Here is a 131,273-nt window from a genome sequence, read left to right on the forward strand (position 1 = left end):
GTTTGCCCTCTCATTAGTATGAGGTGCATAACAGCAGGTGGCTGAATGAGCTCCCCACGGAAGGTCGGCCGGGAGCTCTATAGTAGTAACCTTAAGTTTAAAATAATGCTTTACCACTCGCCATTCATCAACGATGCTGGTAGACAAGTGATAAACTTGTAGAAGCATAGGTACATAAATCTGTCCTGATACCCCAGCCTCCTGCCATCACTTGAACAGCAGCAGATGGGGCAGTAAGGCTCGATTCACATCTATGCATGTTGCTTTTGAGCGTTTTTGCAGTGCTTTTTTTTTTTTACACTGTGGTTGCTTAGCAACCAGGTATATACAGTGAAAAAAACAACAAAAAAAATCAAATCGCGGCAAAAAAGCGGTACTTGCGTTTTTGATGCAGGTCCATTGACTTCTATTACATGCAAAACGCTGCATTTTGCATGAAAAAAAGTCCCCGACCCTTTCCAAAAACGCAGAGGCACAAAAATGCATTGATGTGAGCATGTTCCATAGGAACCCATGTTAAAAAATTTCCCTGCATTTCTGCAAAATACATCAAAAAAGGCGTTAGTGTGAATCAAGCCTAACAGTGTGTGTAAAATGCATCAAACTATTTTACTTTAGAACCACTATAAATTACTTTTTGAAATTACAATTTCTGGCTCATCAACCTTGTACTTGCTAGTTAAAGGTTTTCATTCCAAGGGTTTACCAAAGAAATGGTAGTGGACAGATTTACATAGTAAGGTTGAATAAAGACACCAGTCCATCCAGTTCAACCTGAGTGAGTGTGGGTGCATGCCTACAATTGTTCCTATCCCTATACATTGTGTCTCATTAAGATGCTCATCTATTATTATTATTTATGTAAGGTGCTCATTTAGCGCCGTCAATTTTACACAGCGCTCCACACATACATTGCACACACACATTGGCCCCTACCCTCAAGGAGCTCACAATCCAAGGTCCCCAACTCACATTCATATACTAGGGCCAATTTTTTGGACAGAAGCCAGTAAACCTACCAGCATTTAGGATTGCCGATATCAATACAGGTGGATCCCTGGTGTGGAACTTCCAGACGTTTTCCTTATTATAACACATTACAATGTGGCAGTTTTGCACTTGTTGCTTGTAATAAGGGAGCTCCTCTCTAAATAAAGAGACCAACTTAATTTTTCAATTTTTAATAATCAATAAGACTTGAAAAAAGTCACAAAATTAATGCGCGTAACTGTTCTCATTTTGCAAAAAATGTTCTGTACAGCACCAACCCAATGGATTGACCTTGCTTCATAAATAAAATGTATATACATAAAAGAAGAACATGTTATTTCCTTAAATCATTCACAAGCCAGTAGGTCAGGGCCTGCAAACTCAGAAGAGGCCCTGTCAAGCCTTGTAATTCTTCCGTAGCTGGAAAAACGCGTTGCCAGCCCTGCTGCATTGGTACAAAGCTTGTAACATATTAAGAAAAAAAATACAAGTAACAAAAAAAATGAAAACAAACCGTTCACAAATATACAAAACATTCAACATTTTACAAGGAACTGTGCTGTAAATTTTACAGTCGGCAGTAAGTGTCCTAGTGCAATTTACACAATTCATGCAGATCAATTCAGCTTGATTGCAGATAAGGCAATAACCCAATCACGTACTCTGTGCAAAGCTAAACTGGAAGGTGCCTAGATATATCTGACCAATAGAGGCAAAGGTTCCCCTAAGTGCTGCTAGCATTAATCATGGAGGCAAAATAAAATAAAAAATAAATTACCACTCACTTAAAGGGTAACTCTGCTAAATGGTTCCTAGTTTAAGAACAGTACGCCATTAAAAAATGTTCTGCTGGTTTAAAGAAGTCGTCTTGTGAGAAATTAAAAATTAAATCCTGGTCCATAGATTTAGGATGAAATATGTGAATGTTGAAATGATGAACAATTAAAGTGTTACTAAACCCACAACAGTAATATCAGTCTGTATATGTAGAATAGCATGCTGGTTAGCCTCACTGTGGAACTTAAGGGGTTAATCCTCTGGTGTAAAAAAGCTCTTTGATCCTGTAAGAACAGATCATCCCCCTCCTGCAGATTCACTCTGGGCAAGGGCAGATAAGACACCGTGAGTAGTAACACTGCACGTGCTCAATTTGGTCTTTATTGCTGGAGAGATTATTTCCTGGTTGATTAGAGCTTTTCAGATCACATGATATTGACATCACACATGTGGGCGTGCATACAGATCCTAAATGACAGCCCAGTCCCTCCCATAACAGCATGAGCACAAAGGCTATAGTGGAAATCTCCTCCTTCCTACCTGAACACTCAGGCGGACCCTGCAGTTTATCACGTGATTGTGGTATACAGATCAGCCAAAAAGGTATATAGTGGTAATATTTTAATATAAAAAGACGACTTAGAAGCTGTGGCCACTGGGGGGGCTGGATGAACCATTTTCATATTACTGGGTTTAGTAACACCAAGTATCGAAATCCTTTGTTTCTTTCTTCCTTTACAGAGCCTGGCAGCTCTTCCCCTGCCAGAAGCCCAATTTCTGGGCTTTCCCATGGCTGCCAACAATCACCTGTGTGTGTGCACTGACATGCCTTTTCCCCTACATGTGTTGTGGTGATCTCAGACAAGAGATTGCTGCCAAGACCAGTGCTGACAATCAGTTCTTCTCAATTATTTATCTTCATCAGAGTAGCATACCTGGACATATGTGGTGGGAGGGGGCTTACACCGTCGACTACGCTAGTTCTGGATCAACAGCACATGTGAAAAAGGGGGAGAGAGAAGAAAAATATTTTAAAAAAAGGTGTCGTCCCCAGAGACCAGTCACCATTTAGCAACCTCAACCTCCTGAAATTCAGAAACTAAGGTACAACCCAGGTTGTCATCCTGATCCTCATTTTTGAGTAAGCTGCAGACCTGGAACAAGTATGACTCAGTTAGTGAAATCTGATTCAAAATGTGAGACCGCTAAAGACTTGTCCTTTGAGCGGGGGTCTCTAGATAGAACATAACAAAAGCCCTGTCCAGTTTAGAGAAGAATGTTATTAAACAGGAATCTGATTACAGATCAAAAGGTCTGCTACACAAACATAAGCATCTGGAGTTTAGTGAGAAGTTTGTGTAGTGTTCTAAAATTATAAGCTATTAAAAATGAAATTAGAGCAGCATGTATACAATCCAAAATGTATTTAAATTATAAAAATGAAATGTACATTTGCCTGATATTTTCAGGCAACACAGGAGCCATTTTGCTTAATCAGTATTCCGCCTACTGAGTCACCTTCAACCAGTGACATCAACAAGGACACAAATGCCATGCTCAAAGAGACCGTCCACGGGGTTCCCAGACACCAGCACAATCCATCATGTACAAACTGGAAAAAAAAATCCAGCTATTCTGTACTAGAGTCCAACATGGCCTTAGAAAGGACTTGTGTACTTAAATGTGTATAAGTTCTTATTGTACCTTTTGTCCATGAACCATTTTGGCTGGGGCAGTTGCAATTTAGCAATGGTTTTCTTCTAATGCAGCTCGGACTCCCACTCAGTGAACTCACCATGTATAAAATGTGGTCAAACCACCGAATAAAGCATCTCAGCAGTTCAGTATCTGAACGTATCACTTTCCTATGCATAAGGTGATCATACATTTAAAGGAGTATTATCACCACAAAAAATCTGACTCAAATTCCTCCAGTGACTAAGCGTATGTAGCGCAGGGTCCCATTACAATTTGTGATGCCGTTTCTACGCTAGCGGGGTTAACAGCAAGCCACCCTCCTCAAACCGCTGTCTGACCATGCTGCTCACTAGGAGGTGAATACATAATTAGCTCTAATTTGACAGTTCTAGTCTCTGGCAGCAGGCGCATGATAAAAACGGACGCTGGGATTCAGCAAAGACAAAGGCTTTGCGAATGGCCAGCTGCTTGTAAACATACACGGTCCTGACTGTGGCAAAATAGTTTGTATAATTTCCTCCTTGGCATCCTCAGTTGCCTGGAAACACCTTGGGAAAAGATTGCTAAACCCTCTACACATCTTTACAGGCAGCAGGTTGAACTCACAGCCTTGCCAGCACGAACTGCGTAAGAAGAATAATTGGTAGAACTCCCCCAAGGCACAGCTAGGCAACGGAGAACGCTGAGGAGGAAGTTATATAGACTATTTGGACAGTGGTGGTAGGGCAAGCTGAACCACTTTACTGACCACTGTAATTCACAGATAGTAATGCATGATCACCCACCTCGCAATGATCATTCTCTATGTTAACTTGCTCTGTCAAAAGCATAGCATTAGTAGTTCTGTCCTTGCACAAATAGCAATGTTCCACTCTAAAGCCAGATCGAAATTAAGCCGGTTAAGCAGGAACTAGCCGAGATTCATGTGTGGGCAGGCTGGTTGAAACCAAGTCGATCCATTGATCAACTTGGGTACAACAAGCCTGTCGGATATTTTACATTCAATTACGGTCGGCAACTGCTAGCAGTAATTGTTGTGTTCTGCTGGCCAGGGAGGCCGCTGGCAGAACTAAATAGCGCTGTAGAGCCAGTCAGGGTTGATGGGGAAATCTAGCCATTTTCTTTCATTGAGTTATCTATGGGCTGCTTAAATTCTTCCCCACACACACACACCACCATCTTCTCTTGCCCAAATAGTAACCCTTCCAAAACACTAGCCTTACCATAAGTAAACCGATGTTACATCAACAGAAACTCCTAATTACCATTTGTTTCCAGAACTTTCAGATCTCATCATATTTAACTCAATAACACAATTTCTGCCCCTGCAGTAAAGCTATTGTATTTACGGCAGTGATGACATAAACACACACACACACACACACACACACACACACAACACAAATATTTTTACCGTGGGTGGCTAAAGTGCTGGTGTAACATCCTCCTAGGACCACCCATAAATTGGGCTTCAGCCTGGTATGCAGCTACAGCCAGTACAAACAGAAATAAAAATGTTCTTTTAATGCACATTGGGCCACGGCCAAAATGGGACCAAGTGCTACACATGCTTTGTACCCTGGGTGAATCAACAAAGATTCTTTGTTTTAAATCTAACATGGCCAACTCAGCCTTGATGATGACTACTGGGTACAGGAACATAAAAGGCACATTAGGGCAGAAGTGCGAACTGAAGTTTCTACTGACTGGAGATAAGAATTCCAGCTCTTACTCTTGGCCGATAGGTATGTTACCTACCACAACATCTTTATTAAAAAGGGACAGCTTCTAAGGGGTACCTGACATTTCAGCAGAAGCCTTCTAACTGGAACTGGATGCCATAGCAGAACACAAGGACTAAAGCCTCGTAACACACTAAGAAAATCGGGCGAATATTTTCATCTGAGGAATGACTGTGCGATTTTCTGATAGTGTATACACAACTTTTAACAGCCAATTCTGTCCTTGCGAACAGAAATTTCCGTTTTTATACAAGAAAAATCAGAAATGAAAGACCGCGCATGATCAGAAACAAACACAAAAAAACAAAAAGCCTTTGTTGTACAAGAATTTTCGTACATTTTCTTCCTTGGTTCCGACTTCCGGCGATCGTTCACCCGATTTTCCTATAGTGAACCATAATAAAACTATAGACTTTTTTTTTATGCTTTCAAACATCTGCCTTCTCATACATAATATCTAAAACGGTCTGCGTTACCACTGGAACTAATTAGCTTTCTAGTGTTTGCTAGCAGCAAAAAGGGAGCATTTGATTGGCTGCTATGAGCAATACCCTTCCAATTGCTTTCTGCGTATATGAAATCCACAGTGATCAACGGCTCAGTATGTCACTAGCTCAGCGACCTGACAAGCTTCATTTAAGAAAAGCAACAATAACCAGCAAATACCAAGAAATGGCTGGCAGTACTCAGGAACATGGCCCACTAGTTTATCATAAAAAAATGAACCAATATCCTGGTAAAGATCACAACAAAAAACTTTCTGGATCTGGGCTTCTTGTCATCAGCTCCAAATTTAGAAAAATATTTGTACAGTTATACCGTTAATTACTTCCATCATCATCATCATCCACCAACGTCATAAAAGCTGTGCTTTACATTTTGTAAAAATAGACTTAAAAAGACCAACTAACAAATCTAGGGAATATCTTCTAGAAAACACAAAGCCTTATTTATCAAAGTGTCCAAAGCAGAAACTGAAACAGAACTAAAAAAAAAAAAAAAAACATTCATAAAAAGAGAAATGCCTTCTGGATAAATGTCATTGTTATCAGGCAAGTGTGCAAATTCATGCCATGTGAAGCTTTCCAACTCCTCTCAAGTCCTTGGCGGACTTCAAAAACCCGCTTGCCAACAGGACTGTCTACTGTCAGTGTCACATCAGTGGTTGTTCTGGTCAACACAAAAGTGTCATGGAAGTGACTGCAGTTAATAGTGGCAGTTAGAACTCCAAAATGAGGGGACAATGTCCTTTGATGTCCTGAAAGGCAGAGGTATTTATTTACTGGCAACACAAAGGGTTGGGACTTCTGCCTGGCAGCACCACGGTCATCAGTTTGAATCCCAACCTTGGCACTACCTGCATGGAGTTTGCATGTTCTCCCTGTACCTGTGTGGGTTTCCTTTGGGAGGTCCGCTTTCCTCCCACACTTCAAAGATTGTAAAGCTCCTTGAGGGCAGGGACTGATGTGAATGTACAATATATAGTAAATAAAATAAAATGTACTGGCTTGCCATGTAAAATGGCATTTACCCAGAAGTCATTTCTCATTCTAGACAGGCTTTTTTCTGCCAATAGGAAGTCCTGCCTGAAAATCTCCCAACACATACTCCTCATTCCTGTGAGATCACACAGATTCTATAGTAGCTTTTAACATGACTTTTTTTAAAGTGATCAGCGTGATGGAATTATTAAGAACGGGTTAATGTTTTAAACAGTTTGTTTCTATTTATGGTTTAGAATTGCAGCTTAGTAGTGGTGCACAGTGGTTATACCAACCCGTTCCACTTTCTTGGTGCAAGTCTATCATTAAATCAGTCAGACGATAAGACTGGAGTTCAGATTTAAAGCAGTTTCTCCCTTATTGCATTAGAAAAAAAAAAAAAAAAAAAAGACAATGGTTTACGGTGAAAGCTGGCCATAGACGGTGCAAATCTTGGCTGGTTCTAGTTTTGAACCATGTGTGGGCAAGGTGGAATGTACCCAAGTTGATCGATCAACTTGGGTACAACCAGCTTGCCAGATTTTACATGCGATTATCACTAGCGGATGTCATAGCCCCTAGCAATAATCACTGTGTCCTCATGGCAGGGACAGCTTCCCAGCCAGGAGAGAACAATGGCTCGGGATGGGAGGGATTCCCGTTAACACTGTCTGTGTAGATGGGGGAATCAAGGCAAATTTCTTTCCTGCAACCAGTGGTTGCAGGAAATAAATTTGCTTTGTGTATGCCCGGCCTAAGGGACACTTCTTCTGACACTTTGACAAATAAGGCCCAGTATACACAGAACAGAGTAAACATTAATCAGAATTGTGCGAAGTCTTCTCAATACAAAGCTTCAAAGTTCACTTTTAAATCCACAACGTCATAGTGTCAGCAGGTCTAATGCGATCCACAAGTCTTCAAGCCACGTCCACCAACTGAACATCTGTTTAAACTTTTAAAATTGAGATATTTTTGGTAATGAAATGCAGAAGCTGTTGTAAAAAAAGTTTTTTTTCTTGTGGTATTTGGTCACGACCTCATAACTGATACAGTCCGGTCGGCAGTCATTCTGGTAGGACACAATCAGTTGTGATACAGAATGTATAGGAGGGAGTGATCACTTGATGGAATTCTTCAGACTCTTCAGGCCTGAGGTGCTGAGCGTTCGGGATCTCTGTCTAAGAGTCAGTTTGCCAGGAAGTTCTATGCTCTCAAACAAAGGGTTTTCTATTATTTCTTCAGCCTCGGGTCTCTCGCTGGGGTTGTGGGAGAGCATATGCAGCACCATGTTTTGCTGTAAGGAGCAGAAACACATTTAGGCCATACAGAATGATACGAGGTCATTACAGCAAACTACATGTGAATACACAGAAAACAAAACCATGACTGTTATTTAGGGAGATTTCTCCAGAGTCGGTCAAGTATGACTGGATGATGAATAGATTATACATGTGGAATGGGAGGGGGGGACAGTACAAATGTGTTGGAATAAAATCCTATGTGCATTTTACTATCGTCTCTGCTACTTCCTTATTGTAAGCTGGTGCACAAGTACTGTACACACATGCTTGGCTAATAGAATTGGTCTAAGCACGAAAAATATGTCCAAAAATATCCATGACGGGTTAACCAAACTAGATGCAGCTCCATGGAGATTGAAGAGATCTCTGGGAAATTTAATAAGAGGGAGGGCCAATCTGTGTGTAGTAATGCAAAGACACTTTAACCACTTACGGACCGCCACACGCCAAGGTACATCCTTACTTTGAGGACGGATATCATTGTTATGGCAGCAGCTAGTTGCCATAACCCCGGTATCCCCCTGTTCGGCCGGCGGTCCGGTACAAGATAAAAGTGCTCTCTGTGGCGAATTCGATCCGGTGCCCTTCACTGCTTACTGGAACCGTCGGCAGAAGCGGAGGCGAACGCGTCTGTCCCCTGCCTGGGTATGGAGACGAGTGAGGGGAAGATGGCCCCCACCCATCTCCATGACACTGCAGGGTGGAAGCAAAGTCAAAACGTCACTTCCCACCCCCCCCCCCATAGTTGTTGAAGGGACATTTTTTTTTTTAAAATAACACTTTTTTTTTTTTTTTTTTTATTGCATTTTAGTGTTAATATGAGCTCCGAGGTCCTTTTGAGCCCAGATCTCATATTTAAGAGGTCCTGTCATGCTTTTTTTCTATTAAAAGGGATGTTTATATTCCTTGTAATAGGAATAAAAGTGCCACCATTTTTTATTTTAAAACAGTGTAAAAATAAAAAGGTAAAATAAGAAAAAAAAAGTAAAAAATACATTTTTAAACACGCACCGTCCCGCCGAGCTCACGTGCAGAAGCGAACACATACGTGAGTAGCGCCAGCATATGAAAACCACACACGTGAGGTATCGTCACGATCGGTAGAGCAAGAGCAATAATTCTATCCCCAGACCTCCTCTGTAATGCAAAACTTGCAACCTGTAGAATTTTTTAAATGTCGCCTATGGAGATTTTTAAGGGTAAAAGTTTGTCGCCAATGCATTACTACACTCAGATTGGTGCCCTCTGTTGTTCATTTACGTCTTTATTCCTCAACTGTATAAAGTAGATGATGCATAGGGAATATTTTAGAGAGATGAAATGCATACTGTACATGTCCTACTTTTATACTTCCCTTTTCAAGTATGAGTTCTGTACTAAAAGGATGGCTATAAAAATAAAATGAATAAAATAAGTTATAATTTTAAAATTAAATCTACAATAGGTTAGGATTATTTTTCCTAGGCCAAGCCGAAATGGACTTCCTTTAGGCTCACTGAAACCTCGGATGGCTTTGTTTAGTAAGGGATAAGTCACTAACTCCCTTGCTTGCATTGAGCTCTCTAAACTGGCTCACTTAGCAGGGGGTAAGGTGATGCAGGAAATATGTGAATAGGTTCTGAACTTGCTGAATAGAGCACTTCATAATAATCACATGTAACATTTTAATTGCTATTAGTCTTAATTATACTAAAAATAAATAATTCCAAAACCAATTAAACAGCTCCTTTAAGAAACATATGTCCACCACTTGCCTACAAACTTTATGTGCTCTGCTTACCTCTTGTGGGTAGCTCTGTGTAAACAAGGCAGGAAACTTCAGATCACGGATGTCTGTTAATATCTGTCAATAGAAACAAATGGGGAAAAATTATTTTAGACCAGGGGTAGGGAACCTTGGAGTGGTGGAGATCTACCTGAACAACATGGGAGAAATCCACCGGGCACAAAAAAACTATTTAAGACCATTAAAAAGTAAGGCAGTTTTGAGGAAAACTTGGGGCCAGTTCACTCCGGGATCACATGGTAATGCGGCACACACCCCTGTGCATTTCCCATGTTTTTCTCGTAAGGTGCATTTTGACAGCTCATTCGGTACACAGGCGAAATGGCAGTCTGCCTATGTAAACAAGGCAGATTGTCATTCTATATGGAGGGAAGACATGGATCCTGTGTCTGCAAAGCAGGGACATGCATCCATGTCTTTCCTTAGTAAAAGCACCTCCCTCAATACTGGCTAGGTACAACGTAAACCCCTTGATCGCCCTAGAGGTTTAACCCCCTTACAGCCAGTATCATTACTACAATGACAGTGTATATTTTTTAGCACCGATCACTGTATTAGTGCCACTGGTTCCCAAAAAAGTGTCAGGTGTCCGATTGTCTGCCGCAATGTCGCAGTCCTGCCATAAGTCGGTGAACGCCACCATTGCTAGTAAAAAAATGAAGTAAAAATTATTTTTTATATAATATATATATCCCATGGTTTGTAGATGCAAACCAATCAATATAAGCTTATTGGGATCTTCTTTTGTAAAAAGAAAAATATATGTAGCAGAATACATATTGGCCTAAAAAGAAAAAACGCAGAGGTGATCAAATACTACCGAACGGCAGCTCTATTTGTGGGGAAAAAAAGGGCATACATTTAATGGATACAGCATGGGGAATGTCACGCTATTTCCACAAGAATGCGGTTCTATTTTTTTATTTTATTTTTTATCAGTCCAGCAGCTGAAACCTAGAAAGGGGGGGGGGGGGAGGGGAAGAAGCCAGCTTTCAGCTGCTGGAAGGAGAGAAACGGTACAGCATCCTGTAATTGTCTTCCTGTCCTGCTGCATCAAAACACCCCGTCGGTGGCCCTGAGCAGAGCATCTGATAAGTGTGAAGGGCAACTGCTAAGTCCCTGGACAGACAGTGGCAGGCTGCAGGTAAGACCAGGACATCAGAATCTCACCCGACTCCACTGTGACGTCATACACGCGCGGCGAGACCGAGATATACCCTGTATAGGATTGCCGGCCATTGTGCGTTCTATTTCCCTGTGTGACCACAGAGAGGGCTCTGTGCGCCAGTTGTGGCACGTGTGCCATAGGTTCGCCATCACTTAGACTATATCCAAAATAACTTATTGTTTCAAGTCTACAGCTTCGGTTACAATAAACCATATTATGTGGTACATGCTGTATGTACTCTGTGCTTTGTTGATGGAGATGCAAGAAAGAGCTCTGATCATTTTAAATGGCTTTGCATATTAATAAAGCTATGAAATACATTTTATATATATCACCAGTAAGCATCTCTCCCCAGCAATGTACAAACAAGAACCTACAGAGGATATTACAAATTTACATAAAACTCAAAATATAAAAGTTAAACTAAAAGGCCAATTTATCAGGATAGCATTCAATCTGTCATCAGAATTATTGCTTTTGTCATCTCAAAACAAAGCTGCATCCCCAGCTGCCCACTTCGAATCCCACTGAGCAGAGAGCAGATAACGTGGATTAAGGTGGTGTAAATATTCATCAGAAACCATAAAAATGATCAGGAAGTAATCTGGCAAAATGTATCTCGCATGGAGCGGTTTCACCAATTTTGAAACAAGGTGGAAATGAGCAGAAAACTGCTCAGAGGAAATAAATGAACAAAACTTTAGATTTCCAAAAACAAAAGTATTACATTTTGAAGGTAGCCACTTACAATCCAGAATATTATAGGTATCACTACCTTTCTATAAAGCCTTGTATGCACAGGCTGAAAATCATCTGAAATTGGTCTGTTTGACAAGAACCAGTTGACTTTTGGCCCACATGTACAGCGCTCTGGTCTACAGAAGCCAGTCTCACGACCGCTTTCTGTTGAACAGGCAAGCCGGAAAACCCAAATCCATTCAGCGCTGGTAGCCAATGCCTGTGAGCACTGATCAGTGTGTTCTGGTGGGGGGGGGGTGGGCTGTCAGAACACAGGCACAGAGGAAGTTTGCTGCACTAAAATGGATTGTGATGCAATGGTGATCTCTCACCTTTTTTTTCCCTCAGCTTGCTGGGTTGAAAAAAAAATAAAAAAAACTTCTAGTGTGTACCCAGCTTTAAGAACACATTTAGGGCCCATTAACATCGCATGCAGTGGGTCACATTTTTTTGGACTGCTCGGACAGTCCAAAATCCAGGTTATCCTACAAGCATAGTTCACACTATTGCAGTGCAGCAAAAAAAGTACAGCAAGCTGTATTTTTCTGCACAGAAATGTGTTAAATGTGTTAAAATGCATGCAAGCCTAAAAAAAGACGTGACCACAATGGAAATGCAAGCTTAGGAAAAATGCACTGCAAATGTGCATCAAAAGCACGTGCAAAAACATGCAGTTTCTGTTGTGAATGAGCCCTTTTACTTTAAGCAGATCACAAAAGGAGACTGTTACAGTTTTTGTGGCAAGACAAAAATAGTAACAAGCCCGTGTATGCGCAGGACTGGTGATTGCGGCTTATTATTATTACAGATCTGAGCGCCATAAAAGGAATCATCGCCATCTAGAGGAAAAGACTCAACACTGCTTTATATTTCAAGAAACCATGAAAAGGTGAAACAACAAAACTACTTTTTGCTAAGAAGCAAAATTACAGAGGAAAGACAGGACACAGATTTCCAATCTTATGCAATAGTGAAAGAAATATCAGCAGGGATATTACTGTATATGGATGAATGCAGGTCAGGAATCAATTCTAGCCATTGCTTTTTGTGATGCCCATACTTGTTTAACAGCCATGCGATAAAGAAATCAACAACCTCTGTGGGGCAATGACATGTCTACCCCATGCAGGGCCTCCTTACCCAGCCCAGGTGTTACGTACATCACTGTTCTGTTGTCCCATTATTGTCTATTGGGACACACAGCTGCACAAACATAACCACTGTGTCCCAATATGACACGCGGGAACCCAAACTCACCCTGTTTGCATTCATGGAATCACACCCACATGTCATATTGGACTGGTGTGTCCCAATAGGCAACACAGGGACACTGGCGCAGGGATGCACACAACACTTGTGTATCCCCATGCCAGGAAAAGACGCCCACGCATCACCCATGTGAACGCAGCCTTCCGAGACATTCAATTCTGTTCTTTCTGAACACATTTTTAGCTTGACCAGAGAGCGCCGTTACATATTAGGGGACTACTTTCTCTCTACAAAATGCACAACACCTTCCAAGGAAATCCAGAACAAAAAAAAACACATGATGCAAACATGCAGTTTATCATTTTTATCATAGATGTATTTTAAATGATAAAGATGCATAATACAAATATTATAAATGAAGTTGCAGTTCAGTGAGTAAAATAAATATTTGATTCCCTACTAACCAACGATAATTCTGGCTCCCAGTCTGGATGCAGTACGTGGTACACAGATCAGAACTGTCAATTTAAAGAGGAAGTAAACCCTGATGTGTTTACTTCCTCTTTCATTCCCTGCAAAGGCAAAGCATAATGGACTACTATGCATCGCATAGTAGCCCATTATGTGTCACTTACCTGACACAGGAGCCAGCGAAGTCGCCGCTGTCCACTGTAGTCCACCGCATCCATCTTGTTGGTGGGGTCTCGCAGCTCCACCGCTGTCATTCGGCGAAGCCACGATGACGTCACTCCCGCGCATGCGCACGGGAGCCGACACGCGCGGCAGCTCCGTCGCAGAGAATGCCGCGCTCAGTGCGCCTGCGCCGTAGACAGCGGTGCCCGTTTTCGGGCAAATATCTCCTAAACCATATAGGTTTAGGAGATATTGCTTGGACCTACAGGTAAGCCTTAATCTAGGCTTACCTGTAGGTCAAAGTGGTTTGTAAGGGTTTACAACCACTTTAAGAAGGTGCTCCTAACGACAACTTGTTATGTGTATAAAATACACCTGTCCATAGAATCTCTTTCTTCCATTCAAACCTCACCATCATGGGCAAGACCAAAGAGCTGTCAAAGGACATCAGAGACAAGATTGTTGACCTGCACAAGGCTGGAATGGGCTACAAGACCATCAAGCAAGAAGCTTGGCGAGAAGGAGACAACTGGTGAAGCGATTATTCACAAATGGAAGAAATACAAAATAACCAATTGGGTCTGGAGCTCCATGCAAGATTTCACCTCAGGGTGAGGAGGGGGGGATGATCATGAAAAAAGTGAGGGATCAGCCCAGAACTACACAATGCGCTGCCATGGATTGAAATCCTGCAGCGCCCGCTAGGTCCACCTCCTCAAGAAACTACGTGTACTGGTGCATCTGAAGTTTTCCAATGAATATCTAAACGATTCAGAGAAGGATTTGAAGTACTGTGGTCAGATCAGACCAGTTGAGCTCTTTACTCGACACATATTTGGAGGAATAAAAAAAGCTGACTATGACCCTAAGAACACCATCCCTACAGTCGAGCACAGAGGTAGAACATTATGCTTTAGGGCTGTTTCTCTGCTAAAGGTACAGGCAGACATTGAAGCATTGAGGTGCCAATGGACAGAGCCATATATTGTAAAATCATGGATGAGAACCTTCTTCCCTCAGCCAGAACACTGAGAATGGGTTATGGATGGGTCTTCCAGCATGACAAAGACCCAAAACATACCACCAAGGCAACAAAGAAGTGGCTTAAGAAGCAGCACATCAAGGTCATGGAGTGTCCTAGTCAGTCTCCAGATCTTAATCTTATAGAAAATGTATAAAGGGAGCTGAAAGCTAAGCAACAGCCAAGAAACCTTAAGGGTTTAGAGAAGATCTGTAAAAAAGAGTGGACCCAAATCCCTGTTGTGTGCATACCTGGTAACAAATGACAAGAAACGTCTGACCTCTGTGCTTGCCAACAAAAGGTTTCTTCACCGAGTACCAAGTCATGTTTTGCTTGGGGATCAAATACTCACTCACTGAACTGCAACTCATTTTATAATATTTGTATCATGTGTTTTTTCTAGATTTTTGGTTGATATTCTGTCTCTATCATTTAACATACGTAAAGAAAAAAAACTGTGCCGTTTCCAAACCTACAACTATAGCTGCAGCTCAAAGTGAAATACACACAAACATAAATAGACATAAGGAGCTGCGCTCTCAAATAACACATGACCCAATGAAAAAAACCATAGGAAAGAGGAGACATTGCTGGAAGTGGCATCAGAGGAGAGTGTGGATTTGAATGTTGGGCTGCTGACCACTTTTACGATTAACAGTCCCTAGCAGTATATGGTTCGATCAGTCACCTGAGGTTCCTGGAGGATAAAGGCCTTCAAAGCTTGTGCAGCTGGTAAGTGTGCACTCTCTATGGTGGTGGATTCACACTGTCTGTCCTAAAGTCACAGGAGAAAGTCACTATATTTTGTCCTTTGATTTATCCACCTATTCTTTCATTGGAGGATTTTCTCAAGATATCCCCATTCCATTGGAGGACTTTAAGTTTTTTGCATTGGGTCATGTTATTTGAGAGCACAGCTCCTTATCTGCAGGGGGATCAAATAATAATTTTCCCCACTGTACAAAAGTAAATAATTCTCCTTTGCAGCGGGACTGTTCCGATGGATAAATATTCATGTATGTCTAGGGGAAAAGGTTGAGCAGTTTTACTTATTGGATCCTCTGCAGGCCCCTACACGCTGAAAAACTCAGCACAACCTTTTCTCCCCTGCACTCTGGCAGCTGGATGCCCTGTGACGTCATCTAGGCTGTCAGGGCCCATAGTCTTGCAATTCAGCCTTCCAATGCCACTTACTGCTATAGCCAGCTATAGATGAGGGCGGTGGCGAGTTTTTTCATATCGTATTTGTATTGGTCCAGCAATGCACCAACACCTTTGCAGCCATTGTGCTACATGCTGGGTGTTTGGTGTGCTGCATGTACCTTTAAGGAGGGGTGGGGTCCCCTTCAGTCCACCTGCCCTCATCTATCCATTAGAATGCATGTGCCTCCACCGTGGGGACACTCATATTTTAGTGTTAGGACCACAGATACCAGGGTGCCTTGACGAGGCTCTGTGGCTTACGCATGCGTTTGCAAATGCGTGCGGACTAAACCCCTGTTTTTAATGTACTGTTAGACAGGTTAATTTGGTTGTCTGCAAGCTGCTGGTAACAATCACAATCACCAGTCCCGCCATAAACAAAAATGAGCATTTAACCCTTGTAGTAGCCCAACTGCAAAGGAGGATTCCCCCCGTGTTGGGTTTTAAGTTCAATTTCTTTCATTCTCATGTGATTTTGGCCCTGGCCAATAGAAAAAGCAGGACATCTCCCCAATTGGGTGTTTAGGAAATCCAAAAACATGATGGCTACTAGTCAACTCACCAGTTCCTGCTGCTAAATAAATAAATACTTAATACTAATAAAAAAAAAATGATCAGTTTAGAGCAGACTGGACATTTATTAACAACTCAAAGTTGGCAACCCTGGATCTATCCAGCATGCATTGAATACATCATTGGATACTTACTCGTACTCTCTCCATACTGGTACTGAACGGATATAGCAGCTCAAATAAAATCAGGCCCAGAGAGAAGATGTCCACTTTGTGGGAGTAACTTTGGCTATACATCTACAAAAGACACAGAGGAGGACATGTCAGTATCAGTTGTCATACAGTAAGGCAGGAGAAGACACATATATGTTATAATACTGCAGCTCCCTCTGCTGTCCTACTGTAGCAATGCAAAAGAATAAAAGATTGACTACATTTTAATACTGTTGCGTGTCTGTTTTGAGTGAAATTGTCCCTCATCTTGATAAAGATCTCATCTCTGATGGTGTGCAAAACTGTCGCAAGGCACAGGGGTTAAAAAACAAACCCAAAAACAAAATGATGGCAAAGGAGAATAAATCTGATTTGTGATTAATTTTATTGCTAATGTGCTTAATAAATGGCACTTCAAAAATGCTAACACTGTGTGCACACAGATTTTAAGCTCCTGGGGGCAGGGCTGTTTTCAATGTATAATATGTAAAAGCTTTGTGTCAATTGCTCACACTATATAATCGGTCTCTAATAAATACTAAAGAAGTGGGATGTTCAGGGGATTATAGGCCTCAGCTCATTAAAAAGTGGTTGTAAACCTTTGAAATGAAAAATGAACAAAAGCATATCCCTCTATGTCTCTCTGTATGGGTTACTTCTGACAAGTTATGACAACACCACTACATTTTGGGGAGTGGCCCCACCCCTCTTCTCACAAACAAAGGGCGATTGACAGCCTCAGCTGTACATGTTTCCTGATAAGACCATGTAGACGGGCATGTTTCCTTTTCCTCCACTTAGGTCTCAGATTACACTCGGCTTCCTGCTCTGCAGTGTGAGAGATCAGATCCTTGCCCCCTGCCAGCTAGAGAATACAGATGCTGTGTAAAAGGTGTGCTTTAGACCCCTTTCACACTGAGGCAGTTTTCAGGCTTTTAGTGCTAGAAATAGCACCTATGAAGTGCCTGAAAACTGCCTCCCACTCAGTACAATGGGTGCTTTCACACTGGGCGGTGCGCTTGTGAGACGTTAGAAAAAGTCCTGCAAGCAGCATCTTTGGGGCGGTTTGGGCGTCCTGTATAGCTCCTTAAACGCCCCTGCCCATTGAAATGAATATGCAGCACTTCTAAAGCATGAAAAGTGCTTTGGAAGCGCCGCATTCTTTAACCCCTTCTTTGGGGTTAAAAGCGCCCCGCTAGCTGCCAAAAAGCACCGCTTAAACATCGGTAAAGTACCGCTAAAAAAGAGATGTGAAAGCAGCCATAGGAAGCTGGAAAAGCCAGAAGGCTGCAAATAAACGGTTATAACTTATGTAGGATGATTTATTTCATTTCATCTCAGGGGGGAGATTTACTAAAACTGGAGCACACAAAATCTGGTACACTTGTGCACAGTAACACTTCTGACTTCAGCTTGTTCAATGAAGCTTTGACAATAAAACCTGGAAGCCGATTGGTTACTATACAGAACTGCACCAGATTCTGTGTGAACCAGTTTTCGTAAATCACCCCTTGTGTATCACCTAAGACCAGTCAGTTCACTTTGTATATGTGAGCATATAAAAGCACCTTAAAAGTGGTGTTGCCACCAAAAAATAAAAAATAGTTTAAAATTCTTAAAAAAAAATAACAAAAAAAAAAAATTGGAAAAAAATTTTTTTTACTCACCTCTAAATGCCTATTGCTAGGGGATCCCTCGTAGTCTGCCTACATCATTGCTCGGGCTGGTGACATCACTTCCCCTCGCGCCGCACAGTCATCTGCGACCTGTTACATGTCCCAGATGACTGTGCAGCGTATCACGGCCCATGTGCAGTGGGTGCCCAGGCGTGAAGCCACAGCCGGGTGCCCACAGTAAGAATGACGGGAGCGGAGCGGGGAACGAGGGGGGCATCGCTGGACCCTGGGACAGGTAAGTGTCCGATTAATAAAAGTCAGCAGCTGCAGTTTTTGTAGCTGCTGACTTTTATTTTTTATTTTCTTTAGGAGGCACCCCACTTTAAAGAATGGGAGAAGTGAAGGCTGTGATCTTACTGGAAAGCTGTGTGGAGATGAACTAGTTGCAGGCTTTACCATAAATACCCATTGAATTTGACAAATATGTATAGCAGCAGCACCCCCAAGAACCAGCACATTTCAACACAGCGAACAATTTCTTGGTGACCCCCCCCACCTTCATTCATGAGGTAAATAGCAAAACAATTCCCCGTACTTGTTCTGGGCTCATGTAGAGTTTTGTTCCGACTTGTCCAGTATGTCGAGCATATGCCGGCATTGGCGTCAAAGTCGCTTCTTCATCATCTTCCTGGTCCATCTCGGTTACTAGCCCAAAGTCCCCAACTTTAACTACATCATCTATTGTAAAGAATATATTGGAAGGCTGGAAACCACAAAGAGAGAAATACAAACGTTACTCAAAGAGCATCTGTTTCTGCAATAACATTTACATTTTCAGCATAAGCTTTCTTTGTGTTTTATTCTTTCCAGTACAAGCAGTATGTGTGTGAGCGGATACAACAAAAGTATCACGGAGAATGCATTTCAGACACTGAGGTCGATCTACTAAAACTGGAGTGTGCAAATTCCAGCTGTGCATGGTAGCCAATCAGCTTCTAACTTCAGCTTGTTCAATTAATCACGGCGCCAGAGCCCGCAATACCCGGAAGTAATTCCGGGAGCGATGTCGCCGGCCGGAGTGGTGAACGAGGACCGCTGCGAGGGCTTCAATCTCAGGTAATACATAATAAGCTAGTATGCTATGCATACTCGCTCATTATGCCTTTGTCTTGCAGGTTTCTTTTGATTTTTTCCATGGGTTTAAAACCACTTGCCGAGCGCCGCATGAACATTTACGTTGACAGATTGGCACGGACATGCAAATGGGCATACAGGTACGTCCCTTTAAATTTGCCATTATGTGGTCGCGAGCTCCGTGAGTGTGATAGAAGGGTCCTGCGGACTCTATGTCTGCGGGGATACCTGCGATCGTCTCATGGAGTGAAAGAACGGGGAAATGCTGATGTAAACAAGCATTTCCCCATTCTTCCTAGTGACAGGACACTGATCACAGCTCCCTGTGATCGGGAGCAGAGATCAGTGTCGAGACACAAGTAGCCCCTCCCCCCTACAGTTAGAACACATCCCTAGGACACACTTAACCCCTGCAGAACCCCCTCCCGGGTAACCCCTTCACTGCCAGTCATATTTACACAGTAATCAGTGCATTTTTAATCGCACTGATCACTGTATAAATGTGAACCGTCCCAAAATAGCACCAAAAGTGTCCGATGTGTCCGCCATAATGTCGTAGTCACAATAAAATCGCTGATCGCCGCCATTACTAGTAAAAAATAAAAATAAATTATTAATAAAATTGCCATAAAAGTATCCCCTATTTTGTAGACACTATAACTTTTGGGCAAACCAAACGCTTATTGTTTTTTTTTACCAAAAATATGTAGAAGAATCGGCCTAAACTGAGGGGAAAAAAAGCTTTTTTTATATATTTTTTGAGGATATTTATTATAGCAAAAAACACTGCAAATTTTTTTTTTTTCAAAATGGTCTCTTTGTTTATAGTGCAAAAAATAAAAATTACAGGAAGTGATCAAATACCACCAAAAGAAAGCTCTATTTGTGGGGGAAAAAAAAAAGGACATACATTTTGTTTGGGAGCCACGTCGCACTTGTCAATTGTCAGTTAAAGCAACACAGTGCTGAACCGCAAAAGGTTCTCTGGTCTTTGGCCAGCCAAATGGTCCAGGGCGTAAACCCAGCCTTATGGTTAAGGCTGGGTTTACACCATTGTGAATTGGATGTGGGTTCTCAACATCCAATTCGGAATAGCAGGAGATTTTGACCGGGTTAACGTATCTCCACTGCGAATTTGCACAGGAACCCTGTGTGTCTTTTGGTCCCTTTCAGGTCCAAGGTCAGTCAAAAATTTGGGCTGAAATCAGACCTGAAACAGTGAACGGGGATGCACCAGACCCCTGCTGGGAGCCGTATTGGTATTAGGTGCAAACCCAGCCTAAGCCTGCTTTCACATGGTGTACTCCATTTGGTCTTAGCGTTTTTTTCCTCATACATGTCTAAGTAAAGCCCAAAGGACTCTGCAACTTCTTACATTAGTGCAAAATAGAATTTATTCAATACATTTACTGTTCTGGTATTCTTGTACATTAGGCCTGGTTCACATATCTGAGTGGGCAAGGCAGCCCATTAATTTTAATGGGCTGCTGTTGCAGGAAAAAGGGTACTGCACCATTTTAAAACGCAGCGGCAGGGAAATCGCATGGTATTTTCCCGGCAGTTCCCTCACGGGCAAATGAGCTATCTTTTTAAATGTACAAGGTGCAATTAAGAATGAAAGAGCAGGGCGTTTTGGCTGCAGGTGGTTGTGCGTGCTGGAACAGGTACGATTCCCGCACTGCAACCTCCCACAATAGTGTGGACAGCAGAACGTTCATAAGAAAACCACACAGGAGCGTTTTCATGTGAAAAGATGATCAGCAACTGAAGACAAACACCAGGGATACAGAAAAATTTGCCTCTCCTATTCTCATACCTGTATACCCCCCATGGTCTGAAACCATTTTTATATTTCAGTCACGGGCCTAACAAGTCAGTAATTGAGATAGACAGATACAGGGGGGGGGGGGGGGGGGGGGGGCGACGACAATGATTTGAGCCCCTAAAGATTTTGTAAGTTTGCCCGCTTACAAAGAAATGAAGGGTCTACAAGTTTTGTTCATAGGTGTATTTTAAATGATAGAGGCAGAATATCAACCGAAAATCCAGAAAAAAAAAAAACACATTAAAAAAACAAAATGTTAAAAATGGAGTGCGTAAAATAAGTATTTGATATTCAAGCAAAAACATGGACTTAGTAGTTGGTGGAGAAGCCCTTGTCAGCAGGCACAGACGTAAGAAGATTCTTGTAGTTGGTGACCAGGTTTGCACACATCTCAGGAGGGATTCTGATCCACTCTTCTTTACAGATCTTCTCAAAACCCTTAAGGTTTCTTGGCTGTGGCTTGGCAACTAGAAGTTTCAGCTCCCTCCATACATTTTCTATAGGATTAAGGTCTGGAGACTGGCTAGGTCAATCCATGACCTTAACATGCTTCTTCTTGAGCCACTCCTCTGTTGCCCATTGGCGGTATGTGTTTTGGGTCATTGTCATGGTTGAAGACCCATCCATGACCCATCTTCAGTGTTCTGACTGAGGGAAGAATGTTTTCATTCAAGATGTCACAATGTATGGCCCCGTCCATTGGCCCCTCAATGAGGCAAGTCGGAGTGTACCTTTAGCAACGAAACCTCCCCAAAGCAAAATGTTTCCACCTCTGTGCATGCTTGACTTACAAAATCTGCAGGGGATCAAATTATTTTCCCCACTATGTGTGTATATATATATATTCTACAGTCTCAATAGTTGTACCAATCCAGTCAAAATAGAAAAAAATAAAAAAAATATTTAATAAATATATATATATATATATATATATATATATATATATATATATATATATTTTTTTTTTTTTTTTTTTATTTATTTTTTTTTTTCTAGTTTGACTGGATTGTTACAACTATTGAGACTGTAGATAAAAAGTACAGATCCATATTTAATTTGTACCATTTCTGAGAATACACAAGAAAAAAAATTCCAATACAAAAAGCATTGAAAAGTAATTTCATCAAATGAAGCATTTTGTAAAAATGTTCTGTATATTTACAGGTAAAAAACGGCTTGTGCCTCACATAGATCCAGTCCCTGACTCAGACTTAAGTATGAGGAAAGCATCACTAGGTGGTATTTTGATGGTGACAATATATGCATGATAACTGTGCTCAACATGGGTGTATTTAATAAGAGGTTAACACTGCCATTTTATTTACAAGTATTCATTCAGAGATAATGGTAGAGGAAGAAACACTGAATATCCCACTGGGAAATATGTTCTCAGCACCTGCAGGAAGGAACAGAACTCCTCCATGAACAGGGCCGATTTCACACTTGGCATCCTTAGGCGATCATTTAAAGGCATAGTCCATTTTTGCAAAAATGTTATAAATGTACCCACATTAACCACTTCTCCTCAGGTGGACATCGTGGAGTTTAAGTGGTTAAATCGGAATGATGGGTGCAGCTGCAGGCATCAGATATCTTCTTTTTCTACCTACAATTCCCTGTCATGTAAAAACAATCATAGTGGCTGTTCAGCCGCTTGATTGTTTTAACAGGGAGCGGGAGGGGATGCCCCTTCCCTCCCGCTGCCCTCCGGTGCTTCTACCAGGTCGCCCATGCGATCAGTGAGCCAGAGAATGAATAGGCCGGTAGCAGCCATTTACTATAGAGAATACCACGGACCGGGTGGTCTCTATGACCGGCGGAGGCAGAGTGCAACATTAGGACGACACATCCGGCCTTGGCAGATGTAAACACTGCCGTTTCCTTAGCTGGGAAGCCGTGATTTTTATTTTACTTTTGATTTCCAGCCTAGAGGAGAGATGTGGGAATGTATAAACCCCAGATCTCGCTGTAAAGAGGACTTGTCATGTCCTATTACAGGAGATGTTTATGTAAATGGCATTTAAATTGGCGCAAATGTTAGCGTGGAAGTAACCATTCTAGTCCAAGACCTCCTCTAAATGCAAACAGGTAACCTGTGAAAAAATTTAAAGCGTCACCTATGGAGATTTTTAAGTACCAAAGTTTTGCACCATTCCACGATTGTGCGCAGTTTTAAAGTGTGTGTTCAGTATCTATTTATTTGGCGTAACATCTTTTTAACTATACAAAAAAAAAAAAAAAAAAATCAGGCTAACTTTAGTGTTTTGTTGTTTTTAATCCATGAAACATTAAAAAAAATAAAAAAATAAAAAAAAAAAATGTTGCAACACCACCATTTTATTCCCTATGATCTCTGCTAAAAAAAACATGTTTGAGGGTTCTGAGTAATTTTCTAGCAAAAGAAATATGATTTTTACATGTAGAGGAGTGAAAGAACTTTTTTTGTATTGTATTTGAGCTTGCAGAGCATTGCAACTGCAATCAATGCGTTGTGTTAGCAATGCACAGGCTCTGCAGACTTTCTTTCCAGTCTATACAGATGGGGCTGGAGGAAGTAAACACTATACTACAAGTGTAGTATTGTAGTGTAGTCACCACACTTGTGCTATGTTGAGATCTACGAGTTCCTTCATCGTGGTGGCAGATGGGACTTCTAGTCTGTTCATTCACAGATCTGTATGAATGGATGACGCTGCTGTGCAGGCCTAGCCACACACAACCACATTAAAGTTTAAAACAAGGGACATGGCTGTATGGCAACCAGCTGTGATGATTGACATGAAACCAGAAGTGAGGTTCCGAGTCTGATGATTTAGTGTGGGTGATATACAGGGCCACCATCAGGGGGGTACAGGCAGTACTTATGTAAGGGACCCGAGTGTCCCTAGAGGCCTGGCCAGCCAGGGCCAACGCCCCACTACAGCAGAACATGAAATTCATCCTGTACCAGCTCCATTAAGACAAGCCTCCACCACCTACTTTCATCTGCCCCTCCCAAGTCCTCCCCCACTGGCTGTGGCTATGCGGAGCATTATTTAAGTATTCTGCACACAGTAATGAAATTTAACAAACCGCGACTCGAGCACTAGCCAACGTTTGACAACATCCCCAGCAGCAGGTGATCGTGGCCAGCACTCGCTCCTCCTCCATTTCCTGCTGAGGTGGGTTTGCTTGCAATGTGATTGGCCGGCACAGGTGCAGTGGCCAGCTTGTCGACGGTGCGGGTGGACACAACAATAAGTCACAAAAATGTAATGTGTGCTGCTGACTGTGCCCCCTGTAGATTTTATTTGGACTTTATCTCCTCTTTGGATGGGACGCCCTAAGGCTGACAAGCTGGTATAATTTAGTTGCATTGTGAAAATGGATGACTCTGGGTGCAGATGAGAGTCACATTTTGGACTTCACTATGTAACTCTCACCCCCACCCAGAGTCATCTTCAACCATTTTCACAATGCAACTCCATCATCTTCATTCCCACCCAGCACAAGCCATCCCTCCAGTCTCCACAATGCATCGCCACCCACGCCCAGCACCATCCATCCCTCGAGTCTCCAAAGGTGTAAGAGTGTTAAAATAAAAGTGGGCACACCGAAGGACTCCCACGGCATGTGGGCGGGCCCTGGAGAATGTTGGGGGTCGGGCCCCTGGGGTGCCCAGGCCTAAAGCTGTGTAAAGGGCCCCAAAATTTCTGATGGCTGCCCTGGCGATATACAAGACACACAACAATGGGTCTGCTGTGACCACAATATGCCATTTCTTGCTGTGGCAAGCTGTTAACACAAGCTTTTATTTGTTTTATTACATGTGAGTGCAATATTTGAAGATTTACACATATACACATATATATATATATATATATATATATATATTTATTATATTTTGATAAATTTCTCTTAAACATTATTACACTATCCTAGCACTTAATTTTATTTCCTGTGAAGAGGACAGGACACCTCACTCATGATTGGATATCGCTGCATGATTTAACCCTATGTGGGTGGATGTTTGTTTGCCAAGCATGAGAGTGCAAGGCATCTTCATCTGGTGAGCGAGTTTCTAAAGGGGAGTGGAAGCACTATGCACGCGGTGTGGCAGAAAATTTGGAGAACCACAATTCCCATTTAACTGCATTTGGAGCCATTATCACCTATTATTGGACTGTATAAATCACAGACTATTATTGCAGTCACTATTGTTATAGTGACTAACACTTGCCACTGGGTGTTTATTTTACAGATTTGAACAAATGACCCTAGTGCTGCTAGGCAGAAGTGCCAACCGCTTAGCCATTGTGCTGCCCTTAATAGAAGTGTAGCACAAGACACGGTCAGAAAGGTGGACTATGCTTTTAATCCACTGACAATTATGAGATTTTTCCAAAACCAACCTCCTAACACATACAGGGGTTGATTTACTAAAACTGGAGAGGGCAAAATCTGGTTGAGTTGTGCATGGTAGCCAATCAGCTTCTAATTTCAGCTTGTTCCATTAAGCTTAAGAGCCCTTTCACATTGACAGCACTCGGGCATCAGTGGTAAAGCGCCGATATTTTGAGCAGCGATTTACCGTCATTTCGGGGCGCCTTTCCCCTCGGCAGCGACGCTCTGCGGGCCCTATTAACCTAAAAGGGTTAATAGGGCCCGCAGAGCGGCACTGCCGAGGCACTTTTGGCGGCGCTGCCCATTGATTTCAATGGGCAGGGGCGCTTTAGAAGCTGTTTGCAGGACTTTTTTTTTAGCGTCCTGCCAACGCAGTGCCCCGGAGTGAATGCACTCTGGCTTTCACACTGGGATTGCAGATGAGGCATCTTTCAGGTGCTTTACAGTCGCTATTTTTAGTGCTAAAGCGCCTGAAAAACGCCTCCAGTGTGAAAGGGGTCTTAACAAAAAAAAAAATCTCAAAGCCGTTGTGAAAATGTCAAAGAAGCAAGTGAGTTATATAAACAATATTAAAAAAAAAAAAAAAAAAAAAAAAAAAAAAAAAACATTCATCTATACTGAATATTGTAATCATTAGTTTACAATAATCTGATAGAAGAAACGTTTGTGAATTTTTAATGTATGAGGTCAGGACAATAACAAGTACTCACCTTCAGGTCCCTGTGCATTAGTCCCTTGTTGTGTAAAAACTGAACGGCTTCTGCAATCTGCAGAAAAATATGGAGGCATTCAGCTGGTGGGCGCTCCTCCAATGTGCTGCGTGCCTCCATCCAGTCTTTGAGGTTCTCCTTTCGGCACAGCTGCATCTGAATGTAGAGGTACACTTTGGGAGAGCCGGGGTTCAGCTTTTCTGCAGTGTTTTTTGTGAGGTCCAAGTTCAAGGTTTTTGGTCTGGGAGGAGATGTAGACAAAGTGCTTGGGGAAGTGGGTTTACTTTCACTGGAGTCCTTTGTGTCAGAGTCTCTGCGTGAGAAATCGCTGGTTGTAACAACAACAGACACGTCTGTTCTATTGTCCACATTTGAAGAGTTATCACAGCCAGAGTCTTCAAACACGATGGAGGATGAGGTCCTCTCATGGATGCCCATCTCCTGTCTTCTCCGAGGGCCATGTCCACAGACAACATCAGCTTCCTCATCATCGTCCATTGCACTGTGATCAAGGTCACAGTCTGTAAGGAAACTGTCCTGCAGATTCAACATGGCATCAAATGACTCGTTGAGGTCACTACTTGTAGAAAAATGGAGAGGAAACGAGAGTCTCCGATGTGCACCTGCATGAACGGCAACAAACTCCGTGGACAGAGAGGTTAGGCTCTCCGATGAAGGGGTGATCACCTCTACGTGCTCCTTCATAGACTGGAGACCACTACTCCGAATCTTGACAGAAAGCCCATCTACTGGCGGAGTGGGGGAGCTGAAGGGCCAATCCGTGCTAGATAAAAAGATATACATTAGTCACTGAATGCACAGGACAGAAGTAATACCTACTTCCCACTCTTACCATGCTACAACTTTACACTGGAATACAATCCCCCTTTCAGCACTATATTGTAGCTAAAATGAATGATAAAACCCAGCTTAAATCGGGCCTCAGCCCCCAAAATGTGAAACCGTTTATAAGAGCAAAAGAGCCCACACCTTCCATCCTTCAGCCACAGTTCATCCATTTTTTCTTGCCACAACTCTGGAGGTTCTTCCTTCCATGCATTGAAGTAACGTACAATCCCAGGATGCTCCAGCTTGGCAAGAGCCTTTACTTCCCTCATCACCTTCTCTCTGGCCAGTTTCCTATGAACATTTCAGCAGAGGGAAAACACAATAAAAGAATATGAATTTAAGTTTTTACCAGCCCTTTAATTATAGTGCAAAGACTATGGGGGGGGGGATTGACTGAGGCTTCATACCATTACGAATAATATGCGGCATCCCTGCATCCAATTTACAATGACAGGATATTTTAACAGGTTCTCTATGGAGCCGGTTTACATATATCCACAGCGAGTCCGGTACGTTTTGCAGAAAAACACTATGCGTCTTTTGATCCATTTCAGGTGAGAATTCAGCCCAAAATTCAGACTGAAATCGGACCTGAAACAGTGAACCACCACACACCGGACCCCGGCTGTGAGCCGCATGTGGCTCTACGTGAACCAAGTCTTAGGCTGGGTTCACATTGCAGCGATGCGGGAACGCCGCGAATCCGCTGCGGGTTCCCGCATCGCATGCCTCCCGGCGGCAGTTCACACTGCCCTATGCCAACTGCTGGGAGTGTCAGTGAAACGTTAATGACACCCCCAGATCAGTTCGCATATCGCAGTGCGATCTGCAAACTCGGACAGGAATCGGATCGCATGGTGTGAACACCCATGCGATCTGATTCTGCTGCGGACCGAAAAAAGGGTCCTGTGCGAGTTTGGGCCGGGTGCGATGCTAATTTAGCCATACTATCTGTATGGCTGAACTCGCATCGCAGAGATCGGATGTGATTTTCACTGCAGTGCGGTGCGAATCACATCCGATTCTCGTCACCGCTGCAGTGTGAACCCAGCCTAAAACCAGAGAGTGCAAAATCTGGTGCACCTGTGCAGAGAAACCAATCAGCTTTGCCATTTTTTTATTTTTTTTGTTTTTGTCAAAACTTAATTGAACAAGTTGAAGTTAGAAGCTGATTGGCTAACTTGCACAGGTACACCAGATTTTTCTCTCTCCAGTTTTAGTAATCAACTGCAGCAGAACACATTTTTAGTAATCAACCACTGTGTTAGTGCTCCATTCAGAATAAATCGCCTTGCTTACAATATTAGGCTCCATTCACACTAATGCGTTTTTTATGCTTTTTGCAGAAAAGCAGGGAATTTTTTTTAACAAAGCATTTTTGTGCCTCCGTTTTTTTTTGTTTTGTTTTTTGGAGAGGGTTGGGGACTTTTTTCCCCCAAAATGCATCATTTTGCATGTAATAGACTTCAATGGACCCACATCCAAAAGTACTGCGTTTTTAATATGATTTTGCATCTTTTTTTTCCCCGCTGTATATAGCTGGTTGATAAGGAGCGGGTCAGCTGACAGCTGAAAGCCGAAATCCATTATCTGAGCATGCAGCCCAGCATGTCAGGAAAGGAATGGGACGAGCGAGCGTGGCCCCCCCCCCCCCCCCCCCCCCCAACCAACCATACCAGACCGCATGCTCTCAACATTGGGGGAGGGGGTGCTTTAGGGCAGTGGGGGGCTCTGTGCCCCCCCCCCACCTCAGAGCACCTTGCCTCCATGTTGATGGGTGGCTATTCCTTCAGAGAGCATGCACCAATGATTTCACTACCTGCATATACAGTAAAAATCTCCTCAACGCTACAGGTTGAAGTTTACTTCCCCTTTAAAAGGTTACTTGCAAATACATTGTTTACATGAGAACCTGTTGAACAAAAATAAGGACAGAAAAAAATAATAATGTCATTACCTGTTTGGGAGCCGAATTCTTTTGATGGCATAATTGCAGTCATCTACTTTATTCCGGGCCTCAAACACGACCCCAAAACCACCTCGGCCCAAGCACCGAATAGGCTCAAAGTCTGTGAGATATCTGTAATGCAGAGATGGTCAAGTTTAAAAAATATTCCTTTACAAATTCGATCGCAATTTAAGGCTAATCCAACGCCACCTTTCTGACAAATATGATCCATCCCTTTATGTCTGTACAGAATTTTGAGGTATAATTTGTTACTACCAGAAGTGTCTATTTTATCCTGGTTGCAATGGAAGAACTATAAGTACCCATACTGCCTCTACAAAAATTGAATTCTAAAGGGTAGGTGCACATTGGTTTTCCAAGAGCCTTTCCATTGCAGATGGTAACCATATAATAAATAGATATCATTCCAGTAGTGGGGTGAGTTACTTCCCTCTCCTTTTTCCGTGTTTTCTTGGAGCAGTGTCAGGGTGGGCTCCAATAATCCACCAATATTCAGTAGAAAAAACAATGGGACATAATCTCCAAAGCAATGATTTACCGATTTCTGTCCAAAACACGTAAATTGTAACAATGCCAGCATTGTTACAATTTACAAGTTTTTAAATCAGTAAATCATTGCATTGGAGATCATGTCCCATTGTTTTTTCTAATAATAATAATAATAACAATAATAATAATAATAATAAATATATATATACATATATACATACATACATACATACACACACACACACACGGAAAGTATTCAGACCCCCTTACATTTTCACTCTGTTATATTGCAGCCATTTGCTAAAATCATTTAAGTTCATTTTTTTTTCCTCAGTGTACACACAGCACCTCATATTGACGGAAAAACAAAGAATTGTTGACATTTTTTGCAGATTAAAAAAAGAAAAACTGAAATATCACATGGTTCTAAGTATTCAGACCCTTTGCTGTGACACTCATATATTTAACTCAGATGCTGTCCATTTCTTCTGATCATCCATGAGATGGTTCTACACCTTCATTTGAGTCCAGCTATGTTTGATTATACTGATTGGACTTGATTAGGAAAGCCACACATCTGTATACAAGACCTTACAGCTCACGGTGCATGTCAGAGCAAATGAGAATCATGAGGTCAAAAGGAACTGTCTGAAGAGCTCAGAGACAGAATTGTGGCAAGGCACAGATCTGGCCAAGGTTACAAAAAAAAAATTCTGCTGCACTTAAGGTTCCTAAGAGCACAGTGGCCTCCATAATCCTTTAATGGAAGATGTTTGGGATGACCAGAACCCTTCCTAGAGCTGACCGTCCGGCCAAACTGAGCTATCGGGGGAAAAGAGCCTTGGTGAGAATGGTAAAGAAGAACCCAAAGATCGCTGTGGCTGAGCCCCAGAGATGCAGTCGGGAGATGGGAGAAAGTTGTAGAAAGTCAACCATCACTGCAGCCCTCCACCAGTCGGGGCTTTATGGCAGAGTGGCCCGACGGAAGCCTCTCCTCAGTGCAAGACACATGAAAGCCTGCATGAAGTTTGCTAACAAAAACACCTGAAGGACTCCAAGATGGTGAGAAATAAGATGATACCAAGATAGAACTTTTTGGCCTTAATTCTAAGTGGTATGTGTGGAGAAAACCAGGCACTGCTCATCACCTGTCCAACACAGTCCCAACAGTGAAGCATGGTGGTGGCAGCATTATGCTGTGGGGGTGTTTTTCAGATGCAGGGACAGGACAACTGGTTGCAATCCAGGGAAAGATGAATGTGGCCATGTACAAGGATATCCTGGACAAAAATCTTCTCCAGAGTGCTCAGGACCTCAGACTGGGCTGAAGGTTTACCTTCCAACAAGACAATGACCCTAAGCATACAGGTAAAATAACGAAGGAGTGGCTTCACAACAACTCTGACTGTTCTTGAATGGCCCAGCCAGAGCCCTGACTTAAACCCAATTGAGCATCTCTGGAGAGACCTAAAAATGGCTGTCCACCAACGTTTACCAACCTGACAGAACTGGAGAGGATCTACAAGGAGGAATGGCAGAGGATCCCCAAATCCAGATGTGAAAAACTTGTTGCATCTTTCCCAAAAAGACTCATGGCTGTATTAGATCAAAAGGGTGTTTCTACTAAATACTGAGCAAAAGGGTCTGAATACTTGAACTTAAATGATTTAAGCAAATGGCTGCAATATAACAAAGAGTGAAAAAAAAAAATCTGAATTATGGTTGCCACCTCATCCCTTTAAACTCGAACACATATTAATTACACAGGTTCTGTGACTGATTAAGGTGATAATTAAACTCCCTTGGTGCCTTATCTGCATTTACTTAGCCTCAGAACCTGTGTAATTCAAAGGTGTTCGTGTTTAAAGGGATGAGGTGGCAACTCTAGTCTGAATACTTTCCATCCCCACTGTGTTATATGAGGAAACCAGGGCATCTAGAGGAAACCGACATGAAATCCATACAGAATGTACAAACTTGCTTGTGCTACAAATCAAACTCAAGGCCTCAGCAATACAAATCAATATCATCAACCATTCAGCCACCATTAAAAGGTTTCTCTAGGCAAAAACGTTTTTGAGTGGGGAAGGGTTAGACTTTCCGTCAAGTTTTCACTGCTGCGTCTGTCCCCTCTGAGGAGATTTATCACTGCTTATACTGGTGACCACGGTCATTGAGAAAGTTGTCCATAGAACCAGAAGTAAGAGGAAATCTTCCAATGGGGACAACTGTTTAAGAGGGGTTATCCCCTCACTGAGGGAGATTTCCTCTCACTTCAATTGTGTATTCTAATATAAAGTTTATTTTATGCAATTTGTTAGAAACATATGACATGAATAACGAAGCAATAAGGAATGTTCATGCATACCAGGAAAGTTTGAGCTTATTCACATTTGTTTCATTGTGAACTGACCGTGACACGTATCCACAGCTGTATTCACCCCTACTGTCAGCAAGGTCCCCATTCATGGAATCGTATTTGTTGTCTGTCTGACACTGAGTCTCAGATTCCTGTCTCTTCTGAAAAAAATAAAATTAAAACAAAAAAAAATCTAATTTTTATATACATACACATTACAAATGTACTTTAATATTTGGTATAAAAAAAGTTCTAATATTGACACTCGATCTCTCGAGTTCAGCCTAGTTCATTACAGCGAGTATTTGGAACATTAGTAAAGTTTATTTTTTAAAACACTTTAATAATATTCCAAATACAAGCTGAAAAAAACCCCAAAAAAACAAAAACATTGACCACCAAGATAGACGTAACACAAGGAACTGCACATACCCTGGCACTGTGTGGATGAGGCTGGAACAGCTTGCGTACCACATAGGTGGTGGCGGTGATACACAGCAGAATAGTGCCCACTATCTCCTTCCACCAGTGTAGCAGTAGAACGGGATCTTTCTTCCTGAGGTTTTTGTAGTTTGGGTTCTCCAGGATGCCAATGGTGATCTGAGTCCCCCGCTTGCTGCGCTCTCTTTTGTAGTACGGCAGGTAATAACCGTTGTCTGCAAAAATATAGGTTACAAGATTACATTTGAAGGAGCATCATTTTCTCAGTTTACGTTGTACAGAAAGCAAGCATCTGAGGACAAACATACACTCAGCTGTAGAGGGCGCTAAAGTACGAGTTCAGCCCATCTGTGCGACAGGCTGAACAAATGAGGGGTGGATAGGTTTGGAATTTTAATGGTTTAGAATTGGATTGACAACTGTTGCATCTACTTGTGCATCGGTTATCCAATCAAAGAACATCAAGAAAATAGGAACTGGTAATGAAAGTATTTAAAAACACTCAGAGAACAATGGTCCTTGCACACAATGCCGGTATGAATGAATATATAAACTGGAGTTCAAAATTAGAGAACCTACAATTTCCTAAATTTCACGGTCACTGCTTAGAGCAATTTCAAAATGATCTAAACAGGAGTAAAAGCTGTTTTTTTTAAGGACATTTCATGAGTTACATATATTTTGAAACACAAAATAAAAAAAAACTTCAATGAGATTTGAAAAAGAACATTGATCAAAATTAGAGAACACTTTCAAATGCCTCTCAGTTATTGGTGTTAATCTGGCACCTTGTGCCAATTTCTTTAATTATCTGACCCTATTTAACTGGCAGCCTAACTTTCCAGTTTTCACTGACTTTGCAAGATGGTGATCCTTTCTAAAGTAACTGATACCCTCCGGCAACAGGTTGTCCAGGTGAAGGCCAAAGGGATGACCATGGATTTCAGCCAAAGCAAGAGAAGTCTGTCATTCCAAGTCTGTGATTTCTAGAATATCGCATCTTTACAACGTCACAAACTCATTCAAGTCCCCCAAGTAGGCTGGTCGTCCACGAAATGCAAGAGAGGACAGGATAATGCAGAGAATCTCAATGGGCAATCAGTTCAACATTGCAGCTGCGATTGCTCGCCAGTTCAAAAGCAAAGCAAAATTGAAGTTACGCACACCTAGTGCATTACCAATGGCATTTATTGAATGATAAAACCAGTAAAAAGTGGGTAATCACAAAGTAGCAACTCTCAATGAGATAAAAAGCACACAATGTAGAATAGTGCGAACACATGAGCTGCCTCACATAGAGGGGGTTAAAAAAACTGGCGCGTTTCGAGGGCGCACCCCCTTCCTCAGAGCTGAGTTTAGCTCTGAGGAAGGGGGTGCGCCCCCCAAAACGTGCTAGATTTTACTCCTCTTTGTGATACAGATCATGTGTTTGCACTATTCTACATTGTATGTTTTTTGGCTCTGAGAGTTGCTACTTTGTGACTTTTTACTGGTTTTCCTATTCAATAAATGCCATTGGTAATGCACTAGGTGTTGCGCACCTTCCATTTTGCTTTGTTTTTGTAATTTCCATCAGATTACCCCATCTGAGGATGACAGCATCTGCTTAGTCTTGGAATACTGATGCCCTTATTGCTCTTCACCTTAGAAGACAATTAGATGAAAGTGACTGCTTTTTCTTGTATATGCTCGCCAGTGCAGCGCTGAACAGATTAAGGATCTGTCTCCTCATACAGCATGTCGCCGTTTAAAAGAATTTGGACTGAAAGCCCACTCTGCAGTGAGCAAACCTTTCATTAGCAGAAGGAATCAAAAGGCTAGACTAACCTTTGCTGAGGAGCATGTTGTGTGGACAGAGAAGAACTGGTCCAAAGTAGGCGGTCAACAGAAATTTACATTTTTCAAATAATTGGCATTGGTCAGAAACTTTCCGATATTGGTCAAATCTCCTCCCCTTGCCCCCCCCCCCCCCCCCACCCGCAGCACTCGCTGCAGTCTCTGACAATCTCTGTCAACGGTGCAGTGGGCAGCAAAGAGATGACATCTCTCACTGCCCTCCTCGCATCACCGCTGTTCCACCCCTACAGCAGGGCTGCCAAGGCTGTTGGACAGAGATGCAGCTGCGGGTGAGTAGAGCGATAGCAAGTTTAATTTATTTGGGTCCGATGGGAAACCTTATATTTGTCGTCAAACTAGGAAAAGACTAAATCCAAAGTGTGTAAAGAAATCAGTGAAAAGGGGGGAGGGGGACGCGTCATGGTGTGGGGTATATTTTCTGCAGCACGAGCTGGGCCCCTTATACAGCTACATAGCAGAGCAAATGCAAATGTTTATCAGAACTTTCTTTGAAAACACGCGGTTCCTTCCCTGCGTTCATCACCCGATCAGCCAGCAATTTTCATGCACGACAATGCCCCCCCGTCACACAGCAAAACGGGTAAGGCAGTTCCCGAAGCTGAAAACATTGAAATAATGAAATGGCCAACCAGAGAGTCCTGATCTAAACCCAATAGAAAACCTCAGGAAAAATCCTCGGTGACAAAGTTATGCCCAAGAAACCCACTACAGTCAGTGAAGCGTGGAAGAGACTGGAAGAAGAGTGGAACAAAATCCCCCCAGGCCAGAGTGAGAGGCTAGTGATGTCCTGTGGCCACAGATGTGCTGAAGTCATTCAAAGCAAGGGTCTGTACACTTACTACTAATTGTTGAAACCTTCAGAAATTTTAGTTGTAATCTTTCTCCGTGCTACAGTCATTGCTGTTCTCTAATTTTCATCATTTTTTAGTTTTCTACAAAATAAAGGTTATTTTTTTGTTGAAGTGCCTTGGTTATTTAGAAAAAAAAAGTTTTAACAGCATGGTAGAGCCACAAGAAAAATTCCATCAAAAGTTAAGCAATGAAGATTATATTATTTCTAAAAAAAAAAAAAATCAAGTACTCAAATTGTTCTCCAATTCTGATCTCCAGTGTATATGTATAGTGTGATGCTTCTTGAGAACAGACGATCCAGTATCTACAATTGTTTTTTTTAATCTCAGATGTAAACAGAAACTTAAAGGAATTCTAAAACGATATTTTGGATCCAGAGCCAAAAGAATATTTTTCTCTTCTGTAGACTCTGACCCCGTTTTCTTTAGTACAACTAATGGTCACATCATCATTAAACAGATCTTAAAAAAGTGAATCTGAATAGAAGATTAAACAATTAATACAATTGTATTTCATGCAGATTAAATCAATTAACACAGCAAACTAATAATATTTAAATAATTAATGGGGTTATTTATCAAGTAAAAAAATATAAAAAAAAATTAGGTTGGACACAGTGGGCAATGTGCACACACAATGAAGAGGCCACACAGTGTTGGAATGGATTCACACAGTACAATGATGTACCAGTAGGAAGCAGAGGTAGAGGTGCAGCCATACCGACATCTGCTACACTGTGCCGTGGGGCTCTTTCAATTCTCCGGGGTCCTCCAGTCTTTGCTAGAAACAAGGTGAATAAGTCAGGAGAACCTCTGCATAAGGTTTCATCAGAAATAGCGGCCGATTTCAGTAAGTTCCAACACTTTGCTGGCTAGCGATAATTCATGTTATAAAGTTACACAATTGTGTGCTGATCATAATCCCGGAATAAGGACCTCATGATCATGCCTAGGGTTGTAGGAAAGGGGTTAGTTATGCTGCTATTTTCAAGCATTCCATCTTGTCACATTAAAATATTTTACAGCTAAATGTTGCATATCTGACCAGATCAAAGCCTTTTCTAACTGTATATGTGATAAAATAATACAGAGAGAATAAAATAATTTTCAGTCCGATTTTTCTATAAAAAATTACTTCCATGTCACATCATCATGGCACAGTACTCTTTGCAATCACTGCACAAGCAGTGTGCCTTGAATTGTTTACTATCTGATGGTAGTTGAACACACAATTGCAGCTATGTTAACCCTTTCGTTTTGGTCCATCTGGGCCTTTTCTGGCCATTCTGTGTGCCCTCTGGGGCTGGCCGTTCCTTTGTCGGCGTTCATTTAGAGTTGGAATTGGGTAAGTGGTGGTGTAGTTCAGTATGACAGGCAATGTTTTGATTTACTTAAATTATGTCTTGTATTTTATCATTTGCAAATATTATGTTCTAAATGTTTTTTGCTCTACATTTAGTGACGTATACTGTGCTACTAAATATTACCCCCCGAGGAAGCCCATGGCGGCGAAACATGCCAGGATATCTTCAATATCACCTTTTATACAATAAGATACTCCTACATATACGGCATCTCTCAAAACAATTGATGTTTATATGTTTATTTAACAATATACTTTTTATACGTTGTGGGTATTAATAAAAACTATTGTATTTCAATTTGTTTCCAATATTTCAGCACCTGAAAAGTCCCCCCCCCCCCCCCCCAAAAAAAAAACAAAAAACTCTGTATCCACCTTCCTAACAGGGATATCTGGGATAAACTAATGCAGAAAGTAAAATAATTTTCAGTCTAATTATCAATTAAAAATGACTTCCATGTCACATCATGGACTAGAGGTCGACCGATATTTGGCCTTTATAAAATCGGCATTGGCCGATTATTGTGCAAATTCGGAGGAATAACACTGACAGCACCATACCCTGTTGACTCACAAGTGTTCCTCCTCCCTTCCCCACACTCCATTGCCAGAGCTAGGGCGCTATGTGTATGTGGCCCTGCCCCTTTCTTAAGCAGCCCAATCATTGGCTGGTGTTTGATAGCTGCTGGGTCTCACCCCCGACATCACCGCTGAATTTTGACAGCGGTGATGTCGCTGCGTTCAGTTACATATGTCAGTTTCACACAGTTACACTATATCGGTTCAGTGTGAAACATGCCAGTGCCAATCAGTGCTACCTGCTAGTGCTACCTTCCAGTGCCAAAAAAAATTAATAAAAAATAAATAAAACGGCCTACAATTCAGGGCCGCAAAAATGGCCCATCAGCCACCCCAATTTCTGAATATCAACATCGGCCAGAGAAAAACCCATATCAGTCGACCTCTAATCATGACGCGGCACTCTTTGCAATCACGGCACAAGCAGTGTTCCTTGACTAAACAGTGAATGCGCAAGTGACATCATTAGTCGGAGCAGACATGTATATATCGCCTCAACAGCACAGCTTTAAAAAGATACTTACAAGTAATATAAGTAATACATATATACTTTACGATTGGGGGGGGGGGGGGTAAAATGTTTAAAACCACTTCACTATATTACCAAAAACACAGTACGAAAAAAAAAAAAAAAAAAAGGGAAGGAGGAGGAGGAAGAAGGAAGAAGAAGGAAGCAGGAAGAAGAAGGTGATGGCACTCTATAGCGCCACAAAAGATTGAAAGGAATAAAAAAAAAAAAAAACCTGGTTTACAATTGTATTACAAACACCGAGGTGTGATCTAAACTTACCATATGGATACTGCAGCACAGACAGTGCCCCATTGCTGTACTCCTCATGAGAAAACTTGTCATTGCTTAGACATTTATCAAACTCATCAGAACCAACCAACACTGGAGTCCTGGAGGGAGAGTCTGAGAAAGGCACAAGAAAATATATCAAGCTAATGAATATAAACTCTACATAACCAAATTTAGGATGCAGACCTTTTACGTTTTTTTTTTCTGTGGATATAAACTGACCTGAATATAAGACTAATGACAGTTTACAGCCACCCGTCCATAGATATTGTGGTTCAATCCAGATCCATCTGAAAAAAAAACAACTAACGGATGGATCCAGACTGAACGACCATATGAAAGGGCCCTAAAAAAAAAAAAAAAAAAAAAAAAAGGAAGGAATCCGATTGGTAGCCACTAAAAAACACAAGGGGTAAGGTAAAGAAGCTAGGTCTGGTTTTTATTGTCGAGATATATATACACAGCTATAAAACAAGGGTTGTGAAACTGGAAGGGCTGCAAATAAAAATGAATGATAATTTTGACATGCTTTGGAGCTGGGGTAGCTAATCTGCATTACAATTATACCGAGTATTATACCCAAAGAGCAGTCTTTAATACCATTCTATTCTAAAATGGTTAGGCGCAAACAAACACGAAGACCAGAAATAAAGCAACACTTACGAATCAATGGCTTCCACTTGATTCTTGGCAGTGAAATAATGGCGTGCTTATCCTTCATTGTATCCAGGGCTGTGGGATTAACTGGGAATTTCTCAGACGGTCGCACAGATGACTGAAGATACAGCTGCCCACGAAACATTCCTACAAAACAACCAACAACGTACACGACCTTTAAACATCCTTCATACGATAGACACAAATTTGACAAGCAGAAGAATGGTAGAAGTCAAATAGATCTGCATATTGCTCACATCAAAAGGTTTACCCCCCATATACAGTGCCTTGAAAAAGTAATCGTACCTCTTGAAATTTACAACCAAAAAAACGTAAATGTATTTTATTGGGATTTTATGGGATAAACCAACACAAAAGTGGCATATAATTGTGAAGTGGAAGGAAAATTATAAAATTAGGCCCCTTTCACACTGGGGCGGTGCGGGCGTAGGCGGTAAAGCGCCGCTATTTTTAGCGGCGCTTTACCGTCGTTTTAGCGGCGGTCTGCGGGCGCTAGCGGGGTGGTTTTAACCCCCGCTAGCGGGCGAAAAAGGGTTAAAACCGCCCGCAAAGCGCCGCTGCAGCGGCGCTTTGCCGGCGGTATTGCCGCGCTGTCCCATTGATTTCAATGGGTAGGAGCGGTTTAGGAGCGGTGAATACACCGCTCCTTCACCGCTCCAAAGATGCGGCTAGCAGGACTTTTTCTCTGTCCTGCCAGTGCACCGCTCCAGTGTGAAAGCCCTCCGGCTTTCACACTGGAGTGAAAGGGGCCGGTTTTTTTCAGGCGCTACACAGGCGCTATTTTTAGCGCTGTAACGCCTGAAAACCGCCCCAGTGTGAAAGGGGCTTTATTTTTAAAACTTTTTACAAATAAATTTGTATTCAGCCCCCTGGAGTCAATACTTTGTAAAGCCCCCTTTCTCTGCAATTAGACCCCTTTCACACTGGGGCGTTTTTCAGGCGTTTTTCAAGCGCTTTAGCGTTAAAAAAAAGCGCTTGTAAAGCGCTTGAAAGAAGCCTCATCTGCAGTCCCAATGTGAAAGCCCAAGTGCTTTAAGAGCCCTTTCACAATGTCAGCGCCTGAAAAACGCTCGTAAAGCACCGCTTAAACTAGCAGCGCTTTACCAGCGTTTTTCGAGCATTATTGGGGCGCTTTTAACCCCTGCTAGTGGCCAAATAAAGGGTTAAAAGCGCCCACAAAACGCTGCTGCCAATAGCATTTTTCAGGCGTTTTACAGGCGCTTCCCATTGATTTCAATGGGAAGGGGCGCTTTAGGAGCGTTGTATTCACCGCTCCAAAAGCGCTGCAAAGAAGCTGCTTGCAGGACTTCTTTTTGACGCCCTGCCAGCGCAATGCCTCAGTGTGAAAGCACTCGGGCTTTTACATTGGGATTGCAGTTGCAGCTTCTTTCAGGCGCTTTTTTTAACGCTAAAACGCATAAAAAACGCCCCAGTGTGAAAGGGGTCTTACAGCTGCAAATCTTTTTTTTGGAGATGTCTCTACCAGCTTTGCACATCTAGAGGGACATTTTTGCCCATTCTTCTTAGCAAAATAGCTCAAGCTCTGTCATAGTCATCTGTGAACAGCAATTTTCAAGTCTTGCCACAGATTCTCAATTGGATTTAGATCTGGACTTTGGGTCTTTCTAACACATAAATACATTGTAGCTCTGGCTGTATGTTTAGGGTCGTTGTCCTGCTGGAAGATGAACCTCCGCCCCAGTCTCAAGTCTTTTGCAAACTAACAGGTTTTCTCCTAGGATTGCCATGTATTTGGCTCCATCCATCTTCCCATCAACTCTGACCAGCTTTCCTGTCCTTGCTGAAGAAAAGCATCCCCACAACATAATGCTGCCACCACCATGTTTCAAGGCTTTCACGTGGCACGTTCATGGATGGTGTGTTCAGGGAGATGTACAGTATTAGTTTACTGCCACACATAGCGTTTTGCTTTCAGTGCAAAAACTTAACCGGTTCCCTACCGGCTCACATCTATTTATGGGGGTAGAATGGCTCCCGCACGGGGTTTCCTTTAAGAGCTGCCAGAGGGGCGTGCACATCCGCTGCACTGCGGGGGACCCGATGCGCATGGCCGGTGGTCGCGATCGCATTCACGAGGGGCCAGCACCGTGATTTGTGTGTGTAAACACATAAATCTCTGTGCTGTCAGAGGAGAGGAGACCTGTCGTTTGTTCCTAGCAAGTAAGAACAGCCATATGTCTCCTCTTCTACTCGGCCCAGCCCCCCATACAGTTAGAACAAACTGAGGGAACACATATTTAACCCGTTGATCGCCCCTAGTGTTAACCCCTTCTCCACCAGTGACATTTACACAGTAATCAGTGCGTTTTTATAGCACTGATCGCTGTATATATGTCAATGGTCCCAAAAATGCATCAAAAGTTCCTGCTCTGTCCATCACAATACCGCTAAAAATCACAGATCACTGCCATTACTAGTTTAAAAAAAAAAAATATATATATATATATACACATACACACACACACACACACGCCATGCATCTTTCACATAGTTTGTAGCAATAACATTTGCGCAAACCAATCAATGAACGCTTATTGAGATTTTTTTATACTAAAAATATGTAGAAGAATATATATTGGCCTAAACTGGTGAGGAAATTTGTTTAAAAACATATTTTGGGATATTTACTATTGCAAAAAATAAAAAATAAATTGTGTTTTTTTCAAAATTGTCGCTCTTCTTTTGTTTATAGCACCAACAATAAAATAAAAAACACAGAGGCGATCAAATACCACCAAAAGAAAGCTCTATTTGTGGTGGGGGGGGGGGGGGGGGGGGAGGACACAAATTTAATTTGGGTATGGCATTGCATCGCGCAATTACCAGTTAAAACAACGCAGTGCCAAATTGTAAAAAGTGCTCTGGTCAGGAAGGGGGTAAAACCTTCTGGGGCTGAAGTGGGTACATTTTGGTCTCATCTAACCAGAGCACCTTCTTCCACATTTACTGTGTCCCTACTCATGAACTGCAAACTGGATGTCTTTATGGCTTTTTCTCAACAATGGCTTTCTTCTTGCCATTCTTCCATAAAGGGCAGATTAGTGGAGAGCACGACTAATAGTTGTCCTGTGGACAGATTCTCCCACCTGAGCTGTGGATCTCTGCAGCTCCTCCAGAGTTACCATGGACCTCTTGGCTGCTTCTCTGATGAATGTTCTCCTTGCCCGTCTTGTCAATTTAGGTGGACAGCCATGTCTTGGTAGGTTTGTAGTTGTGCCATACGCTTTCCATTTTTGGATGATGGATTGAACAGTGCTCTGTGAGATGTTCAAAGCTTGGGATATTTTTTTATAACCTAACCCTGCTTTAAACGTCTCGTGTTCCTTGGCCTTCATGATGGCGTTTGTTCACTGAGGTCCTCCGACAAATCTCTGAGGGCTTCACAGAACAACTGTATTTATACCGATAATAAATTACACACAGGTGGACTCAATTTACTAATTAGGTGACTTCTGAAGGCAATTGGTTCCACTAGATTTTAGTTATTGGTATCAGAGTAAAGGGGGCTGAATACAAATGCACGCCACACTTTTCACATTTTTTTTTTTTTTACAAATAAAACACGTGAAAACCATTTATAAAATTTTCCTTCTACTTCACAAATATGCCCCAGTAGAAGACTTATTAGTCTAAACGCATCAGGCTAGCATTTCCTGCTCCCCATATTGCTTTTTAATTGTTCTTTTTATACAATATATTGGATCACGTGATTTTTTGGATATTATTATATATTTTTTATGTAATTCGCATTTTTATAAATAAAACCTTCAATGGTGGAATTTCACTATGCGAGGCATTGTGTCTATACTTTTCGTTTATGGTGAACCCGCTCCAAGCTCCTAGTTGACTGGAAACCTTTGAGATACAGTGGAGAACTCATTGAGACCTGTCGTGCACCAATCTTGAAGATGGCGAACGGAGAAGGTATCGACTACTCCGATGGTGATCCATGATCCAACGTACACGAATCGTTTGTGACGTATACAAGCCCGTATGACACATTTGCTATATATAGTAGTTTGTGTCCATCACCTCCCGTAAGGGTACCCACCTTTTTTTGCAAGATTTCTGGCTATTGACTGAAGGCTTTGTATAGTTTGTGTCAACGGAATATCTGGACTCATGTTCTACATTATTTTGTTATAGTTGGACTTTTTTTTTTTTTGGATTATGTTGTTGGTTCACTCAAGCACATCCACATTTTTCTCTATTAGGCAGCACAACATGTGATATGTGTGCTGGCTTCTAAGTTCGATTTCACCACTAAACATATTGGGTATAGGTGTGACTTATATCCAGTTCTGTTGCTTGTGGTCACTTTTTTGACATTTTAGGGCTACATTGTCACTTTTTGTTTCTTAGACTTAGTTTGTTTGTATGTTAGCTGCTGTTTTGTGTCACATCACAATTTTTGTCATTTTCATAGGTAGCGCAGCGTTTTCCCCCCTTTTTTAATTTTTATTAAAGAGTTTTGTCAAATTTACAATCACACTCAAAAAAGAAACAAATACATCCAAAAGGGCGAAAACCCTAAAGATACATGAACACAGTATCTTAACACCTTAAGAAAGAAAAAAACTTTACATCATGCAATTCAGTTTAGTATTGTAAACCCAGCAGTTCTCTAGTGAGTTCTAATGACGTGAGCACTCCTCATGCTCCAGAGATAAAGAGGGGTATACTTCAGAACAGCCACAGGTCCAATATTTTGCAAATTTTCTTTAGGGTAACCCCCTATGCTTCTATGTTAATTCTTTCCTCCTCAGATTGGAGTTAACAGCATCCCTTCATTGCGATAACTTGGAAGGGGAGGGTGAAAGCCATTTTTAGAATATTAAAATTGTTGAGCAATATAAAGGGCCCATAGCCCATAACCAGCTAAATTCAGCAGGTAAAACGACATCTGGGAAAATTTTCGTTTGGGATCAGTAGGGACCTGAGTAGAGCAAATACTGTCTGAAATATGTTAGTCCAATAGCGATGACGTTTGGAGCAACGCTATAACATGTGGATCAGGGTACACATATTCACGACACAGCAATGGACACTAGGCGAGATTCATCTTCCTCAGTAGTTGCGGTGTGTAGTGAACTGTAGGCGGTCTAAACAACTGGGTTAGGTGTTGTGATATACGTTCTAAAGCCTGGAGCCACTAGTCATCCATTTCTCAAACCCAAATCCTCCTCTCGTTAGCAAAACAGCTCAACTGAACCTGAGCAATTGGCAGCAGTTTGTAAGGCAGAATACAGGTCTCCTATCAAACCCTTTATTGAACATGAAATAGGCACTGCCATTGTGAGAATAGAAGAGGGGTTGTATTTTAGGGAAAAGGAAGCTTCTTTTCTTTCTACCTTTGATCGATGGATGATAAATCATGAATGTAGGATCAGAAGTCATTTTAAAACATTGAGGGGAATTCAGTAAAGCTTCTGCTACACTTTTCTGGTGTTAATCCCTCTTATTAAATGTATTGCATCAAAATTTATGAAGCACCTGCAACACTTCTGATTCTGACAGCGACTTGTGCACCAAATTCAGGTGGTTCCACAAGAACGCCACTTTTATGTACATTGTGGCACAATGAATGCACCAGCTTCAAAATAAAATACTGACAGTTTGCATCTTATGAAAGTGGAGCTAATCAAGACAAACTCTTTTGGCATACAGAGAGACAAACCAGTGCAGACATATTTTGTGAAAGTGTCTCGTGTGCATCCTAAAATTGGTGCAGTATTGGCCAAATTCAAGGTCCAGGCAGGTACCAGAATCTGGTGCATGCTGCACCAACTTTTAGAACACAAGACACACTTTTGGAAAATCTGTCTGCACCCGTCTTTATGAATTCTAGGGACTGTTCCCTACACACCACGGTTCTAATTCAGCCTTCCTCTAACAAAGCCATCTGCTCCCTGCTAGAATGTTTGAGGGACTACTCCAACTAGAACTTGTGTCTCCACTACAATTGAATGCTCCCCAGGTTGCAGTACGTTAAATTCTGAGAATTCAGCACAGGAGGATAAGTCAGTACTCACAGATATGTCCCATAGAACATGGAATTCTTACCACTTACCCAGGTAGAAACTGGACTCTGTAGCTCCTCTAGCTGCTTCTACAATATCCTCCTCATCCTCAATAACATGGTCTTCTGATGTATAACTTGTGTCATCAAAGAGACTGATAGGAAGGACCTTCCCATCCCTAACCAACCAGGCTGAAGCAATCGGAGTGCAGAACTACAAAAGAACAAAACATTTCTTCATTTCAAATGCTGCATGAAAGGTAGCATGTATAAAATTATAAATATCTGAAAGACTAGAGACAAATGTAAGCCCATACATAGTTCTGATCTCAGCCAGTCCCTGCTGAACTGGCCAAAATAAACAGTTTATGGACACTCCTAGGCTGGCCATACAGGATTCATCGTCTTTCTTTCAACCAGTGGGTTAAAGGAAAGAATGAATCGATTTCCCCACCCATACACTTGGTGTGGATAGGGGAATCCCTCCCATGGACCTACTGTATTCTCATCAGCACTGTCGGCTATAGCAGAAATTTCCAACAGGTTAGTTGTACAGTTGACCAAGAGAGATAGATGTGTGTACAATGTGCTTACCCATAGGTAGATCGAAATTTGACCAATCCCTGCTGAACTGGTCAAATTTCAATCCAACTATGGCCAGCTTATGTATGAAAGGCTGGCTTCACATCTGTGCATTGTGCAGATACCATCAGAATCAGTGTCAATCACTCAGAATGGTAACCTAATGCACAAGGTTATTCAAAATGAATGGGCTACCTTAATGCAACATACTTTCACATGCATGCGGTAACAGTACATGAGAGAACGGGGCTGTCATGATTTTTAGCAATCATGCTGACCGTACTGTCCAAAACTGAAAAGCAGAGCCTAACTCCAATATGAAATAATTTATACATATGTTAAGATAATGAAAATGAATGTAATGCAATCCTGAGGCTTGAAAGATGGACAAACACTAACATGACCCATAACAGAGCCTGGTCATTCTGAAAATTTGTTGCTGTGTTTTACAAAAATACCACACTAGGTATGTCAACCTTTACAGATAGTAATTCACCACCTACTGTGGTGTGGGGAATCCAGTAACCCAAATGCACTGTGCATGCATGATCCTATTAAATATCTAAAAGGATTTATTCAATGCAAAGTTTTTATTATGATCTGATTTTCATGTGCAGCAACCATTCAGAATATATTGACCTGGATAAAATTGATTCCGATGGTTATTGGGTACCCAGAATGTATGCAATCCCTACCAATTTACTTAATTGCTCTTCTTCTGATATGTTGCATATACCATTGATCATTGTTTAAATGGCTCAAATAATGTATGTTAATCCTACAAAAAATCCAGTGCTTTCCTAAGCACTCTGCAATTTTATCTCAAGCAGTATGATTATGCACTGCGCAGTTCTACTCTGAACTACAGGACACCTTCATGTCAGGTCATGGAATGAGAAGAGGAGGTGTTCTGTGGTTCTAATACTTCATGTTCTAGAGAGACAATGTTGCTCCCCCACAGATAAAGTACAGAAAGTTAGCACTGTCACTTTACGTTAGGACAAAGAAGTGTGTTACTGGCAGGATCACCAGGTGAAGATACATGAAAAAAATAACCTGAAAAAAAGAAACGAATGAATGCAGCCACATCTAAAGACACCTAGTAGTAGTGAGTGTTCCCCCATAATGTATTGTTGTTACTGCAACTAAGCAGATGCTGGAATAAAGATTTGCTAATTAGTGAATTTATTAGACTGTTCTACATGACAGGGGAAGTGAAGCAAAGCACATCATTGTGTGATTTTTAATGAGCTGATGAGCTAATAGCCCAAACTACCTGGGAAAAAGTGTGGTATTTTGTGTGAAACAGCTTGGAAGGACACATACATACATACATACATACATATATATATATATATATATATATATATATATATATATATATATATATATATATATATATATATATATATATATATATATATATATATATATATATATATATATATATATATATATATATATATATATATAGCTAGAGACGGGCTCCGTTTTTCCAAGTTAAACTTCACCCAAACTACAGTTTGTTTCCATTTGCTTAAATTAGACTTCTTTATCAGTCTGACTGGACTGTGAAATGTTCAGCCTGGCCGCAGGGGGCACTGTCTCTGGTGGCAGGCATGGTCAGGCGCTTAAGTTACTCTCTTTCGGAGCCAGGTCAGTGGCCCACTCGCTGTGCCCTGTGGGAGAGGGTATTTAAGATGCGGACATGGTTCGGGGTTCCGGTCCAGTATGATGTGCTGATTGCATGGTCCTGGTCCTCCTGACCAGCTCCCGGGAATGCGGATCCACCTGACTGTAATGCCTCAGGGCTGGCTAACCCAAGGCAAGGAAACTAAAAGGAGGATTCTGAGGTGGTTGGGTGCCGTCTCCGGTTCGGGTGAGACCCATTGTACTTCAAGCATTCCAGGGGAGGACTCTTTAGAAGAGCACCACGTACGGATTGGTTTTCTTAACAAGAGCCTGGAAGGGCTGAAGTTACCAAAAGAATCCGGTCTTGTGGATATCGCCAAGTGGACTGAAAGATCCAGGTATCCTACAAGTGTTCTACAGCTTAGTTTCCTACGTGTTCTGCAACAACATCTGTGACAAACACTTTGTTCCTGAGTAAGCACCCTGTTGGCTGCTAGGCCTTGTGAGAGAGGGACTGTCCAACCTAAGTGTTCATCCAGCTGTGAAAGGCTATTCTCTGGATGCAGTCAAAGTAAGCAAGTTATTTAACGCTTTTGGACTTTGACATTGAGAGAACCTGAACTTCCTTTCCAACCCTCTGATCCCAAGTTAAAAGACTGTTCAATGGTTTAAGTTTGCAAATAAAATCCGTTCAAGTGGATCTATTGTCAGTCTCAAGTTACTGGGCTATCTACCCACGGGACACCCCCTAGACGTGCCACAAGGAGAACGGAGGGTAACGGTAAGCCCAAAAATAACCAGCAGCTCCTTCGGGGGTTAGTGCTACACATATACATTATATATCTATATCGATATAGACTGAGAGAAAGAGAGATATCACATAATAATAAAAAAATATATATATTATTTTATGTATATTTCCCTATATAATATTATGCAGCCACTACAGCTACGAAGGACTGGTAAGCTGCAAAATTTTTAGTTTACGATTTATTTATTTTTTTTAACTTGGGTCCCAAACACTAATGTTAGGGCAGCACAGTGGCTCGGTGGTCACCACTTCTGTCTAGCAGCAATAGGGTCATCGGTTTGATTTCCGACCTTTACACTACCTGCCTGGAGTTTGCATGTTCTCTCTGTGCCTGTGCGAGTTTCCTCCGGATACTACAGCTTCCTCCCACACACCAAAGACATGTTGGTAGGGTAATTGTCTCCTTTCTAAAATGGTATTAGTATGTGTATGAATGTGAGTTAGGGACCTTAGATTGTAAACTCCATAAGGGCAGGGATTGATGTAAATGTATAATATATATGTAAAGCGCTGTGTACATTGGCACCGCTATATTAAGTACCTGTAATAAATAAAATAAAAATGAATCACAAATACTCTGTATGCATTCAGTATATACACAGCTGGTGTACAGTATATGCTATACACAAGAATTGGTTGTACCTGGTGCTCCCACTCTAGGTTTCCCAACTTCCTGTTAAAGGCCATGACCTTCCAATCAGCCACAGAAACTTTAATGACGACTTCCTTTGTCCCAGTTTCCTGCTCATCAACGTCAGAAATGATTTTGGACTCGTCTGTGCCCCCGCTGGCTTCTAGCTGGCCTCCAATGAACCCCACTCCTGGGTCGATGTCAGGGATGTAGCGCAGCTCAAAATGCCCAACGCTAAAATTCCACCTAGGGTGGTACAAAAATGTAAAACAGTAAAATATGAAATCACAAAACAAGAGCATGCTTACATGAACTGAATCGTATGACTCTGCATCTACCTTCCATAAACTCTCACACTTCTCGTTTTATTTTCCAGAAAGCAACATACAATTATCGATATAAAAATCTAAAAAGAACAAGACTTTCATAGAAATTGCTACAGGTGGATGAAGGGAACAGATAAACAGAATTAGCTAGCTTGTCATATGAAATGCTGCCAAACGCCTACTGAAATATTAGACATCAGCTTGAAGTGGACTGAGCCTTTAAGACAAATAAAATATATTATTTACATTACTGGTCCTTTATAGGGGGCACACAAAATGTTGTAAGATATTTAAGTTTTTCTGTAATCCTGGGATTGCTGGACACAGGGATAAGCTGCATCACATCTGCTGAACAAAAGTCAAAGTGACAATGATGACTCATTCTTTTATGCCGCGAATGACCTCAAATCCTCAACACACTGATCCTGGATAAACCCGGCCCCTGTAGACAGCAGATGTGCTTCCAAAACTGCAAACATAAACCAGTGCCTTTCATAAGCAGTTTTTTTATTTCCCAACTGCCCATCCTACACTCGTTCCTGGCCTCTCAGAGCAGGCAGGTTATCCTGATGTGGGATGGGCAAGTCAGGTGACCTATGGGGGCATACTGGCCATCCCAACAGATCGAGTCCAAGCCCATGTCGTTTTAACTTTATACATCCCAAGAGTCTTCAGGATGGGCTTTCTCAGCCAAGTACATCCTACTGCCTGCATGCCTCGGCTAAAGGCAAATAGATTCCAGGAAGTAAATGTATGAATTATCTGCCCTTACTGAAGCTGGCCACAGCCAGAAATGCTAAGGGGGTGTTTTTTTTTAAAGAGATTTCACCACAAATTAAAAGCATGAAGCCATGGATGGATGGGGAGGGGGTTTGCTTTGAAAATTAAAAATGAATTAAATAGCATTTTTGGTATATGGTGCTCAGATGAAGTCTAGTTCCACTTTAACCACTTGCTTAGTGGGCGCTTATACCCCCTCCCTGGCCAGGCCAATTTTCATTGCCATCACACTTTGAATGACAATTGCGCCGTCATGTTATGCTGTACCCAAATAAAATTTTTATCATTTGTGTGAAACAAATAGAGCTTTTATTTGGCGTTATTTAATCACCACTGGGGTTTTTATTTTTCACTAAACAAAAAAAAAAAAAAGAAAATTTTTTTTATAGTTATAAAATTTTGCAAACAAGTAATTTTCTCTCCTTCTCGGATGAGAGAAAAAAAAAAAAAAAAAAACACAACAATAACCGGCTTGTTTACTTCTGTGATCAGCTGTCATGTGGTAAAGGGCTGCTGTGACTGGCCCTTTACCCTGTTCTGTGATCAGCAGAATCCGATCATGGAAGGACATATACTGACACCCTCCTGACACTGGAAGCCTGCACTGTAGCTGTCTTTAGGCAATGGCGCGAGGCGAAAGTGGTTAATGCAATTAGGCAGAAAGTTGTCTTCCTATTGGTTGGGTGTTCTTTACACTAAAAATATATTATCCTCAACCATACACCAAGCTCATTCCATGAATGCTGAATCAGCATACCGGTATATACACAGTATAGCTAAAGCTAGCTGAAATAAGGACTGAAGCCCAGCTTATGCCTGTTACACTTACTTTTCACTCCCACTGCGAGGGCCCACGGCGCGCACGGTTTTCTGCTTCCGATGCAGCAAAAGAACATCATCCTGCTCTACCTCTTCTTCATTCCACCGACGACAGCCCATCGCGGAGCAGACATATTTCACCTGGAGTAACATTGTAAAGCAGGTTTGTAAATAATACATGCCAACATACATGCAAACTTCATTGTCCCAGGACAAACGTAGGAGAAAGAAGAGGCTGAGATTCACCTTGCCACTGCTAGCACTGAGCCCATAGGTCGTAAGGGACTTTCCACCAACCAATACAACATCATCACCAAACTTATAGGACGACTCCAGAAGAGACTCCACTGTGAACGGAACGGCTTCCATACTCTCTCGATCGCGATCCCACTGAAAGAGATCTCCATCCAGAGAGGGGATAATCATTTTGTTACCGAATACCTAGGACAAAGAGAAAGGAAAAAATAAAAAATAAAAATAGAACTTAGGAAAAAAAAAAAAAAAAAAAAAAGTTCTAAACACTAGACCATTAAATATTCTGAGACAATGAATTTTAAATGAATTTTAAACAATTCCTTTTATTCACTTTTAGTAGAACAGTTTAGTAAATGTCCATATAGAGAACTAAAGAACGGAAATGAACATTCATGCATAAAAAGGATCATTATTGTGGAAAAAACAGTATTTTCTGATGACTAAGACCCCTTTCACACCACACCGCCCATTGCGTCGGTGGTAAAACGCTGCTATTTTTTTAGCGGCATTTTACCGCCAGATTTGCGGCGCATTTCGTCCGCTACCGGGGCGCTTTTACCCCCCACTAGCGGCCGCGAAAGGGTTAAAACCGCCGGCAATACGCCACAATAGCGGTGTTTTGCCGGCGGCATTACAGAGCTGCCCCATTGATTTCAATGGGGAGCAGCGGTGGAGGAGCGGTAAACACACCGCTCCTTCACCGCTCCAAAGAAGCTGCTGGCAGGACTTTTTTCTGACGTCCTGCCAGCGCACCGCTGTAGTGTGAAAGCCCTCGGGGCTTTCACACTACACACAATGGTGCAGCTTCTTTAGGGCGGATTGCAGGCGCTATTTCTAACGCTATAGCGCCTGCAAAACGCCCTGGAGTGAAAGGGGTGTAAATGGCGTATTTAAAAAAAAAAAAAAAAAAAAAAAAAAAAAAAGGACTTGACCTGCAAAAGAGGAGCAAAAAAAGGGAAAGGCAGAGAGCAAAGAACTGGTCAGGAGGATGAACAATAGACTTCCAGCAGCTGATCTTTCCTCCTGTGTGTGGGCTTTTGTTCTGACGGCTGCCTGACAGATGGGTTATAATGCAGCTATATACTTGTGTACAGAGTCCGCACGCTGCAGCTGTCAGGCCAAGAGAGACGAGAGGTGGCGGGTTTACGTGCACGGCACTCTGTAAACGGTTATACAGCAGCATTTTTTTTTTTTTTAAACACAGACACTGGAGCACTTTACATTTGATAAACAGAGCAAGGTGTGAATTGTGCATAGTGGGTTAACAACCACTTTGATCTGTATGCAGTAGTGCACAGAATTCGATTGGCATAATGTAAAGGGGCCTTAATATACTGATCTATATTGCTGGCCATTGGATGTGTGGCTTATGGGCACTATCACTAAATGGCAGGTTTACTCTGGAGGTAAGGTAGATTGTAGAGTCTTTTGGAGAACACAAAATGGGGCTGATACCTGGTGCATGCACGGTAGCAGCAGAAAAGCATTAGGAATGTGATGGTAATACACACGCACGGCAGCACTGACGTTTAAATGACCAGCACCATTGATTACATTCATACCACCGTGCCTGAAACCACCCCACTACTGCATCTTCACAATAACCCCGTGGTGCTTTTACTACCGAAGATGACCCCCACCCCCTCCTCCCTTTCTGATCTCACTTCAATCACCACTGTACCATCACTCATCACTGTCATGTGCTTCAGCACTTTCCACCACACCCTGTGTATTCAACCTGTTCAATAAACAATCACACTTTTGCTAGTAATGATTTGGTCTATGGTCACAGCACAGTGGCTTAGTGGTTAGCACTTCTGCCTTACAGTACTGAGGTGTCACTACCAAAGCGGACCCCCACCCGCCCCCTACTCTCACTTCCCCCACTTAACTCACCACTGCACTTCACGCTTCAGCACTCGGAGCATCTGTACCAATGCGCCCTTCGGGGCTCACCCCCACTGCAGGGATGTGCCCATCCGTAAAAGGCGACACTTGCAAATAACACGGTATTGTAGAAGGTAATTTAATATGATCTATGGTCACAGCACAGTGGCTTAGTGGTTAGCACTTCTGCTCAAATCACAGCCAGGACACTCATTGCATGCAGTTTGCAATAGACATGTACAGACTGAAATTTTTTTTCGGAATTTCGTTTGTCCTAAAAATTAATTTATTTACTTACTCATTTTTATTTATTTAGTTTTTCATTAAAAAATTGCATTCATCCTAAAATCCAAATGAATTACGGTCGAATCTGTCATTGAAGGCTTATGGTGTCTGTCGAATGTTTAAAGAAGATTCGACGGAGCAGGAAATGGTTCCATGCATCAGAGGGGGCGGAGTCACCGGGTGGCCCCACCCTCCGTTATATAAGAACTGTCAGAAGAAAAGAAGCGCCACACAGTGGGAGCCTCCCATTGCAGGAGCGGCCCGAGAATGAAGAAGAGACGCCGTGGAGGAAGATGATGGGCAAGAACACCGAAGCAAGAAGAGGATCGGAGGAAGCAGAAGACAGAGGAAGAAACAGAAGGATGAAGAAAAGAAGAAGGAAGAAGACCAGAAGAGAGAAGATGAAAGAAGACTTTAATAAAGGACTTGTTAAAAAACGTCTCCTGTAATTTTTAACATTTGTCACTTTTTTGGTGAAATGGTAGGGTTACTTTTGTACCCCCTTACCATTTAACACAGGGGGGAGGCCGGGATCTGGGGGTCCCTTTGTTAAAGGGGGCTTCCAGATTCCGATAAGCCCCCCGCCTGCAGACCCCCACAACCACCGGCCAGGGGTGTGGGGATGAGGCCCTTGTCCTCATCAACATGGGGACAAGGTGCTTTGGGGGGGACCCCAAAGCATCCTCCCAATGTTGGGGGCATGTGGCCTGGTACAGTTCAGGAGGGGGGGTGCTCTCTGACCCCCCCCCCCCCTCTTTTTCTGAGGCCTGCCAGGTTGCGTGCTCGGATAAGGGTCTGGTATGGATTTTGAGGGGGCCCACACTTTTTTTTTTTTTTTTGGCGCGGGGTTCCCATTAATAACCATGCCAGACCTGAAGGGCCTGGTATGGGATTTTGAGGGGGACCCATGCCGTTTTTTTTTTTTTTTTTATTAAAGTCGTGTTGTAAGTCATGCTGTGATTCACACTCAAGTCGTGTCCAAGTTGCCTCCCAAAGTCTCGCTGGAAGTCGCGTTTCCCCTGTGTGAATGGACGGTTACGATACAAGTTCAATAGACACAGATTGTTATTGTCAGAGTCAAGTCGAATCTCCCATCTATATCGAACTGTGTCAAGACGAAAATGAAAATAAAGCATTTATTTATGTCAGATCTTTCATTTTTCAGATTCTGTACCTGAAATTCAGACGAAACCGAATGCACATGTCTAGTTTGCATGTTCTCCCTGTGCTTGCATGGATTTCCTTTGGGTACTCTGGTTTCGTTCTACACTCCAAAGACAAGCTGGTAGGATAACTGGCTCCTGTTAAATTGGACCGTCTGCTTCTCTAGATCCTTGGTCTCCTTTCCCTATGCTCATCTCCAGGACTTTTTAAAGGGCCTCTCCCTTCCTCTGGAACCCTCTACCTCAATCTGCCCAGCTATCTCCTACTCTGGCTGCCTTTAGGTGATGAAAATGCATCTCTCCAGGGAAGTCTAGCCCACCTCCAACTAACTGAACTTTTATCATCTTGTCCATTAGCTCATATCCCAGAGTTACAGTGGAGAAGATTATTATTTGATTTCCTGCAGATTTTGTAGGTTTGCCCAATTACAAAGAAATGAAGGATCCATCATTTTTATTATAAGTGTATTTTAAATGAAAAATCCAGAAAAAAAAAAAACACAGGATACAATTATAAATTGAGTTGCAGTTCGGTGAGTAAAATAAGTATTTGATCCCCAAGCAAAACATGACTTAATACTTGGTGGAAAAAATCCTTTGTTGGCAGGCACAGATGTCAGAAGATTCTTGTAGTTCCTGAGCAGGCTTGCACACATCTCAGGAGGGATTTGGGTCCACTCTTCTTTGCAGATCTACTCTAAATCTCTAAGGTTTCTTGGCTGTTGCTTGGAAACTCGCAGTTTCAGCTCCCTCCATAATGTTTCTATAGGATTAAGGTGTAGAGACTGACTAGGTCACTCCATGACCTTAATGTAATACGTTTTGAGTCATTGTCATGCTGAAAGACCCATCCATTACCCACCTTGAGGGACCATGTATTGTAAAATCTTGGAAGAGAACCTTCTTCCCTCAGCCAGAACACTGAAGATGAGTCTTCACATCCAGTGAATTATATCTTCAATGTGTCACCATAATCAACATTACGGAGAACTCACCAGAGCCCCGGGACCCTTCAATTAGAGTGGGTCACACTTCGCTTTTTCCCTTCTGGGGGTTACTTCTCAAGGAATTAGAACAGATATCCACTTTCCAATTCCTCAAACAACCAGGGAAAAAAAAAAAAAAAAAAAAAAAAGAAGAAGGAGAGAAGGGGTGCTCCAATAGCATAAAACCTTACTATTTAAATAAAAATACACCACAATAAAGCTACAAGCTTATTCACTTACATGGTATAGGTGCAGGGGTAGGCAACCTGGGCCCTCCAGCTGTTGTGGAACTACATTTCCCATGAGATTTGGCAAGGGTGGCAGTTACAATTACTCCGAGAGGCATGATGGGATTTTTAGTTCTACAACAGCTGGAGGGCACAGGTTGCCTACCCCCTAGTAGTGTAAATATTCTTGCATTCTAACATTATAGTTTATTTTTTATTTGTGTGTTGTACTCCCTGATTCACTATCAAATGCAAACAAGATGTGCACCCAATCAATGCAGTATTCCCACCACTTCTGAGTATTTTGTGTGGCTTGACATCACTTCCTGATGCTCCACCTTGACGTACGTTTTGTCGTGAAGACGTCTTCAGGAGGGGCCCGCCTGACCCACTCTAATTGAGGGGTCCTGGGGCTCTGTAATGTTGGTTAGGGTGACACATTTAAGATATAATGCACGGATGGCACTTTAATGCAGTAGTAAACCACAGTTGGTGAAAAAAAAAAAAAAGAGGCACCGTATCGCATACTAGCACATTAAGAGAAACATAGTCTAAAACAAAGCCCCGCTGTCACCTCTGACAGGGCTTCCATCTTCCCCCGGTCTTCCTTCTGGGTTCGCCACCTCCAGCAAAGTGTGCGTGTGGGAGAAGCTGTTAAATGCATGCCGGACCTTCAGAACGCATGCGCCAGTGACGCTACCGGCTCCATGCACTCTGAATATCTCCTAAACTGTGCAAGGATATATTCACAGTACCTACAGGTAAGCCTTACCTGTAGGTATAAAAGTGGTGTAATAGTTTACTACCCGATTGATGGAGGATTCAGTTTATTACCACTTTAAGAGCATGGTACTTTATTGATGAAATAGGAAGATATTGCAAGCACTTTGAAAAAAAAAAGCATGGACATTATTTCACTTGGATTTATTTTTGTTTATTTCTGTTTAGAATATATAAGTTATTGTAAAATAATGACGCAATATTATGTATTGGTGCATGATAAAAGATCATTTGCAATTTAAATAAGTGCAGTGTAGTATAAATAATATGAAATAACTATGGTCACAAGGTTTGGAGGCTGTGTTTTCATTCCTGGGCAACAAAGTGCACACATTCCTCGATATGCCATATAAAAAATGCATAAGATAAATCCTAGGATGTGTTTAATGTACTGAGAGATTGGAACAGAGAGATGTACTCAGCTGCCGGTTCACACAGTCAGGGAATGTTTGAATATTTATGAATCACATGGCTGTGGCACCACACTGCTGTGTATGGGCCCTAGAGACAGAGGAAGGTGGCGGGGCCCTTGCAGAGAGTGTGGAGACCCTGCAGGTGAATGATGATATCATCCCTCTGTATGAGGCATTACCTCATCTCCTAATCCAGTGAGTCACCACATCTGACAGCAGAACGCTGCGTATTAACGGATCCGAGACCGCAGCGCGCACACGCACACACACACACACACACACGGTCACACTCCGGCACAGACATAATTAAGCTGCCTGACAGATAAGGATTAAGTGATGATGTGAATTCCCTTCAATAGAAGGACAATTTATCTTGAGCAGATAAAGATAAATCCTTAACTGACCATCAATCAGGTGACTATCTCAACACCGATCAGACCAAGGAAATGATTGGTCTACGGAATGTCACTCTATTGGATGTTCTATGAAATGTCAGTCAACAGAATTGTTTTATTTATCACAAACAGCTACAATATGCACCTTCTATACAGCGACAGCAGACAGGAGACACATTTTAGGAAACCAATGTTTTGTTTTTGTTTTTTTAGCAGAATGTTTTATTTTAGGTCACCAAAAAAAGATCTGAATTACTATTGACACACAAGCACATCCCTGCAGATGTTGCCAATAGCAGCCAATCAGTTTTTGTTCTTCATTTCATAGAACAATGAATCCAGTCTATCTGGTCTCCATGAGCTAGAATTACAAATATGAACGAATTTTCTTTCATTAAACCAGCCAGTTGTCTTAAGACCCCTTTCACACTGAGGCAGTTTTCTGTTTTAGTGCTAGAAATAGGGCCTGAAAGCTGCCTCCCATTCATTGCAATCAGGGCTTTCACACTGGGGCGGTGCACTGGCAGGACGTTAGAAAAAGTCCTGCAAGCCCCATCTTCGGGGCATTTCAGGAGTGGAGTATACATATATTGCAACGAATGAGCAGCGCTTCCAAAGCACTGCAACACAGGAGGTTTTTAACCCCTTTTTTGGGCGCCCCACTAGCGGCGCAAAAGCGCCGCTAAAATGAGCGGTGCTTTAGTGCTAACGTGGCCCTGGCCCCAGTGTTAAAGGGGCCTAAAGGAAACCTATCGCTTAACCACTTGCCGACCAGCCGCCGTCATTTTACTGCAGCAGGCCGACACGATCCCACGAGCCGTCATATACGTCGGCTCGCCGGATAAGGATAGCAGTCACGCGCGCCCGCTGCACAGCTGGGGTGCTGATACTCGTGGACAACGGTTGTGATGACCGCCAGCCATTAACGATCGCTGGCACAAGAAGCAGAAAAGGGACACGTTTGTGTGTGTGTATATATATATATATATATATATATATATATATATATATATATATATATATATATATATATATATATATATATATATATATATAAATATAAATATAAACACACAAATCCCTGTTATGTTCTGTGAGGAGATGCAGATATTGAGTTCCTATTAGCTAGGAACCACCAGCTGTCATTTTCTCTAGGTCAGTCCCCTCCCCCTACAGTTAGAAACACACACGGGGCAACACAGTTAACCCCTTGATTGCCCCCTAGTGTTAACCCCCTTCCCTGCCAGTGACATTTATACAGTAATGAATGCATTTTTAAAGCAATGATCGCTGTATAAATGCCAACGCTCCCAAAAATGTGTCAAAAAATGTCCGCCATAACGTCGCAGTCCCAATATATTAAAAAAATAAATAAAAAAAATAACACAGGTTGCCGCCATTACTAGTAAAAAATAAATAAAAATAATAATAATAAATAATAATGCTATGAAACTATCCCCTATTTTGTAGATGCTGTAATTTTTGTGCTAACCAATTAGATTTTTTTTTTTACTAAAAATATGTAGAAGAATACATATCAGCCTAAACCGAGAAAAATTTTGATTAAAAAAAAAACAACCCAGCAACATTAAAGGAGCTGCAGGAATATCTGGAAAGTACTGGCTGTGTGGTACATGTGACCACAATCTCCCGTATTCTTCATATGTCTGGGCTATGGGGTAGAGTGGCAAGACGGAAGCCTTTTCTGAAGAAAAACCATCCTAGCCCGGCTACATTTTTGCAAAAACACAACTGAAGTCTCACAAAAGCATGTGGGAAAATGTGTTATGGTCTGATGAAACCAAGGTTGAACTTTTTGGCCAAAATTTCAAAAGATATATGTATGGCACAAAAACAACACTGCACGTCACCAAAAGAACATCATACCCATCGTGAAGCATGGTGGTGGCAGTATTCTTTGGGGCTGTTTTTCTTCAGCTAGAACAGGGGCCTTAGTCAAAAGGTAGAGGGAGTTATGAACAGTTCTAAATACCAGTCAATATTGGCACAAAAACGTTCAGGCTTCTGCTAGAAAGCGGAACATGAAGAGAAACTTCATCTTTCAGCAGGACAATGACCCAAAGCATACATCCAAATCCACAAAGGAATGGCTTCCCCACAAGAAGATTAAAGTTTTGGAATGGACCAGCCAGAGCCCAGACCTGAATCAGATTGGAAATCTGTGGAGTGATCTGAAGAGGGCTGTACACAGGAGATGCCCTCGCAATCTGACAGATTTGGAGTGTTTTTGCAAAGAAGAGTGGGCAAATATTGCCAAGTCAAGATGTGCCATGCTGACAGACTCATACCCAAAAAGACTGAGTGCTGTAATAAAATCAAAAGGTTCTTCAACAAAGTATTAGTTTAAGGGTGTACACATTTATGCAACCATATTGTTAGTTTTTTTTTTTTTTTTTTTTTAATTCCCTCGCACTAAAAGATTTCAGTTTGTTGTTCAATTGAGGTGTACAGTTTATAGAGTTTAAAGTTCTGAAATTATTTATCTTTGTCTCATTTTTTTTTAAATCACAGAAACCTGACATTTTAACAGGGGTGTGTAGACTTTTTATATCCACTGTACCTGCTCTGTGTAATAATTTTGCACAGAGCAGCCCTGATCCTCCTCTTCTCGGGTCATTGCCATTGCAATGTTCAACCTTAAAAGAGGAACTTTCCACAGAAATATCCTACCTGATCACTTCATGCTGGCTCCTTTTGCTGGTATAGCTATGTAAAATTACAAATACATTGCCTATACTGTTTAAAATCCAATAATACATTGTCTCAGTCCACTCTGCACATGCTCAGATGCTCTCAAGCTTTCAGCACTGTGCCAAAAAACAGAGGCTGATGTGCTGACAGCCTAGGCCAGTGATGGTGAACCTTGGCACCCCAGATGTTTTGGAACTACATTTCCCATGATGCTCAACCACACTGCAGAGTGCAAGAGCATTATGGGAAATGTAGTTCCAAAACATCTGGGGTGCCAAGGTTCACCATCACTGGCCTAGGATTTACTGCTAATATGTACAGCCACATGTTGCCTATGTATAAACTGACATATGTTGCTCGAAATTGTCCCTGAAAATATGAGAAAATCTGGCAACCATGGCTGGAATGTTGAATTCTTGCTTCTTTGTGGAATGAGAGTATACTTTGAATTTACTGCTGCATTATGCATTAGTACAAGCGCCGTATCTTTTGTTGTTTATTGCCTTAAAGTGGTTGTAAACCCTTACAAACCACTTTGACCTACAGGTAAGCCTAGATTAAGGCTTACCTGTAGGTCCAAGAAATATCTCCCAAACCCATACGGTTTAGGAGATATTTGCCCAAAGACAGGCAGCGCTATCTACGGCGCATGTGCAGTAGACAGCGGCACGCAGGCGCACTGAGCGGGGCATCGTCGATGACGGCAATGCCGCGAGTCTCGGCTCCCGTGCGCATGCGTGGGAGTGACGTCATCGCTGCTCCGGCGAATCACAGCGCCGGAGCAGCGAGACCCACCAAGAAGATGGACGCTCGGAACTACAGGGGACAGCGGCGACTTCGCTGGCTCCTGTGTCAGGTAAGTGACACATAATGGACTACTATGCGATGCATAGTAGTCCATTATGCTTTGCCTTTACAGGGAATGAAAGAGGAAGTAAACTCATCAGGGTTTACTTCCTCTTTAAAGAGAAAGACATTTACTTATAGGTAACTCTATAATAAGGCTTACCTATAGGTAGTGAAAAGATCTCCTAAACGTGTGCCATTTAGGAGTTATTTACATTACATGCAGCCAGTGACGTTCCTTTTGAGCACCGAGCCATGAATGGCGGCTCCTGCACGCATGTGCGGGAGTGACGTCATCGCGGCTCCAGCCACTCACAGCGCCGGAGCCATGAACCCGGAAGTAACTCCGGGAAAGATGTCAGCCGTCTCTGGGGCGTTGCAGGCACCTCTGGAAGGTTTTGTTCCAAGGTAAGTATTTCATAATGAACTAGTATGCATTGCTTCTGGCTTAGTTTTTTTTGGGGGTTTTTTGCATTTACAACCTCTAATCTATGGAATGTCTTTCTTTTTTGCCATGTATCGCTCTCTGGATACCGGTTTTCTTTTTACCACTTTTTTCAATAAAAAGCAATCTAACACAGGCTGCAGGCACGCAGCTCCGAGCTTCTCCGGATGCATAAACAAATGGCTTTTCACCCTGTACACACCCCCCCCCCCCCCCAAGCCCTAGGGGTGCACCATCCCTTGTAGCATGTTCTGGCTCTCATGTTGCAGATATTAATTTTGTTTGTCCCGCTACCCCAAAGAGAAAAAGTGTTGGACAGCTGGTCAGACTCTTGCCTGGAAGTCATATGCATTTCCTTGTTCAATCTTTTTATTGAGTTTTATACAGGAAAAGACAAATAATGTCTAGAAAATGAAATGAGAATAAACTACAAGCATGGGATATGATACAGAACAATATAATCAGAACTTCTTAGATATAATCACATTTGAGCAAATATAGATATATTATTTGACAAGTAATATACAAAGAAGAATGTTAAATGTAACTTTAAATAAACATCTCTGAATTCCCAACAACATGTTCACCCCAATTGGGTTCAAGCTGTGAACGCACGTGGGTATTTTAGGACATTAAGATAAAATGTATCGAGACTAAAAGTATATTAATTAAAGTAAATAGGAAAAAAGAAAAGTTATGTAGCAGACTATATGATTCTCATTTATCCTATATTTGATAACATAAGGACATATACACTTCCTTATCTCTAACACCTGCTAAAAACACTTACAAGGAAAGGCCTTATAAAAGAAGAGCAACTTTAACACAACAGGAACAAACTGAAGCACATCTCAGTAGTCACAGCCACTGTAGTAATGCCCCCTGTATTCTCCCGGAGTGAATCCCAGCCACTATCCACATGATGTTTGCATGCTCTCTCTATGTGAGCTCAGGGGCTTTGGTATTATTTTTGGGCACCGGTTTCAAACGGGCTACGTTATAAAAAGAGATTAATAATGCAGCCCACTCTGTGGCAACATAGTGCAAATTCCTTGACATGCCAATAGAGAATGCAGACAAAAACCCCAGATGTGTTCGAACCAGAAATTGCTCTTTAAGCATTTTATATTAAATATTTTTATTGGAGAGAAATTGAATAGAATACAATGAACACGTCACGCAGTAAAATTTATGGTATAAGAGGAACTTTTAAGAGCAATTTCTTACAAAACGTGAAAATCTTGATCACAGCACAATATTTAGGTCACATATAAATTATGCATTTGGAACAATAGTACACAAAAAGCTTCCCGTTGATTACATCTTTCTCCATTTCTCTGCCTAAATATATTCAAAGTAATGAAGGAGATCAAACATACCTCTGGTTTGCTAAGGCTGGATGACACAAGAGATCCTGAGCCCACATCCAAGTCCCATTGCTTTCTCCCATGGTTCTCAGGATCCAGGGCTGAAATCCTTCCATCCAATGTACTAATTATGACCAAAGACCTGGGGGGAGGGGGAGAAAACTCATGTCACTTTCATAATACATGTGAACAACTCAGAATTTCTTAAGTGTGCCAAACATAGAAAAAATAAAATATAAAATGTATATTAGAAAAATTGCTTATTCGATTTCATTGATTGCTATTCAACCAATTGCACACTACTGCAATTATGTGCTGAATACATTTTAACACTGGGAGTCTGGGTCAGATGCATTTAACATGGTAATGTGTGCAGCAAATGCAGTTATACCCTCCCATGACAGACAGTGTCAACCTGCTAGGAACACCCCCCCCCCCCGCCAATCCGCTGTGATACAAGTACTGCAAAGCAGCTCTGAAAGTGCCATTTCATGGAGCTATTCAGTCGTATTTGGCAAACTTCAGACACTTCCAGGGTGGATAAAAAACAATGATCTTTAAAAAAAAAAAAAAAAAAAAAAAAAAGTTTTTTTGTTTTTTTATTTAAATCTGATTTTTATTACATTTATTTTAATAAAATGCTTTTTGAGTAAAAATCTATGTAAAGATAGCTTTCTATTTAAGATACATTATTAACTTAGTTTAGTTATGTAGCATGAGGCTATGTATTCTGCAATATTTATATTTTTGTTAAACTCATTCAATTAATCCAAGCTCTGCAAGCTGAGATAACATGCACTGCATTGATGCATTCACAGAATTTCACAGTAACCATGAGGTAAAACAAAGTTCAAGAATATTCCTTTATCCCATTGTACACTACAAACTGTATGATTGAATCAGTTCTGATATCGATGTTTTACTAACCTGACAGCTTATTATTCTAAATAGGAAACCTTCATTTTTGTTTGCAAATATTAAAGATTCTAACTACCAGCAAGAATATGTCCTTAGATTTAAAGAGCACCTGTCATTTCAGATTCATAATGGCATAATGGCCGTTAGCGGGCATCCACTCACCTGCTGCCGCCACGTGCCTCACCTTATGGTGTCACTGCCACATCACCAGCCATTCCATTAAAGTGAATGGGACCATCGGTGAGTTAACAGCGGGTCAGAGGAGGAGCCACTGAGGGACAGAGATGACAGTTGCTCTTTAAAAATTATAATTTTATCCAAGCTTTATACTAGTGATGTAAATCAAATCCACCCTGGATGCTTTTTTTTTTTATTTTATTTTTTTTATTACTAGATCTTGGAATTAGACATTTAAGCAATTTTTGATAGGACAGTCATTTCACAAATGTTCCCTTCCTTTTATTTTATTTTTTATTGCATTAAACATGGAGATTTGCAGATAAGCCACTAAAGGAGCTTTCCATCTCAGTGCAATCACAGCCTCCCTGCTTTTAATAGTTAAAATAACAAATCCATTCTGTACGCGGTGCACCATTTCCACGGAGTCGGCAGATCCACAAATGTGCAATGTGGGAAAGAGTAATAAAAGCACAACCGTTGTGTAGTACAATGATGATGAAGAAGGAGGCAGGGCCATCATATGAAAATCTGCAAAAAGATGCCTGATCCCCAAGTACAAGTTTTTAAGAAAAAAAAAATAAAAAGTTTAAAATAAAAAATAAAAAACAACCATACACAGAAGATCAATAACATCAAGGAGATCTCTTCAATACACAACACAAGCACCTAGATACTAAAATAATTGTTTTATTCATAAATGTACCTGTTAAGGCAGTTTTAATAGATTTTATCTACAAAACTAAAAACTAATAAATTAGGATTACACATTTCCTTAAAAGCAGACTTGCCTCAATATGAATGCTTTGCAAAGTGTAACTGGAAGTGATGTACATATCCTCCTTAAAACCCTAATGATCCGCCATCAATAGATATTTCCCCCGGAGACATAAAGTAAGAATCTAGCGCTTACCGAGACACGTGCAGACAGCCAATGTTGAGTTTCTGGATCATCCCCGACAATTATGTTCCACTAACTGGCACACAGCAGGACGGATCTCACGGCTGACGACACAAATGTTTGCCTACATGAGAACGAATGCCGAGTGTTTGGTTGTATGAGTTTGCTAAGCTGCAATGTAAACAGATTACATTTATCCCAGGACAAGAGAACAGTCCAAGCATGGGATCACGGGATGTTTAACCCTCGGATGATGGAACTAAGCTTTATTCTGTCTAGAGTTTACAGAAATAAAAGATACAGACATTTCCTACCAAACACTGAGAAGCAGATCAAAAAACGTACTGCATAGAAGCCATGTACAATCTCTAGAAATGGTGCATGCGCACTGAAGGGGTCCTGAATGGTACCTATGAGGGGTGTCACATAATGTCAAATGGAAATGTTCTATTAAAGAAGAGATAAAGATAATCTGACAAGACTCTCCAACCAACAAGAGCCTTACCAATATTAACATCCCCTGAACATCAAATGGGATTTGTAGGCCTTAAAAATGTACAGTGAGCTTGTCACACAATTGCTGCAAAATAAGCTGCATCATGTGACCACCCAAATTCATACCTAGGTACCTTCATCATGTGACCACCCAAATTCATACCTAGGTACCTTCATCATGTGACCATCCAAATTCATACCTAGGTACCTTCGTCATGTGACCATCCAAATTCATACCTAGGTACCTTCGTCATGTGACCATCCAAATTCATACCTAGGTACCTTCATCATGTGACCATCCAAATTCATACCTAGGTACCTTCGTCATGTGACCACCCAAATTCATACCTAGGTACCTTCATCATGTGACCACCCAAATTCATTACCTAGGTACCTTCATCATGTGACCACCCAAATTCATTACCTAGGTACCTTCATCATGTGACCACCCAAATTCATACCTAGGTACCTTCATCATGTGACCATCCAAATTCATACCTAGGTACCTTCGTCATGTGACCATCCAAATTCATACCTAGGTACCTTCATCATGTGACCACCCAAATTCATTACCTAGGTACCTTCATCATGTGACCATCCAAATTCATACCTAGGTACCTTCATCATGTGACCATCCAAATTCATACCTAGGTACCTTCATCATGTGACCACCCAAATTCATACCTAGGTACCTTCATCATGTGACCACCCAAATTCATTACCTAGGTACCTTCATCATGTGACAAACCCCACATCAGGGGGAAGGCAACCTGGGGCCCTCCAGCTGTTGCAGAACTACAAGTCCCATCATGCCTCTGGGAGTAACTGTAACTACCAGCCTTGCAACGACTCATGGGAAATGTAGTTCCACAAAAGCTGGAGGGCCCCATGTTACCTACCCCTGCCCCATAGTTATCTTCATCATGTGACTAACTCAATCGCACCTTCATCCCGTCACAAGCCCCGATCCCTACACAGGTGCCTTCATGGAACTATCCAGATCCATACATCGGTACCTTGCATTGGTGTTACTTACAAATACATAGCTCCCAACTGTCCCTGATTTGGAGCAACGTCCCTCTGTCCCGCTTTCCTACTCATTTGTCCCTCATTTTGGTCTGATCTATATAGTTGTATATAAAATGCACTTTTTATCTTTCAAAAAGTGTTTCCCAGGGCAACCTTCCATCCATATTCTAAATTGCTGCATTTGTAAATTTTAAAAGGCAAATTTAACCGTTTGTCGACCAGAGTACGCCGATTTACGTTGTCAGAATGGCAATGGTGGGAAAAAGGGCATACAGGTACGTCCCCCATGTGAGGTTTAGCCCCTCCCCAGTTAGAATCATTCCCTAGGACACACTTAACCCCTTTACCTCCTCCTAGTGGTTAACCACTTCCCTGCCAGTGTCATTCGCACAGTAATCAGTGTGTTTTATAGCACTGATCTAACTGGGGGGAGGGGCTACACCTCACATGGGGGGCGTACCTGTACGCCCTTTTGCCCACCATTGCCATTGGCTTGCTTGTGCCCCCCCCCCTTCCTGACCTTCTGGGCTGCGTGTTCGAATAAGGGTCTAGTATAGATTCTGGGGGGCACGGCAACCACTTATAAATTACATTGGTCCCAAAATGTTGTCAAAAATGTCCGATGTGTCAGCCATAATGTCACAGTCACGATAAAAAAAAAAAAAAAAATAAAAATCACAGACCACCATTACTAATAAAAAATATATATTACCGTATATGTAGAACAATACATATCGCCCTAAACTAATGAATTTTTATATATATTTGGGGGGATATGAATTATAGCAAAAATTAAAAATTATGCTTTTTTTTCAAAATTGTCGCTCTATTTTGTTTATAGCACAAAAAATAAAAACCGTAGAGGTGATCAAATAGCACCAAAAAGAAAGCTCTATTTGTGTGGGGGAAATGGTTGTCAATTTTGTTTGGATGCAACATCGCAATTGTCAGTTAAAGCGGCGCAGTGCCGAATCGCAAGAAGTGCTCTGGTCAGGAAGGGGGTAAAATCTTCTGGGGCTTAAGCGGTTAAAGGAATTGTAGTGATAAAAAAAGCCTGTATGGATTTAATTAACTTTTTTGTGGTCAATTCTCCTTTAAGGGGGTGTGGCGGGGGCGTTTCCTATGCCTACATTTGCTAGTAGGCGTCCCTCATTCCCATCTCAAAATGATGGGAGGTATGCAAATATGGCGCACATTTTAGAAATTTACTTTTTTTTGATTTTTGATTGAATTTTTTGGCTAGTTACTACTTTTGTAAGGTATGTTACACTTGACTAAAAATCAAGCCCGGTTCACACTGGTGCGACATACGCTCGGACTTATGATCTCAGACCATTGATTTCAACGTAAGTCACATCCAAGTCTTAACTGAACCGACTTGTGGCATGCGACTTGTGCTGAAGACCCCCACGAGAGAAAAAAAAAAAAAAAAAAGTGGTTGCGGTGCCCCCCAGAATCGCTGGTGGTTGTGAGGGTGCTTATCGGAATCTGGAAGGCCCCCTTTAATAAGATGGCCCCCTAGATCACGGCCCCCCCACCCTATGAATGAGTATGGGGTACATTGTACTTCTCCCTCAGCTGAAGTATTCTTCCTCTGGTTCTTCTCCCTCTCCTGATGTCTTCTCCTGACCCTAACTCCCACTGGTATGTTAGCTCCAGTGTGTGCCATTTTTTATATAGCCAAGGGGCATGGCCATCCAGTGACGTCACCCAGAAACACTGCACTCTTGTGACGTCACCTCCCCATCATGCCCCAGGAGAAGACAGACATCAGCAAAGGGAGAAGAACCTGAGAAAGAAGAACCAGAGGAAGAATATATCAGCGGAGGGAGAAGATACTGTCTGAATAGAGACCCGGAGCTGCAGCTTGGCTCGGGTGTCCCCATGGCAAGCGGTTTTCTGTGGAGGCACTTAACAGAATGGAGGGGCCAGGAGCACCGAAGAGGCACCCGAGAAGAGGTGGATCGGGGCTGCTCTGTGCAAAACCACTGCACAGAGATAATTATAATTTTTTTTTTTTTTTTTTTTTTAATAACAAAAACACAAGACTTTACAGTCACTTTAACAACTTGCTGACCAGCTGCCGTCATATGATGGCAGGTTGGCTCTCCTGCGCAAATCACTGTACAGAGCAGGAGTGTGGCCTCGGGTTGGGCAGACTATGTCCGACGGCAACCTGCGATCACTTGTAACAGAGGCAGAACGGGAACTGTCTTTGTAAACAAGGCGAATGCCCATTCTAAAAAGAGACATGACCGAGATCTACTGTTCCCAGTGATAGGGAACAGTGATCTCTGTCATGTCCCTGGCAGCCCATCCCCCCCACAGTTAGAACACACCAAGGGAACTCAGTTAACCCCTTGATCGCCCTCTAGAGTGTTAACCCCTTCCCTGCCAGTGTAATTTATACAGTAAATCAGTGGCTATTTATAGCACAGATCGCTGTATAATGGCAATGGTCTCAAAAAAAAAAAAAAAAAACACCAAAAGCGTCCGATCTGTCTGCCACAATGGCGCAGTTGGAAAAAAAAAATAAAAAAAAAAATCGCAGATCGCCATTAGTAGTTAAAAAAAAAGAAAAAAAAGAAAAAAGGAGAAATGCCATAAATGTATTCCTTACTTTGTAGACGCTATAACTTTTGTGCAAACTAATCAACATACACCTATTGCGATTTTCTGCTACCAAAAATACGTAATAGATAGATATATCTATCAACCTAAACATTTTTTTCTTTGGATATGTATTGTATCAAACAGTAAAATAAAATGGTCATCCTTTGTTTATAGCGCAAAAAATAAAACCCACAGGCGATCAAATACCACCAAAAGAAAGCTCTATTTGTGGGGGGGGAAAAAAGGACACAGCGTTGCACGACCACACAATTGTCAGTTAAAGCAATGTAGTGCCGTATCGCAAAAAATGGCCTGGTCATTAAGGGGGCAAATCCTACCAGTCCTTAAGTGGTTAAAGTACTTAGATGGGTGAATTTCTAATAAATTCTTACTAAAATCTCTGAGTAATCAGGGGAACTAGACATCCCAGGATGCGAACACAACAGATCCATTCATAGATTCTCACATTATTACCTCCAAGGCTTCAGTTCTTGTCCCTTCACCACACAGCATCAGTCATCACCAAGGAGACCTCAGCAATCCTGGAAATCCCCATACACACAGGCCAGCTGTGCTTGCATATATTTAAAAAAGCACCATAGACTTTATATTACAGAGAACACGATTCTCTGCATTCCACCCTCTATGAATCATATATTGCCTCCAGATAGCTCTACCTTCCTGCTGAAGTGACATTTGTCTTGTCATAGCTGCAGGCAACATAGTTCTCACTTCTGCCGTCATTCGTGTGATTTCTTACGTAACCACACACGTGCGAGAAACCCCATCCACAATACAGCATGTGCAATATTCATTTAGTAAGCTAACAAAAATTCATTCTTACAGAGAAGGTGGGGCGGGGGGGGGGGTATGGTGGCAGTTGTTACGGTTTATTTGCCGTCTTCTGCTCTCTACATTCGTTCAAAAAAGCCCAGAAATATACAGATTGTCTGTGCTGTCAGAAAATAGGGGGTGGAGAGCAGAGGTTGCACTCTGCAGAGCTCCGAGAGCCGATTGGAGAGGAGAGACACCGCCCTCCCTCTTCACACAGGAACAGAGGTGAGGTGGTCAATCAGCTGGAGGTCACCTTTTTTCTCTTGGTGTCAGGAAAACTTATCAGAAGTGACTCATGCTGATAGCAGAGGAACAAAGCAACAGATAGAAATGACACTTAGTGCTCTGAATTGAGACACTATACACACTATAAGTGGGATATGCTTTGTTCATATTTCATGTCTGAGGTCTACAACCACTTTAATGCCCCATACACACGGTCGGACATTCCGACCACAAAATCCATTGGATTGTTTCCAATGGATTTTGGCCGAAATTTGCCTTGCATACACACGGTCGCACAAAGTTGTCGTTCGGAACGAGGTGACATACATGTACGATGGGGCTACGTAGAGGCCAGTAGCTTTCGCCTTTGTGCGTCGGAATTCACTACACACGATCAGAAAAAGTCCGATCGGATTTTGTTGTCGGAAAGTTTTAGATCCAGCTCTCAAACTTTTTTTGTCGAAATTCCGACAGAGAAAGTCCGATAGAGCCCACACACGATCGGATTTTCCGACAACATAATCCGATCGGACTTTTTCTGTCGGAATGTCTGACCGTATGTATGGGGCATTAGGCTTCTTTCAGAATTAGTGATTATATGTCCTAGGTCAAGTCCCTGAATGAACCATACCAATACACCCAAACTGCCACATAACAGAACACACTTCAGTACCCAGGATCACGGAATATGGGAGGAAATGAATGTGCCATTAGGGAATGTGCACAGATGTGAATGTGCGCCAACCCCGGGTAATACGGAGATGATCCTCACTATATAAACAGTTTGTACAGTGGGTTAAATTATTGGATCTCCTACAGATTTTTAAAGTTTGTCCACTTACAAAGAAATGAAAGGTCTATAATTTTTATCATAGATGTATTTTAAATCACAGGACAGAATATCAACCAAACACCCAGAGAAAAAAAAAATACATAATACAAATGTAATAAATTTAGAGACGTTCAGTGACTAAAATGAGCATTTGATCCCCTACCAACCAACAGTTCTGGCTGCACCAGACTGGCTACAGTATGTGCTCATGTGGTACACAGATTAGTCAATTTAAGATGTTCCTAATGACAACTCGTTATGTGTATAAGCCCTGGTTCACATAGTAGCGATTTGACATGTCAAATCGAATGCCAAATGGGCAGCTATTGCCGGCAATGGTACCATCAGAATCAATGCAAAACTGCATTTGTGGCACCGCACAGATTCCCAAAAGTAGTTTCTGTACTACTTTTGGTGGTTTCAGGATTCGATTTCCATTGAGATCTGTGCAGAAACCCACACAGACGTCTCTGAAATCACCCCCAAAGTCGGGATGGACATGCAGGAGCTGAACTCTCATGATTTCATTCCCACAGTCAATGTGAACCTAGGCTAAAAGACACCTGTCCACAGAATCTCTTTCTTCCATTCAAACCTCAACACCATGGGCAAGACCAAAGAGCTGGATATCAGAGACAAGATTGTTGACCTGCACAAGGCTGGAATGGGCTTGAAGACCATCAGCAAGAAGCATAGCAAGAAAGAGACAACTGGTGGAGTGATTATTCGCAAATGGAAGAAATACAAAATTAACCATGAATCGCCCTTGGTCTGGAGCTCCATGCAAGATTTCGCCTCATGGGGTAAGGACGATCATCATCTCTGCTAAAAGGTACAGGCTGACTTTGCCACATTGAGGCGCCAATGGACAGGGCCATGTACTGTAAAATCTTGGATGAGAACCATCTTTCCTCACTCAGAACAGAACACCTAAGATGGGTGTTCCAGCATGACAACGACCCAAAACATACTGCCAAGACAGCAAAGGGAGTGGCTCAAGAAGAAGCACATTAAAAAGGTCATGGAGTGGCCTAGTCAGTCTCCAGACCTTAATCCTATAGAAAATTTAAAGAAGGGAGAGGAAACCGAGTTGCCAAGCGACAGCCAAGAAACAATAAGGATTTAGAGAAGATCTGTAAAGAAGGCCGGACCAAAATCCCTCTGATGTGTGCAAACCTGGTCACCAACTACAAGAAACATCTTACCTCTGTGCTTGCCAACAAGGGTTTCTCCACCAAGTACTAAGTCATGATTTTCTTGGGGCTCAAGTACCGTATATACTTGTGTATAAGCCAACTTTTTCAGCACTTTTTTTATGCTGAAAAAGCCTTACACTCAAGTGAGGGTCTCCCGCTGTGTCATGCAGTCTTAACTGTTCGGCAGCCGTCCACTGTAATAAAGCCCCGCCTCCTCCTCGTCCGTGATAGAGGGAACACCGATACAATGCTGGGAAACTGAATCAGTGTTCCGTCTATCACGGATGAGGAGGGGCGGAGCTTTGTTACAGTGGACAGCTGACGAACAGTTAAGACTGCTGTTGCATGACACAGCGGGTGACACCCGCTGTTTGTAGTCAAAGGTACAGGTGGGCACAGTGAGGCTGCAGATGGGCACTGATGATACAGGTGGGCACAGTGAGGCTGCAGATGGGCACAGTGAGGCTGCAGATGGGCACAGTGAGGCATTGTTTAGCTGTAGCTGCTGCATGTCCCACCCTTGGCTTATACTCAAGTCAATACATTTTCCCAGTTTTTTATGGTAAAATTAGGTGCCTCGGCTTATATTCGTGTTGGCTTATACTCGAGTATAAAGTATATAGACCCTTAATTTCTTTGTAAGTGGGCAAACTTACAAAATCTGCAGGGGATTAAATAATTAAATCTTCCCTACTATATGCCCTCTCCAAGCTTGTGGGGGGTTACTGGGGGAGTGATCTGGATTCCTTTCACAAATATACTGGTAGGTTAACTAGTGACCAATCTAGATTTGTATAAGCTGATCCATTAATGTGCCCAATGAGGAAAAGAAACACTCCAAAAATCATCCTCTAAAACGCCAGTTCACAACACAAATGTGTGAGTTTTTAATTTGTTTTTATTGTATTACAGTATTTTTTTCCTTCTCTATTCCCCCCCCCAAGGTTTCTTTAGGTTTTTCCTTTATTGATACCTTCCGATGCGTTTGATGCGTTTAGCCGTATTCCAGTACAGTTCTGTGCAGAAAAAAAAAATGCAGTATGTTCTACTTTTTTCTGGAACACCCCGAATTGAAGACACTGGGGTGAAACAATAAAATCCTACTTTCCATGCGCACCATTTAAAAAAAAGTTGTGCCTTCTGGCTCTAAATCTGGCCATACACTAGTAGATTTTCAACACATTCATGCAAAAAATTCCTACAAAACATTCCTAAAAAAAATGACATTTGTCAGCTCAATGTATGTCATTCGAAAGGACTTCAAATTTTGTTTACTTTTAATATTCAAATTCTGGAATAAATGCATTTTCCCCAAACACAAACCACATACGTTACAAACTCCTTCATGCAAGACAGTTTCTTTCTTGACACTTTAGTTGATAAAAAAAAAAAAAAAAATCGATTTCACTTCTCTATTAGACTTGATGTGATTGTAGCCGAATTGTATGTTGGTGCAAATAAAAAAAAGTATCACGGACAGTCCTCAATTTTCTCTCTCACTCCACTATTAGAAAATTCTTCTTAAAACCGAACATTTCTAATGAAATTCTACTAGTGTGTGATCAGAACGGAAGATCCTAATATAATATCCTAAGATACAGGAGCAAAGATAGATATTCACGTACTGGTTTATGTGTCAGCGATTTAGGAAAAGGAAGCGTTATTAAAAAAGGTGGACACCTGCCAAAAAGACATAAATCACAGAACCGACAGCAGGAGAGAGAGAAATACATGTATGTTTATGTATTTAATCACTATTTGATCTGAAGAGGTTATAAAAAAATAAAATAAAAAATAAAAGATACATACACTGTTGATGCAAAGTGTACAAGTATAGAAGGAAGGAAGGAAGGTAGGTAGGTAGGTAGGTAGGAAGGAAGGAAGGTAGGTAGGTAGGTAGGTAGGAAGGAAGGAAGGAAGGAAGGAAGGAAGGAAGGAAGGAAGAAAGAAAGAAAGAAAGAAAGAAAGAAAGAAAGAAAGAAAGAAAGAAAGAAAGAAAGAAAGAAAGAAAGAAAGAAAGAAAGAAAGAAAGAAAGAACGAGAGAGAGAGAACGAGAGAACGAGAGAGAGAACGAGAGAACGAGAGAGAGAACGAGAGAACGAGAGAGAGAACGAGAGAACGAGAGAGAGAACGAGAGAACGAGAGAGAGAACGAGAGAACGAGAGAGAGAACGAGAGAACGAGAGAGAGAACGAGAGAACGAGAGAGAGAACGAGAGAGAGAACGAGAGAACGAGAGAGAGAACGAACGAGAGAGAGAGAGAACGAGAGAGAGAGAGAACGAGAGAGAGAGAGAACGAGAGAGAGAGAGAACGAGAGAGAGAGAGAACGAGAGAGAGAGAGAACGAGAGAGAGAGAGAACGAGAGAGAGAGAGAACGAGAGAGAGAGAGAACGAGAGAGAGAGAGAACGAGAGAGAGAGAGAACGAGAGAGAGAGAGAACGAGAGAGAGAGAGAACGAGAGAGAGAGAGAACGAGAGAGAGAGAGAACGAGAGAGAGAGAACGAGAGAGAGAGAGAACGAGAGAGAGAGAGAACGAGAGAGAGAGAGAACGAGAGAGAGAGAGAACGAGAGAGAGAGAGAACGAGAGAGAGAGAGAACGAGAGAGAGAGAGAACGAGAGAGAGAGAGAACGAGAGAGAGAGAGAACGAGAGAGAGAGAGAACGAGAGAGAGAGAGAACGAGAGAGAGAGAGAACGAGAGAGAGAGAGAACGAGAGAGAGAGAACGAGAGAGAGAGAACGAGAGAGAGAACGAGAGAGAGAACGAGAGAGAGAACGAGAGAGAGAGCGAGAGAGAGCGAGAGAGAGCGAGAGAGAACGAGAGAGAACGAGAGCGAGAGAACAAGAGAGAGCGAGAGAACAAGAGAGAGCGAGAGAACAAGAGAGAGCGAGAGAACAAGAGAGAGCGAGAGAACAAGAGAGAGCGAGAGAACAAGAGAGAGCGAGAGAACAAGAGAGAGCGAGAGAACAAGAGAGAGCGAGAGAACAAGAGAGAGCGAGAGAACAAGAGAGAGCGAGAGAACAAGAGAGAGCGAGAGAACAAGAGAGAGCGAGAGAACAAGAGAGAGCGAGAGAACAAGAGAGAGCGAGAGAACAAGAGAGAGCGAGAGAACAAGAGAGAGCGAGAGAACAAGAGAGAGCGAGAGAACAAGAGAGAGCGAGAGAACAAGAGAGAGAGAGAGAGAGAGAACGAGAGAGAGAGAACGAGAGAGAGAACGAGAGAGAGAGAGAGAGAACGAGAGAGAGAACGAGAGAGAGAGAGAGAGAGAGAGAACGAGAGAGAGAGAGAGAACGAGAGAGAGAGAGAGAACGAGAGAGAGAGAGAGAACGAGAGAGAGAGAGAGAACGAGAGAGAGCGAGAGAACGAGAGAGAGCGAGAGAACGAGAGAGAGCGAGAGAACGAGAGAGAGCGAGAGAACGAGAGAGAGCGAGAGAACGAGAGAGAGAGAGAGAGAACGAGAGAGAGAGAGAGAACGAGAGAGAGAGAGAGAACGAGAGAGAGAGAGAGAACGAGAGAGAGAGAGAGAACGAGAGAGAGAGAGAGAGAACGAGAGAGAGAGAGAGAACGAGAGAGAGAGAGAGAACGAGAGAGAGAGAACGAGAGAGAGAGAGAACGAGAGAGAGAGAGAGAACGAGAGAGAGAGAGAGAACGAGAGAGAGAGAGAACGAGAGAGAGAGAGAACGAGAGAGAGAGAACGAGAGAGAGAGAACGAGAGAGAGAGAACGAGAACGAGAGAGAGAGAGAACGAGAGAGAGAGAGAACGAGAGAGAGAGAACGAGAGAGAGAGAGAGAGAGAGAGAGAGAGAGAGAGAGAGAGAGAGAGAGAGAGAGAGAGAACGAGAGAGAGAGAGAACGAGAGAGAGAGAGAGAGAACGAGAGAGAGAGAGAGAGAGAGAGAGAACGAGAGAAAGAACGAGAACGAGAGAAAGAACGAGAGAAAGAAAGAGAGAAAGAAAGAAAGAAAGAAAGAGAGAGAGAAAGAAAGAAAGAAGCTGCAGTACAAACCAACATGATAACATAAAAAAGAACATTTAAAAGAATAATAAAATGATAAAGATACAAGAAAAAACAAAAATGATGTACATACTGGTGAACTATATAAGAATCCTGAAACAGAGGAAGATTCAAAACCAAACCTGAAAAAAGAAAAGTGCCCAGCAGAAGTTAAGCCCCATACACACTATTAGATTTTCTGCAGATTTTTGTCTTCAGATTGACCAAAACCATGTAACGGGGCCAGCCCGATTGCATACACATTTAAACTCTTAAGGTTTGATCTCATATTATATATGTTTTTGGTAAATGTGAAAATAAAACTCTGCAGGAAATCTAATAGTGTGTATGGGGGTCTTATACAACACGATACCCAGCTGCAGATGCTCGGTATTTAAGTCCTACCTGCATGCTGCCATATCCCTGTATGGAGGTTCATCTACACAAGTCACGGACTTCCATAACAGACAAACTGTTCCATCAAAGTGGTGTGAGGTCAGGACAGCCCACTCTGAGAACTGCAACCGATCACCACCCTCCATCATCTCCCACTTCATTTACTTCCTCCGAGACATCAATAACACTTCTCACATTATTTTTCATCACTGGTTTATGGTCATTCCCACAGCTTGCCAAACCACACTTCACACACCAAATATACTATCCACACATGCCTGCAGTATACACAAAGTATAGAGTTTTCAAACACAGCAGCGGCTCCAAAAACAGATGCAATGTTACCAACTGTTAAATTACAGAATAAGCCTCATTTACACAAGCGCACCCATGTACATCCCATTTAAACAGCCATGTGGGTGCCGGTCCCTGAACACACAATGGGCTTGATTTACTAAAACTGGAGCATGCTTAGGGTGGGTTTGATTTAAATCAAGTCAATTTAAATCAGGATTTAAATTACTAGTAAAAAGCTTGGCTTTACCATATTTATCGGCGTATAACACGCACTTCCCCCCCCCCCTAAATTCAGGGGGAAATCGGGGGTGCGTGTTATACACCGATCCCCCGCTGTTTCTATCCCCTTCTGCCGCTCTCTGAGGCTTCCGGGTATTTTCGGATATCTTCGGCCGTTCCGAAAGCCGCCGAGAACGGCCGAGTGTGGCCGAAAATAGCCGAGAACGGCCAATTGCGGCTGAAAATACCCGAAGGCCGCTGAGAACTACCGAGCACCACCGAGATACACAGGACATCCGCTCTGTATCTCGGCTGCGCCATTTATAAACGGCAAACACACTAACGAGGCTGCAAATGAATAATCAGGCTGCAATTGACACTGATAAGGCTGCATTGATGGGCATTTAAATGTAAGTTTTTTTCCTAAAAACTTCCCTCCTAAAAGTTTTTTTCTTTTAAATTCCCTCCTAAACTTGGGGTGCGTGTTATACTCCGATAAATACGGTACATCATAATTTTTGAAGAGCAACTCATCTCTTTCCCACGTCGGCTCCTCCTCTGACCCGCTGTTGACTCACCGACAGTCCCATTCACTTTAATGGGACGGCTGGTGATGTGGCAGTGACAACAATGTGAGGAACGTGGTGGCAGCAGATGAGTGGATGCCAGCTAACAGGCGATGCCACGATGGATCTGAAAAAAAGACAGGTGCTCTTTAAATGTAAGGACCTATTCTTGCTGGTAGTTATAAACTTTAATATTTGTAAACAAGATGAAGGTTTCCTATTTAGAATAATAAGCTGTCAGGTTAGTAAAACAGCGATATCACAACCTATTCAATCATACAGTTTGTAGTGTACACAGATTTGAAAGGCGATGGGATAAAGGAATATTCGTGAACTTTGTTTTATCCCATGGTTACTGTGAAATTGCATGAATGCATCAATGCAGTGCAAGTCATCTCAGCTTGCAGAGCTTGAATGAGTTTACCAAAAGTTTAAATACTGCAGAATATACAGCCCCATGCTACATAACGAAGCTCCATTTCATGCTGAATAAACTAAAATTATTACTGTATCTTAAATAGAGAACTATCTCTAGATACTTACTCCAAAAGCATTTTATTAAAATAAATAGGTTTTTATTTTTTATTTTTTTTAAACCAAGGATCATTGATTTCTATCCACCCTGAGAGTGCATAATCTGGTGCAGCTGTGCATGGTAGCCAATCAGCTTCAAACTTCAGCTTTTTCAATGAAGCTTTGACAAAGAGCTGACAAAGCTCTCCATGCACAGCTACACCAGATTTTGCACTCTCCAGTTTTAGTAAATCAACCCCAATGTGTCTGTGCGACAGACATGGCTGGGACTACCGAGCCGCAGATGCACGGAAACACCTGTGCACCCCATACGGGCAAAGACAGCCCTCCGTATTCTTTCCGTACGTGAACGTATGGCGATTGTTGCAATATTTTATGTCACACTGTATTTGCCCAGCGGTCTTTCAAATGCAATTTTTTGGGGAAAAAAATACACTTCAATTAATAAAAAAAAAGAAACAGTAAAGTTAACCCAATTTTTTGGTTTAGTATGAAAGATGATGTTACGCCGCGAGACTCGTGATCTATCTTCTAAGCAAAAAAAAATAAAAAATCCTGATTCTACTTTTAGCCAGAGAAGTTATCCATACCTGGAATTCATCCTTAAAGCAGAGCTCCACCCAAAAGGGGAAGCTCCACTCTTCTGCTGCCACATTTGCCACCTTTTTTTTTTGGGGGGGGGGGTGTTAACCCCTACACTGCCACCCCCTGGTTCAATGCCAGTGTCATTTACCCAGGAATCAGTGCATTTGTATAGCACTAATTGCTGTATAAATGACAATGGTCCCAAAAATGTCCGATGTGTCCGCCATAATGTCGCAATCACAATAATAATAAAAAAAAAAAAATGATATTATAATGTATGTATGTATATATATATATTTATTTATTTATATATTCGCTGATCGCCACCATTACAAGTAAAAAAAAAAATTAAAAATTTATAAAAAAATGCCATAAAACTATCCCCTATTTTGTAAACGCTATAAATTTTGCGCAAACCAAACGATTGCTTTTCGCAAGTTTTTTTTCCAAAAACATGTAGAAGAATACGTAGCGGCCTAAACTGAGGGAAAAAAAATTTTTCATATATTTCTGGGGGAATATTTATTATAGCAAAAAGTAAAAGAAATTTGTTTTTTTGCAAAATTGTTGCTCTATTTTTGTTTATAGCGCAAAAAATAAAAACCGCAGGGGTGATCAAATACCACCAAAAGAAAGCTATTTATGGGGGGGAAAAAATGGATGTTAATTTTGTTTGGCAGCCACGTCGCACGACCGCGCAATTGTCAGTTAAAGCGATGCAGTGCCGAATCGCAAAAAGTGATCTGGTCTTAAGCCAGCAAAATGGTCCGGTCTGAAAGTGGTTAGAAAAAAAAAAAAACAACGGTTATTGGAAACACAAAAACATAATAGAGTGCTTGACAAATTTGCTTAGAATCTTGGAGCCAGCTACAAAAGTTAGGAGCCAGTTTTTTAAATCAGCTGCCCAGAACTACATGTCTGGGGCATTGGGCAGTAAGAATTGTCTCACACCTGGTGCCAAGCAAGAAAAAGACAGAAACAAAAAACAAAACAAAAAACACATAAATTATAAATAACATATATTTAAGATATTTGTTCTTGGGTTTAGCCATCTTATAATTTTTGCTTAAAACATTGATAGTTATTGTCAGTACTGATAAGACCAAGTGTGATACCACATAAGGGAAAATGGCAAATAAAAATGAAAGGAAGCGCTCAACATACTTCTGATGCTTGGATCGCACGCTAAACTTGGGGTGAAAGGATCAAACTAAACACATACATATAAGCGGCAGTCTGTGTTTTACCCGAGCTACTACAACAAAAACTAGCAGAAAAAGAAGAAGCAGCACACACTGGAGAACTCCCATCTGGGGCTCCTTCACTGACACTCGCTGTAATTGCTCCCAGAGGTAGGAGGAGAAGTGACAGAAATAGCTGGGAAGATCGCATACAAAATCCAGAATCAAGAGGGAAACCAACCTGTACAATCCAGATGTTCACCTCACACAGTTATCCATGAAGGCTGGATTCTCATATATGCATTTTTAGAGCATTTTGCAGATTTGCACTACAGAACGTGTTCCATAGGAAACCATGTTAAATGGACTGTAGTGCAAATCTGCAAAATGCAAAAAGCACAAAAAAATGCCTAGATGTGAATCCAGCCTTAGACAACACACAAGAAAACCTTAAGTAATAATGGCCTCAACAGGAGGAAAACAACAAATACCCTTCATTTTCATAAACCAGGGTGGAAGCTCATCAAACAGCACATGTTAATGTAATAAACTGCACTTCTGTTTACTTAAGGAGTGTTCTCTATAAACACAAACTGTTCCAAAGATATTCCACCAAGAATCTGCATTGTCTTCAGACCAGAGAATTGTTACATGAACAGCACATTCTCTACTGTATTAGTGTAATGGTATCATACAGTATATGGAACTCCAATCACATAGATAGTAGGTGAGGTTGAAAAAAGGACACAAGTCCATCAAGTCCAACCTAAGTAGGTGATTATATATCAGTAATAATATGTCACAAGTAACTTCACGCTCTGGGGTGACAAGGCTCTGTCCTCATCTCCCAATTGCTCTTCTGCATTGTCACCCTGAAACTACAAGAAGTCATTTCAAAATATTTTACACACAGGAACCATGAACCAAAAAATAAATAAACACCATGCTGCCATCAATGAAGTGCAGGTTGACACAAAAGGAGGTTAATTATTAAAACTGGGGAGTGCAAAATCCGGTGCAGCTCTAAAAGAGAAACCAATCAGTTTTTTTAGAAGCCGATTGGCTACCATACACAGCTGCACCAGATTTTGCATCCCCAAGTTTTAGAAAATCAACTCGAAAGTGGCTGCAGGAGATCAACAGACCTGAAATTGGACAGTAGCGTTGTCACCCCGTGGAGAGCATAGTGAAAGATGGACTAGTACATTTTAGGTGGACTTTACATTAGTGACTAACAAATCTGAAACCAATCTCCAGCTAACACTTCTTAAAGCTGAATTTCAGATATTTCTTCTTTTTTTTTTGTAAATAGTTACTATAGAATATATATATATATATATATATATATATATATATATATTATATATAAAAAATGCCTGTAAAACGAAATGCGGCTAAACGCGAGTTACCAAAAATAACAGAGGAGAGTTCAGGAGCAGTTGGAAAAACCACCCAACTGCTCCTAAACACCCGTTTACACGAGGCCTAAGCCCTTGTACACACGATCAGAGATTCCGACGGAATGTGTCCGATCGGAGAGGTTTGTCGGATATTCCGACTGTGTGTGGTATGCATCGGACTGTTTCCGTCAGAATATCCGTCGGACCAAATTTTCCAACTTGCTGGAAATATTTTCCGACAAACTGCTCCGATCGGACATACTCCGATCATGTGTAGAGAATTCCGATCAGACAAGTGCCACGCATGCTCAGATCAAATTCCTAGACCAAAGCTATTGGCTACTAGCCTGAACATAGTCCCATCGCAACGAAATTACGTCATCACGTTCTGAAAGTTCGGATTTTCTGACATCTTTGTCCGACCGTGTGTATGCAACAGTTTCGGACAAAATCCGACGGATTTGGTTGTCAGAATCTCAGACCTTGTGTACAAGGGCTGACAGCGATGTCCGCCATCTTCCAAGCCCTTTGCTGATCGGCTGACCTGCTGGATAGTAACCACAAGGGATCGCACTGCACAGGTCTCATTCAGAGAACATCTTGTATTTTTCTCAAGGAATACAAGGGGATCTTTGATTGGATGAGGTGGTGATCACAACATCACAGCCCCCTCTCCATCTTGTTCAGTGAGGAAAAAAAAAAAAAAAAAAAACAACCCACACAATACCTGGAATTCCATGAGCCACAGCAATGAGAAGAAACCCAATTGTGCATGCTCAAGCCAACCTCAAAACATTTCTTGCTCTGAAAGCCGGAGCTCGCATGTTTTTCATCTGTTGCACATGCAAGGGGAAGCAGGGACATTATCCAGACATCCTGAGAGCTGCTTATTTCAGAAAGTAATACCCTGATTGCTAAGAAAAACCATGATGGCCAGTCAACCCCCCCACCAAGATCAGCCGACCATGGAAAGTCAGCATACGTTGCCATCTTTCCTGATCCCGCTTGCAGCAGCAATCCTGGTGATCATCATCTTTTGTTAATGGACACCATAATTGGTATATTTATTTTGTTTGAATGCTCATCTGTTTATTTAAAAGATTTTCTGCTTAAACACTAAGCAAACTTCCTACAACATAAACAATTTCCACAGCAGAATTCAAAACCGGTTTTAAAACTTCTACGCATGTTGGAGGTGAGCAAACAGTGAATGATGCCCACCTTTCCTGGACATTTGGGACATAAAACACTTTGTTTCCATCTTTACACTATGAAGTGGTCTCAAAACTGCAGCCCCGAGGTCAGATGTGGTCCTTTGCTTGCCTTTATCTGGCCTTTGTGGCACTATTTTATCCAGAGATACCAACAACGGGATAGAATTCCTCCTATGGACACCAACAGGGTACAATAACAATTCTTCCTAATGACACCAATTATGGGGAAATATTTATTCCCACTGTCATTGAGACCTTTTCTACTCCCATTGGTCACAGTTTGGCTCCCCTAAAGTCTCAAGGACAGTAAACGGCCCCTTTGCTTAGAACATTTGGAGATGCGTAAGATATATAAGGGAAGTGTATGGGGTTGCCGATTATGTATATACAAAGTCTCATCTAAAAATGCTTTTAAAAAAAATAATAATAATAAAATAAAAAAAAGGGGGGGGGAGAAGTATGGGTTTGGGTTTTTTTTTCCCTAATTATATTTACCTAAGTAGTAGAGCTGGGCTATTTCCTCCAAAAAAAAAAAAAAAAAAAAAACTTTTCACTATTCAAATTTTTTTATTTTTTTGATGGCCACCTCGCCGGTCCTGAGGAGCTGCGTGCAGGAGTTTTTAGGCGAGGCTGCAGCTTCAGCCTGGTCTGCGGCATCTGGCCTCGCGGACTAGGCCGAAGCCACGGCCTCACCTAAAAACTCCTGCCCGTAAAAACTCCTGCCTGCAGCTCCTCAGGACCGGCGAGGTGTCAAAAAAAATAAATAAATCGATTTGCTGAAAATTTGAATCGATTTGACCTCTCAACTCGATTCAAATCGATTTTTCCTCAGCCCTACTAGGTGGATGCAGCATCTTTCCCCCGGCATCTCTGTACTGAGAACCGAGCAATCCAACATCGCCGATGGCTCAACTCTCTCGGCTCCCCAACAGAGAGCTGCTGACTGTCAATCAGCATCTCTCCTCTCTGCTCCTCCACACTCATTGGAGCGCTGAACTGTGGAGGGGGCGGGGAGCGGCTCGCTGAGAGCCAGAGACTGCCATCAGTCCGGGTACCTGGCAGATCCAGACTTCCAAAGTCGGGATGATGTGATGCCTGAACTGAACTTGGCGACGTCAGCAGAGAGCGGACTTCACTCCACTCTCTGCTGAAAACAGGTCATAGGAGTACAAAACAAATTGCACTTCTGTGACCCAGAGGAGAAGCTCAGCCAAACAAGCTCAGGCTGGACTTCTCCTTTAATGTTTGGGGGGGGGGCACGTGTAAACTAATTTTTTAATAATATCATTGCAATAAACTTAGTGATTATACATATGGCTTTGTGCATTTCTTCCTGACAGTAGATGCAATAACACCTTCAAAGTCCCCTCCATTTATTTATTTTTTTGTTTGTTCTTGCCTGTACACTCTATCAATTCACCTTAAGGTGGGAGTAAACTCCCATGCGTGATTCTTACCTGTAGGTACTGTAAATATCTCCTAAACCTGCACCGTTTAGGAGATATTTATCTTTAGATGCAGCCGGTGACATCACAGACACATGCGCTCTGAAGGCACGGCATTCCCAGGGGAACTATCATGTAGGAGAAGTATATGGGACTCTCAAGGTAAGAAGAGAACAGGCAGTAGCCCCCCCAATACACATCAGAGTGGAAATGTTCAATGTGCTGGGCGCCTCACACCAAAGCATTGTACACTTGGCATTGCAAGGACATGAATGTCACAAGAGGAGTCACTTGCAGTAAGTATACAGGACGGGGGCCATACATGGTACAAAGTATATCATATAAACTTCTCTCAACTTTCCTACCAACATACAAAGTGATGATAGGAACGTTTGAGGAGCAGAGACTAAAGTTTAGCTGCTCAGAGGCGGTGACTGCAGTCCTGGGACCACATGGCACCAAGACTGGCACTAGAGGAAAGGACGGCAGTGTGGGGACATCAATGCGGGAGAGCAGCTTTATGATAATGGTGCAGCCCGGCCTGGAAAAGGAAAAGCAAGAGATAAAGTGGCTTGTATGATATGACCCCTCACTGTGCGGGTGACGGGACTGTGGATGTCATGGCATCAGCGTCAAAGTGAATATTTTCATCAGCACACCAAGGATCTACAATCACCACCCACAAGTTTTTATTGCAGAAACATCACAAAGACAAGTGCAATGAGTCGTGCAGGACCCCGACCCCTTCCCCGGCATGTGATGAAGTGGGTCCTGCGTGACTCTGACAGGCTGCACTTGTATTTGTGATGTGAATACATACACACACACACACACACACTTTCCTGATGTCTCCAGGATCCAGCTGGTAATCGCTGCAGCGCCCACCAATGATGAGCCTGGGTTTTTCAGGAACGTGTGCGATAGGAAGACAGACAAGATCATGTAAGAAGAGTATCACCCCCCCCCCCCCAAAAAATATACTGAGGGACTTCAAGGGCAACAACACAGCAGCAAAATATCAGAAAAATATTTATTAGTATAAAATGTATGGTGCAAACATCACCATGACTAAAGTACATAAAAACACAAGGCAGAACAGAAATGTGAATACAGTTCCTTATATATTTATCCCGACGCGTTTCAGGACCTTGAGTCCTTTCTTCAGGGACATTCCATGTAAGGTATTTCTGCTATACAATGTTCAATCCAGAATGGAGTCCGCATTTGTAGGTCCCCTCAGTCTCCCCGTCCCTTCAGTCTCCTCCCCGTCAGTCCCCTCTCCCCTGGTCCCCTCAGTCTTTTCCCCCTGGTCCCCTCCCCCCTCAGTCTTCTCCCCCTCAGTCTCCTACAAGTAGTCCTCTCAGTCTCCTGCCCCTCTGTCCCCTCTCCCCTCAGTCTCCTCCCCCGCGGTCCCCTCTCCCCTGGTCCCCTCAGTCTCCTCCCCCTCTCCCCTGGTCCCCTCCCCCGCGGTCCCCTCTCCCCTGGTGCCCTTAGTCTCCTACCCCTCTGCCCCCTCTCGCCTGGTCCCCTCACCCTCGGTCCCCCTCAGGCCCCTCACCCCTCGGTCCCCCTCAGGCTCCTCACCCCTCGGTCCCCCTCAGGCCCCTCACCCCTCGGTCCCCCTCAGGCCCCTCACCCCTCGGTCCCCCTCAGGCCCCTCACCCCCCCTCAGGCCCCTCACCCCCCCTCAGGCCCCTCACCCCTCGGTCCCCCTCAGGCCCCTCACCCCTCGGTCCCCCTCAGGCCCCTCACCCCTCGGTCCCCCTCAGGCTCCTCACCCCTCGGTCCCCCTCAGGCTCCTCACCCCTCGGTCCCCCTCAGGCTCCTCACCCCTCGGTCCCCCCCAGGCTCCTCACCCCTCGGTCCCCCCCAGGCTCCTCACCCCTCGGTCCCCCCCAGGCTCCTCACCCTTCGGTCCCCCCAGTCTCCTCACCCCTCGGTCCCCTCAGTCTCCTCCCCCTTTGTCCCCTTCCCCCTGGTCCCCTCAGGCTCCTCCCCCTCTGTCCCCTTAGGATCCTCCCCCTCGGCCCCCTCAGTCTCATCCCCCTCGGTCCCCTCACCTGGCTCTGCCGCTCTCTCGGTTCTCCTCCGGCTCGGACGAGGCCTCGTCATCCTCCACAGTCACATCTCCGGCTGGGAATGCCGCGGCCGCCCCGAACCCTCCCGGGCTCAGAGTGCTGACAGCTCCGCTCTCCTCCTCTCCTCTCCCCGGAGCTCCGTAAAGTTCCACAAGTCCGGCCGCCGCCACTCTCATCAGTAACAGCGCCAGCACAGACAGGCCGAGCCGCCCCCAGCCCCGGCCCTCCATGTCCCCGCCAACATGTGCACACAGCGCGGCTCCTCACCGACTCATTCCACGGCCAGCGCCGCCATGACACTTCTGTACTGACAGACAACTCCCCCCGGAGCAGGCTGAGAATTCCCCTCAGCTCACAGCCCTGCCGGCCAATCACACCGCACAGGGCTGACAAGTACTTCAGCCATAGGTCAATCCTCCTGTCAGTGAGCTATTATTTCCCCGCCCACCAACAAAACCTGACTTAGTCTATTGGTGAATCAGCCCAGAGCAATGGGGCAGGCCCACAATGCCTCCTGGGCTACGCCGTGCGTGTCACTCTTCAGCCAGCCACTGGAGGCAACCTCACAGCCAATCAGATCGTCGCGTCTCGGCGCTCTGTTTACTAACATCTCCTTTGGAAAGATGGGGTGACCCAATCAGAGTTTGTTCTACAAGTAAGTGGAGGTGATTGGTTAGCGGGTGGGTTGAGCAGTTTACTTTCAATTGGCTGGAGATAACGTCAGCATGAAAGGGGCGGGTGAGGGAAGGGGATTGGTGGAAGGTGGCAACACATACGTGGCCGGTTTTGAGTGTCTGCTAAGCCGCCATTGACATGAACGAGACAAGGGCTTCTACAAAAATAAACACGCGTTATCTTTAACCCCTGCAGGCCTGGAGAGTTTTTATTTCATGCAAAAAAAAACACCAGTGCGAGGAAAGCAAACAGGGCTGCATAGCTCCCAACTGTCCCTGATTTCAAGGGACAGTCCCTGCAATGTCCCTCATTCCTCCTCATTAGTCCCTCATTTTGGGCTGATCTATATAGATATATATAAAATGCACTTTTTATATATCAAAAAGTGTTTCCCAGCGCTAAACCTTTCATTTGATTTCTAAATTGCTGCATTTGTAAATTCCAAAACCCAATATAAAGTAATAGTAGTGGTAAATAAAGCACTTGTGGGTTTAACCCATCTTTTTTTTTTTTTTTCCACAATTTTCCTTTAACAGGGTGTGACCTATGGCTGCATACTTTTGCTGATAGGTGTCCCTCATTCCCATCTCAAAAAGTTGGGAGGTATGAGGGCTGTGCTTCCTATAAAAATGCCAATGGCCTGGCTGCCTATAGTTTGAATATCGTCAAAGTCACTGACAAGCATGCAGCCAGCAAAGTCTGAAGGATGTTAGAACTTCTGATATGCAGATCCAAGACAGCGACTTAGTTATTTACCCAGATACATTACAACAGGGCACAGGTGCACACTGCTACATGGAGTGCTTGTCAACTGCTAATAAAGTTAAAAAAATTAAAAACATAAAAATTGATATTAAGCCTAGGTTTACATTGATGCGATTTGACCTATCAAATCGCATGTCAAATCGGAGGCTATTGCCGGCAATGGCACCGCTCAAATCAGGGCAATGCCGACTTTGCAGCGAGCACCGATTTCTAAAAGTAGTTCTTGTACTACTTTTGGTGACTTACAATAGACATCCATACCTCCCAACATTTTGAGATGGGAATGAGGGACACTTACTAACAAATGTAGGCATAGGACACACCCCCTGCCACACCCCCTTAAAGGAGAATTAACCAAAAAAAAAAGTTAATTAAATCTACAAGGGCTTTTTTTTACCACTACTATTCCTTTATTTTGGCTTTTGAAATTTACAAATGCAGCAATTTAGAATTTGGATGAAAGGTTTAGCACTGGGAAACACTTTTTGAAAGATAAAAAGTGCATTTTATATACAACCAGGGCTCAAGTCCTGCGGGGACGCATTGGGAACGGAGTTCCTGTACTTTTTCCGCAACAGGAACTCAGTTCCCTTTAGCAGCCGTGTCCTGCAAGACTTTGAAGTATGCGAGCTGTGTGGTAGGTGCTACACCAGCAGCTGCCGACACACCTCGCAATAGTAAGTGCTGCACACCAGGGATGGACTGACCATTCAGGCATTGCCAGTAGGGGGCCCCATGAAAGCTTCCTCTTCAATCCACATGTCAATCACAGCTAGCTGACGGGTAGATCAGGTCCCTACTGCTAAGAGATTGTATTTAGTCAGACCTCTCGTGATGCGCTCCTCCCCGCCGGCCCCTCCTGATTTTCTGTCTCCTCACCCCCCCCCCCCCCCAGTCTCCTGCATACTTGCTCTGTGTGTCCCGCTGAATCCCTCCCTCCTCTATCTTCAGTGCCATATGATGAGAGAACCCAGAGGAGGAGCACAGCTATTCTGCTCACAGGACATGCAGGGAGAGAGGTGAGCTGAGGGAGGAACATCAGTTTGGGGTGGTAAGCTGAGCACAATACCTGGCAAAGTTTAATGCCAGGAGGGAAGGTTATGTGGAAATATGTGAAGGGTTGGAATAGCAGCGAGTGTGTGTTGGAGCCCTGCAGAGTTTGCAGCCCCCCAAGCTAACATACATCTCCTAAGCAGGAACACATCACTATCTCCCCAGCATTCTGTCCAGATAATGTGCAGTTAATTTATGACCTTTCCGTTTAACCCTGTGTTATCCAAACTCTGTTCAATGAAAAGTGTAAACTCACCACATAAACACTCTATATACAAAATAAAATTCCCCAATAAAGATCAGACCATGATGTTCACATTTGCATGGAATGCTGATTATTCAGAGAATTACCGTATTTATGTTTATTGAGGATTTTTTTTTTTTATGTACTAACAGTTAAGCTTCATACACACAATACGAAAATTGGATGAAAAATACCACTTTTGAAGTGTTTGTGCATATGACCATATAATTTTTTATTTTTTTTTGTGGGGGAGTGAATCTTGGGTGGGAGTTCCCACACTTTTTCCCCCAGGACTTGACCCCTGTATACAACTATAGAGATCAGACCAAAATGAGGGACAAATGTGGAGGAAAGAGGGACAGAGGGACATTGCTCCAAATCAGGGACAATCCCTCGAAATCAGAGACAGTTGGGAGCTATGGACATGAACCCGCACAGATGTCTCTGATATCGCCCCCTGAAGTCGGACTGACATTTGGGTATGAAATCATGTGAGTTCAGCTAATCTCACATAATTTCATTCCCACTGTCAGTGTGAACCAGGGATAAAGGTAATTATTATTTTTTTTTTTTTTTTTTACATCATTGTTTTTTTTAAAATAACAAACATGTCCTTCTAGATTGTAAGCTCTAATGAGCAGTGCCCTCTGATCCCTCCTGTATTGATTTGTATTGTAAGTGTACTGTCTGCCCTCATATTGTAAAGCGCTGCGCAAACTGTTGGCACTATATGAATCAAGAATAATAATGTCATACTTACCTCCACTGTACAGTTGGTTTTGCACAGAGCGGCCCCAAATCCTCCTCTTCTGGGGTCCCTCAACGGCGCTTGTGGCTCCTCCACTTCTAGATTGCCCCGTCTGAGCAACGCTCTCCTTCGGGACACTCATGAGGGCACACTCCTATGTTCTGCCGCTGCGTCTATTGATATAGACAGCAGGACTCGGTCCTGCCCATAGCTTCCAACTGTCCCTGATTTTGAGGGATTGTCCCTCTGTCCCTCTTTCCTCCTCATTTTGGTCTGATCCATATAGTTGTATGTAAAATACACTTTTATCTTTCAAAAAGTGTTTGCCAGTGCCAAACCTTTCATCTGATTTCTAAATTGCTGCATTTGACAATTTTAAAACCCAATATAAAGGAATAGGAGTGGTAAAAAGATCCCTTGTGGATTTAATTTACCTTTTTTTGTTAATTCTCCTTTAACCACTTGCCTACAGTGCACTTTCACCCCCCTTCCTGCCCAGACCAATTTTCAGCTTTCAGCACTCCCACACTGTGAATGACAATTACTTTCTTTTTGTTTCTGTCATAAACTTTTGCAAATTAGTAATCTTTCTTCATAAATTTTGGCCAAAATTTATATGGCTACATATCTTTGGTAAAAATAATCCTAATCAGTGGATATTATTAGGCCTTTGTGAAAGTTATACAAGCTATGGTACCAATCATTGAAAATTGATCACACCTGATGTACTGAAGGCTTATCTCATTTCTTGAGACACTAACAAGGCAGGAAAGTACAAATACCTCCCAAATGACCCCTTTTTGGAAAGTAGACATCCTGCAGTATTTAGTAAGTCACATGGTGAGTTTTTTTAAAGTTGTAATTTTTTTGCCACAATTCTTTGCAAACTGAAAATTTGTGTTTTTTTTTCTTTTACAAAATTGTCAGGCTATTTCTCTCACACAGCATATGCACGTTTGCAACTACACCCCAAAATACATTATGCTACTCCTCCTGAGTATGGCGATACCACATGTGTGAGACTTTTTCACAGCCTGGTCACATACAGAGGCCCAACATGCAAGGAGCACCATCAGGTGTTCTAGGGACATAAATTACACATATAATTTCATGACAACCTATCACAATTTTGAAGGCCCTGGAGCACCAAGACAATGGAAATGCCCACAAAATTACCCAATTTTGTAAAGGGGATACCGCAACGTATAATCTGTGAGGCATAATGAGTCTTTTGAATGGTTAATTTTTTTCCAGAAGTTTTTGGAAAATTTGGAAAAAAAATTTAAATGCATTTTTTTTCCCACAAAGTTGTCAATTTTTAAGATATTTGCAACACATAGCATGTACATAGCAAAAATGACACCCCAAAATACATTCTGCTACTCCTTTTGAGTATGGCATTACCACGTGTGAGACTTTTACACAGCCTGGCCACATAAAGAGGCCCAACAATGAAGTAGAACCTTCAGGCATTCTATAAGCATAAATTACACATCTCATTTCCTGACAACCTATCATTTTTGAAGGCCCTTCATATTTCTAACACATAGCATTTATATACCAAAAATGACACTCCAAAATAAATTCTATTGAGGAAAGGGTAAAAAAAATGTATTACCTGTGGTATTAGTAGTGTCTGCAGAGGAGAGAATTGGTGCAGGCAGCAGGCAGGGATGTGCTTAGTGATAACAACAGTAAATATCCAGGCAGCAGGCAGGAATATTGTCTATAGTCAGCACAAGGATATCGTCAGCACGTCCAAAGCATTTGTCCATAAAAATTGTCCAGGCAGAAACAGCCAGCACAGCCATAATATTGGTCCTGGTACACCGTTACCTGCAGACACTCATTATTATACCGCTCTCCAGCCCTTCATAAACATACTGCCTCTTGCTACAGCTAATTATTTCCATAGCTCAGGTAGCAGGCAGAGGTTTGGTCCATTCATGCGGCAGGCAGAGGCACGATGGCAGTAAGTCAGCAGCAGGCTGAGGGCCACAATCAGGTAAGACCTGTGCACAGGGGCACGGGTAGAGGCTTCAACCCACCCAAATCTCTATGAAGCCTCTGGACTCCAGACCCTAATCCTGAAATTACGAAACCCAGAGACAACAAAAAAAAAAAAGTTTTCTCCATCCAGAAAAACATTTCTGGAGCCCCTCACATGTAAGACCCCTGTGTACTACAGTAACAGGGCAACAGATCAGTCCAAACTGTAGGCAAAAGCATAGTCCATAAAACAGGCCAGGGTCAGTTCACGTGGAAGCAGTCCAAGCGATAGGCAGAAGCATAGTTGATAAAACAGGCCAGGGTCAGTTCACGTGGAAGCAGTCCAAACGGTAGGCAGAGGCATAGTCAAAAAACAGGCCAGGGTCATTTCACGTGGAAGGCAGTGGCATGATTATTTGAGGAAACATGGGGAATGGTCAGCACAGATGATGAAAATGGGGAAATGGTTAAGAATATGGGCTAATATTTTAGGGATGTGTGATACAGTCTAAAGCATTCACCAATGCAAAGGCCGGGTTCGGAGGGACATTGGGGACAATGGTAGCTGGTATCACTTGGAAATCCTCATTTGCTACATACTCAACATCTTTTTTGGCGTCTTCAGCCTGCTTCTGATGGTGGAATGTTGTCCGGGAAGTGGTGCTCATGAAGTCGGCTAACAGCATCAGAGTGAAGGTTTTCTGGCCGTGGAGGGGGTCTTTGTTGGTAGATTACAGCTCGTTCGATGAATTTTAGAAAGTGGGCAGGGCTTTCCGTGGATTTGGTGTGAATTATGTAGGCATTATAAATGGCCAAATTCATTAAATAGATTGCTACTTTCTTGTACCAGGAACGGGACCTCCTTATTGACAAACAGGGCTGAAGCATTTGGTCGTTGAAATCCCCCCCCCCCCCCCCCCGAATAGAGCTTTCTTTTGGTGGTGTTTGATTACCTCTGCATTTTTTATTTTTTGCACTATAAACAAAAAAAGACCGACAATTTTGAAAAAAAAGCAATATTTTTGTTACGTTCTGCTCTAAAACACATCTAATAAAAATTGTAAAAAATCTAATTCATGAATTTAGGCCAATATAAATTCTGCTAAAAATCCCAATAAGCGTATATTGATTGGTTTGCGTTATAGCGTCTACAAACTATGGAATATTTTTATTTATTTTTTATTAGCAATAGTGGCGATTAGTGACTTAAAGCGGGACTGCAATATTGCAGCTGACAAATCGGACACTAACTGACACTTTTCTTGGGTACCCTTTTTATATGGAGACCCTGCCCCTTATGACAGCACAGTGCCGTCATCCCCCCATTGCTGACCTGGTGGGCTGCATGCATGGAGAAGGGTCTGGAATGGATTTTGGGGGGCCCCACGCTGTTTTTTTTACATTTTGGGGTGGGGTCCCCCTCAGATCGATATCAGACCCAAAGGGCCTGTTTCGAATCTGGGGGAGAGCCCACACCATTTATTTATTTTTGATACATTTGGCGTGAGGTTTTCTCCTTTCCAGAAGCAAAGGAATTGTTTTGATTGGTCAAAGGATAAGTCGCAATCATCTTAATTTGGATCCTGTTCATTGAAGTCGCAAAGAAATTGGACCTGAAGTCGTAGGGCAAAGTCTGATCAGAAGTCGTGTGACTTCCGTGTCGGAGCAGTATGAACTCGGCCTTGCAGAGACACAGGATCCATAAATCTGTACTGACAGAATGACAACCTGCCTTGTTTACATAGTATAATGTTCGGGGGACCAGGTAGATCGCAGGACACAGGCTTTTCACACAACAAAGGGTTTATTAAACTTAAATAGCTTTACAGCAGCCAAAAACAAAAGGAAAAAGGTTGGTAGTCTCACCGACTTGCAAAGTCCAGAATAGCTGTCTTTATCAAAACAGAGCTTGATCTTGATGGCAGGCAGCTTCCCCTGCCAGGAGCCTTCCAAACAGGACACTGCTGTCCACTTCAGTTGCTGCAACCCCAAAATAAACACCATCCACCATGTCTTCTCCACTCCTCCACACCCATCTACCACTTCCTGTCTTGTTTTTTAAAGACACTTCCTTAAAGCGGAGGTCCACCCTAAAATGGACCTCCGCTCATCGGAATCCCCCCCCCTCCGGCGCCACAATTGGCACCTTTCAGGGGGGAGGGGGGTGCAATTACCTGGATAATCCAGGTAACTGCACCCACTTCCGGGATAGCTGTCTGCGGAAAGGGGCGTAGATTACGCCCCTTTCCGCAACTGCCCGCCCCTTTGCGCAAGTGCCCCGCTGCCTGCTGGGAAACACACAGTTCCCAGAGGCAGCGGGGACCGTCCGGATTGCGCCGCGCGGCTCGCGCATGCGCAGTAGGGAACCGGGAAATGAAGCCGAAAGGCTCCATTTCCTGATTCCCATACCCAAGATGGCGGCGGCAGGACCCGACAGACGACCTAGCGATCGGCTTCGGGTGCCGACATCGCGGGCGCGCTGGACAGGTAAGTGTCACTATTTTAAAAGTCAGCAGCTGCAGTATTTGTAGCTGCTGGCTTTTAAAAAAAAAAAAAACGCGGAGTCCCGGTGGACTCCCGCTTTAACAGGTGGGTTAATCAATTTTATTCCCTTAAAGAGACCACAAACCAAACAGAGGGGAAATATAGCGTCCTTCCAGGACCCAGCCACGGCGCCCTGTACAATAGGCAGATTGGCATTCTATCAGTGTACTGAACGATCATTGGGTGTCGGTGGAGATCAGGTCCGCGAGACCTGCTGATTAGATCCTGTTCTGTAAAATCACAGCATAAGCAAGCCGCCAGTGGCGCGCACTGGCGCCCAAAACCCGGAAGTGCAGAATCATGTATTTAAATGTGTTTCTGCACAGCACAGACGCCTGTAGCAGTAAATCTGCTGTGGGGAGGTCGGCAAGTGGTTAATGAGAAAAAAAATGAATTTAACCACTTCTCGCCCAGCCTATAGCAAAATGATGACTTGGTGGTGGTTCCATTACCGTGCCTGGATGTCATATTATGTCATTCAGAATAACAAACTGGTGTGCGCCATGGGGGCACGCAACCCGGTGATCGGTGGTGCTGTGTGTCAGTCTAACACACCGAAACGCCAATCTCAGTAAAGAGCCTCTGACGGAGGCTCTTTACGACTTGATCAGCCGTGTCCAATGATCACGGTGAAAACAGGAAGAGCTGCGTATCGGCCTTTCCTCTACTGCGTCTGACAGGCACGACTAGAGGAGAGCTGATCAGCTGCTCTCCTGACAGGGGGGGTCTGTGCTCAATGATTATCAGTGCAGCCCCCCTGAGGATGCCCACATAGGACCACCAGGGATGCCACCAGGACCACCAGGGATGTCCACCACTGATGACAACCAGGTTTGCCACTCATGGCAAACAGGCATGCCAATCTGTGCCCACAAATGATGCCAATCTGTGCCCACAAATGATGCCAATCAGTGCCCATCACTAATGCCTGCCAGTGCTTCCTATCAGTGATGCCCATCAGTGTCATCTATCAGTGTCCATCAGTGCAGCTTTTCAGTGCCATCAGTGTCGCCTATCAGTGCCCATCAGTTCCACCTATGAGTGTCCATCAGTACCGCCTATCAATACCCATCAGTGCTGCATATCAGTGCCACCTATCAGTGCCCATCGGTGCTGCATATTAGTACCCATCATCAGTGCCACCTCATCATTGCTACCTCATCAGTGCCACCTCATCAGTGCTACTTCATCAGTGCCTGTCAGTGCAGCCTCATCAGTGCCCATCAATAAAAGAGAAAATGTACTTATTTACAAAATTTTATAACAGAAATGAAGAAAAACTTCTGTCTTTTTTTATTTGTTTAGCAAAAAATAAAAACCCCAGAGGCAATCAAATACCAGCAAAAGAAAGCTCTATTTGTGGGAACAAAATGATAAAAATGTAGTTTGGGTACAGTGTAGCATGACCACACAATTGTCATTTAATAAGCAACAGCCCTGAGAGCTGAAGATTGGCTTGGGCAGGAAGGGATGAAAGTGCCCGGTATTGAACAACTGTAATATCAGGCTGCAACAGATCAAAATTGAAAAAAGTGAAGGGGAACCGAATAATACTTTATGAATGCACTATATATCTATTAGGACACTTTAACTGGGTCACATTCACATGTATATCTAATAGAACACTAACCTAACTCCAGATAGAATTTGCTTTCTAGATTTGGATAGGCACAGATCACCTTTAAATGACTTTCGTTTCTCTTGCTTTAAAACAAATATAGATAATCTCAATCAAACCACACAGATACAAAATGTTGAAACGATGAACTGGAATATTAAAACCAATAAATAAATAAAAAAGAAATAAATAAAATAAAATAATTAAAATGTTGAAGTTTAATAATTCTACATAATATGTTACAATAGCATATAAGTACAAAATTATGCAAAAAATAGCAATGCTTCATCATATCCAAGAAGTATCTCAGCACTAGGAAACATTTGTAGGGCTTAGGTTACCATGTATTGATCTGTGTGCGGTCATTTACATAGTAAAGCAGGTCTTTGATGGTGTTCGGGGAAGGAGGAACTATTGAATGGCGGTGAATGAGATGAGGTCATTCTGTAGCCGACACGAGATAAAGAGGGAAACGGAATCTCTCGTCTCTGCGGTGTCTGACCTCCCTCATTACAAATGCATTGAAACCATCCTGTCACGTGGCCAGATATCCGATGAGCTCATCCTAAACTATCTCTGGGGATGGTTTATATTTATATTTTCAGTTATCGGTGATGTCATCTCTCTACCGGGGGGTTTTCATTCATAAAAAAATCAACATTGGCGCCAAAGTGAAATTTTTAGCTGCCTTCGGCTTGTCCTAATCTTATTGGATTTGTCTAGAAATTATTCAGTTGCCATCAGATGTAATTTATTAGTCTGCTCCTGACAAATAAAAAAAAATGCTTGCATCCTCGAAAACCTTATGCCGCGTACACACGACCGCACTTTCCAGCAGAAAAGGTCCGACGGTCTTCCCGACGGACTTTCAATGGAGTTACGACGGACTTCCGAACAAACAGACTTGCCCACACACAGACGGACTAAAGTCTGTTCGAAAGTCTGTTAGTTTTGAACGGGGTGACGTACAATGGGACTAGAAAAGGAAGTTCAATAGCCAGTAGCCAAAAAGCTGCCCTTGCGTTGTATTTGATCCGTCAGACCAGCATACAGACAAATGGTTTTCCCGATAGGAATTTAGTCCGTCGGACAGATTTGAAACATGTTCTATTTCTAGGTCCGTCTGATTTTTTTAAAGAAAAAGGATCGGACTATCCCACACACGATCGGACTATCCGACGGAATTATTCTGTCGGACCTGGCCTGCCGGAAAGTCTGGTCGTGTGTACGCGACATTAGTTTATCCAGAATTTCAGTGTGCTTAACCACTTTCAGACCGGACCATTTTGCTGGCTTAAGACCAGACCACTTCTTGCAATTCGGCACTGCGTCGCTTTAACTGACAATTGCACGGTCGTGCGACGTGGCTCCCGAACAAAATTGACATCCTTTTTTTCCCACAAATAGAGCTTTCTTTTGGTGGTATTTGATAACCCCTGCGTTTTTATTTTTTGTGCTATAAACAAAAATCGAGTGACAATTTTGAAAAAAACGCATTATTTTTTACTTTTTGTTATAATATATCTCCCAAAAATATATAAAAAAACATTTTTTCCCCTCAGTTTAGGCCGATACGTATTCTTCTATATATTTTTATATAGCGATTATTGATTGGTTTGCGCAAAAGTTATAGCGTTTACAAAATAGGGGATAGTTTTATGGCATTTTTATTAATAATTTTTTTTCTACTAGTAATGCCGGCGATCAGCGATTTTTATTGTGACTGCGACTTTATGGCGGACACATCGGACATTTTTTACACATTTTTGGGACCATTGTCATTTATACAGCAATCAGTGCTATACAAATGCACTGATTCCTGTGTAAATGAAACTGGCATTGAAGGGGTTAACCAGGGGATGACAGTGTAGGGGTTAAGTGTATCCTAGGGGAGTGTTACTAACTGTGGGGGGCTGGGCTTTGTGTTAGTGAACATTGACAACAAGTGACACTGATCTCTGCTCCATGTGATTGGAGCAGAGATCAGTGTCACTTGTTGCTAGGCAGAATGGGGAGATGCTGTTTACAACGGCATCTCCCCGTTCAGCCTCCCCAGGAGACGATCGCGGGTATCCCCACGGCAATCGAGTCCGTGGGACCCGCGACCGGACTCACGGGGGCCCCGACCGGCACGCTCGCGTTGGCAGTGCGGCATATAGAAATGGACGTACCTGTACGCCAATATGCCTGCCCGTACCATTCTGCCGACGTACATTGGCGTGCGCTGGTCGCAAACTGGTTAAAGCAGAGCTCCAGCTAAAAATAATACAATAAAATGAAAACGCTCATTAACCGGTTCCTGACCGGTGCATGCCGATGTACGTCGGCAGAATGGCACGGGCAGGCATATTGGCGTAGAGGTACGTCCAATCTTTATTGCCGCCCTGCCATCGCGAGCGCACCGCCAGTGGCACGCTCGCATGCCGGTCGGGACCCCCGTGAGTCTGGTCGCGGGTCCTGCGGGCTCGATCGCCGCGGGCATACCCGCGATCGTCTCACGGGGCGGCTGAACTGAGAAATGCTGTTGTAAACAGCATTTCCCCATTCTGCCTAGCAATTAGTGACGCTGATCTCTGCTCCATGTGATTGGAGCAGAGATCAATGTTCACTAAATGAAAGCCCAGCCCCCCACAGTTAGTAACACACCCCTAGGAACACTTAACCCCTACACTGCCACCCACTGGTTAACCCCTTCACTGCCAGTGTCATTTACACAGGAATCACTGCATTTATATAGCAGCTGGAGCTCTGCTTTAACCAGTTCGCGACCAGCGCACGCCAATGTACGTCGGCAGAATGGCACGGGCGGGCATATTGGCGTACAGGTACGTCCATTTCTATATGCCGCACTGCCAACGCGAGCGTGCCAGTCAGGGCCCCCGTGAGTCCGGTCGCGGGTCCCGCGGACTCGATTGCTGTGGGGATACCCGCGATCGTCTCCTGGGGAGGCTGAACGGGGAGATGCCGTTGTAAAAAGCATCTCCCCATTCTGCCTAGCAACAAGTGACACTGATCTCTGCTCCAATCACATGGAGCAGAAATCAGTGTCACTTGTTGTCAATGTTCACTAACACAAAGCCCAGCCCCCCACAGTTAGTAACACTCCCCTAGGATACACTTAACCCCTACACTGTCACCCCCTGGTTAACCCCTTCAATGCCAGTTTCATTTACACAGGAATCAGTGCATTTGTATAGCACTGATTGCTGTATAAATGACAATGGTCCCAAAAATGTGTCAAAAATGTCCTATGTGTCCGCCATAATGTGGCAGTCACAATAAAAATCGCTGATCGCCGCCATTACTAGTAAAAAAAAAAAATATTAATAAAAATGCCATAAAACTATCCCCTATTTTGTAAACGCTATAACTTTTGCACAAACCAATCAATAATCGCTTATTGCGATTTTTTTACAAAAAATATGTAGAAGAATACGTATCGGCCTAAACTGAGGGAAATTTTTTTTTTATATATATATTTGGGGGATATTTATTATAACAAAAAGTAAAAAATAATGCGTTTTTTTTAAAATTGTCGCTCTATTTTTGTTTATAGCGCAAAAAATAAAAACCGCAGGGGTGATCAAATACCACCAAAAGAAAGCTCTATTTGTGGGAAAAAAAGACGTCAATTTTGTTTGGGAGCCACGTCACATGACCGCCCGATTGTCAGTTAAAGCGACGCAGTGCCGAATCGCAAAAAGTGGTCTGGTCTTTGACCAGCAAAATGGTCCGGGGCTGAAGTGGTTAAGAGATAACATAACTAAACTCGGTACAAAGGGTAAACCGCGCTACTCAAACAACAAAAGAAAGCAACCTATAAGCAGCAACCCTAATCGTAATACTCCGATATCAAACTAAATAGGTGAACAAAATGAGCTGCGCTAAAAACAAATTAAAAATTAAAAATTAATCAAACACCTAAAACCTAATCAAAACCTATACAAAATAAGCATGAAAAACAATATTAAATAAAAAATGTGATTAGTAAATAGTATACATGAATACTATCATATCATCATAGAGTGAATAAAGTGTATACTAGATCTGAAATGAAATTAGTATAAATAATATAGAAAACACCCACAATAATTAATGTAAATTGAAACAAAAAATAATGTGTGCTAAATCTAAACGAATAATATTAACAAAAATAATATTCAAAAACCATAAAGAGTTCATATGTGATGAAGAAAAAAATTAATTTGTTTTAGTCCAAAAATATTATCGATTCTTCAAACGTGATATTAAGGTGCAAAAATATCCACAAATGCGTGTATGTAGAAAATATTCAAAACAATCCTCCACAAGTGAGAAGAGGGGCCGCTTACCAGAGCTTTAGATCCCAGTGTTAGTGAGATCAATAAGGCAACAGCACAGGGGTTTCTGGGTGAACCGTCACAGGCATCCCACCATCTACATCTCCAATACGAAGGCTCCAATATGAAGGCTCCAATCGAGGAACGAAGGTGTCATAGATTGCTGACACCACGCTGTCTCTATCTCCAGTACGAAGCCTCCAGTCAGGGAACGAGGGTATCGTGGATCATATATAAAAGATCAATGACACTCGCATAGCGTAAAACCACTTGGTTTAATAAAGTAGAATTTAAAAATGTACACTCACATACGTAAAGAAAAACGATCACATAAAAAACGAGCCGGCCGGACTCGTGTGCCGCCCGCACTTCCTGGTTGGGCGTAGAACGCGGAGACGTCAGAACGCCTATCTCCCTACGCGCGTTTCGTCACAAACGGACGTGTTCACGGGATGCGGGACGGCGTTCTGACGCACCGCCTATATACAAAATCCTAAACAAACAGCCTCGGTCTGAGCTCCATGTTGTCCTCTCAATCCACCATGTTAGGTGAGGGAAAGAGGACTGGAATGCCCATACTATCACCCAGTCCACCATTTTGCATAAGGAGAAAAGGGTAAAAATTTGCCCTACCATTACGCAGAGGCAAACCCATAATCATAACCCTCCAGATTTTTTTAAGAATTATAAATTGAAAATGCAAAATTATCATAAAAGTACATTAACCACTTAATAACCGGCCTATAGCCGATTAACGGCTATAGGTCGGTTTGCTATCTCTAAGAGGCCGTTAATTAACGGCCTCCCGGAGAATCGTTCGTGCGCGCCCCCCTGGGGCGCGCACGCCGGAACATCCGTGCTCGCCGAGTTCACGGGACCCGGCGCAACACGGATCGCGGTAAAGGACCAATGGCAGCGGTCCTTTACCACGTGATCGCTCCGTCCAATGACGGAGCGATCACAAATGTAAACAATTCGGCTTGCCGGGTCAAGCTAAGGTCATCAGTCTCCTCTCCTCACACCGATGCAGCGTGAGAGGAGAGGAGAACATCCCAGTGAAAATAAAAGATAACCGTGAGTGCCCAGCAGTGCCCAGCAGTGCCCAAATAGTGCCACAACAGTGCCAGACCAGTGACAGACCAGTGCCATCTATCACCTGTGCCACATCTGTGCCACCTGTGCGACCTGTGCCACCTTTGCCACCTCTGTGCCACCTCTGTGCCACCTCTGTGCCACCTCTGTGCCAGCAGAGCCACCCCAGTGCCACCCCAGTGCATACCAGTGCATACCAGTGCCACTACAGTGCATACCAGTGCCATACCAGTGCCACACCAGTGCCACACCAGTGCCACCTGTGCCCATCAGTGCCACCTGTGCCCATCAGTGCCACCTGTGCCCATCAGTGCCACCTGTGCCCATCAGTGCCATCTGTGCCCATCAGTGCTCATCTGCGCCACTGCAGTGCCACATCAGTGCCGTCTGTGCCCACCAGTGCCGCCTGTGCCCACCAGTGCCGCCTGTGCCCACCAGTGCCGCCTGTGCCCACCAGTGCCATCTGTGTGCTAATCAGTGCCACCAGAGCCACACCAGTGTCACCAAAGTCACTATAGTGCCCATCAGTGCCACCTGTGCCCATCAGTGCCACCTGCGCCCATCAGTGCCACCTGCGCCCATCAGTGCCACCTGTGCCACTGCAGTGCCCCATCAGTGCCGCCTGTGTCCATCAGTGCCGCCTGTGTCCATCAGTGCCGCCTGTGTCCATCAGTGCCGCCTGTGTCCATCAGTGCCCACCTGTGCCCATCAGTGCCCACCTGTGCCCATCAGTGCCCACCTGTGCCGCCTGTGTCCATCAGTGCCCACCTGTGCCGCCTGTGCCACGACAGTGCTCTGCAGTGCAGCCTCACCAGCCACAAGAATGGCAAAAAAATATTTTAGTAGTGAGGAAGCCTACAAGCTTCTAAGTATGACCAGCGAGAGCAGCGGGGAGCTCTCTGAGTCTCAGTCTGATACGGATTCGGCCTATGAACCCGTTACAAGCAGCGGGTCTGATACAGAATCAGAAGAGGAATGTGTGCCAGTGAAAAGAAGGCGTTCTGGTGTGGAGCCGCAGCCTACTACCATGGACGGCAGAGCAGAGCCGTCCACCTCGAGAGCAGAGCCGTCCACCTCAAGAGCAGTGCCGTCAACCTCAAGAGCAGTGCCGTCAACCTCAAGAGCAGTGCCGTCAACCCCGAGAGCAGTGCCGCCCACCCCGAGAGCAGTGCCGCCCACCCCGAGAGCAGTGCCGCCCACCCCGAGAGCAGTGCCGCCCACCCTGAGAGCAGTGCCGCCCACCCCGAGAGCAGTGCCGTCCACCTTGAATAGGGGCCATGCCAGCCTTCCCTATGCCCTTCAACACCCCCTGTGGCTGCCCTCTAATTCCGGAGAAGCAAATATCCCCCCCTTCACCGCCCAGCCAGGTGTCCAGGTGAACACCGATGATTTTTCAATGCTAGATTTTTTTCATTTGGCTTTCACCGAAGACTTACTATCATCCATTGTGGCCCAGTGCAACCTCTACGCACAGCAGCACATAGTAAGCAACCCTGGCTCTAGTTATGCCCGTCCCTTTCAGTGGAGAGAAATAACCGTAGAGGAATTCAAAATTTTCTTAGGCCTAACTTTTTCAATGGGACTTTCAAAAAAAAACCAATTGTACTCCTATTGGTCTATCAAACCTGTCCACCACATTCCACTCTTCTCATTCCATATGCCAAGATCACGATACCTAATGATTTTGCGGTTCCTCCACTACAATGACAACACCCAGTGCCTTCCCCGAAATGACCCAGCTTTTGACAAATTATTTAAAATTCGGCCACTCCTAAATTATTTCTCAGAAAAATTTCCCCAATTATATACCCCCGATCAGAACATTTCCGTGGATGAGTCCCTTGTAAAATTCTCAGGCAGGCTTGGCATCAAACAGTTTATCCCCAGCAAAAGGGCCCGATATGGGGTTAAAATGTACAAACTTTGCGAACGAGCCACGGGGTACATCTACTCCTTCCTGGTGTACGAAGGAAAGGACTCCCAACTGCACCCCCCTGAATGCCCAGACTACATTGGAGCCAGCGGAAGAGTGGTCTGGCAGCTTGTCTATCCACTCCTTGGAAAGGGATACCATCTTTATGTGGATAATTTTTATACGAGCTTGCCCCTCTTCCGCAATCTTCACCGGAGAGACACCCCAGCATGTGGTACAGTGAGGGCCAATAGAAAGGGCTTCCCGCAAAAACTAGTCAATGAAAGGCTACAACGAGGGGAGACAGCATCTTTGCGGAACCAGGAGCTATTGGCTGTCAAGTGGAGGGACAAACGAAACGTCCACATGCTGACGACAATACATAATGACACCTACATAGAAGTCTCCAGAAGAAACGGCCCAATCCAGAAACCAGCCTGCATCTATGATTACAATTTGTTTATGGGAGGAGTGGACTTTAACGATCAGATGATTGAACCCTACCTTCCCACAAGAAAATCCCGCCACTGGTATAAAAAAGTGTCCATTTATCTTTTCAGTTTGGCCATGTATAATACTTATGTCCTTTACCAAAAATCTACAGTGAACCCCGTATCCTATCTGTACTACCAAGAAGAAGTTATTTCCGCCCTTTTGTACCCTGAAGGCCCACCAGAAACTATTCGCTCTGATTGTGTGAGCAGACTCCACGAGCGCCACTTTCCTGACAAAATCCCCCTCCCCGAAACAGGCCACAGGCGTCAGAAGAAATGCCGGGTGTGCTCCAGAAGAGGAATTAGAAGAGACACCACGTTTTATTGTCCCGATTGTCCTTCCCAACCAGGCCTCTGTATAGGTGAATGCTTCCGCCGTTACCATACTTCTCTACATTATTAGGGAAGTATGGTAAACGTAATTCTCATTTCCTGTCATTTTCCTCCACACCCTTTATGCCACTGCACTGAACTGTACACATACCTCTGCCTTCTCCGGAACTGACCCTTGCCTGTTATACGACCAAGCTCCTGCCTAACGCTAAACGTACCTCTGCCTTCTCCGGAACCGACCCTGGCCTGTTATACAACCAAGCTTCTGCCTAACGCTAAAATACTTCTGCCTTCTCCGGAACTGACCCTGGCCTGTTATACGACCATGCTTCTGCCTAACGCTAAACTGTACCTACCTCTGCCTGCTCTGGAACTGACCATGGACTGTTTGACCACGTTTTTTGCCTGCCTCTTGGATTGATCTTTTACCCTGCTAGGCTAGTGGGAACAAAGGGGTCTCACATATGTGAGGGGCTCCAGAATTGTTTTCTGGGTGAAGAAAACTAATTTTTTAGTTTTCTCATTCCCGGATTAGGGTCTGGAGACTCGGAGGCTTCAAAGAGATTTGGGCGGGAGAAGCCTCTACCCCTGTCCCCATTATTTCATAGCCTGCTACTCGGACCATGTCCCTGCTTACTCCCAGGATGGACAATATTCCTGCCTGCTACCTGGACAATTCCATTTACTGTCGCTGACCATGTCCCTGCCTGCTGCCTGGATCAGGGCTCTCCTGCGGACAATTGGACTACTAAAACCACAGGTAATTTTTTTTGTTTACCCCTTACTCAGAAGAATGTATTTTAGGGTGTAATTATTGGTATGTACGTGCTATGTTAGAAATATGAAGGGCCTTCAAAAATGTGATAGATTGTAAGGAAATTGGCTGCACAATTTATGCTCCTAGAACGCCTGAAGTTGCTACGTCAATGTTGGGCCTTTGTATGTGGCCAGGCTGTGTAAAAGTCTCACACATGTGGTATCGCCATACTCAGGAGGAGTAACAGAATATATTTTGGGGTGTCATTTTTGCTATGTACATACTATGTGTTAGAAATATCTTATAAATGGACAAATTTTTGTAAAAAAAAATGCATTTTCATTTTTGTCCACATTTTCCAAAAACTTTGGGAAAAAAATGAACCGTTCTAAAGACTCATTATGCCTCCTAGATTATATGTCGGGGTGTTAGCTTTCCAAAATGGGGTCACTTTGTGGGCGTTTCCATTGTCCTGGTGCTCCAGGGCCTTCATAAGTGTAATAGGTAGTTGAGATATTAGATGTGTAATTTATGCTCCTAGAACGCCTGAAGTTGCTACTTCAATGTTGGACTTGTGTATGTGGCCAGGCTGTGTAAAAGTCTAACACATGTGGTATCGCCATACTCAGGAGGAGTAGCAGAATATATTTTGGGGTGTCATTTTTGCTATGTACATGCTATGTGTTGGAAATATCTTATAAATGGACAACTTTTAGTAAAAAAAAATGCATTTTCATTTTTTTCCACAATTTCCAAAAACTTTGGGAAAAAAATGAACCGTTCCAAAGACTCATTATGCCTCATAGATTATACGTCGGGGTGTTAGCTTTCCAAAATGGGGTCACTTTGTGGGCGTTTCCATTGTCCTGGTGCTCCAGGGCCTTCATAAGTGTAATAGGTGGTTGAGGTATTAGATGTGTAATTTATGCTCCTAGAACGCCTGAAGTTGCTACTTCAATGTTGGACTTGTGTATGTGGCCAGGCTGTGTAAAAGTCTAACACATGTGGTATCGCCATACTCAGGAGGAGTAGCAGAATATATTTTGGGGTGTCATTTTTGCTATGTACATGCTATGTGTTGGAAATATCTTATAAATGGACAACTTTTAGTAAAAAAAAATGCATTTTCATTTTTTTCCACAATTTCCAAAAACTTTGGGAAAAAAATGAACCGTTCCAAAGACTCATTATGCCTCATAGATTATACGTCGGGGTGTTAGCTTTCCAAAATGGGGTCACTTTGTGGGCGTTTCCATTGTCCTGGTGCTCCAGGGCCTTCATAAGTGTAATAGGTGGTTGAGGTATTAGATGTGTAATTTATGCTCCTAGAACGCCTGAAGTTGCTACTTCAATGTTGGACTTGTGTATGTGGCCAGGCTGTGTAAAAGTCTAACACATGTGGTATCGCCATACTCAGGAGGAGTAGCAGAATATATTTTGGGGTGTCATTTTTGCTATGTACATGCTATGTGTTGGAAATATCTTATAAATGGACAACTTTTAGTAAAAAAAAATGCATTTTCATTTTTTTCCACAATTTCCAAAAACTTTGGGAAAAAAATGAACCATTCCAAAGACTCATTATGCCTCATAGATTATACGTCGGGGTGTTAGCTTTCCAAAATGGGGTCACTTTGTGGGCGTTTCCATTGTCCTGGTGCTCCAGGGCCTTCATAAGTGTAATAGGTGGTTGAGGTATTAGATGTGTAATTTATGCTCCTAGAACGCCTGAAGTTGCTACTTCAATGTTGGACTTGTGTATGTGGCCAGGCTGTGTAAAAGTCTAACACATGTGGTATCGCCATACTCAGGAGGAGTAGCAGAATATATTTTGGGGTGTCATTTTTGCTATGTACATGCTATGTGTTGGAAATATCTTATAAATGGACAACTTTTAGTAAAAAAAAATGCATTTTCATTTTTTTCCACAATTTCCAAAAACTTTGGGAAAAAAATGAACCGTTCCAAAGACTCATTATGCCTCATAGATTATACGTCGGGGTGTTAGCTTTCCAAAATGGGGTCACTTTGTGGGCGTTTCCATTGTCCTGGTGCTCCAGGGCCTTCATAAGTGTAATAGGTGGTTGAGGTATTAGATGTGTAATTTATGCTCCTAGAACGCCTGAAGTTGCTACTTCAATGTTGGACTTGTGTATGTGGCCAGGCTGTGTAAAAGTCTAACACATGTGGTATCACCGTACTCAGGAGGAGCAGCAGAATGTATTTTGGGGTTTCATTTGTGGAATGTATATGCCGTGTGAGAGAAATAGCCTGGTAAAATGACAATTTGGTGTGAAAAAAAATTAAAATAAAAAAAATCTTTATTTTGCAAAGAATTGTGGGAAAAAATTACAACTTCAAAAAACTAACCGTGCCACGTACTAAATACCTTGGAATGTCTACTTTCCAAAAAGGGGTCATTTGGGGGGTTTTTGTACATTACTGGCTTGTTAGGGTCTCCAGAAATGAGATAGACTGTCAGTACATCAGCTGTGATCAAATTGATACATTTTCAGTGATTGGCACCATAGCTTGTAGACCCTATAACTTTCACGCAGAATAAATAATATCCACTAATTTGGGTTATTTTTACTAAAGACATTTAGCAGTATACATTTTTGGCCAAATTTATGAAGAAAAATTACTTATTTGCAAAAAATTTTAATAGAAATGAAGAAAAATGCTTTTTTTTACAAAATTTTCGGTATTTTTTCATTAATAGCACAAAAAATAAAAAACGCAGAGGTGATCAAATACCACCAAAAGAAAGCTCTATTTGTGGGAAAAAAAGGACGAAAATTTCAGATGGGTACAGTGTTGCATGACCGAGTAATTGTCATTCAAATTGTGAGAGCACTGAAAGCTGAAAATTGGTCTGGTTATTAAGGGTGTTTAAGTGCCCAGTGGTCAAGTGGTTAAGGGAAAAAAAGAATTAAAAAAATTCCTTTCAAATACCAATTGAAAAGTATATTTATCAGAAGGTATCCAATGAGATAATAAAATAATAATATAATAATAATAATAATAGTAGTAAGACCACAAATACAGAAAAAATGATAAAGGTAAAAAACCTCATTGAGGACTCATGGAACTCACACCAAGTTTACAGTTAAAAAAGCAACAACAACCACAGGAAACCTAAGCTATATAAACCATTCCAACCAATCATATATTATTCAAGAATTGTCTATAAACGCATTTACGTCTACTTCAATATTAAGACCATGAGGGACGTAACTTTTTAATCTTCTAGGTACTGATTTGAGCCAAGATGGATGATGGCAACTAGTAGTAGGTATAAAGGAGTTCCTATCGGTGGTTTTAAAGAAATTTGATGTGATAAAACGTTCTCCTTTAATAGTAAGATAGTAATTACTATTAAAGGAGAACGTTTTATCACATCAACTTTCTTTAAAACCACCGATAGGAACTCCTTTATACCTACTACTAGTTGCCATCATCCATCTTGGCTCAAATCAGTACCTAGAAGCCAGCTCTTAAGATTGAGACGTAACTGTACAGAACAGGATGTTTTTATACAACAGGCCCGTGTTCTCACTCAGAGGTTCATTGATAAAGGTTATCCATCTGAACCCTTGACATGTCTGATAGACGAGATTAGTCAAGTTGAAAGATCCGATTTACTAAAGGAACGAGAAGGAGGCCGTCAAAACAATTTTCGTTACCCCTTCATCACCAATTATTCTTGCCAACACACTAGGATCAAGCATATACTTAAAAAACATTGGCATGTACTTAGGAACGACTCGGTATTGGGAACTATTTTGCCTGACAGACCCCAAGTAGTATATAGAGGCGTAACATCTTTGAGGGACAGGGTGGCCCCTAATGTTTTGGACCCACCCACTAATCGTCCACATTTTTTCTCGAACCTTACTGGGTACTATCAATGCAGGAAGTGCACGGTATGTAGCTTAAATGGCTGTCGGTCTAGGAGAAGTACTACCTTTAGATCTACGGTCACATCTAGGTCTTATACCATAGAACCTTTTATCACTTGCTGCTCAGAGGCAGTGGTCTACATGCTGGAGTGCCCTTGTGGCCTCCAGTATGTAGGGCGGACCAAACGTGCTTTACATGTACGTTTGAACGAACATATTGGGAATATCCGTAGAGGATATACCCAGCATTCGGTCTCCAAACACTACCTGCTGGCACACAACAGAGACCCTACCAACACAATCTTCATGGGAATTGACAAGTTCAATCCCCATTGGAGGGGAACCCATTTGGTAAGAAGCATTTCCAAGCTTGAAATGATGTGGATACACAGATTAAAAAGTTACGTCCCTCATGGTCTTAATATTGAAGTAGACGTAAATGCGTTTATAGACAATTCTTGAATAATATATGATTGGTTGGAATGGTTTATATAGCTTAGGTTTCCTGTGGTTGTTGTTGCTTTTTTAACTGTAAACTTGGTGTGAGTTCCATGAGTCCTCAATGAGGTTTTTTACCTTTATCATTTTTTCTGTATTTGTGGTCTTACTACTATTATTATTATTATTATATTATTATTTTATTATCTCATTGGATACCTTCTGATAAATATACTTTTCAATTGGTATTTGAAAGGAATTTTTTTAATTCTTTTTTTCCCTTAATGTACTTTTATGATAATTTTGCATTTTCAATTTATAATTCTTAAAAAAATCTGGAGGGTTATGATTATGGGTTTGCCTCTGCGTAATGGTAGGGCAAATTTTTACCCTTTTCTCCTTATGCAAAATGGTGGACTGGGTGATAGTATGGGCATTCCAGTCCTCTTTCCCTCACCTAACATGGTGGATTGAGAGGACAACATGGAGCTCAGACCGAGGCTGTTTGTTTAGGATTTTGTATATAGGCGGTGCGTCAGAACGCCGTCCCGCATCCCGTGAACACGTCCGTTTGTGACGAAACGCGCGTAGGGAGATAGGCGTTCTGACGTCTCCGCGTTCTACGCCCAACCAGGAAGTGCGGGCGGCACACGAGTCCGGCCGGCTCGTTTTTTATGTGATCGTTTTTCTTTACGTATGTGAGTGTAAATTTTTAAATTCTACTTTATTAAACCAAGTGGTTTTACGCTATGCGAGTGTCTTTGATCTTTTATATATGATCCACGATACCCTCGTTCCCTGACTGGAGGCTTCGTACTGGAGATAGAGACAGCGTGGTGTCAGCAATCTATGACACCTTCGTTCCTCGATTGGAGCCTTCATATTGGAGCCTTCGTATTGGAGATGTAGATGGTGGGATGCCTGTGACGGTTCACCCAGAAACCCCTGTGCTGTTGCCTTATTGATCTCACTAACACTGGGATCTAAAGCTCTGGTAAGCGGCCCCTCTTCTCACTTGTGGAGGATTGTTTTGAATATTTTCTACATACACGCATTTGTGGATATTTTTGCACCTTAATATCACGTTTGAAGAATCGATAATATTTTTGGACTAAAACAAATAAATTTTTTTCTTCATCACATATGAACTCTTTATGGTTTTTGAATATTATTTTTGTTAATATTATTCGTTTAGATTTAGCACACATTATTTTTTGTTTCAATTTACATTAATTATTGTGGGTGTTTTCTATATTATTTATACTAATTTCATTTCAGATCTAGTACACACTTTATTCACTCTATGATGATATGATAGTATTCATGTATACTATTTACTAATCACATTTTTTATTTAATATTGTTTTTCATGCTTATTTTGTATAGGTTTTGATTAGGTTTTAGGTGTTTGATTAATTTTTAATTTTTAATTTGTTTTTAGCGCAGCTCATTTTGTTCACCTATTTAACATAACTAAACTGGCTTTTACTTTAATATTCAGCTTAAATTGAAAGATTTCACCCACAGTACTTTTTCTGCTACTAGATATTCAAAATTTGTGGGCCAGAATCATTCAACCCACTTCCTCTGAGTCCAGGTTATCCTGGATCTCCCCCAGCCTATAACTGGACAGTGAAAGGAAAAGCAGCGCAGTGATGAGTTCATCTGTTCGCTTTCTCCTCCTATCAGCATGATTGGCTCCTTCTGCTGCTGATTCCTCCTCCGATACTCCAGTCCTGCTGTACAAGCACCACAAGAGTCTGATACCAAGTGAAATTCAGGTATTTACAGAGTTTTATTATTTCTTGTCTTTTATATCTGCCTTTAGTTCACCTTTAAACTGTAAAAAGAAAATCCATACTGAACCCTAGGATCAAAGAAAATCCTAGAACAACATTCTACTATACTGCATATACATAGATGTCAGCTGTCCCGGATTTGCCAGGATAGCCCCACATCTAGGTGCTCTGTTCTGGTGATGATATATCATGGGCTGCATCCCGTGATCACAGCCTCACACTTATTTGAGTTACTGAGTATGCGCTGTAACTAAAAAAAAGGATATTATTGAAAGGATTGCAGTCTTTAGTGGACAGTTCTTGCATATTTAGGATTGGGACCACCCAGAAATGAGTGTGATCTAGACTGGGCTGCCCAGAAAAGGGGGTCATGATCTGGGCAGAAGCATCCTGAAAGGTAGTGGTATTAAGGGTATGAGTATATATTTTACCATTATTTGTAGCCATTTATGCTGATCTAACCCTACCAGCAGTGGCTTAAAAATAGTGTAAATTGGCCATATTTAGATTAAATCTCCTTTCTTGCTGGTCATCTTGTGATAGCAGAAGACAGAGATCATGCATGAGTGACCATCACTACTATCATTCCAGGATGATGGATTGTTCTAGGGCTTGTTTACACATGCGGTTGGAGGGCAGTAAAGCTCTGTGGTCGAGACACATTTTTGCCACCCCTCGACAGTTCTGCCTTTAGCTGAAAAGGCAGCAGCCAGGGATGTACACATGATGCAGCCACAATGCTATGCTTTGCAGCCGTAACAGGAATAACACCTCCACCTGCCAACCTCTCATAGTGGCCTTCAGTGCCCCTCAACCTCTCACAGTGCCCCAGGCCACCTATCTCAGTCCTAACAGTGTTCCCCAACCTCCCACACTGCCGCCCCCCCCCCCTTCACATTGCCCACCAGCCTCTGCAATTCCCTCTAGTCTCTCACGGCTCCTTCCAGAAACATCATTCACTAATGGCCAGTACACACGAGCGTATTTTCCATCTGAAAAATCTTGGATGGTTTTTCCGACGCAATTCCGCTCAAGCTTTGCTTGCATACACACGGTCACACAAAAGTTTGCTGAACTTTTTCAACCACCAAGAACGCGGCGACGTACAACACTACCAGGAGCCGAGAAAATTAAGTTCAATGCTTCCGAGCGTGCGTCCAATTGTTGCCGAGCATGCGTAGGAATTTTGCGAGTCGGAATTGGTACAGATGATCGGAATTTCCGAACGAAACTTTTTCCGACCGAAAAATTGAGAACCTGCTCTCAATCTTTTGCTGCCTGGAATTCCGTCAGCAAAAGTCCGATGGAGCATACACACACGGTCGCATTTTCCAACCAAAAGTTCTCATCGGACTTTGCTGGCGGAATTTCCGATCGTGTGTATGCGGCATTAGTTTGCTGCAGAGTCCCCTAAACACCTCCAGAACCTTCATCCCCCCACAAAGACAACCAGCCACATCCAGAGCCTTCCAGAATTTCAATACATATTTTGTATTCCCATACTTTTATTGTGTGAGTATAAACTTTATTTTTTCTTTATTTTTAGTGTTGCGGCATGGCAAGTTTTGGAAGAATTTACTGGGCCCTGGTCTTAATCAGGCAGAGGACCACTGATCTACTGCATTTCAGGATGATTCTACCAACATCCATTGTTCAAGCCTTAAAGAATGGGGAGGCTCTTTCCCCAAAAGAGGGTGCTATTAATTGTTTATTTTTTTAGGTGATATGATCCTTTGTACTTGGTGCCCCTTGATACACATCCAAGAAAGGAGTAACAATAATGGAAGTTGTAAGAAATCCAAACTACAGTATATCACAAATCCAAACACAGTAATAGAGAGTGATATTTTTTATTCCAAGTTTTCAATGAAAGGCAGGTCAACATCGATTACCGCCCCAGTCAAAGCCTTCCTATCCTAAGGTGGAAGCACTTATGGGTTATCCACTGCAGGAAATGGTTGATCAAGTGATTTAAGTATTGACTGTCTCCGGGGCATTTAAAATTCAATGACTCATCTTCACAAAGAATTATATTACTCATGAATGCATTCCTGGAGCTGGAGAGAGAAAAAAAACCTTTACAAACTTTATTGGTGAAAAAGAGCCGACATCAGAACCTTGACCAGAGGTGAGGATTGCATCCTTGAGGGGTCGTAACTCTTAAGCCTCGTATACACGATCAGATTGTTAGCCAACAAAACTGTGGATTTTGTCCGAAGGGCGCTGGCCCAAACTTGTCTTGCATTAACACGGCCACACAATTGTTGGCCAACAATTACGAACATAGTGATGTACTACGTTGTTTTTTAGCTCTTTAGCACCACCCTTTGGGCTCCTTCTGCTAATTTCGTGTTAGTAGCAGTTTGGTGAGTGTTGATTTGGGCTTTTCATTTTGCGCTTTGCATTTTGCGCTTTTCAGTTCACACTTTTTATTTCGCGCTTTTAATTTTGCACTTTTCAGTTCATTTCTGAACGGCTGTTTGTCAACCAGACATGTTGTGGAATCGGAGGAGATAACGTGTTATTTATTATTGGCCTTGGAGTTATTGCTTTGACATAATGTTTTTGGTTGAATAATGATTTGATTTGGTATACTTTCTATATTTTTGGCAGATAGCATGTCTAATTTTATTTGTTTTCTTTTTTTAATGCACAATAAAATAATTGTGTAGAATAATACTTGGATATGTGTTTTACTTCAAATGACAGTTTGGGAGTAGGCAGTTACATTTAAGAAAATACAATGTAAAATTGACAAGGGACACCAACATAGTTGTATCTTTGCGCTTAAAGCGGGAGTCCACCGAGACTCCGCGTTTTTTTTTTTTTTTTAAAAGCCAGCAGCTACAAATACTGCAGCTGCTGACTTTTAAAATAGTGACACTTACCTGTCCAGCGCGCCCGCGATGTCGGCACCCGAAGCCGATCGCTAGGTCGTCTGTCGGGTCCTGCCGCCGCCATCTTGGGTATGGGAATCAGGAAATGGAGCCTTTCGGCTTCATTTCCCGGTTCCCTACTGCGCATGCGCGAATTGCGCTGCGCAATAAGGACGCTCCCCGCTGCCTCTGGGAGCTGTGTGTTTCCCAGCAGGCAGCGGGGCACTTGCGGGAAGGGGCGGGCACTTGCGGAAAGGGGCGTAAGTTACGCCCCTTTCCGCAGAGAGCTGTCCCGGAAGTGGGTGCAGTTACCTGGATTATCCAGGTAACTGCACCCCCCTCCCCCCTGAAAGGTGCCCATTGTGGCACCGGATGGGGGGAGGGTTCCGATGAGCGGAAGGTCCACTTTAGGGTGGACCTCCGCTTTAAAAACTACAGGATAATGGTGTTGTGGTAACTTTCACAAATAAAAAAAAAAAGCAGCATAATAATATTATTCTTCATATCACTAGAAAAAAAAAGCCTTTGAAAATTAATTTGCAATAACTCCATCAGTATCACCAGCAAAGCAGCCTCATTATTATTCCATTAAAGAAGAAAAGAATTGTGCGCTGCATTTGGAGATTTCATAATTTGCCAAGTCACGAATGTTAATTCTCCATTACAAATGCCAGTTTACAAGAACGACCGCTTCTGGCTCATCCTTGCTTCCGAGCGTTCGTATTTGTAATTTGACCTTTTGCCCGACGGACTTGTGTACACGCACTCGGAAAATCCGACAACACACATTTGTCTGTGGAAAATTTTAAAACCTGCTAGCCAACATTTGTCCACAGAAAATCTGACAACAATTGTCCAATGGAGCGTACACACGGTCGGATTTACCACCAACAGCCTGTCATCGAACAATTCCCATCGGAAAGTCCGATCGTGTGTACGTGGGTTTACAATGGTTGCTGTACAATATAGCGTCATTTTCTCCAACAAGTGGACCGTTCAGTAACATGAAGAATCCCAAATATGGGATTTTTTTACATAGTTACATTGTTCAAGCCAAAACAAATGTAATTATTCATGTACCATACCTGTGGGACACGGCCACTCCAGTGATCTCCACTAGCTTCCCGGGTCCAGTGCTGAGCAGCTGCCCTGCTGCATTCTGAACACAGGAGATTGGCCACTCTGCACGGGTGCCATTCAGAGAATGCTTTGTATTTTCTGAATGAATACAAAGCATTCTCTGATTGGATGAGGTAGAGAGCGTGACGTCATCTCCCCAACTTTCCATCAAGTTCAGTACACCGATGAAGCACCAAGTTCACATACAGAAATAGGCTTTAAAGCTTGCAAACAGACCCATCTGTAGAGTAGAAACCTCCAATTGCCTGCATGCATTCTGAGGCCGCGTACACACGGGCGGATTGTCTGCCCAACTAAGTTCGTCAGACAATCCGACAGACAGTCCGTTCAAAATTTGAATGAACGGACTTGACCACACGATGAGCAGACAGTCCGCTGAAAGCGTGCGTGATGACGTGTACAGCACGTACGACGGGACTAGAAAAACGACGTCCTATACACTGCAATGCAACCTTCGGCCGTGTAAATCCTTTCTGAGCATGCGCCATACTTAGTCCGTCCAACTTGCCTACACACGAGCGGACTGTCCGCTGAAACCAAGTTTGGACGGACAAAACCAAGTTTGAACGGACAAAATTACGAAAATTCCGTAAGACTTTGTTCGTCAGACAGTCCGCTGAAAAAGTCAGCTGAAGCCCACACACGAGCAGACTGTCCGCTGAAACACGGTTCAGCGGACTAAGTTGGACAGACAATCCGCCCGTGTGTACGCGGCCTTAGTTTTCACTGCCAAAGTACCAAAGAAGAGGCTTCTCTAGTCAGTAGGGATCAAGGTGTTTGTTAAAGATCGTGTGAGCCAGTGGTTGTCAATTTATGACCTAATCGGGCCCCTGACATCACCAAAGGGCCACATATAATGTTCAATATATGTAATGCTTAAAGCGTTTGTAAAGGTTTCTGTTTTTTGTTTTCTTTTAAAATAACAAACATGTCTCTAGCACTACCCCCGAAGGAGCTGCTGGTTAGATTGGGCTTACTGTTACCTTCTGTTCCACTCACTTTACGTCTAGGGGGTGTCCCGTGGTAGATGGCCCAGTAACTTGGGAGACTGACAACAGATCCACTTGAATGGATTTTATTTGCAAAAACTTAGACAATGAACAGTCTCTTAAATTGGGATCAGAGGGCTGGAAAGGAAGTTCAGGTACTCCTAATGTCAAAGTCAAAATGTTGAAGAACTTGCTTACTTTGACTGCATCCAGAGAATAGCCATTTGCAACTGGATGTTCACTCAAGTTGGACAGTACTTCTCTCACAAGGCCTAGCAGCCAACAAGGTGCTTACTCAGGAACAAGTCTCTGCCACAGACGTTGTTGTAGAACATACAAGATAATGTCTCTGCCACAGACGTTGTTGTAGAACATACAAGATAATGTCTCTGCCACAGACGTTGTTGTAGAACATACAAGATAATGTCTCTGCCACAGACGTTGTTGTAGAACACGTAGGGAAACTAAACTTGAAGAACACTTGTAGGATACCTGGATCTTTCAGCCTGCTTGGCGATATCCACGAGACCGGATTCTATTGGGTACTTCAGCCCTTCCAGGTTCTTACAAAGAAACCAACCCGTACATGGTCTTCTTCTGAAGAGTCCTCCCCTGGAATGCTTGAAGTCACTGGGTCTCTCCCAAACCGCAGACGGCACCCAACCACCTCAGAATCCTCCTTTAGTTTCCTTGCCTTGGGCTAGTCAGCCCCGAGACATCAAGATCGGGGGGATCCGCACCCCAGGCCATAGCCTTCCTGGGGGCTAGTCAGGAGGACCAGGACCATGAAGTCAATACATCATTGTGGTCCGGAACCCTGAACCTCTTCAGGAGCCGCCACTACATGTCATACAATGGTTTAACACAGAGCACTCCCGATTCTCCTCTTTTTGGGTCCCCTGCTGGCACTCCTGGCTCCTCATCTGTTATTCACAGAGACTTATCCACTCTACAGGAATTAATATCATGCTATTCCTATTACCCCATCTCTGGTCTCCATACACATCCCTCAATGGACAACTGTCTTCGTAAGAGAACACAGACTATCATGTGCTAGGCATATACACCCATCCTGTGTTACCAATGGACGGAGCTGGACAATGGTGGCTTTGCATAGCTCCCAACTGTCCCTGATTTGGAGCAATGTCCCTCTGTCCCTCATTCCTCCTCATTTGTCCCTCATTTTGGTCTGATCTATATAGATGTATATAAAATGCATTTTTTATCTATCAAAAAGTGTTTTCCAGCACTAAACCTTTCATCTGGTTTCTAAATTGCTGCATTTGTAAATTTCAAAAGCCAATATAAAGGAATATTAGGGGTAAAAAAAGCACTTGTGGGTTTAACCAATCTTGTTTTTTGTACAATTCTCCTTTAAGGGGGCGTGGCAAGGGGTGTGTCCTATGCCTGCATACTTTTGCTGATAGGTGTCCCTCATTCCCATCTCAAAAAGTTGGGAGGTATGGATTTGTCTGAGCATTTATCACAGCCACTGGCATTGACTGAACCCATCTGACTGATTGTTACTGTGGGTTTTTGTGTATATGTGATTAGCAGCATCAGGTGGTTTTGCACCTCTGTTCCACCTGGGGAGGTGCTTCATTCGCCCATGGTGGCTTTAAGGTGGACCCTACTGTACCCAGTAGGAACGAGGGCATTTCTTGGTCCTTGGTTGGGTGGGTCAGGGTTTAAATCTGGGTTATTCTTTGAGGGGAGGAGCAGTATAGGGGAAGGTGGGCAGACAGGTGCATTATCCATATGTCCTGATACACACTGGACATTATTAAAACACCAGTAGCTTTAGCTGTAAAATGACACGTTAAAAATGCATGTTTTGCTGTGTTTTCTTTTGTTTTGTTTTTTGCATTAGCCTTTTTTAGCAAATTCTCCTGAATTGGCTCCTAAATAATGCACCACATCTCCAAGCTACATAATCTAATCAAAACAACACATTTTCATCATACTGAAACTTTTCTTGTGGCAAAAAAATATGTACATAATGCAATTTAAAAAAAAAATTATTCCACAACTTTTATTATATAAATCTAAAAACGGATGTACAACAATTAAATACATGCACATAAAAACAGAGCGGTGGTTTGAACCAACCAGCTCAAGCGGTTAGATGTCTCATAATGGGCTCTACCCCAATGGGTGACCACCGCTCTGTTTTTTATGTGCATTTATTTTATTATTTATTTATTTTATTTGTAGCGGCCATAACCCTTTGTAGGGTGGCCTTGACTTATTGGGCTTACCGGTTACCTCCGCTTGGCTTGTTCTTCCACGTCTAGGGGTTCCCAGGGTTGATACCCAACAACTTGGATGCTGACACCAATAAAGTCCTTTTGAAAGGTTTTATTTTGCAGGGGTAACATCCAACAACACAGTCTCATATGGGAACAGAGGGCACAGGTGAAGAACTCAGGCATCTTGAACTGCAGACATAACAAAGTCTCTAATACCACCCAGAGAGTAGCCACTCGCAGCTGGGCACTTTAAGGCTGAACAGATCTCTAGCCAGAGATCATGGCAATCAGCACGTTGATTCCGAACTAGTAAAATCTCTGAACGTGGACAAGTTGTAACTGGTAGTGAACAGGAACCTTTTTCCTCAGTACCTAGAATCTTCTCTGTCTCCTTGATGGTACTGGAAAAAGTGTGGATTCGTCAATGTCTTTCCCAACTCAGTTACCAGGCACTTCTCAGGGTGCCACTTGTCGGCCCTCCTCCGAAGAGTCCTCCCCTGGCCACTTTCACGAGTTGTGGTGCCCCTCCAAGCCGAGAGCACATCCGGACACCTTAAATCCTCCCTCAGTTACTGCGCCTTGGACCAGCCGGTTCCGAGACTCGGGAACAGACGGATCCCTACCCCAGACCAGGCAGGTCTATTGGGAGTAACCGACAGAAGCATGTTGCGGGATGTCAAACACCCCATGACCGGGACCCCTCACGGGGCTACCCCGGTCCTGGAAACAAGAACAGACCACACGGGCCTTACGAACTCCTCCTGAACACGTGACCTCAACATCTTAAGTACCCCTTCCCAGACTCCTCAGCGGGGCCGGGCACACACTGATTGGTTCCGAGAAGGCTGATACCCAAAATGTCCAACCAGGCCTGGTTCTAACTTGTCATGTGCACCTCACTGTACACACGACCAAGCAGAACTTCTAACACGGCCCAGCCAAACTAATGTCAAAGTTAACCTACATAATTACCCCTCAGAACCCCACTACTGTTCTGAGTTAAAAACTAAATTTACACATGAATGACACTTTGATCAAAATGTCATCCGCTACATATTTACTATTAAATTATTATTTTTTATTTTCCTTGCATGTCCCCCTTGGATCTACAGCGACTGAACTTCCAAGTGCACTTGCAGTGCAAAGTGGATTTACCTTTCGTAAATAACCCCCCCGGTTCACATATTTGCGTTCTGTGTGGGCTGCGTTGGTGCGGGCACGGCAGCCCATTTGAATGGGCTTCCGTGAAGCCCATTTGCAGCCACATATCTCTGTGTGTGGCTGTAGATGGGGGAACCACAGTGATTCCTGCACCCGCAACCACCCACAGTGAAAACGCACTGCTCTGCAGGAATGTGCAGGACTGCCATTCATTCTGTGTGGGCTGTGTTTGTGCTGCCCTGCCTGCGTCTCTGCAAAAAAAGGTGCATGCACCTTTTTAAAGACGCAGTCGCAGGGAAATTGCATGGTCAAAAAGACCATGCGATTTCCCAGCGGCTGCGTTTTTTAAAAGATGCATGCACTTTTTTTTTCAGAAATGCAGGCACGGCAGCCCATTCATTTGAATGGGCTGCCATGCCCGCACAAACACAGCCCGTACAGAATGAATAGCAGCCCTGCATGTTCCTGCAGAGCAGTGCGTTTTCACTGCGGGTGGTTGCGGGTGCAGGAATCACTGCGGTTCCCCCACCTGAAGCCACACACATAGATGTGAACCTTCTAGAACAGGATGAAACACAGAGCTGCCCACATTCCTCAGTATAATGTCCGTTGTCCTTGAGATGTGCTGTTCCGTGCCTTTCAGCTGGGTAAACAGTTTCCTTCGCAGCAGATAACGCTGTTTACTTTTGCATGGTGCTTACAAAGCTGTCAATACGTACTTTGTATTAACCGTAAGCTGTCAGGACTTTCCTTACTAGTTTAGTGTATGACGTGTCCTCACAGAAAGGACTGGCACTTTCTAGAATCCTGACAAACTATGTTATTCATTCCTTTAAAGTGACATTGAAAATACTATTCTTCCCCTGACATCCAGCCAATGAGCCATCACAAGGGGTGACACCATACCTCCCAAAGTCTCATATTTTACAACTGAATTCCAGACTTGGATATTTTTGCATTGTTACAATAGTCTACCTGGGACCAATGTACGTATGCATATGTCATACCTGGCTGGTTCCTTTGGAAGCCGAAAAAACACTGAAGTAGCAGCCACTACTACAATGATCCTTGCTATCTTCTGGGTTTTGTGCCGAGCGGCTGCCCTGCTGTAGAGTAACTACAGGATGCACAACATTGGGGGTACAGTGTTGGCCAGCACTACAGAGGAAAAAGATTTGGGAGTACCTATTTCAAATGATTGCAAAATGAACAAACAGTGTGACCAGGTAGTGGGAAAAGTGAATAGAATTCTAGGAGGCATCACTAGAGGGTTCACCATAGAGGATTGCCCTATATAGATCTTTACTGAGAGTAGACCTCATTTAGAATACTGTGTCCAGTTCTGGAGACCTCACTTGCAGAAAGATATTGATAAGATAGAACGAGCCCAGAGACGGGTAACAAATATGGTGAAAGGTTTGGGGGATAAAACATATGGAGAGCGACTTCGGGAACTTAATATGTACGGTCTGGGGGAAAGAAGGGAAAGAGGAGACATGACTGAAACCTTTAAATACATCAAAGGGGTGAATACATTTCAGGAGGGCAGTTTTTTCAATATGAAACCAAAATCAAGAACAAAGGGACATGATCTCAAACTAACTGGAGGAAAGTTCAAACTAATCTTAGAAAGTATTATTTTACTGAAAGGTAGTTGGTGCTTGGAATAAACTACCAACAGAGGGAGTGAGACAGTCAACAGTAAAATGGCTTCAAACTTGGGACAAACATAGGTCTATACCCAGACAAAAAAGTTACAACCCCCCCCCCCCCCAAATAAAAAATAAAATAACAAATAGGTAGATTCGATGAACTATTCTGTCTTTTTCAGCTTTCACTTTTCTATGTTTCTACGTCATTTCCTATGCATGAGCACCATTCATGGAACGCTTTGCACTTTTTCAGTGAATGCAAAGTGTTATCTGATTGGATGAGGAGGAAGTGGGGGTGTGACACCACAATCTCAACTTTGTCCAATAAGAGAATGACTTGTATTCACTGAGATAAAGTTTGTTCTCTGAATGGTGCTCATACTGGCAACCCCCTTTATCAATGTTGCAGGGCATAGCAACCTATGTTGGGTCGATGGAGCAGAAGAAACAAATGTTACAATCCTTGACTCTATCCTTGTTGTCCTGCTGTGCATTCTGGGAGGAGGTATTTAAGGTACTGGCATCACGTGGTCTGGGGTTTCGGCCCAGAGAGGTTTTTCTCTGCGCAAGGCTGGCTTCTCTGAAGGAGCCTGGAGGTTCAGTTGAAGGACACTTCATGGATCTACACTCATAAGGTATCGCCGGACCGGCTGAGAGATACTGATACCGTATGATAGCTCTTTAAATTTGTCCCTCAGTTACACTCAAGTCTGGGGCAGAGACTTTTCTCAAGTATTTTATATTCAAGTCTGTGGCAGAGACTTTACTGAGAGGAGGTCTATCCGGGGGTTGTGAAATCCAGCTGTGAAACAGTTATTCTCTGGATTTCTTCTATACAAGACTTATCATATTTTTGCAGTCCAAAGTACCTGAACTTAATCCTAACCCTCTACCCTAAACTGAGAGACTTTGTTTATATTTCAAATAAATAACCCCAAAGAAGATTCAGTGTCAGTTTCCACATTTCTTTGGGCCATTTACCACAGACAGAAACCCTAGACGGAGAAACAGTCAAGAAGGTAACGGTAAGCCCAATAAAACCAGCAGCTCCTTCGGGGGTCAGTGCTACACTACCAATATTTATACTGCCAACAAAATGACAATAGCCAAAGCCTGGAGTGGAAGAACCCCTTTCTGAGAAGTTAAAAGTCAAATAAACAGCATTATGGCTAACAATAAATTAATAGTAATCTTAAATAATACATTTGAATGATTCTTCAGAGTCTGGTGACTCTGGATAAAATGCTTGTGACCTACTCATTATCAAACCTTTTATCTATTTGAATACCAGTATCTCCCGTGCTCTTAATTCTACATTCTACACCCCTTCTATCACAACTCATCCCCATTGTTTCCTTTTCTCTTCCTTCTACGCCTCACCCTTTGCCTTGCCTATCCGCCCTTCTTTTCCCTTAACCTGATGCCTCCACCCCTTCTCCTTCCTCCACCCCACCAACCCAAGTATAACTTATTTCGACCTAAACCATCCATGGGCACCTATTCACAATACATCCAGTAGAGTGATGTAAGTTGGTGGACTGTCTGTGTTACCTGTGGGTGCATATACACTCCAAAGCACAACTCATTAGAGTTATGTCTTCACCATACTATGCCACTAGCAGTTTATGAAAGGTCCAGTGGTGAAAGCTGACATGCAGGCAGGGGCTAGAGTGATTCCAAATGGGTGGTTCAAGTATCATGGTCATGGTTATTTTTATTTCAATTTTATTTTTATTTATTTTTATTTGTATTTTATTTGTATTTATTATATTTTTTGTTTATTTTATGTTTATTTTTTTTATTTTTTCATTTTAGATTATATATTTTCTTTATTTTATTTTTTATTTTTGGTTAGATAAGTGTTTTGGGGAATAAACTTTTGTTTTATATGGTGATATGGCCTACTACTGTACAGTGGCTGTGATGTGATTATGCTGGTATGCATGCTCCGTTTTTTTAATTTTTTTTATTTTCTAGCTTTAGATTGGAGATGTAGCTTATATTTTTGTATTATGTCCCCAGCATTTTTACAAGTGACCCCTTGCCTTTTACATGCAATTTCCTGTCTAGGAAAACATGGGAGAGGCTAATTAGCCGCCCACGTGTGTTTGGGATGAAGAGGAACATTTAAACAGTGGAGTGACGTCTTAGCCCCACCCCTACTGAAGAAGTCAATGCCTTGACGATGTGCGTATAGGGGGCGGAGTCGCGTACTGACGTCACATCGCAGCCATCTTGAGGCGTTGTTGTCTGAATGCTGTTCCACCTAGCACGGCTTGTAGTGCCACACTTGTAAGGGTTAATTAAATTCTGTGCTACTATATAAGTTAATGCACTGTGAATAGTTGCCACTTAACACAGATTGTGTTCCCACAAAGATAAATAGCAAAATAAAAATAGTGAAGTTCAACCACACCCAGTTGTGCAGCAGGGTGTATTAACCACTTCAATACCGGGCACTTTCGCACCTTCCTGCCCAGGCCAATTTTCAGCTTTCAGTGCTTTCACTATTTAAATGACAATTGCGCGGTCATGCTACACTGTACCCAAACTAAATTTTTATAATTTTGTTCCCACAAATAGAGCTTTATTTTGGGGGTATTTGGTCACCTCTGTGGTGTTTATCTTTTGCTAAACTAATAAAAAAGGACCAAAAATTTTGAAAAATAAAAAAAGTTTTTCTTTCTTTTTGTTATAAAAGTTTGTAAATAAGTAAGTTTTCTCATTCACTGATGGGCACTGATGAGGTGGCACTGATGGGCGCGGACGATGGGCACTTATAGACGGCACTGATAGGCAGCACTGATAGGTGCCACTGATGGACATTGATAGGCGGCACTGATGGGTACTCATAGGTGGCACTGGTGGACACTGTTGGGCATTGATAGATGATACTGATGGGCACAGATAGGCTGTGTTGATGGGTACTTATGGGTAGCACTGATAGACGGCACTGCTGGGCACTGATGGGGACTGATAGGTGGCACTGATGGACACTGAAAGGTGGCACTGATGGGCATTGATGGGCACTAATAGCTGGCACTGATAAATTTAACTGGTAGGCATCACTAGTGGCACTGGCAGGCATTTTTTCTTTAGCACTGATTGGCAGCTGCCTGGGCACTGATTGGCATTTCCCTGGTGGTCTAGGGTGGCATACCTGGTGGTCCAATGTGGTGGCCATCCCTGGTGGTCCTGGCAGCATCCTTGTGGCCCTGGGCGGAATCCGAGGGGGAGCTGCGCTGATAAACAATCAGCACAGACCCCCCCGTCAGGAGAGCAGCCGATCGGCTCTCCTTTACTCACGTCTGTCAGATGCAAGTGAGGAAAAGCCAATCAAGGGCTCTTCCTGTTTACATTGTGATCAGCCATGATTGGACACGGCTGATCATGTGGTAAAGAGTCTCTGTCAGAGACTCTTTACCTAGATTGGATTTGCGGTGTGTCAGACTGACATACCGCAACAACGATTGCGTTGATGGCACGTAGCATGTATAGTGACTGTTGCTAGTAGATTCAACACTCTTCTCAGTGCATGTGTCTATATGTCTTCATAAGTGACCAATCAAAAATAAGTGTTCAAGCACACCACCGTGTCCTCCACCAGAGACTGTGACATCATTACATCCATCTAGGAAGAGGTTTATGAGCCGCTGGGGACACCGGGCTGAGGATCTGCAGATGTTTCAGTGATCCAGGGATTGTTCATCTTTATCATACAAGTGCTTTACCTGCATGCACCAGGACAGTGCATCTGTAAATGTGAGTTCTTTACTGTGGTTTTATTAAAAGTTGTTTTTAAACGGTAAAACAAATTGATTGAATTGAATTGAAATTGATTGGGAGTCCTTATGAGGATAGAAGAACAACAACTGGATTTATACCCCTGAGGGGAAGGTGCCATTAGACCCTATGGTGGGTCTTCATGTGAGGTGAGCCCCATATAGAGAACGGTGAAGGACACGGTGGTGTGCTTGATCATTTATTTTGGATTTGTCACTTATGACGATATAGACACGTGCACTGATAAGAGTTTTTCTTTTGGATTTAATGTCTTGAATCTACTAGCAACAGTCACTTGTAAGTGTACCTTCTATCTTTTTATGAGAAGAAATACCTACAGACGGAGAGCACTAGATTTTGCCTTCTGTTTTAGATATACTTATCCCATTGGGTGAGACGATCAGGGTTCTTTAGGAACCCAAATAAGCAGGTGTCAGAGATGAAGGAGTGAAATTCCGTGTACACACGATCGGACTATCTGGCGGACAAGAGTCCGCAGGACAATCCGCCCATGTGTGGGCTCCGGCGGACTTTTTTTTCCTCAAAAGTCCGGCAGACTTAGAAAGAAGTTTTGACTCAAAATCCAGCCGTCTGTGCGCTAGTCCGCCGGACTTTTGAAATGAACGGACGCAGGAGGTCAATGTTGCCGCCTCCATCGGTGAGATTGACACCTTGCTGGCCCCGTCACCTGGTATGGACTTAAAGGGGAAGCCCTACGCCGAAAAAACGGCGTGGGGGTTTCCCCAAAGTCTATATCAGACCCTTATCCGAGCATGCAGCCTGGCCGGTCAGGAAAGGGGGTGGGGACAAGCAAGCGCTCCCCCCCTCCTGAGCCGTACCAGGCCGCGTGCCCTCAACAATGGGGGGTGCTTTGGGGAAGGGGGGGCCCTGTGGCCCCCCCACCCCAAAGCACCTTGTCCCCATGTTGATGAGGACAAGGGCCTCTTCCCGACAACCCTGGCCGTTGGTTGTCGGGGTCTGCGGGCAGGGGGTTTATCGGAATCCAGGAGCCCCTTTTAATAAGCCCCCACCCTGTGTGAATGAGTATTGGGCTACCATGTACCCCTACCCATTCACCTGGTGAAAAAAAAGTGTAAAGAAAAAAACACAACACATTTTTTAAATAATTTATTGCACTGCTCCGGTGGTCTTCGGTCTTGGGGGGGGGGTCTTCTCGCCGGACTCCTCTGCTATCTTCTGCTAGCTCTTTTACTAGAGGAGGAACCTGTCCGTCGCCGCCGCCGCCATCTGGGGGTCTTCTTCTGACTTCGGGGGTCTTGTCCCCCTCTTCGGGGGGTCTTGTCCCCCTCTTCGGTTCTTCTTGCCCGGCCTCCACTTTCTTCTTCCAGCTCTTTTACTAGCGGCGGCCCGGTCTTCTGTCACCGCCGCCTTCTCTTCTTCTCTTCTTCTCTTCTTCTTCCTTGAGATGTTGACTCGACGCTGTCTCTGGCCGCAATGACAGTGACGCCTTGTGTGGCAACTTGTATAGGGACAAGGGGCAGGGTCACCAGGTGATGTCCCGCCCCTTATGATGTCACAGTCCCAATATCCTCCGGGACTGTGACATCATAAGGGGGCGGGTCACCATGTGACATAATTACATCCATCTAGGAAGCAGTTCACGAGCTGCTGGGGACACAGGGCCGGGCCCCTCCGCTAGTAAAAGGGCTAGCAGAAAATAGCGGAGGAGTCTGGAAAGAAGACCCCCTCAAGACAGAAGACCACCGGAGCTGTGCAATAAATTATTTTAAAAACATCTGTTGTGTTTTTTCTTTACACTTTTTTTTCACCAGGTGAAGGGGTAGGGGTACATGGTACCCCAATACTCATTCACACAGGGTGGAGGGCCGGTATCTGGGGTCCCCCTTATTAAAGGGGGCTCCTGGATTCTGATTAGCCCCCCGCCCGCAGACCCCGACAACCAACGGCCATGGTTGTCGGGAAGAGGCCCTTGTCCTCATCAACACGGTGACAAGGTGCTTTGGGGTGGGGGGGCCGCAGGGCCCCCCTTCTCCAAAGCACCCCCCCATGTTGAGGGCACACGGCCTGGTATGGCTCAGGAGGAGGGGGCTGCTCACACGTCCCCACCCCTTTCCTGACCGGCTGGGCTGTGTGCTCGGATAAGGGTCTGATATTGACTTTGGGGGAACCCCCATGCTGTTTTTTCTGCGTCGGGCTTCCCCTTTAAGCCCATACCGGGTGACAGGGCCAGCGAGGTGTCAATCCCGCCGATTGAGGCGGCAACATTGACCTCCTGCGCTAGTCCTGTCTACCTGGAGCCGCGTTCAAAATTAACGGACTTTTCTCCGTGTGTTAGCAAGTCTGTTCATTTCAAAAGTCCAGCGGACTCCCGCCATAGTCTGGCGGTTTGTCCGCCGGACCTACACCGCCGGCAAAGTCCGGTTGAGTGTGGGCAGGTCCGCTAGTTTGGAAAGTCCAGTGGACCTCCGCTGCAAAGTCCGGCGGTTTGTCCGATCATGTGCACACGGCAAAAGTGTCAGTACTACGCCAATAATCTTTATTATCCCCAGAGGGGAACACTGCTGATTTTGACTCATATGTGAGGTGAGCAGCCTGTAATACTGGTGGAGGCGAGCACAAGTACTCTTTTGGATTTATTTTTGCACTATCGGTGAATTGAATATCTTGGATCCACTTCAATCAGTCACTTGATAATTATGTTGAATAACTTTGATTCACTTATATATTTTGACTCATCTGTATTCATTTATCTTTGTTTGCATATATGGTTTATTGATTATTTTAATATTGGTTCACACACATATATATTTAGTAGCGCAGCACTGTTTTTGTCATTTTATATCAGTTTAAGGGGTACAATATACCCCATACTCTTCACATGGGGGGGACTTGGGGCCCCCTTGTTAAAGACCCCACTGACCGCTGACCAGTGTTGTCAGGAAAAGGCCCTTGTTCCCATCAACATGGAGACAAGGTTCTTTGGGGTGGGGGGGCACAAAGTGAAGCTTTACCTAATTTACTAAGCTCAAGAGCAACTGCACTTGCAAAAATGCACAGTCTATGTGCCTTTAATAAATCAACCTCCATGGGTCAGCTCTGGGTGCCTGAGCTATACCTGTCAGCAGCTTCCAATACTCCCAACGTGATCATATCTATCTAAAATTTTCTTCAAGTGCACTTGTACCAAAGGGATATGTAGGGTGTAATTATTTACATCCCTTTTAAAATGTTACTTACCTGATTGTCCCTGGCTTAACCACTTCAGTACTGTGCACTTTTACCCCTTTCCTGCCCAGGCCAATTTTCCGCTTTCAGCGCTGTCACATTTTGAATGACAATTGCGTGGTCATACAACACTGTACCCAAATTACATTTTTATCTTTTTTTTTGGAGACAGAGCATTCTTTTCTTTTGGTGGCATGTAATCACTAGTGGGATTTTTATTTTTTACTAAACAAACTGAAAAAAAATATGAATTTTTTTTAAAAATTACCTATTTTTAAATTTCTGTTCTAACATTTTGCATATAAGTAATTTTTTCACTTTCTTTACTAATGTATATTGATGAGGCTGCACTGATAGGCTGCACTGATGGGTGCTGATGTGGCAGAAATGATGGGCACTGATGAAGCAGAAATGATGGGCACTGATGAGGCTGCAATGATGGGCACCGATGAGGCAGCAATGATGGGCACTGATGAGGCAGAACTAATGGGCACTGATAAGCTGAACTGATATGCTGCATTGATATGCTGTACTGATGGGCACTGATAAGGCTGCACTAATAAGGAAAGACGGCACTGTTGATGCTGCACAGATGGGCACTCATAAGCTGTACTGATGAAGAGGCACTGATGGGCACTGATTGGCACTGATGGAGTATAACTAAAGGCAAACTTTTTTTGTTTTGTTTTGGATGAAATGGAGGGGGATTAGAACACTGACCAATTTGTATTGCTGTTTGTGCTCCCATTATAGAGATTCCCCCTCTATATTTGTCCTGCATTTGTCCCTATCATTGAAAGTGATAGTAAAAGAAAATCCCAAATTTTGGGTTGTCCCCAGAAAAGTAATAGAGGGGAAATCTTCCAATGGGGAGACTAGTTCTGGATTTCTTGGGGGTCCCCAAGAAATTCCCTTCATTTGCAGAGATTTTCTCTTACTTCCTGTGTGGCTATGGGACAGGAAGTGAAGGGAAATCTCTGCAATGGGACACAGATGGGGGAAAAAATCTGAGAGGAGTTATAAACCTCTGTTACTCCATCTGAAATGGGAAAAAAAGGTTTTGACTATAGTTCTACTTGAATGAATGAATGAATGAATGAATGAATGAATTTGAAACAAAACAAAATGATTTTTTCCCCATAATGCACATTTCTACTCATGAAGGACCTGGAGAGTATCTAAAGCCAAATAAAATGTCGAGAACCCCATCCATTTTTTTTAATTTTTTTTTTACCATCCACGTTCTTTGTTTCCTGTTCTAGAGACACAACAGCAAGTAAGAAATAGATCCAAGTAAGATTAAATCACCATTATGCTGGCCACACACACTTCAATATATATATATAGTAGATCAGCCAGGGAAGAAAATTATCTATCACATTGCATCCTTTAGCAGCAGTGAGATACTTGAATATGATCGTATCTCATTTGATCAGACTATGAGATTACATGTTGGAAATAGAGAGATGATTGATATCTCTGGACCCACTCCCCTAGGCCTAATGGACGCAAGGGAGGTGGAGTGGGATTCCTCCTATCCCCCCAATGCACCTTCCAGGTTATTCACTCCCCTCCCTCTCTCTCCCTCTCATAATTTGAAGCTCATTGTCTACGTCTATTCTTTCCAACTTTCCTAAGAATTACTGTGATCTACCGCCCCCCTGGACCATTATCTACTTTCCTTGGTGAGTTTTCTGCCTGGCTACCCTACTTGCTCTCTTCGGAAATTCCCACAATCCTTCTCGGTGATTTCAACATTCCTGTTAATACAAACACTCCTGCAACTTCTAAACTTCTTAATCTAATCTCTTCATTTGACCTGAAGCAATGGGTACAGGCTTCTACTCACTCTGATGGCAACACTCTTGACCTTGCATTCTCCTACCTTTGCACTCCATGCAACTTCTCAAACAATCCTTTTCCTCTCTCCGATCACCACCTTATTAGTTTCTCTCTCTCCCTGTCTTCCACCACCTTTACCTCCAATCGCCTAAACATCGCCCATATAAATTTTCGCAACTTCAACCCTTCTCTCCTCTATTCTGCTACTGACCACCTCTATGACAAAATCTCTCCCCTGTCCTGCCCCAACCAAGCCACTTCCATCTACAATAAATCCCTGTCTTCCACCCTGGACAAGCTCGCTCCCCTCACTACACGTGGAATCAGGCCTGGACCTCTACAACTCTGGCAAACAGATGACACTAAACTTCTCAAAAAACGTAGTCATGCTCTTGAGCATCTGTGGCACAAGACCAAGTCTCTCAAAGACTTCAACCAATACAAATCTGCCCTCCAGAAATACTATCCTTTCCTCCACACTGCCAAGCAGACCTACTTTACAACTCTTATTAACACCTTCTCATCCAGTCCCAGGAAACTCTTCTCTACCTTCAACTTTTTACTTTGTCCTCCACCGCCTCCACCAACTGACTCACTCACTGCCCAGGAGATTGCTAATCACTTCAAAAACAAGATTGATACAATCCGTGACGAAATCTCCACTCTACAGGTATCTCCCCCAGTTAAGACCCCATATCCACAAATACAGTTGACACTCCCCTTATTCAAATCTGCTACGACAGACGAAGATGCTAAACTCCTTTCTAACGCCCACCTTACCACCTGCCTCTTGGATCCTATTCCCTCTCAAACACTACGGTCGCCATCTGACTCTATCCTACAACCTTTAACCCACATCTTTGATTGCACCTCACCTCTGGCAATTTCCCTCTAAAACATTCACTGGTCACCCCCATACTTAAAAAGCCATCCTTGGACCCTACCAATCCTAACAACCTACGCCCTATCTCCTTGCTCCCCTTTTCCTCTAAACTCCTTGAACACCTGGTTTACAACCAACTGAGTGACCACCTCATTAAGAATAACCTTCTTGATCCCCTTCAATCTAGATTTTACCCTCAACACTCCACAGAAACTGCTCTTTTAAAACTCACAAATGACCTACTAACTGCAAAAACCAATGGACACTATTCTGTACTCCTACTTCTGGACCTTTCAGCTGCCTTTGATACAGTTGACCACCCTCTCCTCCTCAAAAAAGTTACTCCCTCGGTCTCCGTGACTGTGCTCTTCAGTGGCTCTCCTCCTATCTATCCCAACGCACCTTCAGTGTCACTTACAATTCTACTTCCTCCACTCCTCTTCCCTTCTCTGTTTGAGTCCCCCAAGGTTCTGTTCTTGGACCTCTTTTATTTTCAATTTACACCTCTTCCCTGGGTCAGCTGTTCTCACAGCTTTCAAAATAATTTCTACGCTTACGACACACAAATCTATCTCTCCACCCCTCAACTCACTCCATCAGTCTCCTCACGCATCACCAACTTACTAACAGACATATCTGTATGGATGTCACAACACTTCCTTAAACTCAACCTGTCCAAAACCGAACTTATAATATTTCCTCCCCCATGTGCCTCTTCCCCTGACTTCTCTGTCAAGAGTAATGGCACAACCATCCACCCATCCCCACATGTCAGGGTGCTAGGTGTTATCCTGGACTCTGAACTCTCCTTTTGGCCCCAAATCCAATCACTTTCCAAAGCTTGCCACCTCAACCTCTGCAACATCATCAAAGTTACGTCCCTTTCTAACCAAGGAAACCACAAAGCTCCTGATTCACTCCCTGGTTATCTCTCACCTTGACTACTGCAACTCCCTCCTCATTGGCTTACCTTTAAATAGACTATCCCTCCTTCAGTCCATCATGAATGCTGCTGCCAGACTCATACACCTTACAAACCGCATAGTGTCTGCTACCCCTCTCTGCCAATCCCTCCATTGGCTGCCACTTGCCCAACAGATTAAATTCAAAATACAAACATTAAGTTATAAAGCCATCCACGACTCTGCCCCCAGCTATATCACTAGCCTAGTCTCAAAATACCAACCTAATTGCCCTCTTCGTTCCTCCCGAGACCTCCTGCTCTCTAGCTCCCTCATCACCACCTCCCATATCCACCTCCAGGACTTCTCCCGAGCCTCGCCCATCCTCTGGAACTCACTACCCCAATCTGTCAGACTGTCTCCAAATTTATCCACTTTTAGGCAATCCCTGAAAACCTCCTCTCCAGAGAAGTCTATCCTGCCTCCATCTAACAACTGCACTATTTTCTCCATTAGCTCATCCCCCACAGCTATCACCCTTTTGTATAACTTGACCCTCCCTCCTAGATTGTAAGCTCTAACGAGCAGGGCCCTCTGATTCCACCTGTCTTGAATTGTATTGTAATGTGTACCCTAATGTTGTAAAGCGCTGCTTAAACTGTTGGCGCTATATGAATCCTGTATAATAATAATAATAATTGTACTGTCTGCCCTAATGTTGTAAAGCACTGCATAAACTGTCGGCGCTATATAAATCCTGTATAATAATAATAATAATAATAATATCTTATGATCATATTTTAGCATTCATTCAAAATCCACTTCCCCCTCTGTGGCATATCGATCGATTCAGTTGTTGACTATAGATCAATTGTTCCTATTTGAAGAGATCGATTTTAAAATAAATCTATCATTTATTGAAGTGTGTATGGCCATCATTAACCAGATGACAAAGATGTCCCCACTGGAAGATTTCCCCTTGCCTCCTATTCAAGTGACAACACTAACTAGTTGCATTTCC

At 43.0% G+C, this 131,273-nt stretch overlaps 1 protein-coding gene across 4 annotated transcripts; it reads right to left on the bottom strand.

Annotated features, from left to right (window-relative positions):
• Positions 1–1,165: 1,165 nt before the first annotated feature.
• On the bottom strand, positions 1,166–85,300 carry EIF2AK3 (eukaryotic translation initiation factor 2 alpha kinase 3). 4 transcript variants are annotated; one of them, XM_077477996.1, is made up of 18 exons: positions 84,869–85,300; positions 61,772–61,901; positions 50,245–50,439; positions 50,009–50,139; positions 48,085–48,319; positions 44,469–44,631; positions 38,363–38,503; positions 37,691–37,813; positions 35,647–35,739; positions 32,242–32,465; positions 31,864–31,970; positions 28,950–29,072; positions 27,134–27,283; positions 26,144–26,927; positions 18,687–18,854; positions 16,458–16,559; positions 9,773–9,835; positions 1,166–7,985 (listed from the first exon to the last, which is right to left on the bottom strand). In XM_077477996.1, the coding sequence occupies exons 1-18, from the start codon at positions 85,114–85,116 to the stop codon at positions 7,809–7,811; spliced, it is 3,357 nt and encodes a 1,118-aa protein (XP_077334122.1). In that variant the 5' UTR covers positions 85,117–85,300; the 3' UTR covers positions 1,166–7,808. The 4 variants fall into 4 exon arrangements, with proteins under 4 accessions (XP_077334122.1, XP_077334123.1, XP_077334125.1 ...); XM_077477997.1 differs by having other exon boundaries at positions 35,680–35,739; positions 84,869–85,299; XM_077477999.1 differs by lacking the exon at positions 84,869–85,300 and adding an exon at positions 63,768–63,875.
• Between the last annotated feature and the right edge of the window lie 45,973 nt (positions 85,301–131,273).

This window comes from Lithobates pipiens, unplaced genomic scaffold, assembly GCF_037356315.1.
Source record: "Lithobates pipiens isolate NorthernLeopardFrog02 unplaced genomic scaffold, aLitPip1_a1.2 Scaffold_13, whole genome shotgun sequence".
Classification (NCBI taxonomy): domain Eukaryota; kingdom Metazoa; phylum Chordata; class Amphibia; order Anura; family Ranidae; genus Lithobates; species Lithobates pipiens.

Excerpts from the sequence above, each read along its gene's own strand:
- EIF2AK3 (XM_077477996.1), bottom strand. The coding sequence starts at position 85,116 with ATGGAGGGCCGGGGCTGGGGGCGGCTCGGCCTGTCTGTGCTGGCGCTG. Across the intron at positions 38,504-44,468 it reads AGAGTCCAGTTTCTACCTGG|GAATGTTTCGTGGGCAGCTG; the intron begins GTAAGTGGTAAG and ends GTTGTTTTGTAG. Across the intron at positions 26,928-27,133 it reads CTGTGGCTGAAGGATGGAAG|CACGGATTGGCCCTTCAGCT; the intron begins GTGTGGGCTCTT and ends CTTTTTATCTAG.